Source organism: Colossoma macropomum, unplaced genomic scaffold (assembly GCF_904425465.1).
Source record: "Colossoma macropomum unplaced genomic scaffold, Colossoma_macropomum, whole genome shotgun sequence".
NCBI lineage: Eukaryota > Metazoa > Chordata > Actinopteri > Characiformes > Serrasalmidae > Colossoma > Colossoma macropomum.
In genome coordinates, this window is record NW_023494786.1 from 9,207,001 (window position 1) to 9,308,604 (window position 101,604).

The following is a 101,604-nucleotide window of genomic DNA, read 5'->3' on the forward strand; positions in this document are numbered from 1 at the left end:
CCCTTACCTCTACTGGACAGACTTTATTTTTCAGGTTATCTGGCTAACTGCCCTGAGAAATAAAAAGCAAGAATACTTGTTGGCGAGAATACTCTGAAAAAGTAGTGATGGCTGTATACTGTATACTGTATACACAGATTAATAACTGATCATCACACTGATTTATCAGTCTACTCAGGCTGTAGCAAAGCTCAGTAACACTGAGATTAATAACTGAGCATCACATTGATTTATCAGTCTGCTCAGGCTGTAGCAGAGCTCAGTAACACTGAGATTGATAACTGATCATCACATAAATTTATCAGTCTACTCAGGCTTTAACAGGAATGTCAGTGTTTGTAAAGAAGCTGTTAATTGAGGTATTCTATAGAGTTAGTCTAAACACATTTGGTACATGCAGTGCACTGATTTTAAATAATAAATGAGCATTATGGTGTTTCTTTTGAAGATTGTATTTTTTATTAGTGGGTAAGTATTCTAAAAATATTCACCTAAAAATGTAAAAAGTAACTGTATTCTGAATACTGCCTTTACAAAATGTAACTTGGACCAAATACAGATGCTTAATTTCTGTATTCTGAATGCATATTCCCAATACTTGTATTCTATTACATCCCTATCTGGAGATAACCACACCCCACAACCACCCCCTCCCTCTCAGTGTACCAGCTGAAGATCTAATAGTCATGAAATTAATAACTAAAGTAGCACCACAATTGGCTACTTTTTCAGGTTAAAGTTAGGGAAACTAAAAACACTAATAAATTCATATTTGAGTAAAATTAAAGATACTACTGAATCCAAATTCAAGCGAAACTTAAACAAGTAAAACTAAAGTCTCTACAAAGACAATGCTCAAGTCAAACTGCTATTTTTCTTAACTTTTTATTGATATTTTAATATTCCATCGTCCACTTACATCTGAATGAAGCTTGTTATGTGCTGTTTATCTTTGTTAAACATCTAAAATAGTATATTAGAGGCTACACACTGATTGCATTATTTATTTAATCTTACTCTTTATTTAAAAAGGAGAAATTTCCTGAAATTTCACTTAGGGGAGTCAATTTTATTCACTGTATTTTTTTAGCTCTCCTCCAGACTGATTAAAGCTCTGATGAGCTACAGCAACTGCTCAGATGGAGACAGTATTTGAAACAGAGGGCACAGAGACTGCCCCTATGAGAAAGAATGCTAATACTTTACTGTAGAGTACTATTCATAAGGTTACATGAAACCTACATAAGCTTCTGACAACTGACATAACCCAACATAAATATTCATAAATGTCTATTCCAATAGGCGTCATCTGTCATAAAGGCTACTTGAGCTAACTTTGATCAAATTTGGGAACTGTAACCTTTATAGTGAATGATGCTGATTGGAATAAGCATGTATAAACATTTATGTAGGGTTATGTGAGTTGTCATAACAAGCTTATGTAGGTGTTCTGTAGCCGTATGAACCCTACAGTACAGTGTTACTGAAAAGAACTGTAAGAAACTATAAGAAAACTTCTATAACATAACACTTCTACAACCCCGTTTCCAAAAAAGTTGGGACGCTGTGCAAAACGTAAATAAAAAGAAAATGCAATGATGTGCAAATAATTTAAACTATTTTTAATCACAAATAGTATAAAGACAACATATTGGATGTTAAAATTTTGAAATTGTATTTAAATATATATATATATATATGCCCATTTTGAATTTGATGCCAGCAACATGTTTCAAAAAAGTTGGGGCGGGGCATGTTTACCACTGTGTTTCATCACCTCTGTAAGCGTTTAGGAACTGAGGAGACCAAGTGTGAAATGAAAGTGAAATTTTTCCCATTCTTGTTTGATATAGGATTTCAGCTGCTCAAAAGTTCGGGGTCTCGGAGTTGTATATTTCATAATGCGCCAAAATGTTTTCAATGGGTGACAGGTCTGGACTGCAGGCAGGCCAGTTCAGCACCCAGACTCTTTTACTACAGAGTTATGCTGTTGTAATACATTGTCTTGCTGAAATAAGCAAGGCCTTCCCTGAAAAAAGATGTTATCTGGATCGCAAAACCTGTTTATATTCTTCAGCATTATTGGTGCCTTCACAGATGTTCAAGTCACCCATGCTATGTGCACTAATGCACTCCCATACCATCACAGATGCTGGCTTTTGAGCTGTGCACTGATAACAAACCGGATGGTCCTTCTCCCCTTTAGGCCAGAGGATTGGGTGTCCATGGTTTCAAAAAACAATTTCAAATTTTGATTTGTTGGACCACAGGACACTTTCCACTTCACATCAGTTAATTTTAAATTAGCTTTGGCCCAGAGAAGGTGGCAGCATTTCTGGATCCTGTTTATATATGGTTTTTCTTTGCATGGTATAGTTTTAACTTGCATTTGTAGATGCAGCGACAATGGTTTTTGGAAGTGTTCGTGAGCCCATGCAGTGATTTCCAAAGCAGAATCATGTCTGTTGTCAATTCAGTGCCACCTCAGGGCCCGAAGATCACAGCCAGCCAAAATTGTTTTTTGACCTTGTCCCTTTCATAAAGAGATTTCTTTGTATTCTCTAAATCTTTAATGATATTATTTACCATAGATGATGAAATCCCAAGTTCTTTGTCATTTTTTGTTGTGGAATGTTATTGAATTGTTGAACTGTTTGTCCAGGCAGTCTTTCACAGAGTAGTGAACCCACTACTACTTCTCAAAGACTCAGCATCTCTGAGATGCTCTTTTAATAAGCAATCATGTTACTGAACTGTTACCTCTTAGTTGTGAGATGTTCCACCAGGTGTTTTTTTAGCATTACACAACTTTATCAGTCTTTTGTTGCCTCTGTCCCAACTTTTTTGAAACACGCTGCTGGCATCAAACATGCTGCTGGTATCATACATTAAAAAAAAAAAAAATTCTCTGTTTTAACATTTGATGTTGTCTTTGAACTAATTTCAATTAAATATATGGTTTAAATGATATAGATACTTCTAAAGGTTGGTGGCACTTTTTGTGTCTGTTCAGTCAAAGACAACAAACTTTTAACACAACCAATGGATTTTTCAATTATTTTGAATACAAAGATATGTTCTGATTACATGGTGGTCACATGCAACCACCAATTAAATTTCATGTATTTTAAATTTTCAGTGAAAATAAATGAAGACATCCTCTACAGAGAACACACTTAAATATGACATTTTCTGCAATTTTTAAGGCACAATTTCTATTTATTTTCTGAATTCTACATTTTTGGAAAAAATAACACAAACTACAAAATGTGCCATAACATTTGCACAGACCACATTTCAAGCAAGGCAAGTTTATTTCTATAGCACAGTTCATGCACAAAGGCAATTCAGTTTGTTTTAAATAAATAAATGCAATAGGAACATCAACAGAAAACATCTAAGCTCTTCTGGCAGTTTATTCCAGATGTATGCAGCGTAACGGCTAAATGCTGCTTCACAGTGTTTAGTTTGGACTCTGGGCTTTACTAGCTGACCTTTATTCATGTATCCATTTATATTCTTTAAACATATCAGACATGTATTCTGGGCCTAAACCATTCAGTGATGTATAGACTATTAGCATCACTTTAAAATCTATTCTATAACTAACAGGAAGTCTATGTTAAGATCTTAGAATCAGAGTAGTGTTTTTAAATTTTTTGCCATTGTGTTAAACTCAGTAAATAAACAGTAATCGTGCATTAAAATGTGCATTGGTGTGTTATCTATAGAGGATATGTTATTTTCACTTTGAAAATCAACAAAATGTGTATTTTGACCAAAAGCACCCATGATTCTTGTGATTCCTATGATCACTACTGTAATGAAGTCTGAGTCAGTAATTTTCTCTACAATAACCCATTTCATATCAATACACTTTCGAAAAAATGGTGGAATTCCCCTTTGACATGCGTGTTCCCCTACCTCTGTCTAGTCTGTTCATTGTCCTGTACAGAAATCTTCACGAAAAGCGATTTTCACATCTTGTCAATAGAATGACTGAAGGCTAGAGGAAAAAAAAAACTCACATTAGCCCTTGCAGTGCTTTTTTACTGTAAATAGTTCAGCTATTCACCTCGCTTATTTAGTACTCAGAGCAGTTTGAATCCTTAATAAAGCACTGACCAAGATCTCCTGCTCTAATGCTCATGCTCATTGAGTCCTGTAAGGCTGCTAAAACAAATCTAATTCACTGTACTTTACAGCACCATGGACAGCGACACAGAGCTATGGAGTAACAGAGAGTATAATGTAATATTTCTCTTTATACTTATAAAGCTTTTCAGTATAGAACAAATGCAGCTGATTTTTTGCTTATAAATGCTTGTTTGCAGCAATTTAGCCCCAAAGCCTCTTCTTCTGAGCACAGTTTGACTGATTCTGCCTAGCATGGACAAGTCCTAAACATCTAATGCATTTTCCCTGTTAGTAGCTGACCTTTCAGCCCATCACTGAAGCAAGTTTTCATGAATTCTCTTTAATTTTTCATGATACAGCACTTCTCACTACACCGGGTTTAAAATCAACTAAACCTTCTTTTCAGTCTTTGTAGTGTCCACTACAGAGCAACCCAGGGTTTATCAAAAAACAGCTTTGAGTCTTCTCTATCCTTACAAGACAACGTTATGGGTCTGAAACAATGTGTAGCTGTCAAGAAGCCATTACTGAGAAAAGTGCTCTCAGAGCAATAAACTGGCCACCCCAGAGTCCAGACCTCAATGTTACTGAATGTGCTTGGCATTATTTGGATCATCAGATCAGAAAATGCAACCAACTTCTAAGACTGAACTTAGGAGGTGTGGAAAAATATCCCTACAGATTTCTTTGAAAAACTGAAAGTCTTTCGAAAAAGAATAGAAGCTGTAATAAAGGGTGGACACACTAAATGCAGATAAATATATATTATTTTTAGTTGTTGAGGCTTCTGCGTAATTATATGTTGAATATCTATTTTCTGCTTTTTTTTTCTTCCCTGATGCAAATTAAATAAATCACAACACTGTAGAAATATATAAACTATATGGCAAAAAGTATGTGGACAACCCTCCTAATTATTGAGATCATGTGTGTCAGCCACACCCACTGCTAACCGATGTATAAAATTAAGCACATAGCCAGGTAACCTCCATACACAAACACTGCAGTAGAGTGGGTCATACTGAACAGTTCAGTGACTTTAAACTCGGCACTGTCACAGGACCCTGTCTTTCGCTGCAGTGAACGCCACAGTGAATGTAAAGTGAACATCTGTGTGTTTTTCTAAAATGTATACTTTATTTGAACAAAGGTACAAAAAAAAAAAACAACAACGGTCAGTATTTACAATACTTGCATGACTGCAGTCGCTCTCTTTGGTCTCACTGGTGGCTTAAATGTAAATAGAAAAGAAACAAGAAATGGATCCTGGCATACAAAGCATCAACATACAGACACAAGAGAAGAATATCACATTTTTAATGCCTGCAAGAGCAAACCTTCAGTAGCAGGTATATTTTTTGGAGAAACCAACCGTGCCTAACCTTTAACAATATAAATAGAACACAAAAATAACAAAACTTTAGCAATATTTACAGCTTTAAAGCATTCACACTAGATTAGTTTCAATTCCGCTGCACAAGAACGGTAAATAATTGGACACAAAGGATTAGGTGATATTTCGTACCGCTACTGTGGCGTGGTTCTAAACAGATCTACAGTTTTGCAGTTTTAACTTATAAGTATTCACATTAGGTACTTAAACAAAGTCTCAAGTAAACAGGAAGGTTACATAGTTCACACATCAAATTATTTTGGCCTTCAAGTCCGCAAGTTCAGACTAGCAGTGAATTACAAATTTGACACATAGTGGCATCACGGGTGGCTTTAACATTTGCTGAGCAAGAGAAACCAGCAGTTGCCATTATTGTGATTTCAGATTCGGAACTAACATCAAGCCTGTTTACTGCGGTCTGAGTCCATATACCCATCTAAAAGTGGAGTGGGAAGCTGAACCAGTAAAACTTGAGTTTTCCAAAAAAACAAACAAAAAAAAACCCAACATATAAGGACATAGTATGTATATGGTTCCATATTCAGCTCTTCAAGTCTTGTTCTATCTCGTAAAGTAGGGATGCACAATGATATCAGAATCATATCTAGATATGATGGCATATATAGAGGCAGATATTTGCCTCAAAAAATACTGGCATCAAACAGATGTTTCAATTTGACTGGTATTTAAAACACATACTTGAGAGGCTACTGTGATACAGTATCTTTTACTCATTTTATATTTTTGCATTTGTAACCTCTGTGTCATTTTTTTCTGTAATGGTAATCTAGGTGGATTTCTGTTTATTTATCTGTATTGCCAGATATGTACATGGGGGCATCTGCAATTCCCATATCTGTGCATCCCTAAATAATGAATCCAGATTCAAGACTGCCCAAACATCCAACACAGAGCATTAAACATTTACATTAATCCTGATTACTGTCTTGTTATCTACATGTAATTTCCTTTATTCAGAATTCAGAATTTAGTTTTATCAGGTAGCCTATAGTTTTAAAGTCCCATGAAAATGCAGATACATGCCCTCTACATGCACTTATTTTAACTTCCAAGAAGTTTTATTTTGTAATCAACATAATCAATACCTATCAAGACAGAACTGAAACTTAACCAAGTGCTCAACAGACTGCAAAAAAACCAAAAAAAAACAGAACTGTTAACAGTAGACGTTATTTAGATAGTACGTGTGATCTGACAAAAATGAGTAAAGCATAGAAAAGAACAGGAAAAACTCAGCAATCTAACTTATTCCAAAATTCAAACAGAGTCACAGTTTAAAGGCTATTTTTCTTACACATGAGGTAAATTGGGCTAAACAAATGGAATCTGCTTTTAATAAACAATCAAAAATAGGAACAGCAACATAATTAACATGTAACATACACAGGTTTTCAAACAGGTACATTATACAGGAAATCCTCAGTGCAGAAGATTCACAACTATACAACAAACATCATTTATAAGGTCTTCCTCTTGGCAGGAGGACAGAGACATACATTATAGACATCGGTTCAGACAATGGTCCATCAGCCAAATGCGATGGCCTACTATCAGCTTTCCGCACATTTGTGCTGATTGTAATACAGTTTGCTACAATACTGCCTCCTCTCCTGAAAAACAAAGACATTACTTCAAAAAAGATTCCACAAGAGCAACAAATGGATTACATGAAACTAACATGTATTCAGAAAAGCCTTTCTCACCCTGAAAGGATCCTTTGGTTTTACACCTCTGCTTTTTGACTCTGATTTTCCTCCAGCTTTTTGCTTTCCTCCAGTGTGCCGTCCTCTTTTTCTCCAGTTTTCCATGTGCCTTGCCTAATCAGAAGGCATAGGTTAGGTTACCCGATAAACCCCTCATGCTAAATACAGACAATACCACCACATTGAAATTATTCTATTTCTGTTCTAAATGAAAGGCTTAAATGTTAGCTATAATGGTACCTGGTTCTCTTCATGTATATCCAGTAAATCAGACCAATAGCCACAGCCGCCAGGATCACGCCTATGATGACCCCCACTGCCACTCGAGTCTGGTCAGTAGAGTCCTCTGCACATGAAACGTGGACGAACATGGTAAATTATTAGCTAGAGCAATATAAGTTTATAGGGCCATGAAAAACTCCAGAATGAAGGCTGATAGAGGTGTTATCCATCAACAAGCAAACAACCATGCAGATATTGTGGACAAATATTAAAACAATGAATATAAAACATTGATGGTTAAAACCGGTTCTGTCAGGATGCTGGGCAGATCAGCGTCCGCTCTTAAAGTACTCCGCATTTCTCAAGACTCAGAATACTGCTTGAACTCAAATAATATTCAAAGCACAAAATGGTATTGTACATTTCTAATATACTATTCTATCAAACAACTACACTATGTGCCCAAAAGCGTACAGACAGTGATTCTAATTAGTAAATGTAAGGTGCACCCACTGCTGACAAGTGTTCAACTGTGCACTCACAGCTTGTATAATCTCCACAGAAAAGCATTGTCAACAGAATAGAATGCTGTGGAGCAGCTGCACGTAAACCTAAGGGCCCAATGCCAAGCGTCAGCTAGAGGAGTATAAAGCCCCCAGAATTATGCGGCGGAGCAGTGGAACTGTACTCTCTGGAGTGATGGAGCACCAGTACCTTTGAGATGAGTTGGAGTGGCAGAACTAATCATCCAACATCAGTACCTGACTTCACTAATGCCCTGGGGGCTGAATGTAATCAAATCCTCACAGCAATATTCCTACATCTAGTGTCCCAGAAGAGTACAGATTGTTACTGCAGCAAACTTAGAAGACATGTTGGACGAGCGGAGTCTACAAACGTTTCGGTATATAGCGTATCTAAGCCCTCTAAACTTATTATAGTTAGAACTGGAAGACGACAACTTGTAGAGTACACATTTGTTGCTGTTTCACAGGAAAATAATCACAAAACCTCTTGAACTCACCTCGCTTGTCCATTGTCACCTCCTCATATACTGCAATCAGATACAAGATCATACGATTTGGGTGTGTTTTTAAAATATTTGAGTTCAAATGCAAATTGTTCATCAATTAGTGAAAGTGAAAATGTTTGTGGAATACTACTGTTCTACTGAAACCCACTATCAATCAATTCCCCTTGATTAAAAATACCCCGGAGATAGTGAATACAGTACTAAAGCGTGCAAGACTGCTCAACTAGCATATACTCTAAAAGCTAAAGCCCCAATCAGGAATTGCTGAAACAGTGCCACCCCAAAAGCAGAGAGTACAATAAACTAGACCTTTTGTTTGAAAGCTTCTGTTATCGGAGTACCAAAGGCTCGTGTGGCAGTTGCAGCGCTTGCTGAACAGGGCACTACAGCTTTTCAAAGCATGCAAAGTGGACAGCATGTGTTCAGAGAAAGAGTCCAGCATCCCGACAAACCAAGAAAAGAAAAGAAAAAGAAAGTGAGAAACTCAAATGGCCATGGATGGATCCAAAAAGATGTCAAACAGAGGCTGTTGTGAAGACCAGTACCAGAATGCACTTTCTGCTGGCGGCTGACTGGAAGAAAGACCTATTTTATTGCTGTCATCTTCTCTCTCAACTTGTAACTTTTCAGGAGAAGGTGAACACCCTAAAACACTTTAATGTCAAAAGTTTGGACACACTTAACTGAATTTTCCTTTTTTTGTAATGTTAAAGATACTTTATTCTAGAGATTGTTGCTTATAAGCAAATGTATAAACAGTGAAGTTGATGCCTGTGCACAAAATTGTTTCCAAAACAAAAATGTTACATTTAAATTTAAAAAATGAAAATACAGTATTGTGGAAAAGTCTTAGGCACCTTAAAACTACTTTTTCATTCACAATGTATCTTAGCAGCAAGTGTTTTTTACTTGTATAAACACTACGTAACAGAATAAATGTGAACAAACGTTAATGCAGTAAGAATTTCTTGCTGTCAAAAGAGTAGTTGGCAGGGTGATTAGAAGTAGTTGTGAGCTGGTTCCAGATTTATCCTCAATGCCCCATCTCATGGATTTGTTCTGATTCAAATTAATAAAGCATTGATTATCCATAATATTTAAATGAGCATTTTTCAAATGGACCCAACAAAGTTTTGTTAAGTAAAAACAAGGTCTCAGCAGGAAAAGTGCTTCTCATGAAGCTTCTTGACAGAACACAAAGAGCATGTAAAGCTGTGTCAAGGCATGCTTTCTGGAAGAATCTAAAACAGAATTAATACTGTTTGCCACTGCTTTAATACTGTTTGGCCACTGAATAACTCCATATGTGTAATTTCACAATTATTCTAAAACGAGGAAAAGTGAGGAATGGCCCTCTATGAGTAGCCTTATGTCCAAACTTTTGACTGGTGTTGTATGTTAATGTAATAAGATTTTATTCTGGATGATTTCTGTTGGTCCTTTGATCATGAAACATTCACATTATGTAAAGGGCAGCTAACATTTTCAAATTGTAAAAAAAAAACAACAGAAAAAAATTGACTTACAAGGTTTTGAGATATGACAGCAATAATTTCAGTTTGTTAAGATTCCTCTTATAGCATTTATCCATCCACGACTATTTGAGAGTCGTATTAAGAACGAACCCGGGAAAAGAGTGCAAGTGCTTTGAGATGTGAAAGGTCCATGAAGCTGTGGAGGAGGACTATACTTACGAGTCGACACGTCAAGGCTCTTTGAGGCTTGGCCTAGATCATTATAAACTGTGCAGTTGACTGTGAGATTGACTGTTGGAATGATGGTGATTCTGTGTGTGATCCTCCCTTCCACATACGGAGTCTCAGTAGCCTGCAATTACAATGTATAGCATGCATTAACTCGTTCAGTACTAAGAGTTAACCCTGTGGTTAGGCTAGTCTTATAATATAGCACATCATTCTTGCACAGTAATACCAATAACAAACAAATGTTAACTGTCACTAGTTAATGCACCATACAGAGTCACACAAATACTGTCACCAAAAACTTAATCTGGCCCTTGTTTTGCAAAACACAGCTGTGATTTCACTGAGCACCACACGAGGGCAGCATAGTACCAATGTGCTACTCTACTGACACTAAATTCACCACTAACACATTCCATTGTCCACCTACCCCTCCCAACACCGATAGAGAAACTAAAGCCCTTTGTATTTGAAATAGATAAGTATGGTTATGTGCTATTATCTGTGCAACAAGACTACTTTGCTCAGACTGCAGCCATTAGTCTAATGCCACAGTATTACAGGGCCTATTAAAAAAGGATGTCTTAAGCCCAGCCGTTCTGCTAAGCGTCACACTGGGCTCATTGTCTTCCTCTGCTCTTTGCATAGGTACTAGACGAGCCAAGATTGTCTGGGTAATGTTCGCTATGACCACATCAATAACAAAGTAATGTCTTGATAAGAATTGATTATGTTGTGATGTCTGAAATAAGACTTTTTGGGACTATGCTCATGACATTTGCTCTGAAATATGCTTATTTTGTCTCAAACAAAATGTGCTCCTTATCTTTGAATATTTCAGTGTCAGAGAGAGATGCTATAAACCTGAGCAGGGACATTCTGTAGCACTAAAAGCGAACACTTTCTGAATGCTCCCTGCAACATATCAATCTTATTTAGAATCCTCTGACTTCAGTGCAGCCTCTAATAAAAAGAAGGCTCACAGAATCTTTTATAAGGTCAAAGCCACATATTGACAAAAGTGGCAGCAGACAGCAGGGTGTGTGGAGTGTTATCGAGTTCACCCTCACATTAGTGCCATTAATGCTCCACTGCACGGTGGGTTTGGGCGAGCCTTCAGCCTCGCAGCTCAGAACCTTGAAATTGCCGTCATTACTGCGCTGCTTGGTCAGCTTGTTGATCACTGGGGCACCTGCAACAAGACCCAACATCCACAAGAATGTGAGACCAGGAGCTTTGCACAGCACATGAGAGGAACTCATTATTACAGATGAAGAGGCACAATCTAAAAAAAACTTTACTTAATGTCCCAGGAAACCCAGTAAAATATTTGTACAATACTAAAATTGAGTGTCTTATCAAACATTCAGCAAAGATGCAATGAGAAGAATAAACAAGATAGAAATATGATAAAACAATGCTTATCACTCCCAGCTTGCTATCCCACTGAAGCAGAACTAACCACACAATAGCACTTGTGGGAACCATTGAGTGAAATGGGCACTACATATGCAGGTGGTGTTGTAGACCCACAGCTCGCTAAAAACATTCTATAGCTTTTATGCAGTGGCGTCTTAAAGAAGGTTCAGACACAGTTTACTGCTTGATGTACATCCAGAGAATGCACACAAAGAATGGTGGCATGGCTGACTGGACAGATAACAGAAAAACAAAGGCAAACAAATGTACAGAATGCTGGCATGACCGGTTGGGCAAATTAACAGACAGACTACAGGCAGACAAACTGATAGATGAGCCACCTGATTAGCTCAGTTATGCTTGCTAGGTTAGCTTATGGTCGTTTGTTTGCGTTTGGGCGCTTGAACAGAGAAAAAGACTGACGAAACAGTTTTGTAGATAAGACAAACCACCTCAGCCTTGTGATTGATCAAAGTAATGCTTACACAAGCTATGCCCAAGATTAGCAACAGTTACCCAAGATTAGGACCCAGGTTTAATTGAAAAAGGAGACTGGGTAAAATACATTGGTCATTTATTGAACACTAAAAGTTATTCAGAGGGCATACTCTGCACTTGTATATTGTGTGCCCGCAAGAGCAACATTAACCACTTACAAAGAAAACACCGTTTTAGGTTCCTTAGGGGTTTAAATAACATTTTTATTTCAATGTGACACAGACTAGCATAATAGGGTTAAAATGTTAATATTAGAATAATAGCAAGGCTCACTTACCTTGAACTATCAGTTCAAATGAGGCTTTTCTGATGATTCCTGCCATAGAAACCACACACTCGTACACTCCAGAATCTGAGTACTTCAGTTTGTCAAACTTTGGTGGAGCATTCAGTTTGGCATTGTTCTAAAGCAGAGTTTCAGTCGTTAGGAAATGCAAAACCTCAAAGTTGAGCACAATTTTGAATACAGTAGATTCTGGAAATCTATGGTTCATTTTACCTTTGACCAGGAGACTTGTGGAACTCCAACCGCATTGACCATTAATGTTGCCTCAAAGCTCTCATCTAAATGTTTAACAATCCTTCCTCTTGTTAGGTTGACGTCCAGATCTACAGCAAAAGATAAAAAAAACTTTGCTGTCATTAAATACTACTTGCTACATCCACATTCAACATCTTGTCCATTCATAACAATTCTCTGATTCCTTCAGTTAAGAAAATTATGACAAAATGATGACTTACACATAACTGTGATATTCGCAGAGTTTGCAATTGTATCATTGTCCACCAGGGAGCACTTGTATTCTCCCGTACTGGCCCGCGTGACACTGGTCAGCGTGTAGGTGTCTGAATTCTCTACTTTCACCTTTTTCCCCTGGAAAGACATAGGAATGTTTAGCAGGTCTCATCAGGGTCAGCAGAGAGCTCACCTTGCCTCTGGCAGTAGAAAAGCACTATATGATACTGAAGGAGTGAGCTGAAACCTCAGTACGAAGAGCCAGAGGTGTTTTCAGGCTGGTTTACCTTGATGTGGAAGCTATAGCTGGAGGGAGGTGGATTCCCATCAGCTTTACATTTCAAGGTCACATTGTCTCCCTCCTTGATCGGGTCTGCAGAAACGACCTGAAGGCTGACCTTCTCAGTGGGGTCTGTGGAGAGGAGAGGTGTGAAACTGGAGGGGGTAACTCAAAATGGAAGGCCATAGAAGGCACGAGGCTGAACAGATAAGGGCACTTCAGGGATCCTCATAATGTGAGAGGCTCTTAATCTCAAGAGAGAAGGTTTTTGGTGCGCTCCAGGGGTGAGGAGAGCTTTTGAGAGTAGCGATAGTGCCAATTCCCTCATAATCACGCCCTGAGGCTCCCAACAAAGCCCCATTCAACTTTCAATAGCCCTGCTCCACATCTGTTTGAATGCATTTCAGCCAGCCAGTAAATTCTGATAAGAGTTATCTGCATAGAAACCTCAAGTGGAAAAGGACCCACTCTGAATTACCCAAAACATTGTACTTAATTGGCACAATCAGTTTATTCACACTGATGCTACATATGTATATTCCTAGGTAAGTGTATATTATTACCATTATCAAAAAGACATGTTAAACAGGTTCAGTCCAGGAGAAAGACTTACAGTTAATGACAAAGATCACAGGAGCAGACACTAGGTCTGAAGCCAGGCTCTTATGCTGGACAGCACAGGCAAACTTAGCATTCAGGTCTTCCTTCACAGCAGCATACTCAAGTTTGGAAGATGTAGACGAGAGGCCGGTCGTTTTCTCTGTCTGCACAGTTGTGGTGATCTTGATCACTGAAATCACAGTATATTTATATATTGGCATGATAATAGAACTAACTCTATTTTGTATTTGTTAATTAATTTTTTTATTTACATCCTGTGAGGACCTCAAGATGAATGAACCATTAGAAAAGGCTCAAATGTCCTTGGAGTAAAATCTTGTTACATTGATTCACAATGTAAATAACACGGGTTTGTTAAATCAGCGATTGTATATTTCTCAGGATCCAGCTGTCAGTTCAACTTCAAGCTGCAAGGCTTCATACCTTTCTCATCAGCTACAAGTGGAATGTTGTTCTTGAACCATGTGATGTTAGCTGCAGGGTTGGCATCTTTAGTTGAACACTCTCCCAGCTGTAAAAATACAAGCAGAAGTGCTTAAAACATGTAATCAGAGTGCTTCAAACACATAATCTATAATAGTTTGTCAGAAAACTGTAACAGCAATACTACTTCAGAGAGCACATTTTTAAACAAAAGAACATTGCTTTAACTTTTTAAATTCTTACTTTTAATAACATAGAAGGACACAAAGTTTTTCAAAAATTGTGATTCCTTTGTATACGATCCCTAACCTAGAATAACCACATCCCACAAGACTATGTCTTTAAACACCACAGTGGTCATCAGGTCAATAACCCACAGAAGTGCTTTAATCAGCACTTGTGACCTCTCAAGTACAGGTTAATACAAAACATGGACCTAACATAATCATGGCCATTCTAAAGAAAGACTGCCCTTCTAAACCATGAAGCTGTCAATAAAATAGTACCCATGTATCTCACAATAGAAGGGTGGATTCATAATTATTGAGCCTGTGTGTTTGTAGCCATGTTGAATGATAGTGCTTCAGGCACTACCCCTCATACAGGGGTAAAGAAAAGAGCATTCAGTCAAAAGGATGATTCAAAGCCAACAATCAAAGGGGAATTGCAGGTTCACCATTTTAGACGAATTTTAAGTGGAGGGATTCTTTCAACACTGCTGTCCTGTTAGACTCTGCCACCTTTATTTCAACCTGAAATGTTTTTGTTCTACTGTTTTTTGGAAAGAAGCCACAATCAAACGAGAAAAAAGTCTTCTAAGTCTTCTTTGTAGATAGAAACCTTTGAGATTTATTAAAGTATATCTGTACAAACACCCAATAAGCAATGCAGATGAACAGAGAAAAACTCATTGTGTGTTTCTCACCACATTAGTGCAGTTCCTTGAAATATTATCAACAAAAATAACACATACTGTTGTTAGCTTTCCCATTTCCATTTTTGTGGCTTGATTGGTGATCATGGGAGCAGAGGGTGCCTCTATAGAAAAAGAACACAATGTTGGGATGCAGTTATATAAATGAACATAAATATACATTTACTTCAGCATATGGCTTACTGTTTGGTGTTAAAACAGCATACTTACTTTCAATTTTCACTTGAACAGGGTACTCAAATATGTCTGAGCCTATGACCACCATACAAGTGAAAATCTTCTGATCAGATAGTTTTGCTTGGGCAATGCGCAGACTGAGGTCCTTTGTAAGGCTTACTCTGCCAAAGTAATCCACATCTGAGGAGGCTGTGGCATTATGAGCCCCTGATTTCACCAGCAAGTCACCAGTGCTGCTGTCTGCTTTGGTCTGTGGAAAAGAATTCAACTTTTATTTTGCACGTGCTTGTGATCTAGAATATATTTATAAGAACTTCATATTTGCACTGTATAGTTGGAGAAAGTCACAACTAAGTACACAATAACTGGCTCCTACTTTTTTCTTTTGGCTTCATTAAGGAGGCAGACTATTAATTGGCATTAAACTTACATATTTCCATTTGGTTATGAAGATGTCCTCTGCCTTGGCATCCCCTTTGTTGCAAGGCACCTCAACAGTCTCCCCATACTGGCCAAATATGGTTTGAAGTCCACTCACTGGAGTAAATAAATAACAAAGACTAGTTAGGAACACTGAAAAATGAGAATCTCAGAGATTTCCAGATGAGGGACACTGAATGGAGCTCATGTGGCACAGAAGCAACTACATTACTCTAACGATATATAAGTTATTTATTAAAGTGTGATAATTAAAAGATGAAGAGATTATTCGCAAGTAGATAGCACAAGGGTTGAATGTGTCCCATAAAATTTGAATGCAATTTGGATCATGGTAAATGACCACACCTGGTTGTCAGGCAAAGCAGCAAAAAGTTTGCATATTCAAAGAAAGCTGAATGCAATAATGGTTTTAAAATGGGTATCAGACTAAGCTTTTTCCACATAAACAGCAAGAAAGTGCTGTGGCTAAATGCAACAAATCTTATGGTGTTGCAAAGATAGTTACATCATTTAGATGATCAAATGTCTGAAGTTTGACAAAGAGCCAGGCTGAATAATAAGCAGAAATAGGACAGGTATGGAAAAACAACCTGTCCTCCCCACAGAGAGAGATCTACACAATCACAGGGGAAATCAGACCTACTTCTTTTTCTTCCTTCCTCAATACCACTTTCTTCTGGAGATGAACATATAAGCCCTATGTTATTAAGCACTGAAAGTGGCTGTTGTAGAGTGAAATGTCCACAAAGATAAAACAGCAAATAACGTCCAGAGACCATGAAGCGTATGAGGACAACAGAAGCCATAGTACAATATTCGAGGACGGTCAAGCCACCTCAGTGGCGGAAATGAAAAGACAAAAACTTCAGAGGTTTAGGAAGTAAAGGTCAGTGAATGTCTTAAAATTCCAAGTTATGACAGCAGATGCACTATAAAACTTATGCTGAGTCATGGGTTTATTTTAAATTGTTTAAATGGTTAAATCATTTGAGTTGTCCCAAAATTGGAGTATTTTGGTTTTTTTAGTGCACATTACATCACATGATCTTTCATGTAAAATTTAGCTAACTACATTTTAAATATTAGTAGGTTTACAAGTTATGCATCTCTTAATCATACGCTTAATCATATGAAACATGAATATTTAAAATGTGCTTATGTGTATTTTTATACATTGATTACATTTCCTGAAACATTCAGGTATGCGTTGGAGATTCAGCACAACCAGTTCAACAGGTATGTCACACAACATACATCGCTATCTGTCGGAAACTGTTGATGGATGACTATTGCACATATACATGACCATATACTTGTATGTCTCACACACAGGACACACAAATGAATGGCACATACTTTGGACAGTATAAACCAACACACAGTCTAATAAACTAAAATTTGTTCTAAGTTTCCAAATACAATCGTTTCACAGTTGCCGAAATTACATGTTTACATGTCATTGCTTGAGGAAGCATACAGATGTAACCAAACCCTATAGAGATTGTAGGTCTGGTTCATCCTGTCAGTGATTGGGGATTTTTAAATTCAGAGATCTATCCGAAAATATGCAAACATGCTCCCCTCTCCATCCTTCAACAGTCTAAGAGACCTCTGTGCAGTGACTGTCTTTCTGTTGTGTGGAAATTCCTGACTGTGGTTTTAATTTCAATTTTTTTTTTCTTTTTTACATTTTTATCTCACATAGTAAAAAATACAAACATTCTAGGGCAAAACACTTTTTTCACTAACCAGTGTCTTATAAGTTATTCTTGGTGAACTGCCCCTTAACTCTTGTCCACCTCTATTTGTGCAAGGTGAAACTGGATCATGGACCATGAAACCAGCTTATACAGTTTGTAGCCTTTGCAAAGTGCATTTTTATCCAAAAGCACAAAACATGCCTGAACATCTGTTGCCAAATTCAAGAAGGATTCATTGCCCTGTTAACACATGGAATCACCTGTAATTCCCGCCTGCTGAACACACCTGACCTGTGCAGACTTGTTTCAAGACAGGTCTTAGTTCATGTATATGCTATACAACAAAAGCAGCTTACGACAGTCTTTGACTTTCTCTTGTATGCTTTACCAGCTAAGCCTAAGTTTCTTTCATTAGCAAATGATTATTTCTAATATCATTTCAACAATTTAATAAAGGATCAATAAATCAGTAGTACAATAAAGGTAGTTACATTTAGCACACACTGCATAAAATGTCAACGTAAAAGATATCCACATTTCATCACCTCTGAAGATTAAAAATGAGGTCAACGTATTACGAATCACATAAAAGTACACCTGAAGCGATTATCTTCTCTGAGCTAATTAAAGTCATAGATGCGATAAACTGAATAACTGAAAAGCTGATCCAACTTTTCCTTTTTTCGCTGTGTTCAAAGTGGCCATGGTTTGTTTGGATTGGTGTAGAGTGACGATAAAATGGGCAGAAGAGAACCTGTCGGAGCAGAATTGCTAGGCAACGGCTGTCTATTACCTACATGCGTTTATAATAGTCTTTCTGTTCCCTGGATGCCACAGGCAGCGATGCCCTAAAAGACCTGCTCTCCATCTAATCCCACTCAACAAACAAAGCACTCCATAACACCTACATTAGAGAAGAGAATGAACTCCAGATGAACACACAGACAGGGCAAGAAAAAGACAAGAAAGGGAACGCTTCGTCAAGGCTGACAACTGTGCACCAAATGAAGTAAACAAATGACTGTGATGCCCTCCTCCCTTTGTGCTTCATTTGGAAATTTCACACAAACAATAACAGTGCTTTACACAGGATTCTCAACTACTCATATGCAAAATAAAATATCAAAGCCCTTAACTAGTGCCACGATGTGAATGACACATTAAATCACCTCAGTGCTCCACAACACGTAGCAATATTTCATTAGGTAGGGACATTACATCGCCATTTAAATATCTCATGCTGGATTTTGCTGCTTCAGTGATTTATTGCAACAATGGATGATCTCATAAAGCTGAAGTTTCCAATTTTGACTAATTAAATATTTAAGGAAACAATTAGTTATTTGGATATTGATTAATAAATACATTAAATAATAATTTTTCAATAATGGAAACTGCTAGGCTGTAATAGACGGCCTTCCACAGGAAGGAACTGCTTTTAGGAAAAGACCGGATGTTCACTAACCATTAACCAGAGGGAGCATGAGACAGAACGATATCGCTGCGTGTATGTGTCTGTCTCAAATAAAGAGAGGTCAGATTCATTACAAGGTGCCACCATTTTCAACAGCCGACAGACAGCCCAGGAATTGATTTTGAGCCCACATTACTTCCCCAAATGTCCTCCTCTATTCAATCCAGCAAGCAAGTGCCATTAAAGCTCCTTAAAAATGCCATAAATTAAGCCAGCGAACATCCATGATGGGCTAGTGCTTCAAAAACAAAAGTCAGTGGGCAGGTTGAGGGGTAAGTGCACTCCAGAATCACATCCATTAAGTTCTAAATTATGGATTTGATGGGAGGGGCCCCGGGGGGCCTTAAAGGGTGTCTGAAAATGACAGGCCCATCATGGCGAACCCCAAGCCCAACCCCAAAGATCCAGCAACATCTCCTATAAACGAGCAGCCATTAAAGCAAATACAGAGAACCATTAACAAAATATAGCCAAGAAGCTTCCGTCAGTGTCCATTATCCTGTAATGCAATTTACAAGCTTCAGGTTATAACAGTGTCTACATTCTACTGTCTAGAGAAAATGTTCTGATTACCTCATTCTGCCAGTTATACACTGCAATAGGCAGCTTTATAGCTTTACTCACATTTTGATCTCAGATTAAACACAGTGAGCTATAATTACATCAGCATTTAATTTAGCCTGTAGCTATTTCTTATCCATTGTGTAATAATTTTCAACAGTATAATCATTTGTAATAGGGATAAACTGATATGGGACTTTTAGGCAGATGCTGATATGTGATGCTAATACATAAACTAAAACATAAAATTGAAACTAAATCTACCTTGATTAGCACTACAGAGAAACACAAAATGTATTTCTAGAGTATTAAATATGGAATAAAATGAATACAATGCAGACATTTTAGCATAGTAGCCTAGAGTCGCCTAAACGTTCTGCATTACAATAAATATGTCATCAAATATCAGTTTGAAATATTGTTCAAATTCAAACAGCTGTCCACTGCCAATAATTTTTTAAGGCAATTATCTGTCGGAACCAATGTGATTCTGAAATTATCAAATAAATGACCCCTTTTTTAATTAGGATTTTAAGGATTAGGATTTGTATACCTCCTCAGAAAACCTTGGCTTGAAATGTCAACCATTTAAGTTACAGCTATTGACAATTTAGCGACTTACCGAATATTCCAAGCATCAAAGTTCTCCTGTTGCCAACAGGGGCCTATCCTCAACAACCACTGCATCAGACAGCAAGGTGTTTTTCGCAAAGATTATGGCTGCTTCTTTATCTACCATGGATGCCTGCAGGCTGAGCAAATTTGAATTCCAGACCCTTTGTGTTCATAATATCAGCACAGGAAACAAGGAGGGGGCAGCTGCCGATCAGCAGCACTGGTGCCAAAACATGAAGGTCAGCTAACTTGTTTTGAGGGTTCAATAAGCCTTTTCTCTGGGATCAGCTTTGCAAACCTTTCATGAGAAAGCTGCAAAGGGCAGCAGTGTGAAAAAATAAACTGCCATTAGCTGCACAAACAAAAGCTGTGCAAATATCGATCTCCAAGAGATCTCCGGTGGGTGGGACAAACAACACATATGAAAGTCTTATGCAAAATGACGACGAAACAGTGGCATTCATAACACTGTCTTTTGTATGCTATCACTAACATTAACCTCTTCATATCTCATTCAGTTCTTAACGATTCCTTCACTATGAAGTAAGTTAGATACACAACCAAGCATGTTTCTGTTTGTAGGCTGTGCTACTGAAACCATGAGAGAGGATCCTGTTCACATTTCTGTGTGGTTTAAGGCCTGTCCAGAGCCAGACCTGCTAGAGGGGTCAAGCAGGTCTTAAGCTGCACCATGATCTGGCCTGCCTGAGGGATTCTGCCTGCAGAGCAGCATGTAAAAACAGCTAGAATGTTAATGCACTGCAGCTTACATGGTTCTTAGGCTGTCAATTCTCAAGTGTTCACTTAAAAAAAACATCTCAAAGAGCAATTTTAAGAGGCTCTGTTTGAAAGTTAGGCAATTCTTTAATGGGTTTACTTCTTTCACTTCCAGACATGTAGCAGCAGACACAAATCTACTAGTGTCAACACAAACACCACAATGGCCTAGTTTACAATATTGTAAATGAATAACTTTTTACAGCTGACCCTTTGCACCATTTATGCAACTAGGGAATACCCTTTTCAGTCTCTTGTACTCTTTGGTCCATAGAAGTTAACAGACAAGAGACATGACGGGAAAAGGCGGGGAGCGACTTTCAAACACTCTGTCAGGTACGAGGGGCCATACACCTGGAACAGGTGTGCTTGCTGCAAACCACAGAGACAACTTGTGCTGGCTTGCATGCTCAAAGCAATGACACATCAAAGTTGCTCCAAATGAAAGCTTGACCCACCTGCACCCTATTCCCCCCCTTCCTGGCCAACCTCAAAGAATCAATGTTCTAGATTTAGGGGTTCCGAAGTGCTAGCCCATACAGTAGATCAGTGTTGATCCTCCATTGAAACCACGACACTGGAATCACAGATAGCAGATCCAGACAGCAGGAACACACACAGTGGTTAAACTAACAGAGCACAGGACTACAGAGAGCCAGGTGGCAGGGTGTCCGCTGTGGATGATTAACCCTTGCAAGCCAAGAGTTCTTACTTTGGTTTTTTTTTGCTCAAATGTAATTACAAAATTGCTACTTTAATAAATAGCAAAATATACAATTAATTACACTTACATTTGATTAACAGTTTCAAGTCTGCACTGACTTTTTTCCATTTGTTTTCCACCTGTTTTAACAAATAAAAAAGCTTGGCAAAAATGTAAAGTATGGCTTTTCTTTCTGCAAAACAAATTCAAATGATATCTCCTCTTCAAAATATCTTCTTTTAACAAATGTTATTGATTGAAAGCTCAGAATTCACACAATTTCTATGCTTCTTTCAGTGAACTGTGAGGAGAAATAATCAATACTGAATTGCACTATGTTTTTGTTACAGCTGACAATAACTTTCACATCTATGGGTTAACAGAGCACGGGATTGTGGCCAGCAGTGCTGTGGCAAACTACACTCCTAGAGAACAGACAATTACGACACCTGTCCTTTGCGATTACTGCCAGTGCTGTGAACTGAGCTTTAGTGGCGAAAGGGTGACAAATGAACATTTGCCTGTTAAACTGAAACAAGCTTTTTTGGGAATTAGCTGGGCTAGTTAAAAAACAGTGACACCTAAATAAGTTTAGGGAGAATTCAAGTCCCTTAATTGACTTGAGTCTCTAATTTGTTCGCCTTATTTCTTTCAGTCTGAGAACACTAGATGAAAAAGTTTTTCCTGAATTTATTCAGGTACTCACACTCACAAAAGAGCAACACCAGGCTGGTATGATTGCACTGGGCAAATGGAAAACTTCCAATAGGACCAGAGTGCACGTATATGTAAGAAAAGCAGGGGTTGGGAAAAGATGCTATGTTGGTCAGAGCACAAAAGCTCCATTTGCACATCAGTGTCAGAAAAAGATAAACTGAAAAAGGTGAACTGCACAACATCGCAGCTCTGGTCTATGACACATGCTCACAAAAGAAGTCCCCCCCTTACTTCACATAGATACACTGACAGATCACAGATAATGAACTAAGCTGTATTAGATGCACATGCTCAAATGTAGGGTACCACGAGCTAGAATCAGCCTGCTCTGAAGACTGCTATTTTCAGCCTTGCAATAGGCTCTTAAAACGAAAGCACAGTGCCAAGGGTCACTCTAATGCATTTAAATTACACAGATAAAAAGAACTTCTGTATGTTTGTATAAATCCTGTTTCTAAACCACAGCAGGTTATTCGGGGAATTGCTGCTATGAAATAAAGGCTCTGTAGCTGAGGTGAAGTACATATAGCCCTATGCAGCACTATTGTATTCAGTGAAAAACTGCAGTGCATGACCCAAGGCAAACTTGTCATGAATAGACCTCCAGCTATGGCTAAAAACTACTTGCCTACCCAGTTAAGAACCGGCTCACAAAGTCAATTCAGAACAATGATGCTAGAAATAAATTTAATAATACAGATGACTTGTATATCAAGTTTGCAAAAAACACTAACTATATACAAAATAAATTCAGTCACAAGTGACATTTACATTTCATACAACTAACACTGACACTAATGTTGGATAGCTAATGTTAGATTGGTATTTGTAACATGATAGCTTATTGTTAGACAAGTACTGTTCTTTCCAAAAAAATGAATTAGTAAAAAAAATTAAAATTTTCTGGCAGCCTTAAGACTACTTTAGGGGGCAGTCAATCTCAGCATTTACCAGAGCAGTCGGTTTCATATCCTGAATCCTGACACACCCTTTCAATGACACAGTGCAGTTTCTTTGTCTGACCTCAGCTGGCAGATGTTAAGCTATTGTAGGAACACAACAAAATAAAGTCATTTGCTGCCAGCATGGAAGACAAAAGGCTTCTGTAAAGCTCTCTACCGTGCTCCTTCACAATGAACCAAAGGTGGTCCCACTGAGCAGGTGCTTAGAGGATGAGGCCAAATTACTGTAAACTGAAATGGTCAAATCTACATAATTATTCCAGCCACCTCCACTTCACACAGACAGAAGAGAATTGTACCTCAGAATATCTCTTTCAGAATGAATGCAGTGTGCAGCTGTAAGAGCCGAAGCCATTCATATGAGACCCAAGGTCTTTTCTTCAGAGACACGAGCTGGGGTGTGAAATAAAAAATGCAGAGCAGATAACGCCTTCCCAGCGGGGGTGTATACAGTTGCGTTTAATTACAACAAGAGAAGACTCCCTTGGAGATGTCACAATCATACATGCATCGGTAAAGAAAAACCCGCCCAACAATGCAGACTGCAGGGGCCTGCGGAAGTTCTTGGGGTTACTGCATAACAAAAAGGGGAGCAAAAACCTGCCCCATTGTCTGGCTTTGGGGTGGGACATGAGGAGCAGTGAAAGTTTGAGAAACCCGAAGGCACCTTCATGCATTTCAATGGCAGGCATTCCTGCATGACAAGAGCGCTGCTGCTAAGAACACATCCCTGTCCCTCTCACCCTGTCGTAAAGCAACGTGCCCCCTCCCTTTCTAACGCAAGACAATTGTTCTCTTGTTTTGCCTGATAACAGATAAAGTGCTTCTTATGAATAGCGGTGCTGCTGGAAAGAACACAGAGATATTGCAGGTGGGCGGGGGGGTTGGGGCGGCGTACTCTGAAGACTTGAGGAGAGGGAAGTGTACAATCATATCAGTGTTTGGAGCCACTAAGGGAAACACAATGTTATGTATTTATATTTTTTATTTTTCTGAATCTTACCCTTTTATCCCTTGTGGGGCAAATATTCAAAATTGATGAAGTGCTACAGTTTTGAGTTCAAAAAATGCACCACAGTTGCGGTTCAGAAAGTATTGCTTACTGCCATGGGGCAAAACAAAACCACTCATTTAAAAATCACTTTGAAAGTCTCACAGGCATTTTCCAGTTCTGCACAAGAGCAAAACTGCTACACACGGTACGAAAAAGGGCTCTCACCAAGAAATTTGCTTAAATATAAATATGATTAAAATGCAGGTTTTTATTTTTTGTTTTTATTTTGCATACATAGGCCAAAATCACTTGAGGAAGATGGACTGAAATGCACAAAAGAAGTGATGAACCTTGGCATGCTAGCGTTTTATCACAGTTACAGAATAAAGGAAATCTGCAGCTGCGAGCTAGAAAGTTGGATCCTGCACATTCACAGTGAAAAATGACAGACTGCTGAATGCAGCTCTACAAAGAGACTATGGAACAGAATGCTGAACTGCTTTGCAAGGATGACGTGAGAGTTAAAAAACTCAGTAAAGCTGACAGTGTAATCTGGGGACAATCTTGTGGAAACTTTAAAGTGATATGTTGACAAACGAATTTGGGTCTGTGTCGCTGGCAGTGAAATTCAGCTGCGCATTTCTGAAAAGGCCTGATGTCTACATGGTGACAATAAACACGCCAAAGGACGTGCAAACAGGCCATCTTTCTCAGCAGGCTTCAAATTAAGCACGTCAGGAGAATCCCACCGGCTAAACGAGTACTACCAGGTGTGACTCTGCCAGTGGTGTGTGTCCTGAGGGGTTGGGGGGAGGGGACATGAGGTGACGCTGCACTAAGAACAAAAAACAGATGTCTCACTCAGGACTATTTGCTGTGGCCCCATTTTTTGGCCTCTGAATCCTATCTGGTCTGGCAGGAGTCACAAGTTTTAGTAGATATGCTACTAAGAGAGCAACAAATATTCAGAAAATATCTCCGCTACCCATTTAACACTCCGAACCTAATCATGTAATTTTGGTAGAATTTAAAGCCCTTTTAGCTCTAATACTAAATCATGCTTATCAGATAAGTTAAAATCCTCTGAACCTGTAGACTCCAGCTGTAGGAGCTGCAGACTACAGAGCTGAGACAAGCCAGACAAAGGGCAAAAAAGTCACATGGAATGCCACATAGTTGCAGAACAGCTTGTCAATCATTCAGCACAAGACACCCTCCTGAAATAGACCAGGACTGCATGATGTGGACACTACAGGATATTACAACTGCTATTATACTGCTACATATAACGACTGCAAAACGACTTACAATAATATTAGATAAATATCTAGATAGTATAATAGTAGTATAATATATACAAAAAACCTATCTACAAGCATATATACAACTAGAAATATACAAAAATATGCAATAAGATCTATTAGAAATGACTGCACTACTTTTACCAAAATAATTTACCTTTTTTAAATTACATGAATACCTTGTTTCATCCAAACACCCACAGAAAGACTCGTCTGGAACTGTGATTAGTCAGGATGCTCACAGTACACATTAAAAAACGCAGTGATTGATCAGGGGGCTTATTTGCATATCGTACCTTCTGCGGTATCAGTATTACAAAGAGCAATGTCACGATAACGGTTAACAAACGATATACACTGGGCAGTCCCGAAACAGACACGTTCTTGAAAAAATAACTGACTGAAATAGCGATGAGCTGCAATGCATCTATCCAGGCCTGGCCAAATGGGCCTTCATGACTCTCCTTGAAGCCATATGGCTGTCCTGTGTGCAACGGTGCTCTTGATACTCTTTCTGATACGTACTAGATAATGTGTAATTAATATGTAATACTGATGATGATATTGATGATGAAGAATTGAATCTTTAGGCTATGAAGGCTACATTCACATTCAAAAGTGAGGGAGGGAAACCAACGCCTCAATTGTCCACACTGACTCCCCCCCTCCACACACACACACACACACACACACTCTTTCTCTCTCACTCGTACACACACACACACTCCTACAAAGAGTTATCTTAAAAAGACTGATACAGAAATGCAGCCACGTCCTCTTTAGCAAATACAAATGCAAACTTTCCATCAGCGTTTAGAAAACCTACATGTCCACATTCCGGATCAACAAACGGTTGAGGCAGACGGTTTCTGTTAATCTTATCTGTCCGCCGTTCACTGGAACCTCTTTAGATAACATTAGAACTCATCAAGACTTCCTGGTGAGACTCTTTTGACTTTTTCATTCATACGAAACCCAGTTCAAACTGATTTGTGATATTTTCACTCACCTGTACGGCCTACTTTAGTCAGTCTATTAACACTGAGGCAGTTTCAGACTGTTACACTGAGAAAGTCCACATTAAACTGGCAGTGAGTGAGAGACCCTCACCGCAGCGGACCGTCAGTCCCCCGTTATTGTTCACCCTGCTGTGTGTGGACCGACTGTGAAAACGCTAACAGTTAACCTACAGACGCTGCTAACAGGAGAGCAGATAAAGCGTTAGCCTGTTCAGAAATGTAAAGCACAGTGAGCTCACCTCGCTCCAGGAGGGACACGATGAGCAGGGCGCTCGCAGAAAACACCGTCAAGCGCATCCTCGGAGAGTTTAAGATAAAAGCTTCTCTCTGAAACAAAACCTGAGAAATCCAAGTTTCCTGAAGTTTCGGTTACAGGACTAACGGCCGCCGAGCTCGGAGCACCGCGTGCGTCAGCGAATTCAAACTTCAGGAACCGTTGAGCACGTGCGCGTGATAGCTGCAGAAGTGATGAGTGTGGTTGTTGCCCGAGCGCACCTCTGCACGCGCGCGCGCGCGCCTATAGGCTTCGAAGCTCCGCCCCCGCCCCGCCCTCACTCACTCGCCCGTTTCCAGAACAAGCTGCTCGTTTCGCTCGATGTTCTCAGCGTTTAAAACGAGATATCAATTTATCTCAATTTGACGAAGAATGATGAAACTGGAATTCTGCAGAACGTGTTTTGTCCAGTTTCATACAGGTATTTCGTCCGAAATCGAGCGCTATGTAGCCTACTGTGGACTTATTCGCAAGTTTTACTGTATTTTTTTTATTACAGTACTGTTCTCCTGCTTACTTAAAGGGTAACTCCATTGAATTTTCAAAATTGTTGCATAATTACATGATTGAGATGTAAAGAGCAATTATGAGTGGTTTGATGTGAAATGCTCAATTCTAGAGAATCTTACCAAGTCAGGATAGAGTAGTGGTGGTGACAGGAACCAGACCTCTGAAGAGTTTAATACTCTTAAAAGTTACTTTACCGAAAGCTACTATATGAAATGGTTATGTATGGCCTGCTCTGTCTGATGTCTGAGATATTGTGTTATGATTTTTCTAAGACAAGCTTTTAACCTCAAGCTTATTTTTATTCATTCGTTCATGGTGGAAGGGTACATGAAGGGCATTGTGAGGCAAACTAGTGAATAAAATGGCTATATTTGTGCCGTAGACATTGTGACCCTGGCTCCTAGACATTGTGACCCTGGCTCCTATCACCACCACTAAAGAAATCTGAGACTGTAGGTTTCTCTAGAAACCACTGAATTATGCAGACATTTTGAAAAATCTGTGGAATTTCGCTTTAACTCAAGTACTTCCTGCATTGTATCACTGGTTGTCAGCAGTAGTACTATATGGCATTCCGTGAAAGGGGAGCTTTTCCGACTACAGAGACACAGCTAGTCAACTTACAGCCTTGAATTTTTAATGATGAAAATCCTGTGAGAATCTTGTATTTGTATTTTGTCACATCATTCAAAAACACACACTTTAATACTTTTTGATACGTTTACAGCATAAACAGAGGACACTGATTGCATATATCCTGTCACTGAGGACATACTAAAAGTTGAATGACCTCTCAGAAACAACAAATGTTAGGATGAACAGAGTTCAGTGTTTATTTTGTTTGGATTTTAACTGGTTGTTTTATGGCATCTGTGTACTGTTCATCTACATGGTTGAAACAACGCTTTGGTGTGTATCAAAAATGGGAATTACTGGCAGTTGAGCTGTCAGTAAAGTGCTGCAAATTTACATTCAAAGCATTAAAATATTGTAAACAGGCAATATGCTCCTGCATATCTGCAGTAATGCTGGACATGTTTTGCAGTGAAAGAGTACAGAAAGTACTTTGCTGTGCTCAACTACTGTACAGTACAGTAATGTTTACTGGTAATGTTTCAGTGTTCACTTACATCAGAGCCCAGTTCCTAGAGAGCCTCACAGCACTGATCCAACTAGTGGGGGTAGAGATAACTACACTCTACAGATAACTGTTGCACCACCCAAAACAACAACATGTTCTACAGATACCTTTATCACTACCCAAAATAAAAACAACTGTGCTTTTCAGATAACTATCTACCACAAACATCTACTAAGACTCCACCTTAAAGACCATCAAAGCTAAACAAAAATTTACTGCATGGTTATTGTCTCAATTTTCTGTTATGTTGAATGCATTTGTACGTGAAATCTTGATTTGATTACATTTTTGCATATGTATATTGTATGCTTTTCACAACAATTCCTAGTTCATTTTTATGGGTAACCTGCCGCAAATGATACAGTAAACTCTTATAAATGGTCAACAGCTCCTAGAATTCATAGTAGAATATAATATCATACCATAATAACATACCATAATTTAAGACAATAAGATGTCTTTGTAAGTATTTATTGTAAAACTACAGCAATTTCTACAGAATACTATTTGTTCAATACCACGGAGCCCTGCTGGTGACATCCTCTATAAATAAAAATAATGTGTGGCCAAACCGTATTAACTCATGGGAACAGAGATCCTAATGTGTGGCCACGAGTTAGTAAGGCGTGGGAACAAGACAAAGGCGTAGGAACAAGATCATGCCTTATTAAGCTGTGGTCAGGACTCAAATATTATCTTGTTCCCAGGTCTGACTAAGTCACAGCCACGCATTATTTTAATTTATACGGGATGTCCAGCAGGGCTCCGTACAGTACTGTGGTTTTAGATATGCCCTTCTTTCTGGAGTATTACTTCAGCATAGGCCTGCTATATAGAACGTAAATATGCGATTTCACAGTCCAATATGCGAGTCCAATTTTGTTTGAAACTGAATTCTTTGTTTCAGATGTGACTCAACCCCTCTTTCCATGCGATTCCCACGAGTCTGAGATCATTTGTGGTGTGCATGGTCTGAAGAGAAAGGAACAGCTGAATAACCTTGAACAACTTGCTAATGCTATGTGGAGAATGTTTCACTGCACTGCGAATAACTCTGCAAAAAGAAAGACCTCAGCATCAACGATGTGTCAGAAAAGTTATGTTCTTTTAATATATCGTATGCCCAGTTCTGCTATGTCTGTAATTATACATTTCCTGTTGGGACATATTTCTGCAGTGTAATATATCTGAAGTGTTCTGGCCATGGCCATACAGTCTATAAAGCAATACAGCTTTAGGCGTTGCTCTCTCTTTGAATAATCTGTTTGGATAATTGCAGTGAAGTAAGATCAAAGAATGCAGTGTTGTGTTTTTCTTCACTCTCTCCTAATTCATATTTTAGCTGTTATTACTGCACTGTTAGGATAGAAGTAGAAGGACAGGGTGGAGTATACGATCTCACCTCATTCAAGTTCGCCTTCCCCTCTCCCACACCTCCTACTGGCTGGCCATGAGTGCCAATGCACTGCTTTGAACATTGGGAGCTGCAGTGTTGGAACATATGAGTGGCTCTGCTTGTTTGTAGGCTAAGAGAAGTCCAACATGGAATCCTACATATTTCTTTCGGTATGTGTGCGGATTGAGATGAAATATTTGTAGAGCTGTCATCTGAATAGCCCCTTGAAAACCTGACCCTGAAAAGTCTTGATATAAGGGATGAGTTTGTAGGAAAGTCACAAAGGAAGAGTGACTAGAATGACTAGTCTATGATTACTGTTTGTACAGATTGCTAAAGAACAGGAAATAGGGGAAAAGCCCTTGAACGCTCATCTTTAATAAAGATTCTTCACTGGGACCTCACTGGGACTAATGCATTCTAACTCTCTACTGATAACAGTATTCAGAATTACTGTTCTGTTTTGGTTTCGCAACAACAGAGCGTTTGAACCGTGTTATTAACTATTTACCATCCAGGGCCGTCTTGAGGGGTAGGCCAGGCCTTGGGCGAGTCAACCTTTGTGGGTCCTCATTAGCAACTCTCTGAGGAACTGTTCAATTCTGCATTTAATTAATCACTTTTCTTTTTCTTTTTTCCTCTGCTCTCTTAACTGCTGTTTGAGCTCGCTACTTCGTCGGGCAACTTGAGCCCACGCACAAAACTTCAAAAAGCTAGCTACAGGCAGAACGTACACCCATGACTGTTCAGCATGGGGACATAACATAGTTTTATCTCCCACATAATGTCAACTTTTCAAAACACTATGTTAGCTAAGAGTATTTCCACGTGTCTGGATGTGCTTCACAATCATAAGCACTTTGCCTATGTAAGAGATGCCGGTAGGAATTTGGGCCCTTTGAAAATGTATAAAAGCGCCCCTTGCTTCACCCCATTTGCCTCAGCAGGCCCTGTCACATTAAAACATGCCAAAATTTTGAGAAATTCAGTCTTTATTCTGTTGCAGCGCCATAATTCCAACTCTTACTTTCACCATGCTGTCATCTCTAGCATGCAGCAAGTTGTGAATATAAATATAATGTCTTTGTTGGATTAAAATCTTGTATCTCTGAAAACAGTAACTTTATAGGAGAAGGAAAAATATTCTTACCTTTCAATTTAAGTTAATGTAAAGATATTTCTGCTGATATTTTCAAATAATGTTAAAAAATTAAAGAACAACATGTGCAACATGACTGCATATCAATATACTGTATGCAGCATTCTGTTTAAACTAATTAATCTCAATTAAAAAACAATGAGAGAAGATGAGAGACCAAATTTATTTAGCTAGTATTGCTTCAACGTTTACAACCACAGATTATTGCACCAATAATGAGCATGTACTCATCCCAGAGGTATTACATATTGCTCTGTCACTCCAGAGAACAACTGTGTCAATAGATACACCTTAGGTCCATATCCTACATTTTTCTTGGATTTTTTTTTTTTACTTGAGGTCTGCTTATAACATTTGTGTGGGTTTATGTATCAAAAATAGTCATAATTCACATTTATCAATAAACCTCTCTTTATCCTTTAGAATGAACCAGTCTGTTTTTATTACTTTGTCTTTAAGGCTGATATATGTAAATGAGTGCTGTTCTGATTGGCTGCCCTGTGTTGTGCCTTGTTTAAGAAGCACTCAGAGCTGAAACACTCCTTATAACGTCCGTGAGAATGGGTGGGGCTAAACTGCTGTAGGCTGAATAGGTAAATATATGTAAATGAGCTGGTTCTCGTGACATCACAGAAACAATGGACTCAAAAATGGGCTGTTTTCTGCAGCTTACATTGACTGGAGAGTGAATGGTAATCTTTGAAACTTTAACAATGTTTACATACCACATCAAACTTGTTTATTGCAAAAAAAAAAAAAAAACAGGGGAAAATTGCTTTCCATGATATACGCCCTCAAAGTAACCGAATTCACTTTTAGATACTTTTGGAAATATAATGTGTGTTCTTGTTCTTGCAAGTCAAGAGCATTGTTGCCAGGTGGTTATCAGACACAGAGCAAGTCCTACCCAGCCATACCAATATGACCCCATGGCAGGGCAAATGCTTCATATTGCACCAAGATTTGTCATTGATTCAGTTTCCATGCAACAAATCCAGACTTTTCAAGCATCTCTCCACAAAAAGTGCAATTACATCCAAATGTAGGAGGGTACCGAAGCTGAAACTCAAAACAAGATCCTGAAAAAATGTCTCCTACAGTCTGCTCGAGAGGACATTAAATGACCCACTCCATAGAGATTTAACACAAGGCTCTGGTGAGGCTTAACTATAGAGAAGCAGTGGAGGCCTCATTATGCTCCATGTAGAGGAGAGAGGGGGCTGAGAGCGGAGGAGGACTCTATGACCCTGTCATATTCTTCAGGCTGGCAGGAGGTGTGGGTCTCCTTAATGGCTAGCTCAGTGTCAGTCAATAGCCAAACTCTACTGCATGAATGCTTCATTAGTTCATTTGATTGAGTGCACATGGCTGGTGAAGGCTGGCAAAGATTGACTTGGTTTTTTACTGTGGGTTTACTTTTAATTGATTTCAATGTCCTGTGCAGAGCTCAGCTTTTCCATCTCGCATTAAGACTCTGGAATGGAAGTGTGCATCACCACATACAGTTTTTCATTTACGTTCAATAATTTCCTATTCTGCAAGTTTTTTTTCTACACTTGAAGAAATGAAGGCACCAAAAAGAGTTTAATAGATGTTGCTTTAAGGAATCATCTTTGTAAATGAGATGTGTGAATATCCTTTTGAACCATGACATCATGTAAAGACTCATTTTTTTGTCCTAGAACATCCAATCCTAGCCAAACCAAGCAAGAACCATTTAAAAACATTTATTTCTAAGACTTTACCTAAGTATGTCAAAGTTATAGCAGCAAATAAATATGGTACCCCCTTAGCAAAGACAGTTTTGTATAATACCAAAAAGGTTCTGTGTCTTATAACATTAGCAGAACTCTTTTTGGTGCCATACAGAACCATTCTTATTTAAAGAATTGAATACAACAGGATTTGCATCATAAAAATGAACAACGTAACCATACAAAGAACTATTTACGCATTCAAATGGTTCTTTGAATGTTTACGGTTCTATACATAACCGATGCCTTTACTGGTGAACCCAGGAAGAACGTTTTCTAAGGATGTAGCTTCATCATTCACTCATTTCTTCCATCAAACATAGATAGGTTCCCTAAAGAACCTTTCAATGCATGGTTGTATATACACATTTTTGTAAATGAGATGTGTGGGACTGAAGAACCTTTAAAAAGGTCAAAGAATCTCTGGATAATGCAAAATTTTCAGGAAGAACCCTTAAACAGGTAAGCAACCTTTGCATTATGTAAAAGTTCTTCACACCCTTCAAATCTCTTTTTCAAACATGGTTCTTTAAGGAACCAAAGGTGGAGGTTGTTCAAAATGTTGCTCAATGAACCATTATTGCCCCCCCATTTTTTAGAGGTCATATTAGTCACATTTTTAAAGCCATTGCGAATCTCTGTCTGCATCAAACCACATCAGCAAACTTACATGCAACTTAGCTGCAGAATATGAGCACATACATATTTTGCTTATCATGTGAAATGCACATCATATAGTGTTCAAAGATGTACTGGTCATTTTTCCCATATATCGCGTAGCTTGAATGTAAGTCATAAAAAGCAAAGGCCATCTGAGACTTTTGTAACTGTGGCTTATTCCAAATATCATGTCCTAAATTAGCCAGGCCACAGATAGAGTGACCGTGTTTCATTTTCCAATAAAGCTTAGCTGATCTGACCTCAACTGAGCTACGAGACAGAATGTGCTCACCTTAAGACACTGAATTAAAATTCTAGTAGTGTTATTATCCTGTCTAAGGGTGATATCAGCAAGACAAGGACAGAGATGTATTTCAGCTAAAGGTTATCGGAGGAATATCAAAGACATGCCAACAGAAATCGACTTTAAAGAAAACGCTCCTCTTCGAGATAGACAGCGCCCCACAAAAGTAGTTTGAAGCTCAATTTCAAAGCGCTGTCATGATGAGAGCTCACAGGGACTCTATTACAGCAGTTCTAGGGTTTGGAACCCAAACTGTCGTGCTCTCTGTCTAATTTGCAAGGTTTTTTTTCCAGCTGTCAGGTCCAATTTTCCAAACTAGTGTTTGGCTCACACAAAAAACAAGCCTGAGACTTTCGTCTCCTGAAAGCCCACATAACACCTGCCTAACATGATTGCTACTTTACGCTCAAATTGGAAATACAGCCTAGGTCAAACTGGTTTCAGAACTTCATTTATGTTTTATCTTTGTAAATTGTAATCTAAATAATATTCAGTTATTAAGGTTAAAACTTCAGTAACAGCTATAAAATATTTTGGTAACTACTATGAAATTAATATGGAGGTTATATAGATATGAACGTTTAAGACAGGGCTGCCCAAAGTGCAGCCCAAGAGGATGTTTGATTTGGCCCACCAGAAAGTTACCCCACTGCCGCCTCCTGCCACTTGCCACTTACACACACACCCAGCAAGAGAAAACCAATTTGTATTACTACATATAACTGATTATACTTCAAATTTCCTTTTAAATGTGTGTTTTAGAAACAAAATATGATGTTCTAAATTACATTTGGAACCTGCCTATTTTCTTTATTTATATATGGTTTTGTCTACACTACACAAAAAGTTTAGATGCCCCCTGGTTGAGGGGTTGAAGGACACTACCATTAAGTATTATCTTGTGATCTGTTCATTCAGTTACTATATGAAGGGTAATATTTGGTAAAATACGTTTAGGGAAGAACTTACAAAGAATTACCTTCAAGGTTTTAATTATTAAAGATTTTAAAGGTCTTGGGGTTTTCCTTTACGAGCCTGCCCGCTGAACCAAAGACAACATTTACCTTTGCACCTTTACTTCCAATCCTATCTTCTTTACTACCTCCTACTCCCCCTCTCATTCTAATAATGGAAGTGATAAAGGTGTTGAAGTTAATGGAAGGCATGAGCAGATGTCAGACACTGCTGATGTGGTATTGTAACACCAGTCTGGTACAAGATACCCCTATTACATCAGTGAACAGAAACTGTGATTCCAATTCCAGCCTCTGCTCTGCCTATTCTCTTATAAAAAATAAAAATTTATGGAGGTGTCAATCTCTTGGCTATAGCTCGCTTTCTTACAGACAGACATGTCTTGGTTCAGATGAATCTTGGAGCATCCAAAGAGTCCTTGCTTTCTCATTTCCTACCCTATTGATTATTATTTAATGACAAACCGATTCTAACTTTTCAAATAACTGGGAACTAAAATGACACGTTACGTAAAGCGCTGACGCATAGCAGGTTTTCATCTCTGCAACTTTGTGACAAGATGCCAGAGAAAACGCTGGAGTCTTGCTTTACTTTATTCAATATACTTGGCCTGAGTAGAAATCTAACACAAGATAATTCAAATGACATTTGAATCTTGGAGAGTCCTCTGGGCATTTTTTTAGTAGAAGCACTATCTTCTTTTTCAACAGCAATGTGTGAAATAGGGCCTGGCTAGGCTAATTATCTATGTATCTAAGGATCTGAAGAAGGCGAGTCATATTCAAAACCAGTTCAGTTTAGCTCTTTTTCATGCCCTTTCTGTCCCTGCATATAGCCATTCTGGGCTTATTCAGTGCTCTGTTTAGCCTACCAACAAACTCGCATTAGCATTTTAATGAGGAATATGTTTTGCAAGACAGACGGGACAGTACAAATAACTGTCTGCACTGATGATGAGTTCACTTATCAGAAATTAGTTTACAGCCCAATCTTTCTGCAGTTATAACAGAGCTAATTCAGATGGCCAAATATGGAGTAAGTGTAGGATAATAATGGCTAACACTAATGTATTTGCATGACCTTGCTGTTTACTATTACATTGGCCTTTAAATGTTTCAGACCCACCGGAAGCCACTGTTTATCTACTTACCAAATTGTTGTTGGAGATACTGTCATATCTGGATCTTGTAGGTCTTCGCTGTGGCCCTGCAAATGCGGCTCTTTCATTGACATGGTCTGTCAGCTGTCATGCTAGCCTTGCTTACTTCCCCCATATATCTGTTTATAGCCCTATTACAGTCTTGTTTTCCACTGAGCCTCTCAACCCATTTTTTCCCTTTGTGCCATGTAGATAGCAGATGCAGAAGGAATTCCTGTCATTCTATCTTTTCTGTTTCTGTATTATAAAAAGCCCCAACAAAAGAATTGCAAGAGGATTTTAGAGATTTTTAATGGTACCACGTTGAAAACAGTAGCCTCCAATAAATAAATTCCCAGGGCGTTCCTGGGAAGTAGATACACAGCGGGTCTTAGTCTCGCTCATATCTCTACAGATATTCATTGCACAGCCTCTGATATGGTGAGATACGCAGGTTCAGTATGAATGTCTGCTTAAATATGCCGATAAACCGATTTATCATGGTAGACACCACTCAGCCTCAAGGTGATCTGACTGTCTATCTTCCATTAGCAAGATTTGTTTTCGTATCTATGCATGTATCTCACAGCTCGAGCGTAGACGTTTTCTATCATTTTGACAGTTGGGCCTTGTTGCAACTTGCTCTTGCTCAGAGGGAAACGTACCGCGCCAAATCAGGGTCAGATTACAAAGTGAAAAGTTGACTGAGTGGAAACAAACAAACTGCTCTATTTTCAGCAGGGCAAAAAAGGCTCCAAATCAGCAGCGGAAAATCCCTTCTTAACCACTTAAAGTCCCAGGCTTATTACATACTAAGGCTTATTATTCAGTAACTACTGAGACTTCAATGCAAACTGGCTGAGCTATCCTTTGTTATAGGAGTCTGTAATAAAACTTCGGGCTCATGCGTGGGCCCTGGCCATTTAGCCCCTAAAATCCCAGGCTTATTACACATTAAGACTTATTTATCAATAACTACACGGACTTCAGTGCAAACGGGTTACGCTAATCTTAGGTTATAGAAGTGTGTAATAAGACTTTGGGCCCGGCGGTGGCCCCATGGTCACGTAAGAGGTTAAGCGGTTAAGAAATAGTGATCTTACCGTAGCGATAATTTACTTGCGTACAAATTAAAATATTATTAAAGGAAGTTACTTAAGCAAATAAAGTTGTTTTGAGTAAATAAGTTGTTTATTAAAAAAAAATACTTGAGTAATCGAGCTACTTCTGTGAATAACCGTAATAACAGCATGAAAATATTTCTAAGCTGGCTTTGCTACATTGTTGGAAATAGACTTAGAAACACAGCTTAAGCCAAACATATTACATGAGAGATACATTTTGAGTCCTGAGACTGATCACAGTCTCCTCTGCTAGAGCACATTTACACGTCTCTATGAACCATGTAAGCAGCAAAGTTTGCATGAAACTTCAACATAGTTAGTTGATTGGATAACGCTTGCTAGCTTATCTGTTTCCAACAAAGTAGTTTAGAATCCCTGAAAGGCTCTGCACAGTTTGCTTCAGTTGATTCTATTTTGTGGTTTGGCTTTTAAAACAAGCACATTACTTGATTAAGATTTAAAATATTGGGTAGTTGGCAGAATTAAAAACACCAGAGAACCATTAGCTATTTGAACTTTAGCTTACATTAACTGATGCTCTCGGAATTGTCCATCTGGTTTCAGCTTTTTCAATATAGCCGAAGGATCAGAGCGAAAAGATGAAGCTGATGATGAAAAGTAAGGATGACCCATAGATGTATGGAATGTTCCCTTCAAATGTTCCACACTTGCTTTATCACAGCAGTGGCTAAAATGCTGAGAAAGAGCATCTGGAGTTCTCCAGTCAATAACAGTCCAATCAGCATCTATACATAGAGTTCTTTTAAAATTGTTCACCCTAAAAGGGGAATTCCACAAATTTTTTCAAATTTGATTCAATTGTTGAGATGTAAACAAAGCCATTCAGAGTACTTTGATGTGAAACTATTTATTTTAGATAAAAAAATGTTGATAGGAACCAGGGGTCCCTATGTCCACAATGCAAAATATGACCCTTTTATTTGCCATCCAAAATGGCCAGTGAACCTACACGTGTCTTTTGAGTTTTTATATGTAATGATGTCAGTAAAAGGATTACATTAACTGATATAGCTAATGTTAGCTAACAAGTAATTGCAATAAAGCATATGCTACAACTTTTATGTTTAATAAATAGTAGCCATACTTGTGCACCAGTTTAGCTAGGATTGGTTAGCCAGTCAGCTAACTGCTTGTATGTGCCTTCAGGGTGCAGGCTGAGTTGTGTAAAGCACAGATTTTGGCAGGTTTCACAGGGCGTGTTTGGCTGCTGACATTAATGCTATTATTAGCTCATTTAAAACTAATGATGATGACAAAATAAGGCCTCCCTACATAGAAACCATTAAGTGTTTCTGTTGGTTCCAGTTGGTTTTGTAATGTGTTTTGGCATTTCTTGATGGGTTGATATTACAATGTAAAGGATTCTAATGGTTTAGCAGGTGTTCCGGGACTGATTCCAGATGCATTTCCTAAGGGGACCTAATTGTATTCTCCAGGAAACCAGTGGTCTCTAATGGTAACCCTTAAGCTAATTCCTATGAGGAAGCACAACCTTTAGGTTTTAATGCAAATGACTGTAACGTTTAGCAGGGATGTTTCTCGTGTGTGCTGGTAATGTTCTCCTCTTTCTTTCTCCACTAAACTTGACTTGTATGAACACTTCAGGGCTGTAGTGTTTCGTTATGATTGGCTTTCAGAACTGAATCTTTTAAATGTAACATTCTTCTAATTGGTTTATGAGCTGAAATGCACGTTTATTTTTACTCTGTAATTGTTATTACAAATGTAAGTAGCAAAGTAAAAGTACTTTATTATAAATGAACACAAGTAAAAGTAATTCTACTCAAAAAAGTGCCATTACAGGGAAAAATGTTCTCAAATACTGTAACATGAGTAAATGCAAATCGCTACTTTCCACCTCTGCTCCTCAGTCCAGTATAACGCGTGAACATGAAAAAATCATGGGGAAATAGCCTTGAGGAATGTTCAGTGCTAAGCACAGCCCTCTCCTACTCAAATGCCCTCTGGGTAAACTGCTGACCATATTTACAAAGCAGGAGACACTCATGTTCCTGTAAAGAAAACTTCAAAGCAAGAGGGTTTTGTGTGTATTTACTTTCTTACAGGGTTTACTTATGAGGGTCGTGCTCTCGGAATTGTCCATCTGGTTTCAGCTTTTTCAATATAGCCGAAGGATCAGAGCGAAAAGATGAAGCTGATGATGAAAAGTAAGGATGACCCATAGATGTATGGACCCTTCAAATGTTCCACACTTGCTTTATCACAGCAGTGGCTAAAATGCTGAGAAAGAGCATCTGGAGTTCTCCAGTCAATAACAGTCCAATCAGCATCTATACATAGAGTTCTTCTAAAATTGTTCACCCTAAAAGGGGAATTCCACAGATTTTTTCAAATTTGATTCAATTGTTGAGATGTAAACAAAGCCATTCAGAGTACTTTGATGTGAAACTGTTTATTTTAGATAATAAAATGTTGATAGGAACCAGGGGTCCCTATGTCCACAATGCAAAATATGACCCTTTTATTTGCCATCCAAAATGGCCAGTGAACCTACACGTGTCTTTTGAGTTTTTATATGTAATGATGACAGTAAAAGGATGGAATATCTGAAAAAAGTTTTCTTCGGAGAGAAAAGCAAACAGCCAAAACCTTCACAAAACTATCATAAAACAATGTCTCGGATATCAGGCTCATATTCCTAATCATATCATGTAATAACGCTCCGTGAGAAAGCTTTTAGAGGTGTTAAAGGGGGGTTCCACCAAATTTTCAAAATCTCTGCATAATTAAATAGTTAAGATGTGAACAAAGTCAGAATTGTTCACAGTGGTGGTGATGGAAACCAGGTGTCTGAGTAGTTTAATGCCTCTAAAAGCTACATCAAAGAAAGTTATAATATTAAATAGATATGAATATTCTGATTGAGACATTGTTTCACAATAGTTTTGAGATAACCTTTTGGCCTAAAACATGTTTTTAAAAATCTGTGAGGTACATGGAAAGGATTGTGAGACAGATTTTAGATTTACTGCAATTTTACCAATATCAGCATGATGATGATATAAAAACTCATAAGACAAAAGATTGCTACATTTGTTTGTAGACATGGTGACCCCTGGTTCCTATCACCACCACTATAAAGAAATCACAGTTTGTAAATTCCTTTACAATTAACCATTTTACCTCATACCATTCTGACTGACTTTGTTTACAACTCGACATTTTCTTTTAAAAATCTGTGGATTTCCCCTTTAAATGCTTCAGACGTCTGGTTTCTATCACCATTGTTGTGAACAACTCTGACTTGGCAAGTTTCTCTAGATCGGAGCATTTTGCATCAAAACACTCACATGACTTTGTTTACATCTCAACTGTAGTGTCGCCAGTCAAAACAACAGTGGAGACTAGCCACTGCGACTCCGCTTAAGATGACATAATAATAATAGTTCATTAGCAATAGAATGGGAATAGCTACATTGAGCTCTGTGTAAAGATGACGCTCTAATGTTGTTGTTACTGCAACTTAAAGGAGCTGTTAGTCTTAGTCATTAAGACTGTAGAACAAGTGTGGCAAAAACCGGCCTGCCCAATAAACTGAAACATGAAAAAAATGAGCCTGTCTAAGGTTATTAGGGTGGGAAGGCAGTTGGGATGTTTCCAGAAGGCAGAAAATGACAAATGAGAGGAAATACACAGCCTTCATTTTAATATAGCGAGTAGATAAGGCAAGCGGAGCATTAGAGCATAAATGAATTTGATTAAATGCATCCGATAAGAAAACATATGAGATTCATCACTTGTTTAAATGAAAACAGGCTGACAATTCGCTTATCAAAAAAGAATTTTTCAACAGATATTATGAGACTCTATGCAACATATCATATTATAAGGATAAGAAAAGCAAACTATGATTGTAGTGTGCGTACCGTCATTCTACTGCTCCTATACCTCAACTGTATTGTCCACATCAAGTATGTTTATGAGATCTGTGTACACTTTTTTTGTATAAAAATATTTAACATTTTAATTTTTTAATTTAAAAATGTTTTCTTTGACCTTTTAATATAACTTGATATTTTTCATATGTGATATTTTTTTAAATAAAATGTTTAGACTCTGGACGCTGGTGAAGTCTTTGATGGAGCAGCCATGAATGTGAAGCTTTTAAAAGCTCTGTTCTGACTCCATGGAGGTCTGTTTGAGATCCTGTCCTGCCATTTTTTGAATTTCATAAGCCCCCTGGCAGTTTCTGGGAGACAAAACTGCGCTTTGCCCTTTTCAACGATAGTCACATTCCAAACAGAGGTCAGTATCCACCCTCCCCAAATGGCCAAAGCCCAAACAAGTTTTCATCCAAAAGAGCCTCCCCCCAACACCACCACCCCCCACTACTGCCACCACTACTGCTTTGTCAAAACATGTTCTCTCTCTCTCTCTCTCTCTGTCTCCCTCTCTCTCTCTTCTCATCCACTATCTGTTTCTTTCTTTCTGTTTCTTCTCTCTCCCTCTCTTCTCTCTTCCTCACACTCTTTTCTCTTTCTTCCACTCTCTCTGTTTCTCTTTCTTCTCTCTCTCATTCTGTTTTTCTCTCTCTTTCTCATAGAGTCTCTGTTCTCTTTTTTCTCTCCCTCTATCTTTCTCTTTTCTCTCTCTCTTCCACAATCTGTTTCCCTCTCTCATCTTTCTTTTACTCTATTTTCTCTCTGTACTTTCATCTACCATTCTTGATTTCGCTCTTTCTCTCTCTCTTTCTTCTCATCTACTATCTATATTTCTCTTTTTCTTTTTCTTCTTCTCCCTCTCTTCTCTCTCTTCCTCTCACACACTCTCTTTTCTCTCCCTTTCTCTTTCTTCCATTCTCTCTGTTTCTTTCTTTCTCGTGGTCCCTCTACTCTCTTTTCTCTCTCCCTTCATTTTCTCTTTTTTTCTCTTTCTTCCTCTCTTCGGCTCTGTATCTGTTTCCCTTTCTCATCTTTCTTTCTCTCTATTTTCTCTTTTATCAACCATTCTGGATCTCTCTCTCTCTCTCTCTCTCTCTGTCTCTGTCTCTCTCTCTCTCTCTCTCTCTCGTCCACATCTCAGGCCTGTTTTGCTTATGTTAGTATCGTCTATGGATTTCCTGCACTGCATTAGTGGTGGGCTCTTCTTATGCACCATTAAAACCACAGATCACTGTCAGGAGTAATCTTATGAATATTTCATATTCTCCGAGTCAATAATCCATCTTGCCATCTAATACTTCTGCACGCCTGTTCCTGGTCTGACGTCTTTGATCGTAGAAGATATGAATAATTATGTAACATGGGGGAATTTTCTATTTCTTTACTTTTAAAATACAGTTGCTGGTTTGGTGCAATGCTATAAAACAGAGTTGGCCAGATGTTTGTCAGAACGCAAATATAGAAGAGAGGTGGGCTGCAAAACTGTTGTTAAAATGTTATCGAATAACATTACACGATATGTTTTATTACTAAAAGTACCTAAATTAAAAATTTTTTAAATCTAAATAAGAAGGTTAAATAAGATGTTCCTCTCATTGGAGGATTAAGAAGATGAGTTGGAGCAACTTTCTGGGGGGTCTTTTTAAAAAAAAAAAAATAGTTCATTTCTTTTCTAATTAAAAGAGTTTGATGTAGTGTTTAACAATGTTTAAACCCCTAAAATCTCATATTACATACTAAGCCTTATAATTCAGTAACTAGATGGACTACAATGCACACTAGCTGAGCTGTTCTCAGGGTATGGAAGTACGTACTAAAACTTTGGGCCCACTGGTGGGTCCTGGCCATTTAAGAGGTTAAAAAGGTACCTTTCACTCCTCAGTGCATACAGTCCATATATAAAAACTAAATCTCAAAAACTCCCTGTTTTGAATTCATTTTTGTCCCATAATCAACACATTTGCATATCTGCTTATTCAGCCTACAGCAATTAAGCTGCCAAATCATGTTGAAGTTATAAGGAGTGTTTCAGCCTAGACTGCATTCATAATACACTGCAGCCAATCAGAACAGAGGTCGTTTACACATATCAGTCTTAAAGGCACATTTAAAAAGCAGGCTGTTTAATTCTAAAGGGAAAAAGAGAAGTTAGAAATTGATCACATAAAACAAATAAAGCTCATTCTGTAACTACGGTGAGTTATTAGGTTACTACAATGAAACTAATATGCAAGTTGTTTACAAATTGGAGTGAAATACTCAAGTGTGGGCCCGTACAGGTTACAATTAGTTGAAATAGAGGAGTTTCAAACTTTAAAACGGTTCTGAACACTTGCATACCTGCCCATGGACCCCCCTTTGGGCAGCACTGCTATAGAAAGAATCATTCACTAGATAGCTTAAGTGTTATTAGGATATGGAAGTATTAAGAACCATTTTAAAGTTTAAAGAACCTCATGATATAAAGCTTCTCAATCAATTTAAGGTTTTTCCTTGAACCATACATCCAAGCCAAGAATCCTTTCAGAAACATTTAAAGCTTTTTTAGTAACTGCTGAGACAAAATAAACCTGTCAAACACAATGTTTTTCAATAATGTTGCTTGTTTTCTAAACCACAACAGGACTGCAGGATAAAGGTAAACAAGACTGGGAGAAGAATGCAGTGGAGGACATAACTTTGCTGATGCTTGTATTCTAAAAAGAGCGGAATGTCTCCTGATAGCAAGCGATATTGACCAAATCAAACAGTAGTCTGCTGAAGACAGCCCTACTCCTCCAAATAGCCAGAACAGCAGTGTTAAAAGCTTGGTGAGACTTCATGAAAACAGATGATAACGGATTTGCCAACAAGCACTACAAGGTCTTGATGACTTTGTCCTAAATTCCATTGGCTTTCCCCAAAACGTCTTTACCACACAGCATTTTTAGGCAATGAAAAGATAAACGTACCTAAAAAAAATGCAGCATCTTTTTGCTTGGAGATCAATGCATTGAAAGTCTTTATCTTTTATCACTTTCTGTAATGTCATTTACATTTTTCCAACTTTTTTTGCCCTGATCTTCAAATGCTGCCTTGATCAATGCTCTTGCCTTTCTACAGCTTCACTTCTTCTACTCTTTCACTGAATAATGCTGCATAGCTGCTCTCAAGTATGCTTTGAATCAAAGATTCGCTCTCACTTTTTTGTGGACTCGTAAGAAGGGAACAGTTCTCCTGCAAGGTAGACAGCAGGATACGTGAGGAGAAATTTCAGGACGACTCCGATCGCAGTAGGACCGGCACAGCTTCCCCTCTCTTTTTCTATCTATCGGCCATCATTTGCCCAATCTCTCAGAGGGCAGACCTTTGCACCGTCTCACATGCAGAACACAATGTGTCCCATACATAATGCATCACGTTGGTTTTTACCTCTTAGGACGGCCTGAAGGCAGTCTGCGTTGTGCTTTGGGACGTCTGGTCCCTGTTATGAATTATGAAAGGCATCCTGCTCCCCAGGCGCCTGAGGGCCGAGGCTGTGGCGGCTCTGACCTAGCAGGGGGTCTGCTGAGTGGAGAGCACTCCAGACCCCCTCAGCACCGACATACAGCAGCACGGATGGCACGAGCTCCACAGCCTTCTTCTCGCCACTGGCAGAGTGAAGAGGCCAAGCATTCCGGACCAGTGTTCAACATAGTGTTGTTCCAAAAGGCACAACTTGAAACTTGTTCCTTTAAGTGGGCAAAGGGCTTTACATCATCAACTGTTATTGTCTTTAGTAGTGTATAATCCATTCATTTGTTTTCCAGGCAAAAAAAGATATCTATTCTAAATAATTAACCTTTTGTAGCTCTGTGGTTCAGTTGTGGTCCATTTCTCTTGGCAAACCATCTTCAGTTCCCCAAGGTAACAAAGATCCTTCTAATGGAGGGTTTCAAAGTCCTCCACAAATGCTTAGTGGAATCCAAGTCAAGAGATTTGCAAGTACTTTTGTCCTATTTTCCAGAATCTTGAGTTATTTTGCGTGTGTGTTTGGGGTCATTATCTTGCTGAAACATCCATCTTTTCCCCTTTTTTGGCCAAAAAGAAATGGAGTACCCATCTGAGGACAATAAGTTGCGGTACCATGAACTTTCCAATTGCATATTATTGAACCAACTGTATCATTTAAGGTCTTGCTCTGTAGCCTCAAAGTCTTGTTTTTTACAATGATACCAGGTGCAATTAACACAAGAACACTTTTTTTTTATGGAGCATTAATATGTAGAATTCAACTTAATATTTATCTAATTTTCACATATATGTATATTGTAATCTAGTGTCTGAATACTTTTTCCTCTATCAATTGTAAATGTATTTTTGTTTATGTTTATGAACACATACATTACTGTTCATATTTATGTAAAAAAGGACACGATAGAGATAAATGTGAAATCAATACACTAAATAGTACACTAAAAACAAAAACAAAAGTGTCTGAATACTCTGTTTCTGTTTCCCCTTACTGTATTTTGTCTATGGTGAAGTATATATCAGGCCAGTATGGGTGGTCCTGATGAGTTGTGGTTTTGGAGGGAACATGTAGTCCAGTGAATGGCTAATGTTAGTTACGCTCTTAAAAAAGGGTTCTCTAGTAAAGGCACTGGTTCAGTTTAGAACCATGAGTTCTATATAGAACCATTTCATGCTTAAATGGTTCTTTACATGGTGAAATCGTTTGTTGAGTGCTATTTCATTTTCAGAAATATCACACATTCTCCAACAATCTAAAAAGCAAAATTAATAATGCTAAATGGCTAAAATTTTCTAGCTAATACTAAAGCAGCAGCCTGAAAGCTTTGAAGGACACTGACTGTAAAGGGGTGAATTACCTTGTCATGGCAAACCCAGTTAGATTTTGGGTTCTGTAATTTGGCCTTGTTCAAAACATCAACTGAATAGTTATTAATATTTGAAGGGTTTCATTCCAAATTGCATTACACACAACTTTGAAGAAATAAACATGTTTTTTCCAATGTACGTCAGCTATTACTCTTTCCAAAAACTCCAAAATGGTTTCACTCAAAATTGTTAAAATGGATATCCGGCATTTGGAATTAAAGGTTTTTTGAAAGGAAAGAGTTTGATGAAGTATGTAAGCATTTTTGAAGTTTCAAAACATATTATTCACTCTCCAGTCCATTTATGGAAATTAAATAGCAAAATTAGCCTGTTTTGAATTCAGTGTTTTTGTGATGTTACAAAACCAGCAGATTTACATATATATATGTAGCCCCACCCATTCACACTGAAGTTCGCAGAAGTGTTTCAGCCAGGACTGCATTGCAAATGAGGCACAATACAGGACAGCCAATCAGAACAGAGCTCATTTACATATATCAGTTTTAAAGGCACAACACAGCCTATTTAGTTCTAAAAGATAAAGAGAGGTTGGAAAATGCTTGTATTAAAATGCCAAGTTCCACAGGCATGACATTGTCACAGCCTGGACTGCTTTCATCAAATGTCCACCTTAAGGCAAATACTATCCAATATCAATTCAATGGCTTAAAAAGAGGACTCAATGATTCATTACTATAAGAATTTCAACTACAAACATGAATCTGGACACTAATAGTAAGATGCAACCAGTTCAAAGAAAGGCTCCCCACTGATCACTCTGGTATTTTTTCCAAAATATTTGAGAGCAGAGGTTGCATTGCTGCAGAAACCAAAGAAGAACACGCGCCCTCATTTAAAATGCAAGAAATTATTGATGGCAAATGAGGGGAGTCTTTGTGCCCGAGCAGGTCTTAATGAGTCGTGTGTGTGTTCTCACTGCTTCCAGCCTAAACAAGCCATTGTTTCCACCCATCATACGAACAGGCCATTAATCATTTAGTAGCAAGACACGGTCTATGATGGCACTAACAAACAAAGACCCAGTGCCCTCCAGAATTGTTGGCATCTTTGGTAAAGACAAGTTAACCCGCCACAAAAACGTCTTTGTTGTTTATCAGCTTGATCTTACAATGAAAATATGAATATGAGAAAATTTCTCTTTCTGAGAGGCTGGCTGATACTGGGATGAGTTCAGCAAAAGTGGCACATCAGGTAAAGCGAATAAGCTTCATGATGCACTTCTCTTTAAGTGACAGAAGCCAATTTGTCTACATCATTTAAGTAACTGCCCTTTACATTGTGGACCAAAAGTGTATATATGTATATATATGTATATACAGCAATCAGGCCTAACATTATGACCACCTCCTTGTTTCTACGCTTATTGTCCATTTTATCAGCTCCATTTACTAAATAGGTGCACTTTGTAGTTCTACAATTACAGACTGTAGTCCATCTGTTTCTCTGCATGCTTTGTTAGCCCCCTTTTACCCTGTTCTTCAGTGGTCAGGATCCCCATGGACTCAGCTCACAGAACTATTTGGATGGTGGATCATTCTCAGCACTTCGGTAGTGGTGGCGTGTTACCGTGTGTTGTGCTGGTCAGAGTGGATCAGACACAGCAGTGCTGCTGGAGTTTTTGAACACTGTGTCCACTCACTGTCCACTCTATTAGACACTCCTACCTTGTCAGTCCACCTTGTAGATGTAAAGTCAGAGACGATAGCTCATCTGCTGCTGCACAGTTTGTGTTGGTCATCCTCTAGTCCTTCATCAGTGGTCACAGGATGCTGCCCACAGGACGCTGTCGGCTGGATATTTTTAGTTGGTGGACTATTCTCAGTCCAGCAGTGACACTGAGGTGTTTAAAATCTCCAGCAGCAGTGCTGTGTCTGATCCACTCAGACCAGCGCAACACACACTAACACACCACCACCACATCAGTGTTACCGCAGTGCTGAGAACAATCCACCACCCAAATAGTACCTGCTCTGTGAGGGTCCATGGGGGTCAACAAAGTAACAAAGTATGCAGAGAAACAGATGAACTACAGTCTGTAATTGTAGAACTACAAAGTGCACCTATATAGTAAGTGGAGCTGATAAAATGGACAATGAGCATAGAAACAAGGAGGTGGTCTTAATGTTATGCCTGATCGGTATATATATATATACATATACATATATATATATATATATATATATATATATATATATATATATATATATATATATATATATATACACACACACATATATATATATATATATATATATAGATATATAGATATATAGATATATAGATATATATACACATACATACAATCACAAAAACAAGTATAAGTAGATAAGTAGTGACAATTATTGACTTTGTGCACCATCTCTTTGCAAAGACCAACACTGGTTGTGAGAACACATAGAAAGGTCAGAGACTTTGATCCTCACTGGATTCCTTTCTTCACATCAGCCCCCCAGGTTTTTAATAAGGTTTTAGTCAAAGGACTGGAATGACCACTGCAAAAGCTTGATTCTGTGGCCACTTATGCATTTTTGTTTGGATTTAGAGGTTTGATTTGGATGCTTGGCAATATAAATCAATTAAATTATTTTCATAAGAACTTCGGTGCCAATAATTGTGAAACATTTTTTTGTTAAGTGGTTACAGAAACGTCTCTTATATACCAGTGTTGATAACAACCAAAAAAACAAACAAACAAAAAAAACAACATATTAGTCATAGCTATTTTAGCTCATCTTTACCAAGAGATCCTGTAATGCTGTAAGAGTTTTCCTGTGTTGAACTAGACTTGAAAGGATGATTTTTTTTCTTTAAAAAGCAAAAGCACATCACTCAGTTATTCTAGATTAAACAGAATATGTAATGTATGGAAAGGCAGAAATCAGCAGTGCAAGTATGGGAGTGGGTGAGTCAATATGTAACTGGCAAGAAGAAAGCTGGGTTCTACAGGCATTTACAGGGATCTAAGCATCATGATTTAATGGGTAGAGCTTGCTGGAACTGAAAGCCAACTCAGAAGGTGAAGATTTAACTGTATGACACCTGTAGAAGGTCTGGTGGACAAATTAGTTGGTGTCCAGTTTTTTCTTTTCCATTGTTTCTTAGTTACAATTTACAAAAGCAATTATGTTATCCCTATGTCATGCTATTAGCCATGACTTAATTATCTCATTCCCACACCTTTCTAAGTCATGGCCACAACTTCATTATGTCATTCTCACACCTTACTATGTTGTGCCCACACTTCAATTATATCATTCCTATGTCGTACCAAATCATGCCCATAAATACATTATCTGGTTCCCATGCCTTATTAAGCCATTGCCATGACCTAAATATCTCATTCCTGCACCTTTCTAAGTTGCAGCCACAACTTCTTTACCTCATTCTCACACCTTACTATGTTGTGCCCATACTCCAATTATCTCATTCCTATGTCTTACTAAATCATGCCCATAAATTCATTATCTGGTTCCCATGCTTTATTAAGCCATTACCATGATCTAAATATCTCATTCCCACACCTTACTAAGTTGTGCCCACAACTTATATATCTCGTTCCCATACCTTATTAAGTCAAGGCTATGACTCGTTTCCACACCTTACTAACTTCTTGTCACAACTTAATTATTTAGCTCCCATGCCTAACAATGACATGGTCACAACTTAACTATAACCTTTCCACCCTTACTAAGTTGTCGCTTTGACTTAATTATTTCAATCCCACATCTAACTAAGTCATGGCCATGCATTACTGTAATTAAGAAGGAATGTTAACAGCAGGGTGCCATACAGTAGGATTAGATTAGATTGTTTCTTTTGCAATTCACAGAACTGTTTTATGTGGCCACTGTGTGTAGGTAATACAGAAACTCAACTTTTATATTAGGTTTTATTAATTACAATATGTATCAATCCCAAATGTCCCGAATCTTCTGCACCGTTCATTGAAGTACAGCAGAATGAGTTCACCCTCAGTTTATATATATCAATTAGTTTCCAGTATGAGTTCACTCCAGCACCTCTCTATTGCAGTCTACTGTGGCAGTTCATGTGAAATTAGTTCACATTTAGGCCCGTTTATGCGAAACCATCTGCTCATTCAGCCTGAATTGATTTGTAGCCACCCACTCCTTCTGTTGTGGAACTGTTGACGGTCATGGCTTCAGGGCAGTTCTTCTCTCCATGTCTTTCTTTTTATTGACATTTAGATGGAGGAAGTGGTCTCTGCAACATGGAACAAAGCTGTCGATTGTGGACAGAAGCTTTGACCCCTGACACAGGAATGTCTACATCCAGTGTATCACTGAAATATTTTAAGAAAAAGCATCTGGCCTGCAGCTCCTACCGTATAATACACACAGCATGATGGAACCATGGGAGATGGACGAAACAGTTTTTTTGAAATTCAACATTGAACACTGAATGAAAAATTTCATAAAGGAGTTGTGGGTTGAGTTTTATGTTAATATGGGCTGTACTGACGTATTGGGAAAAGCCCAGGACAACCAGCCTGACTTTCCTATGCAGATACAGATATTGGTTTGGGCATGGCTGTCTCTTTTCTAGAAGTAGCCAAACTGAGCAGTTCCAAACCACAACCTGCTAATAATTCAGCACCAGGTGCATCATAAGCCCTAAGGTAATCTCCAGCACAGCTGACGGAGGAACACAACACATTTTCATCTGTCAGTGTGTTGCAGAACACAATGTGTTGTTGCATAGTAGGACTTTTCAGGAGGAGAATAAGAAAATATTTTACTCTAAACCTACAGTATTGCACCCTCTGATCCACTGGCCAACCGCAAAACTGTTTTATCTTACATAAAAGTAGTCTGTGAACCAGCATGATGAGCCTGCGCTGTGTAAAATTTAATATACAAGATGTCTCATACAGTGCTGATGTTTTCATCTGGCTCTCCTGGGGCCAAATTTGGCAGATAGAGCCTTCTGCTGGACAGGGCATCAAAATTTCATGCTATTCCCTTCTCGTCTAGTAATTTCAATACATCTTGCAGTCTAGAAAATGACATTAGGACTTATATCCACTTCATTAATCAGCTTAACCCTGTCACAGTATTTAACCTCTCATAAAATTCCATCATCAGGAAATACATTAACTGATGATAAATGCCCTTCCTCACATTAAGCTGGCGTAATAAAACGTGCTGTAATAATAGCAATTTTGTTCCTCTAATTAACAAAGGTACTGGAACTACACAATGCATTCTTCTACTACAACTCCATTTTCATCTTAACATTTTCTTTTAACCATTTCCAAACATCTCAAAGGTATAATTTCAAGTTATCATCCAGTGCCTGACATGGCTCAGTCAATCCTTCAAACTAAATTAGATCAAGTGTGCTGGTGAGGGAATTTAACAAATATATGCAATTATTGGGAAAGTTGAGGAGAATCTGAAACCAAACAAGAAACTAAAGAAATTCTTGTTACTTTTTACTGCATTAACGTTTGCATTCTGACATTATGTGGTGTTTTACAGGCAATAGCACTGAAACACTTATTGTCCAGATATATATTTTTAAACAATTTGCTTAGGTGCAAAATAGACTTTTGTACAGTACCGTATGTCTTTGGAATCCATAAATGAATTTATAAATGACCAACAATCCAATAATGACAATATACTGTTTAATAAAAAAAGATTAATTACCTAATTCATCAGGACTTAATGAGATACTTGGCTGGCCATGCCTTCCATGCATTTATCTTGTCTTCATTAACCCCATTTAAATTTTTTATTAGCTGTCTCATAGATGACTAAAGAACACCAGTACAATGTGAAATGCATAAGGGCAACCATTGCTCATTAAATAATATATTATACTTTTTTTAAGGCCTGTCTATTCAAAATGCCACAAACAACATAATAGCCTACATCTGTGGTCAGCAACCCCCCTACTTTCCGGCATATTATAGTTCAGTATTATAGTTCCCCCCTTCCTTACCTAACGCTGTTGGAGTAGGGGTGGCCAATTATGGTTGGAACTACACTCTGTATGAAGGTAGATCTCCAGGACCAGCATTGGTACACACTGGCCTACATTTGTTTGTGGTCCTAATTGCTGGTGGTCATCAAAGACAATGGAGATTTGGCCAAGCTGCATCCCAGAGAATGCTGATCCTCCTCCTAGTGGGTGGATACATGATGTAATTAACGTAAACTGCTTTACTTGAAGTGATTCGTCGCCCAACCCTGTTCATTGTGCTTTTGTAGTAATGATGACACAAATCTAATAGACATTTTAATTGAGCCTTTACATCTAACAGAAAGAGTAAAGTTATCCAGTCCATCTTCAAGACCTCGCAAGCTTTAATAGTTCAATGATAATGCATGCATATACAAAGAAATGATACAAATTAACAACATCATTCTTGGAAACAAAAAAGGTTTGCAAAATCAGTTGTCTCAACTTCCATCTACATCAACAGTTTATAAATGAGCACAATGGAAGTCTCATGCAATCTGGAGCAGACTATTTAAAAAGCCTTCATACCCAGCTGATTACTGTTTCAAGAGAGCCAGAACAAAATTCTTAAAGCCTCCTCATGATCAAAAGGCTTTTAGATGACCTCAGAAAAGCTTTGAAACATTTTTAATGAATAGTAATGCTTTCAGCAAGATGTTCTATCCATTCTAATCCATCTCCAATATTTGTCTTTACTGACTGCACTTAAACTACACTAGCAGGTAACATACAAGCTCTAATAGCTCTCTCCTCCTTATAATGAACACAGTTTATTGAATTACAATATCCGAGGCATGCAGACGTTTTGATGTGGATAACTGGTTAAAAGCTGGATCTGCAGAAAGTTAATAAACTGCCAAAAACATGAAAACATTTGGGTTTAAAATTTTATAGAGGAGGACCGGTAGACGCCTCCTGTATAAGAAGGCAAAACAATTATAAACCATTTCTGACCTCATATTCTGAGTTGAGCACTCAGCAAGCCAAGGAATAGCATCTGTTTTAAAGCTCTCTGCTTTCACATAATTTATATTCCTCACTTACTCAAGCGTTTCCATTCTCTTGCACTGTAAGCAATTAACAGTCATTTTTGCATAATCTACCAACCATCAACAAAATACTGACAGAGCGTGAAAAGCCATAATCTTAGGTGTTTTTTAAGAAGTTGTCTATGACATGGCACAGCACATGTTGATATTATGAACCCTCCCATACTTCTTATGAGTATTTGTCCCATGACAGACCACATAACCTTCTACAGGAGAAATAAATGCAAAGCCATACATGGACAACAGGGTGAAGCCCCCGGATTCCCCCTCCACCTGTGCTGAAGCAAGTCTCTCCTTTTCCCGTGGATTGTGGTCAGTGGAGCCTACTGAGTTTGCGGTAGAAGGACACGGCCATCAGGGCAGCAGCAGCGATCACCAGGACCAGCACAGCCACAGCAATGCCAAGCCCAACGGAGGCACCGTTTCCACCTTTAGCCTGTGCTGTCACTGCAGCACACACAGTGCAGAGACTCAAACTGATCAAAACCATTCCTACTCCAGTCAGTAAATAAATCATGCTAATAAAGCTAACTTACCTGCATTGATCATGAGAGCTGAAAAAAAAACAAAGACAAATAATTTATGAGTTACAGATCACTCTTTGCAGACACACATTTATAAATAAAGATTTCTAACTTCTGTGTGGGGTTTAAAGTGGTAGCTTGGCCAAATACAATCTGCAAATAAACTCTCAACTATACTTCAGGTCTTCTATGTCTTATGAATCCTTTTTGTCTATAGCTATTTCTCCTAATGAATATTAGGAGAATCACCATAAGGGAGCTTTGCAATATGATTTTAATGTTTATAAGATTAATAGTATGCTGTACAGTATCAGAAAACACAAACTAAAGAAGCAAACTTCAGGCACCACATTTGGTGTCTGGCTGTGGGATAAAGTTAAAATTCTTTACATTTGTTTGGCTTAAACATTGTTTTAACCTAGGGAACAGTTTAACAGAGGTGAATAGGAGGGGCTTACGCTTGTCTGCTTGCGTCACAATGGGCACAGAGGTGATGAGCGTAGAGATGCCATCCTTTATCACTGTTGTCTCAGCCTCTCTTCTTCTTCTGTTGCATTGCTGTTTATATGCAAAAGAATAGAGAGTAGAACCACTAATAAATAAATATCATTTTATTCTTCTACATCATTTCAGCACAGGAGCTTCCCTTTACATTGTATAAATGCTTCATGATGAATGGACCAATAGAAATGCTCCAAACTAGTTGCTGTCTAAAAAAAAATACCTTGTTTCTCAAAAATGATAACTTTATAGAAGAGGGAAAATCGTTCTTAATTATGAATAATGGGACAAAAGATTTGAACCATTTCTAATGGTCTGTTAGTCATGAAATTTTAATACATTGAAAAACGCAGCTGGCATTTTCAAATGAAAATGAAAAAAATACAAAACCAGAGATATAAAGTTTTGCTCTGACAGCGTCACTATACAAATTATATACAGTATACTGTACAAAAGTCTTAAACACCTACGCAAATTGTTTAAAACAATTTATCTAAGCAGGAAGAATGTTTTTGCCAGTAGTAACAGAATATAACTTTATAACAAACATAAATGCAGTAAGACGCAACAAAACTTTCTTATTTTCAAAAATTTATTTGTATTTATTCTAATATTATTGGTGTTTTCTAAACAAATAAACATTTACTGGCACAATAATAACTAAATCCAATAATAGTCCAAAGATGCTGCTGCTTTAAGATCAGAAACGATTCAAAAAGCCAAGACCAAGAAAACCTGGCAAAAGAGAAGAAATGCATAAGGCCATCTTGCTGAGTTCTTAAATGCAAATTATTGAAGATTTTCTACCCTCCCTTTATTTGGGATCCAGGTGTGATGAAACAGCTGCCAAACAATCACACATCCAGAAAACAGCAGGACTAGTCTTGGATCTGAAGGGCACAATCTCTTCTCCAGTATGAGAAGGTGTGGTGTATAGCTGTACCTTAAACTGGCTACAGGTGGCGCGCTCACAAAGCCTGGTGATGCAGTGAAGGTAGTAGGTGGAGACGGTCTGGTTCTGCTGTTCGGTGAAGCGAAATGCCGGGAAACTGAAGCGGGCTCGCTGTGTGTCTCCATTTTCAATCACGGTGGTGAACTGGTCCTTATAACATCTTAGAAGAAATGGTATAACGTCACAAGTGCAGGACCAAATGCAACAAGACTATCAGTTCTTTTAAGCCAAAGAGCATACAGAAGCGCATGCTGTGATATGATGTATACTGACAGTACTAGTCAGAAATAGCTTGGCTGCTATACTGTAAGCTGTATGAAAAAACAGCACCACTCATACTACTCATACACAAGACATTTCCTCTTTTACTTCAGGATTATTTAAAGGCTTTTTCTGTGTTTTTTCTGGACTTACGGGACAAAAAGATTAAAAAAGGTAGAGTTGGTGGGCTGAGGGGAGACTGAAGCGTAACATCTGTCCAGCAGCACGTTATATCTGTAGAGAAAGGAGCACAGATTCAAACTATATCCTTGGCAACCAGAGAAAGGAAATGTCTTAGGAACCAGCAGAGGAAAAAACAAACATACTGTGCCGTCAGGTTCGCCGCAATGACTTGAACAAATATAGTAGTCCTCAACTCAATACCCAGAGGTGGGATTATCAGTGGCACAGTGTAGTTCCCATCCTGCAAAAAGGTCATAACATTTGGTGCAGTAGAGTAAAGAATTATGGTGAGACAAAACACATATAGTGAGTTTTGATTAGAAATTTGACCTTTTTTCCAGAACCTCTGAGGGTACTTACCTTGAAGAGCTGCATGCTCAGAGTGCTGATGAACGTACCATTGTTGTCCTTCACTGCAATGGAGGAGGACGACCTGCAGAAAATAGCAAAAGGTTTGTTTCACAGCGGCATCTTTTTAATATTGTAGTATGTTCCTATACTCAACCAGCCAGGCCAATAACCATGCTGTTTTACTGCATACTGCAGCGCGCCAGTTTTTCTTGGCCTGCTGCAGCTCTTGCTCTCTATTAGTTATTAATTACAGATTATACAGGCTCATTCCACAATAGTTGGTCAATGAATTAAACCCTATGAATGTTGGAAAAACTGATACATCACTGTGATTAGAAATTCATCAGCACAGTGGGCAATCCTGAGCTTTTGGTGGTTCTTTTATCTAATGTAGTTACTATGTTAATGTGAGTTTAGTGTAGCTTAAAATGCTCTATAAATGTTCTTTGCGTAACACAGATTTCAGATGGTTTCAAATTAGCATTTGAGAAGATGATTTTATTCCAGACCAGAATAAAAAGAAAATATAGGGCAGTAAATATCTAAAAAGAACTGTCTAATGTTAATCTTGGTAGAAAAACCAGCATAGACCAGCTGCTCTCCACCAAAACCAGCCTATGTTGTGTTCTGAAAGCTTGTATGCTGGTCAAGCAGCACGGCCATGATAGGTGGCCAGCTAAACCAGCCCAAGACCAGCATAAACCAGCTCAGACCAGATGAATTGCACTGTGGTCTGTGCTGTTTTTAGGAGGGAACTCCACTACTCAGCCGGAATATATAACCTACAGTAATTTGAATGAACACAAACAAGTCTTTACAACTTCATATTTATGGCTGTAATGTCTGGCTAAAACAACAAAAAACTTACACATCAACGACAGTGTTGTTGATGAGGTATTCTAGCGGATAAGCACACGAGTAGAAATACTTCAGCTCAGCGTTGTAAGTCACGGTTCCCACTGTGGGGTCGAAGGAGCGAACCACACCGCTGATGTTCACCGTCTGAACGTCGGAGAAGTCTGAGAAGATTCCGGTGCCCGGAGCACTAGTGGTCTAAAACACACACACACAGACTTGTTTAGTTTTTTCATATTTTCTTCCATATATTTTGGACTGACTTATAATTTCTTAAACGCATCAGTTTCACGTAGAAACCAAGAGCGACCGTTTTCAGTCTCTGTATTTTGTGCTGTCATGTCAACCGTTTTTTTGTTTATTCAAAAATAAACGGCCCGAACGTCTCGCGCCATCAGTAAAACACAGGGCTGTGTCTCAAATCTACCCCTAGTGATTTACTATCTAGGGGACGAAAGTTTTGATGAGGTCATAAAGGCAACTATACTGTACTGAGAAACCTGTTTAAAAACATATGCGAGACACACACACAGAGACAACATGTGTGTGTGTGTGTGTACATATATATATATATATATATATATATATATATATATATATATATATATATATATATATGTATGGCAAATGACAGGATGGCTGACCAAAGCCTAACACAATACACATTTCAGTGTTTTTAAAACTCCACATTCACTATTAAAATATGTAATATCTCTGCATATGAATGTCTTTATAACACACATACACGTATTACACCGTGTACATTCATTTTACTCCATTTTTCCCCGGCTTTTGAGAACACCATCCACTCTTTGGATTGTGTGAACATTTGCTGACGAATTAAATAGAAACTGAAATGATCGAGACTGCAATAAAAAATACACACATATCACAGTTAAGAACTTTTTTTTGTTTTTGTTTAATAGAGTTTCATAGATACAAAGCTTTGTTATGACAGCGACAGCGATAACTTCGTCTCTCGAGACTTATGACATGCGGGTCCCATGTATTTCCACAAAACGCATAGGTAACACGGGACTGATTTGAGACACAGCCGCAGTCCAGGGCGACAGAAGAACAGTAGCGCCCTCTGCTGGTGGACTCTGTGAGGGGCACTATGACTGCTGAGCTCTTCACTCACCACGAACACGCTGCCACAAGCGTCCGCTTGTCTGAGTGGGAAAATGAAGCGGACGACCGGAGGAGTGACCGAGGTGTTCAGCTGCCCTCGACAGCCCGGAATATCCGTGATTTGGTTCAAGATCAGCAAGCTCTCGTTGTATCCAGTGTAAATGACAGGGCAAGCCAGGATGGCCAGCTCAATAGACTGAGTCCCACACGACACGGCTATGTCTGTGTACGCTGAGTACAAAGCAAAACACAAGCCCGTTAGAGAGATGCAGTCAGAGTCATTCTATGGAAACGTGCATTTTTGCGTCCCTAGCGTTTACAGATATATTACACTTAAAAAACATGTTAGGGTTACAATTTATTGATATTTTAAAATAAAACAATAAGTTATTTTAACAATCACACCTTCTTGAGCCATCAATTTAGCAATACTGGTTTTTGAATCAATTATATAGAACTCCAGGCATCACGGAAGGACCTCGTACTCACAGTCATGTGTAAAAGATGAGGCCATATTTAGAAGTAAAAAAAAACATGTTTCTCTGCATTTTTAACTGCAAAAATCTATACATGACTATGAAATATATGAATTAAATGAAATAAAGGAAACAAACACCAAATAAACATTATAAAATATCTAATGAAAGCTGTTATCCCCAGGAGTCGTGTCAAAAATCTCTTATTTTGAAATAAAAATCACACTGATGACATCGCTTCACTTCCTTTAAACTATTTTCTGAAGATCTATGAAGAAAAGCACATGGTAAGTCCACTGTGTCTTTTCAGTTATCAGAAATTTTCTCATTTAGCTCATGATTTCATATGAAGCTTTTAGTGAGTCACTGGTGTGACCTACTTTATTCTTAGGTAATTGTGAAAAAATAGAACACAAATGGATTAAATTATGTTTTTCCATGATATTCCATGATTGACAACATGTGGTTTGATGCTCCGTAGCAGCCATTTTGTCAAATGCATTTTTAGTTAAAAATGTCACTGGTGTTACTGTCTCTGGTGTTACCTTTCTTATGTGTAACACCAATGACAATCAGTAACACCAGTGCCTCCTATTGATAGATAAAAGAGTGGACGTTTCTGTAGAATGACCCATCACAATGACTCCAGTATGTTCTTTCCATAGGAACTAAAGAAAAGGACAAATGAAACTGGAGGCACATTACCTGGACGTCTGGCGTAGGCCCCACATTCAGTGAGAGTGAGGGCCTGGAAGCCTGGAACAAGCACCCCCAGCATGAAAAGGATGAATAAACCCATTTCCGCTATTTGTCCTTCATCAACACAGACACCAGATAAAACCTCAACACGTCTGGCAATTCCCACTGTACTTTAGGCCTTGGAGATATCCTCACTGATTTGGGGAGACTGTTGCATTAAGCCCAGATAGCCTCACCTTGTTTTATATACATGTGGAGGTCTACAGCACCTCCCTGGCATTGGTCAGAAACAAGGTCATTGTCATTTTACAAGGTTGGTTGGGTTGCTTTTGAACAATTCCCTTTGGATAAGGTGCCGTGGACTTACCCAGAGGCAAACCAACGTAATGTGTAAGGTTACATCTTCGCACATCTCCTTCAAAGACAGGTCAGAAACAATGACCGCTGGCTTTGTTGATGTGTGTACCCATCGTACATCCCTTTTGCATGCTAATGTGTAATTTAATAAACTAGGAACATGTTCTTTTAGGAATGCACACAATAACACACCTGCTCACAGGTGCAGGGATAATGCACTGTACTGGATTCAAATGCCACAGCTGTCTTTAAGGACAAGGTGGTAAATTTTGAGGTTCACATTAAAAATTTCAGAAATCACAAACAAGTTGTCCCGGCCCAGAGCAGTCCACCTGGTTCTGGTGCTGACAAGTGGCAGTATGCTGTTTCAGACAGCCTTGTATTTTCCTTCTTCTTGCTGCTAATGTTTTCTTGTTGCTCATATTATTCATATTATTGCTGTTGGTGGTGTGGTGACTAGTGTAATTACCAGATATGGAAATTATGGAACATTTTGGAGAATTTTAAATTATTTTATACGGAGATTAATGAAGAAGAAATGCAAATGGCATATTTTAGGGGTTTTTGTCAAGACAAACAGTTGCAAAATGAATCTCTAGCAAAGTTTGGGTTGCTATATCTAAAATTAGCAGTCTTATTAAGTAAGAGAAACATGAAGTAGTGTTACTTTATCTTATTTTGAAAGTGAAGAGGCCCACTTGGATGGTAATACAAGCCTGTCAGCCGAGCTACCTGGGAAGGGAGAAAGTCTTTCTGGTCGGGGTCAAGACAGAGTGTTGGGTGTTTCCTTCACCTATTGTAAGGAACACAAAAACGGTGGAAGCATTCCGGACATACAAATAAAGTTAAAGGCTATGACGTGTGCAGTAAAAAGAGAAAAACATATGTACATACAGTTACTTGGTCTAATGTCAACATGCAATCGTTGTCTTAAGAAGCACGAAGGAAATGAACCACCATGAACGTCACCAGGTAAAAATGCTGTAATACTGCAATAAATCTTTTCTGAAAGCTTAGTGACTCCTGGCTTGTAGCCAACAGAAAGCCTGGCTCACAATGCCTGCTGAAGTCTGCAATTATGTGGAGAAAGACCGCAGATCGAAAAGATCTTGAGTGCTGGAGTGGGAAACAAGCATTCGACTGTATCATGCTCAGACATCTTTGTCTCCATCAGCATCTCCAGGGTTCACAGGGTTCTGGAAAGATCCGCTGTCGGGGCCGTCACTATAGTGGGGCGAAAAGTGGTGACAGTTCTAGGGGCCCACAGGTGGAGAGCGCCCACAAAAATTCCAGTACAATGTACGTTATAGATAATAAAGTTAAAATATCAAATTCCATCATGCAGCGTGCATAAAAGTAGTCTTCTTTTGCAAATCCATGACCCCTTCTCCTCTCCAGAAATATTAGGTTCATGTTTTGGTCCTCTGTTGCACATTCTTTGAACTGCAGGTTTAACAGAACTTGAGATAGAGAGTGAAACAGGAAAAAATGTTACAAAAAAAGAATAAAAAACATGAGAGAGAGGGAGGCTAGAAGCAGTACAGAGGTGGAGGTTGTAACTTCATAGTTATAACGTTACTCTGAGAAATGTGAGGTTATCAAGCCATTTTAGCAGACAAGTCTTGTTTTGAAATCTGTTTTCATTTGCAATCCTGATGTAAATTTGATGAAATGCTTGTGCATAGCCATTCTTTTATCACGCTAAGTTTAACTCCATAGGAATGCGGACGGCAAGATTTTTAGATAGCTAGCTAGCAATGCAGGAGTTGTTAATGCCACCTCCTTCAGTGTGCAACAATAGCACCATTGTTACATAATAAAAAGAAACATCTCTTTTTCAGTTGTTATTGCAAACACTTGTTCCATTATTTATTATATACAAAACTATCATAAAGGTAGAGAAACAGATGAAAATCAGAAATTTAGATGAAACTGAAGAACTGAGAATAATATTTAGTGCCCATTCGTCAAATGAGCACACTGATGTTATACGAGAAGACCTGGCTTTCGACGTTCCAATTCATCCCAAAGGTGTTCACTGGGGTTGAGGCCAGGGTTCTGTGGAGGCCACTGGATTTTCTCCACAGCAAACTCATCAAACCATGTCTTTTTGGCGCTTGCTTTGGGCACCGTCATACTGGAACAGGAAAGGGTCTTCCCCAAACTGTTGCCATAAAGTTGGAGGCATATAATTGTCTAGAATGTCTTGTATGCTGTAGACATAATGTTACTCTTCACTGGAACTCAGGGGCCGAGCTCAAACTCTGAAAAACAGCCCCAGAACATTATCCCTCCCCCTCCAAACTTTACTGTTGGCATTATGCGTTCTTGCACATAGTGCTCTCCCGGGGCAGATCTAGCAGTGCAGATATTTCAGAAAAACTGTGAAAAAATGTGGCAAAAGTGGCATCCTATGACAGCGCCACAGTTAAAGTCATTTTTTTGTAATTTTTTTCAGTACTACACTGAATTCTTAAACACCCTCAGGAGATATACTTAGAGGTATGGGTACATACAACCGCAACACGAAATAACATTTTTACACAGTAAGTAAAGGCAACCAGGGTACAATGGCACAACACATTTAAACAATAGCAGTAGGCTACACCAGTGTTTTTCAAACTCCAGTCTTGGTGACCCACAGTGCTGCACAGTTCTCAGTATTCTCTACCCCCAACATACCTGATCAAGCTGATGAAGGGTCTGATGATCAGTCGATGAGCTGGATCAGGTGTGGGGGGGGGCAGGGAATAGCTACCACTAGTTTACGCCTAAGAACACATTTGCGTCAGATTTACAGTTTCTTACAGAGACATACAGTGAGTTTTCACATCATACATGTAGTCACACACAGAGACATACATGCACACAAACAGAAACATGCGCACAGTTAAGCAGACAAGAAATTCCTCACGCAACATGTCCACTTTATCATACAGTTCTTACTCTGTATTTCAAGATGTAATGGATCATGGACCCTGAAAAGACATCACAAGCTGAGGTATTAAACAAAACACTTTGGGTTTATCAAAGCAGAACTTGAAGTATGGAACAAGGTACTGGAAAGAGAATAAAAAAACGGAGATGAATGGCAGTCGACGGCCTGGTTTCTGGCTAGAGGAGCGCTGCAGGAGAAAAGTCCTTATAATGCCAAATTTTTATCTTTTAAAGACATTTTATGCAGCACCTGAAGTATAAAAGCAGGAGAGACAGTGGTGAGAGTGGAGTGAAGAGTGCAGGTCATTTAAAGCTGGGGTTGCGCACCATGGTCAGGGTCGAGGGACTGGACCTCCGGAGCAGCCTGAGGGAGAGGATGAAGAAGCCTAGGCTCATGACCCCCAGCACCACCACCCCTGACACCAGAGCAGTGGTCACAGTGTCCAGCTGTAGGGAACGATCACTTGTTGAAGCTAGGTGAGAGAGAGAGAAACATAAGTCCACTTATATGGTTTGTTTGGTTTATGTACCAAAAACTGTCATAATTCAGTTTAACGTAGCCAATTCCAATCTCTTTATCACTTAGAACAGAATATCCCTTTTTGTTCCTGTACTTTTAAGACTGGTACATGTAAACAAGCTCTGTTCTGATTGGTCATCCTGCATTGTGCCTCATTCAAAAAGCAACACTAAAGCTAAACTGCTGTAGGCTGAAGGGGCATCACAAAAACAATTAATTAAAAGTGTTTTTGCAGCTTAAATTTTATATGTGTAGGAGAAAATAAGGGGAAGTGCTCCCCTTAACAACAATGCACATTTACTGTAAAGCTAAACCATATCTGTGCAACAGTTTTACACAATGCAGAAATTATATGTAAATCATTTCTAGCCTTTACATTTTTAAAACTTGCAATATTAATTAATGTACAACACAAAAAATATTACATTTTTTAAATTGTTGTTGTTGTGCAACAATATTAACAATAACAATTTAACCAAAGTAACAGCATTCAACATTTAATGGGAAAGTACAAATGATTGTTGGTCATGACAGAATGTTGCCTAATTCCAGATGACAGTTGCTTCAGTTAGTATGTAATGCTAATGCTACAGAGCAGAAGTCTTTATGATGAAAATCGAACTAAATAAGACTTCAGGGGGATATGCCATAGGGGGACTTCTTGCTCGAAGCTTCTAGCTTTATCTTTTCACATTAAAAGAAAAAAAAATCCTACTCGAAACTAAATTTACTGCTCTCTCCACATCCCCCATAATTATATACTTTAACAACTGGTCTTGTACAATTTAGTATAAATGCATAGATCAGTGCACAAAAAAATTATAAACTGACTCCCAAACATCTCCAGGGGAATAACTGCCAGGTATGCAGCAATTCAGATTAAATATCATCTGAATAATTAATTAAACCACAGCCAATCAGTAAATGTGTTGAGATTAGATTTGGCCCCATCATTTGATCTGGGTAGAAAATAAGGTCAGCAGATACTTTACCCTGGTGGTCTCCTTCACCAAGTTATCCTACTGTATGGACTGTCTAGTGAACACTTAAACATTTTGAAATGTTAACAGTGTTTACATACTAGATAAAACAATTCCTCGAGCAAATATGTGGGCTTAAAAGACGGCCTACATTATTGTGCTATATCCCAGCTCTCAACACAGTGGAACAAAGTAATGATACCTGATGGTATCATACAGTACCTGATACAGATTTGCAGGGTTCTAGGCCAGAAAGGATTAGGCTAAAAGACACAGCTAAATTGTTGCCCCTGTTCATGTTTCTTGTTAGCTGCATGCCAGTTGCAAGTTTGTTTGCAATTGAAAATGACACTTCAGAAATTTCTTATTAAGTCTGTTGTGTTTTTAAACAGTGCTAAATGGTGACAAAATGGTAATTCTATTCACCGCTGAACTGAATTCCGTTCAGTTTTATTAGTACAGTAGGTTTTACTACAGATACTGTCTCAAAGCAGCTGTACAGAAAATCACTTTCCTTTCCCCAATGAGCAAATTGAGACCAGCAGAGGCAGAAAAAACTCACTACAAGCCTACGGAAGAAACACTGAGGAGCTGAAGACCACCACACCCTGGATGTATCGGTGACGTGTAGCACAGTACAAAGCACTGCTGTACTACATTGTGCTGCAGTGAGAGTGCAGAGAAATACTAACTTCATTATTACACTCTACTCTTATAAATTTAATGAAATGTAATTAATCAGGTTTGGCATCAGTTTACTACCTCTTCACAAACTCACTGCACTCAATGTTTTTGAGCTAAAAGGAGGTAAAAAAAAAGACCAGGTTAGCGACGATAACTGAAGTAACTTAGCATCAGCATCTGTGTTTATGTAAAAGACTGACTGTCTTTCTCTGTGTTAATTTAAGCCACACATCATCTATTGCAGCTTTAACATTCGTGACTAAATGCTCACTTTCAGCACTGTTCAGTTTCTCAGTGTGACACAGCACATCACTTTAGAATTAGGAATTCAGAATAGGGTGACTGTACATTATGATAATTTTCAATACTGTTAATGTTTTTAATGAAAATAGAGCTTAATGTACATTTTCAGATGTGTTATTGAAAAAAGATTTCAGCATGAATGTTACTTGTGTTATTACACTGAAAGTTGTTATTTACCAAAAATGAAATGTCCGTTATTAAAATTTTTCATATTAACATATTGAATCAGAAGATGTATAGCAGTTGATCAATTTTCATTTTTTCGTAATAAAGCCTAAAAATAATGGCCAAAAATATGGCGTTTAGGTGCTTTCATGGCATATCTGTCATCAAAATCATGAAATCATTTTACAGAGAATATGAAAAAACTGATCACTATAGGTTTAAAGAAGTTAAAAAAGTAATAATACAGATCTAAGGACATTTACTGACTTACCTAAAAGTAAAGGAAAAAAGTGACATTGTGTAACACAAGTGACAGCATAACTGCTTTTTTGGCATATAAAACCTTTTAACCAAAACAGAAATACTGTTAAACGATCAAATATCCATCTAAAATGTTCACTATGACCTGATGTACAGATTTGACTGTCGGTTTTTAATGTGCACACTGGTTAATGGAGTTAAACATGTGTAAACATCTGTCCCTGTGTGACACCATGTCACTGGTGTTACAGACACAGAGCGTGACACCAGTGACACACTGATTAATTTTTATTATTTAGAAATAAATGATGAGTAATTATTTAATTACTTTTATTAGTGAAATTATTTTAAAGAACTGTCACATACTGGGGTTTTAGAAAGTGTAACAGTGACACACAGAAGCTACTGCAGTCTGAAATGCAAAATAACATACAAATGGGGAGAATGTATCAAAGCTTTGAAATGGCACTTCTCCAAGTCCTCAGTCTTCTGACCTTACAACTTACAAAATGACTAAATTGGATATGAACACACTTAAAAACATACAGAAATTTTCTGATAACACAAGTGACAAGAATATTCAGGACAAAAATGCTTTTATTAACACATTTTTTGCAATGACTATGGAAACCTGTCTATGATAACTATTCTTGATAAATCTGTTGGTTTTGATTCTGTTATTTTTAACAGATCAATGCTTAAGTTAAAATTTGGTTGCGGGACAGCCTATTCTGCACACACAGACTAGACATAATATGCCATTTAAGTGCTGTCAAAGGGTATCTGTCATCAAAATTTTTAATTATATAATATGCATTCAGTATCACAATGATAACAGCTAATGTATGATAGTAGCATCCAAAAGTTTGGATACCCTATATAATACAATGATTTTTCAATTTTAAAAAGCTTATAATACATCTGAGTAATGCATTTATGTATTACTAAACATTCTCTGAAAGTAGCCAAAAGACACTGCAAACATTTTGTATTTAAAATGTTTCTGTAACACCTGAGATGCACTCGGCCATCTTATTCAGAGAAAGACGTTAGCCTTGTAGCTGCACTGCTAAACTAAAGAAGTAAAACTTTCCATACCAAACATGTCTCAGCTGATCGCCTGTTTAAGTGGAAAACTGTGTAAATTTGATTTTTTGCTGAGCTGTTCCGGAGGCTCATTGGAGTGTTAATAAAGCTTGCTGAAATGAACTGATACTGAAATGAGAAAAAGAGGAAGAAAACATACTGGGAAAGATATGAACATGCCTTTCTCTCTGATGCTACTGCGTTTACTGAGTAACACTTGTAACTGACAGACAGTGCTCAGTGAAAGATGACGAGGGACAGAAAGGCCTGATGTTACTTCAAGTTACAACAGAATCATGTGTTTATTTACCAGCATCAGCATTGCACTAGTACAGTATCTACTGCAGTTAATTCTACACAGGGAAGAAGAAGAAAGCCCTTACCAAGCTGTGAGTTGTTGGTTGGAGTTTCATCTGCAAACAAGAAGAAAAATGAAGGCATTGTCTTAAAATAAGGTGTAAGATTTTAGTCTACTGACTACACACGACATAGAACAGTGGACAAAGCAAACATTTGGGATCTTACCACCCCTGGTGATTATGGGGCCTGCGGTTATGACAGCATCTCCAGGGGAAGGAGCTGGAGCTGGACTCTCCTCCCGTTTCCTTCTTTTAGCACAGATCTGCAGAAAAATCACATTTAACCCAGTTATCCAATCACTTCACCCTGGTTAGGATGCTTACAGTTAACTGCATACAGTATCACACTGATAACAGTAAACTTATGATAGTAGCATTCAAACATTTCGAATGAATGTTTTTTTATAATCTTAAAGACATTTTAATAAAATCTTAAATGCTTGAAATGTATTTCTAAGACTAATATAAATACTGAAGTTGAATACATTGTTTTTGAACTTTTATAGCAAAAATGTTACATTTTTGGAAACGATTTTTTAAACACCCTAGCAGGTTTTGGTGTGTGCAAAAGTTTGCAAAGTCTCAGAACTTAATTAACACGTTAAGCCTTAATTGACTCATTGTGACTAGTAAGTCATTAGAAATTGCCAGCTGACAATTTCAGAGTGTAATAAACTCTTCAAACCTTATGCTACTATTCAACAACCACCGGCTCCTCTAAGCAGCTGGCTGAGGATCTGTAAATGAAGCTAATCGAAGCCTATAAAGCAGAGTGAAGGCTATGAAAAGACACTGAAGTGCTTCCAGCTAGCAATTTCCACCGTCTGAAATGTCATTAAGAAATGGCAATTTAAGGGGATCTGTAGAAATCAAGGCAAGATCTGGAACACCAAGAAAATTCTCAGATAGAACTGATCATATGGCCAGAAAGGCAAAGCAAGACCCCCCTGTGACAGCAAAGGAACTTGAAGGGACCTGCAGGAAGGTTTAGCTGACACAGGAGTGGTGGTGCACAGTTCTATAGGGCAGCACTGCCCTGCACAAACATGATCTGTATGGAAGACTCATCAGGAGGAAACCTTTACTGCAAGATCACAAAAGTCAATGTCTGAACAACATCTAGACAAGCCAAATGCAGTTTGGAAACAGGTGCTGGAGTAAACATGTAATTCTATTGCCACAATCACTGTGTTTAGAGAAAAAGGAGCAGCATTTGGTGAAAGAAACACCTTCTGAACTGTTAAGCACAGGGGAGGATATATTATACTTTGGGGTTCAGTGACACAGGAAACATTGCGTGGGTAGATGAAAGGATTCTACTAAATATCAGTAAATTCTGGAGGCATTATTGAAAATCTGTGGGTAGATCTTAAACATGCTGTGAAATCAAGACAGCTGAAAAAATCATATAAAGGACAAGGCCTTTCCTGGATGCTCCTTTGATACCCAAACAGGTAACTGCATCACCTGTTTAATATGTTTGAACATTTAACAACATTCCTAGTCTTGAATTGCCTTGTTCTAACTTTTTTGGAACTTGTTATATCAATGTCAGAATGATTGTATGTTTACAAAAAAAACTGATAAGGTAAAATACTACATATCTTTTCTTTGTTCTGTTTTCATTCAAGTACAGGTCAAAGTAGATTAATAAATTACTGTTCTGTTTTAATTTGCATTTTACCTAGTGTCTCAACTTTTTTGGAATAGGATTTGTACAATATACAACATTCTGGAAAATATTTATATTTAAATAATTATATTTTAAAAATAACAGGGTACTGATTATAAAAATAAAAGTTAATGTCAATATGTCCAGAGATTTATCTTCAAGTCTTACTGTGTTGTGGTAATAAGAATTTGGTGACTTACACGGTACCAAAAATTTTAAATTATTCAACCAGGCATCACTGTTTCCATATGCAAGAAAAAGTTTTTTTATCAAGTTGGTTTACAGTATTTGTAAAATTTGTAAGAAAAACCCGTTGGGCATTCCACCTGCAGGAGGGTAAACATCTGTTTATATTACTGATGGCAGTCAAAGTTTTGAACTTTGATTTAGTTGATTAGGACAACATTTAGCTGTCAGAAATGAAGGTCCTGGAATAGACTGAATAGACTAAGATTTGGATATAAAAATACTAAATTTGCTGGATTCAAACATGTACATCATTTCCACATAATAGAACATATTACAACAAAACAATTATTGCCAAAAATAGGTTAATTGAAAGATGTAATTGTGTTGATGTCTTACATTTTATTCATGAAGAAATGATGTATAAAATGATTTTTCAGTATACTCGTAGTCCAAACTTTTGGCTGTATGCTGATGAATAATATATTTACCGGCATCAACATGGCACAGTCATCGACCCGGCACAGCTTTGTGACACAGTGCAGGAAGACAGTGGACATTTTCTGGTTTTTATGCTTCACAAAGCGGAAAACCTCAAACGCAAAGCGCCCCATCTGACTCTTCCCATTCTCAAAAACGGTCGTCTGCGGGTCTTTGTGACATCTGTTTGGAGAACAGCAAGATTAGACTATAAATTAGAATGTGGTCAATGCAAGACTGATCTCTGAGCTCACATTACCAACACACACACACACACAATCTCACACACGCACACACACACACACAAACTTTCTGCAAAAGGCCATTGTGGAAGATTTGTATGGTGAGTGGTCAGTTGAGCGGATAATGAGCTCTCTGCTGGTTAATGTGCACCATTTAACGCTCCGTTTTAGAGCATGTGAAATTACCCGAAGAAAAGGTCATAGCGTATCTCGTCTTTGGGATTCCCAGAGGGAGTGGTGTAACAGTAATCCATCAGGATATTCCACCTGCAGAGGGGGAAACGGCCATTTATTTTACTGATGGCAATCAAAGCTCTGAGCTAAAACAGTTTTAAGGTTGATTTAGACGCCACTTAGCCGCCAGAAATGAAGGAACCAGACTAGACTAAAAGGTTCTGCTAACAAAGAGGCCAGAATTCTCCTCATGTTTTATTTTCAAATCCACCTTTCTCTGGCACTGAATTAATTACAAAAAATGCATTTCTTCAAAATAGAATATAAAAAGTCTAAGCTGCCATTAGAGAACTACTAAATCACATGAAAATGTCTGTAAATGCAGTTAAGTATATTTACAGTTATTTACATTCTTTTACACACAGCAATTTCTCATATACATGTTGGGGAAAAGCTAATTTTTTAGCTTCATAACTTCCATAGACAATTTCTCAGATATCTTACAAAATAGAAAAAGTGTTAATTAATTGTTTCCCATATTTAAAAATGTGTGAAATTTACTGCAATTTGACTGTAAAAATATGTTTTTCACATTAAGTAGCTAAACACTGAAAGGGGAATTTCACAGATTTTTCAAACAATTTTCAACAAATCATTAAGATGTAAACAAAGTCATTCAGAGTGGTCTGATGTGAAATTCTCTATTTTGCTAGAGAAACTTACTGAGTCACAATTGTTTGCAACATTTTGGTAGAACTCAGATGTCTGAACAGTTTAATGCCTTTAAAAGTTCCCTTACAGAAAGTGAGTACATGTGTATGCATGGTTGTTGCGGTCACGAAGGGGTGCCTTATGCCTCAAATATTGTTTTTTCAACAGTTATACAATAAGGCTTGGTTAGGGTTAAGATAGTACCCAAAGACAACTTTCAGATTTATCACTATTTTGATAAACTCACATATGAGAATATTTGATATTCTCACATATGAGAAATCAGAGTAGGTAGGTTTCTGTACAATGCACAATTTTACATCAAACCACTCTGAATGACTTTGTTTACATCTCAAAACTGATTTTAAAAATCAGTGGAAATCCACTTAAAATAAGGTATAAGAACTTTATTTAGATGTTGAGGTAAAATGACAGCCTATTATTGTTTGTTCACCACTAACCATGGAGCACCCAAAATATATGAAACAATGAAGGCACACTGGTTTACACTGCAGGCTTAGATAGTGTTTATCATAAAGGGTGAACAGTACAATACCTCCTGTCTAGGTTAGTGGCCCTGACTGCCGCAAACACTCTGGTCTTCAGTGGCAAACCAGCCATGGGGACGGACAGCTGCTGAGTGAAGGACGAGTCCTGCGAAATCATTCAAATATAGATTGCTAACCGGTAAATTACCCTTTGAGGTCAGAAATGATTCGTCTTTTATCATATCAATATGTGTGTAATAATTCATTTCCACCTGTTGAGAGATATCTTAGGTTAGAACTTTTTCTGCTACATTAACTGCGGTAACATTGAGACTTTAGATGTTTCAGTGGGCTATCTGCTATAGATAGCTTGCATAGATATGCATATTCATAACGTGAACCCTCAAGTTAGTTGATCAGTCAAGACACATTTGGTGTCCGACGTTTGTTTCATGTTTTGCACGAGAACTATGACGCTTATGTAGCTAACAAGTAATGGAAGCTAATGTACACCAATTAACATCATGCTAACTGCATGTCTAAACAGTCTAAATAGCCTCAAACTCTGTTGAGCTCTTAAGTTATCACAAACTACATGGTTTATGTGGTTTCTGACAGTGTATGACACAGGTCTACTGTTGCTGAAATAAATCTGAAATGCACTTACATTGTACAGAATCAAGCTCAAGGTGCTCACAAACGTGCCATTGTTGTCTTTTACTGATATAGCAGCAGAAGATCTTGGAAAAAAAACAGAGATAACATATGGTTGTTACCTGCTAGAAAAACCAGCATACATCAGCATAGTTGGTCACCAGCAAAACTGGCATATGTTGTGTTTTGGATACTGGTATGCTTGTCAACCATCATGACCATACTGGGTGACCAGCTAAACCAACAACAGACCAGCACTAGACCAGAATGAACCATTTTAGACCAGCATGGAATTCACTGGGTCAGCATATAAAAGTGAACTGTGAGCTTATAGGTAATCAGAGATAATTTCATAATAATAAAGATCAAAACTGAACAATAATTCCTCCCTAAACCTATTAAACTCATTCGCTAGTGGATTAATTGTTACTGAATAATAAGCCTTATAATTGGTGACTGTGTAATAAGCCTGGAGAGTGAGGGGTTAAATATGCTGAACACTACAATCTAAAAAAGCTTGAAATATTTTACTGAGGAGTAGACTTACGAAGCCAGCTGAGAGTTGTTGACCAGATACTCCAGAGGATAACTGCAGCTGAATTTATATAGCAGGCCAGGCAGGTAGCTAATGATGGTTGGAGGGTCGGGGGTGTCGATGTAGCCTGATACATTTCCTATCTGTACTAGGGACATATTTCCATAAGCATTGTAGCCCTGAGCTGTAGAAACCTGCGGAAAGATATATGTTTACAACATGAATGCCACTCAACATTGGCTCATATAGTGATTTCATTTTTTTCTCTCTCGTTGCACAATTTTCAGACTTAGCGTAAATGTATCAGACAAGACATGTTTGGTCTCTCAAGTTTGCTTCTTTGGTTTTGCACTAGAGCTAAGAAGCCAATGTAGCTAACAAGTAATGTAATACCTCATTAGCATTGTGCTAACTGCGTGCCTTTTGTGTTTTTTTCCCCACAAACCATTCCTATAAAGGCAGTTATTTCCTCATCCTTGTCACTTCATATGAGAAGCTGCAGCCTAACGAATGTTTAAAACAACAGAGGCATGTATCAGCTGTAATGATAATCTGTGAGAAGCATCTGAACACGGATGTGTCCTGTGCCCAGAGTGTCCAGTATGCCTCACCACCAGCGTGTTGCCGCAGGCCTCCAGCGTGCTGAGGCTGATGCTGAACAGCACCGCTGTGGGGAAGGTGTTGTTATTGATGAAGCCTCGGCAGTGGGCGTCTGCGTGCCGACCGTTCAGGGCCAAGTCAGCGTCCGTGTAGCCAGAATAGAGCACGGGACAGAAGTTAATCTTCAGGGTGATGGTCTGCACTCCACAGTACACACTGATGTCCCGCTCACCTTCAATAAAGGGTAAAAGATGAAATGGGGGGGATGAGGAGAGGTAAAGTCAAAGGTCCTGTCACTCACACAAGATCATACAAAGAAACAGGTCGCTGAATGAATGTCAGCCCAAGTATTGCTTTGAATTTACTCGACTTAAATGTGTACATTGGTTTCACGTAAATTAAATATATTACATCAACACAATTACAGTCAATCATTTTATGTATGTTTTGGCAAGAATTGTGTTCATGTAATGTATTTTATTCATGTGGAACTGATGTACACATTTAAATTAAGTATATTCAGTAAATACTTAAAAGGTATCATATTCTGTTAAATTATTTTTAGAACTTAACAATAATAGTGATAATAATAATAATAATAAATATTTTACTCATTGTTTTGTGGCACTACAGTTTTGCTGTTGAGTTTCTCAGAAAAAAAAACATCTCTGTGACACAAAGACATTGTATCTCCATTTTTGTTGATTTTTACTTTTTTATACAGTTTGAATACTCCAGTAATCCTTTGCACTGTGTTAAAGTTTCACAATGAACAGTCCAATAGAATTGATCCAAAATGACTTGAGAAAATCTTGTTACATTAACTTCCATTACAAAGTAAGAAAGTTTTTTCCTTTTCTTGTCAAGTTACCATTTTGGAGATACAAGGTTTTGTTCAGACAAAAAAATGTCTTAAAATATCATTATGTTATATTTTTGCCATATTCGCCCATCCAAAGACATCATCGCCAACAGAAGATGGAACACTGATGGAACACTTGGGTTTGGTTTCAATTCCCAGACATGGAGTAAGCCTAGTTTTGGACTAAACTGCAGTGCCAATGCCAACTCACCGTTGTAAAGTCCAGGCTTAGGTTTAATCTGGGAAACCAGTCCAGAAACACTAATTATGATTAGTTGTGGTTATACATCAGGTTTGGATCTTGCAGTCTGCTTACCTGGAAATCTGCTGTGAAAGGTGGGATCACAGTTATATCCATTAAATTGAGTAAAAGCCAAAGGAATCCCATTGGTTAAAAGAAGAAGAATAGATGCTAGCTCCATTTCAGCACCTGTGAAAGACAAGGATAAAGAGATATTTAAGGGTTTTTAACCCCTCAAACTCTAAGGGCCTGTATGTGGATCCACATTTCAATTTCCCCCCTCAAAACTGCTTAAATTAGATATTACTTTAATGTTAGCTACTGAATAATTAATAGAAGCTACGGGATAATACGTCTTAAGATTAAGGGGTTAACTACTGTCCAATAAGACGAGAACCTCATTTGACGATCTGAAGACCACAAAGGCTTGATTTAGAAAGATAAACTAGTGTACTGAGAGCTGAAAAGTAAAGTCTCTTACCTGGGTCCCCTAAAGCGCGCGAATCAGCAGAGCCCCATGTGCTCTGACACGCTGCACACAAACCAGTGGTTATCCTGGCATCTCCAATCCTGCCGCCTGTACGTGGCTCCAACCAAGACCAGAGCAGGGAGTCATTATCAGAACGTTCCAACAATACAGGCTGTCTTGCGCAACATGGGAAAATACATCAAATCGGAGTGGCCTGAACAAATCTTTTCACGGGCCTGGAAACATGAGCAGCTTTGACGATTTCCCACTCGTATCCTCATGGCTTGATCTGCTTCTGTCATCGGGCACTAATGTCTGCGCTCAGTGGGGGGCTGAATCAGGGAATTATGTTTTCATCGGCCACTGAAGGGACTAAAGAAAGCTATTCTCTGGGCTTGCTCCATCAGGAGCTGGTGGAACAGTGTGCAGCTGGCTTTGACGCATTGGGCCTGTGGACAGTTCAGCTGTTCAGTTCTGGTCACTGATCTGCTTTTACGGTTAGATTGGATGCACCATGCTAATTCTTATTAGGTGCTATAAGTAGATTAAACATCTATTCTCAGAGAAAATGATGATTATGGAGACTCAAACGATCACTAGAAATGTAGCACGTATCACCAACATCAGTGGCAGTCTATGGAGCCCAAATTTACCAACTGCTTTATTAGGAGGGTCATTCTGCCATTGCTGGTGTTGGTATGTAATTCAAGTGGAAATCATAGTCTGTTATATTGAACACTTCTGTGTAACACCACTGACAAAATTTGTAAAATCTGTGCTTATATAAGATATAAGACAATCTTTTAACAATCCATTAAGCTGTCAGTATTCCAGCCAAATTGATCAGAAATATAAAAAGAGAATTCACTAACGGTGGACTTCTTAGAGGTAGTCTTCGTTCCTTGAGATATTCTACAAAAAGTAAACCTTCTTGCTAATTAGTTGTTAATTATAATTGTTAAAATGACTTTTTATGTTTCTGTAACACCACTGACAAAACAATCTTGGGACAAGTTTGTCAAAATAAACTAGCACAGTGTGTCAGCCCCCCTCTTTTCTGAACCGAGTGCCACACGCTATTTGGGTGGACTATTCTCAGCACAGCCATGACAGTAGCATGTTAGTGTGTTTAGCACTTGTGGTTCTACAGTGTCTAACTGTATCCAGCCAGAGAGAGCCAAGAGAAGCCTAAAGAGCAAGCTGACCAGTGATGAATGGGGCAGAAGATGGCTGACACAGATTGACACATGACAACAGATGGGCTACAGTCTGACCACTGATGAAGGGATAGAGAATGGCTACACAAATTGTGCATGAACAGATGAACTATACACCAGCAAGGTGGAGCAGCAACATAGAGTTTCTAATTAAGTGGCTAGTAAGTGCACAGTATTTTGGTTCCATAAGTTGCCGCAATATGTAAAATATGCAAATTTTCTTTATGTGGTTCCCTTTTAGTGGCCGATTTAATGGTTGAGTCTGAAAAATCATTGATTCTTCATCCACATACGTTATTATAGCTCAAAAAACACTGTTGCATTTAGTGGATGAGACATGATGTAACATTATAATTAGCTAGAAATGCACTGATGTTGAGACATCTTTCTTCAAGGCATGATGATATGAGAAAACAGGCCTTATTATTATTATGAATATGATATTCCGAGCTCTTTTTACTCATGTGCTCACAGAGCCTCACAAAAAGGCAACAACAAGTAGCTTTATGAAAAATGTTCCTCAGCTGAAATAATATATGTAGGCTATGGTCCTTAAAAGCACAATTGCTATTCACTCCACGTAGGATCAGATACTCCTATCAACCTAAAATGACCTGTGTATAGTATAAACTGAAACCATTAGCATCAACCATATTTTGCCATTTATTTTACCTGTGCAATGACCTACTTTGAGTCAGGTGGCCAAGCATCTTAATTACTCTCTAGGGGTTACATGACACTTATGGTAGTGGTGATCACAGTGTTGACACTATTGATGACGGTACTGAGCACCCTTTATGTTCATAACCACAATGTCCTCCAAAATAAATGGCACCCTTAGTAATGATTAGAAAAAAGGCCCTGAAAAAAGGCATTGTGGTTTACCAACTTTTGTTAATCAATTTTCACCTGACAGTATAAAAAAAGTAAAGCAATTTAAAATCTATGTAAAAAAGAGAAATGTACATGTCTGAAAAATGTGCCACATTTGTTGGCACCTCTGTGCTTAGTACTTTGTGTACCCTACCTTTTGCCAAGAAAATAGATTAAATATTATCCTGTAATGCTAGATCAGGTGGGGGAAGGCAAGGCAAGGCAAGTTTATTTGTATAGTACCTTTCATGCAGCTTATTATATCCTGAGATCTATCACCTCTGAAAGGCTTTTGCAAAGACAGTAAATAGAAAGTACAAAGTACCTAATAAAAACAAACAAGCGATTAAAATAAAGGACTTCAGTGTTATTAAAATTAACTTATAAAGGGTAAAGTGCAGTAAAACAAAGTGCAAGATGTTCACTAATGTTCAATCATAGGCATATGAAAGGAGCGGATTTAAGAATTGCCACATTTTGGCACGTCTAAGCTCTTCTGGCAGTTTGTTCCAGCCACATAACACTGCTTTACCATGTTTAGTCTGGACTCTGGGCTCTGCTAGCTGACGTGTGTTACGACCCGGTCTAGGGTCAGGCCATAACAGACAATGAGAGCGGGCTCTCTCCCCAGACCTGCTGCCAGACCAGACACCAAACACCATTTAAAGCAGAAAATGACAGGTTTATTTTCAAACAAGCTGGGTTGATGGCTTCAGGGACAAACATTAGCCAAAAAAACAAACAAAACAACTTATGATTTCAAACTTAAATAACCTAAAAACAAAAGAAACAAAAGACATATAGGCTACCCTAACTCCAACATGGCACCTGTCTCCTACTTTCCCCAAGCTCTCAAAGCATAATCAGTCAAGATTTTAACAATAGCAGTAAAGCAAAGCAGACAGAAGTGAAGAGTGCTGGGCTGGTCTGGACAGGTGTTCTTCCAGATCAAGTCAGAGGGGAGAAAGCCCTGAACGTCTCCCAAGATGGTGGCTTGGCGACCTCTTATACCTCTGTGCGCCCCGTCTGGCCAATCATGTACCTGCACATAAGGGGACACACAACAGGGAAAACACAGAATGCCAGCACAAGGCACACAAAGGGTATATTACGACCAGGGTTCGTAACACCTGAATACATGTATCTAAGGGACTTTGTCTGTATTCTTTAAACATATCAGAGATGTATTATGGGCCTAAACCATTCATTGATTTATAGACTAGTAGCAGCAATTTAGAACTGCACTAATGGGCTCTATTCTCCTGCTTCTGGTTAAAACTCTAGCAGGAGCATTCTGAATGATCTGTAGCTGTTTAATGGTCTTTTTGGGAAGTCTAGGTAAAAGCTAGTCCACACTGCTGGAGGTAAAAGCACCACACATTTGGTTCTGGCTATGTTTTTAAATGACAGAAGGTTGTTTTGGTGATTGCTTGATATGGCTAGAGTGAAGACTATCTGAGTCTATCAGAATGCAAAGATTTCAGACTTGGTCTTTGGTCTTTAGAGCCTGAGAATCAGGATGTTTACTAATACTAATTCTCTTCTCTTTGTTGTCAAACACTATGATGTCAGTTTTGTCCTTATGTAATTGAAGAAAGTTTGGGCTCATTAATTATTGACATGCTCCAAACATTGCCACAGTGAGTCTATTGGGCTGTAATCATCTGGTGTGAGAGCCAGATATAGCTGTGTATCATCTGCATAACTATGGTAATGTTGTTCTTAAAAATTTGGCCCAAAGGCAACATATATAAACTGAACATACATATGCCATACACGAATATATATGTACTATACATGTGAAGAAGTCTATGACCGTTCATTTAAACAAAATCACTCCTACCTGTGTTCTCTGACAAAGCCACTGCAAGAGCTAGTGGCAGGTGAGTCCATTTTGCAAAAAAAAAAAAGATGCTTTAAACCATTGTTCTGCTGGAAGATCTAACCATGACATAGTATTAGACTACCTGGCAGACGCTGTCAGACTTTAATGTAAATGTTCCTGGTATTTAAAGATGCCCATGATGCCATACATCCTAACACGATTCTCAAACAGCCCCATAACAGATGACAGATCCACCACCATACTTCACCATAGTGATAGGATACATTTAAGCATGAACTTGACTCTGTGCATGCCAAATCCACTTTTATTGCCAAAAAGGTCTATTTTTGTCTCATCTGACCATATCTGATTCAAATAAAAGTCCCGGTGTTGTTTATCAAACTCCAGGTGCTTACATTTGTGGTTTGACGACAAGAGAAGCCTTCTTCTGAGGTGCTTCCAAAAAGTTTGACGTTACTGAGTTGCTGTCTAAGTGTAGATGTAGCCCATTCCTGCAGTTGTCCAACTGTGATATCTGAAAATTTTTCATCTCTTAAACCATCCACCTCACTGTAAATTGGACAAAATACACTTGCAGCCTCTTCAAGGCAGGTTTATCACAGCTCCAGTAGTTTGATGCTACTTAATGTACTTTAAATGAACATTAATCTAGCACACACACACACATTTATATATATATATATATATATAAATTACATGTTTGAACATTTATCTCACTTCCTGATCAGTCTCTGGAGCATACAGACAGACACAGAAAACAAAGACCTCTGAAACTCAATCCCACTGATTAGAAGTAAAGTAACACTTTTATCAGTAACTTCATCACAGCAGAGTACTTTATTCACTTTTGCACTGGACTGCCCGCCTGATACTTCAGTATCAGTCCCTACAGTGGAACAGTTTTTGGTGATATGTTGAACCCATTTGTGGAGGTCAAAGTGCAGCTTTTTTGGTGGACAGAGGACCAAAAAGACAAAACAGGTAGGTAGGTTTCATTTTAGGTTTTAGTAAATGTTTTTGTCATTTGTAACTAAATTTCTTCAAAAATACAGTTTTCAAAGGAAAAAAATGTAATAAATCATATATAGCATAAACATATGAAGGTTTCATTCCACAATTCTGTACCTTTATTTGTGATGATTTTGGACAGAGTTTTTGAAAAGAAGAACAGCTGACATATAATGGCAGACAAAAAATAGCATTAATATTTCATGAATGTGTAAAGCTCGGTCCCAGCAATATCATGACAAAAAAAGAAAATTCTGAAAGTGGTCTACAATGAATTTTGGAATGAAACCCTTTATTAGGCTGTTTTCTTATTGGGTGAGTGGCGTGAATTTAGGGTTACTTTCTGGTGGGCCAGTCTGACATCCTCATATGCCACACTTCGGGCAGTCCTGGGCTACAGGTTGGCTGACACTATCTGTGCATCAACAGAGTGGCTACAGTCTCTAGCTGTACACCAGCAAAACAGGTGTTTTTGATAAAGTGCATAGAGGAAAGCCGGGGAGATTATATGTTCATGGGTATCTATTGTACTCCTTTGACCATAAAGTCAAAGAGCTTGGTGGTAATGGCCTGTAACAATGGTACTGCAGAGGAAAGAATTGCTTAAATATCACTGTTCATTTCTAGCGCTCTATGGGGTCTATTCTGTTGGAAAGATACTTTTCTTCCAGTTTAATCCATGCAACTTTCAAGAACCCTTTGAGAATCCTTCTTCAATGAAAGCAACCCAAAACAGCACACGTCCAGGGACTTTTGGAGGTAAAGTAGTCCATGTGTATGTGAATCGTAAAACCGTCTTTTGAAATGTGGCCACAATTGCAAAAGAGGACAAAAGATCTAATATTTCAGCGGCACGGAGTAAATGTCATTCAAAGAGTTATCCTCCAATTAAAGTTACTCTGTCCTGAGCAACAGCAACACAGCTTTAGTATCCAAAATGTTTAGACATGTTCACATAATTTATGTGACCTCAAACCAATTGTTTCTTTTTGCATGACATATTGAGGAGTGAAACCTCTTGTACTTACTTGTAACATGTGCTCTGATGACATGTGGCCTTTTGTTGAGCCAGACCAAAAGCATGATTAGATTCCTCAGCAGGAGGGGAACACCAGGATAACTTATTGTGTGGGAATGTAACATAAGCCCTTAACTAAAGGAATATGTTACTCTGGACAAAAAAAAATGGCACAAGGTGTAGAATACATGTCGTTATTTAAAGGTTTAAAACTATAGCATTAGTCATTTCAGAAATGTTCTGTTCTGAGAAATTGTGCTAACGCAATGAAACATGCACGCATGTATACAATGTATGCAATGTACACTATAAAGTAACAATACTTTCGTCATCCATTTACAGTGTATTTTTGACATCAACAGAAAAATACAGAGAAACCACATAATAAACCATTATAGTTTTATATTTGAGCAGTCTTTGCACTTTTACTCATTTCATAATTTAGTACATTATGCAAACTATGCTGACTCTCAAATAAATACATCACAATCTATCAAAACAAATCGCAGTTTTTGCTAAACTACAGAAGACACTTGTACATGTTTATTTACTACATTTAAAATATTGTAAAAAAGAAAAAACACAAAATGTGTTATGTCACATTTCATGTATATTGTATTTTATAAACTCAGCAAATAAATAGAAATTGTGCAGTAATTGTGCCACATTTAGGTGTTTCCTCCCGTGGGTGTGCAGTATTGTCACATAGAAAATTAACAAAGTATGTTATTTGACTGGGAGTGTTTCTGCATATAACAGTATGTTTTCTATCTATTATCTATTCACTTGATTATGTACTGTATTATAAAATATTTTTGTGGTCAGTCCTAAAATGCAGCAAATACTTTTTTAATTGCAATTGGCTCTGAATCTCAAAATTTCTGTATATATACTGAGGTTAACACTGGGATATTATGTTGTGCTTGAAAACATAGTAAAGTCAACCTGAGTCATATTAAAACAGTGCATCATATCATATAATTTAAAAGATAAAACCTAGTAGCGTCTGCCATCAAAAAGACATCTAAAATGTCTTCTGTTTTTTCATTCCATCACTGTGCACCAGTGGGCAGGAAAAAATAATATTGACCAATAGCACCATGTTTCACCCCCCAGTAAACCATCCATGCCTAGCTGGTTCAGAAATCCTCCCTGATACCATGTTTCGCTCAAAGCGTCCCAGTACAGAAGGAAAATGTGCTGATTTCTGATTTACATGGACAGTTTGTCAAGGGGAGGCTGTAACTGAACGTTTGTCCATGTGCAGCAATAATGTGGTCAATAGTATTCCTAGCTGTAGATAGCTGCTTTATTTACTTTGGACAAGATATAGCAAAACCAATATGGAATATCGCTGCAATCAGTAGGCTACACATTAGTAGACATAACAGGAACAGAGTCTGGCACAGTTTGATTTCCCTGCTCAAACACACCTTCTAAACCTGCTTACTAACAGATGGGTTGAATATTTTAGACCAATTCACACTTATTTACACACTGTAAACCCTTATAGGTTAAGTTTACTCAAAATATTAGAGGCAATTTATTGCTTTAAATGAATTAGGCTTTGAAACTCAGTTTTTGTCTGAAATATACATGGAGTTAAATAAACTCAAACTTTTAAGTTTAACAAACAAAGCATAAGTATATATCATATAAACTATGGGCCTCGTTCATCAGTATCTTCCTGGATTTTTTCTTAAATTTGTTCTTGAGATAGATCCTAAGAAAAAGTCTATATCAAATTCAAGACGTGTTCTTAAACCGCAGAATTGCTTACACCTTTGTGCTCTTGAGTGCATGTAGGCTTTGTTCTTGGCCAAGAACACATTTCAAATAAGAAAACACTGGAGAATGTCAGCATCTTTGTGAAAACTGTGTAAGTTGAAACATGCTAAGTTGAAATACGGAACGTAACTAACTGTAACATTTATGGTGGAAAAACCAAATTCAAACAAGAAGCTGGCAAATAAGAAGCTGACTTATTGAGAATTTTCAAGCAGTGGCCTTTTGTTTTCAGGATAACAGGCTTAGCTTTGGCTACTGTGCAGAGCCAGCCATACATTGATAGAGTTATAAAAAAATCCACATGAACTGGTTTATAATTCGCAAAAAATATAACATTGCAAACGTTTTCATTAGCTGACCAACTAACAGTGTGTGACTCATTGTCACTTGCTTTTGTCTTAATTTAACATTTTACTCATTCGTGTAGGTTCAGTGTCCTCAACCTGGCAACCCGCGTGAGCTTGGACTCTGGGGAGCAGGGTGCGGGGGCAGGTAGCTCTCACTAATATTTTGATTTTGGACTGCAGTACCCATTTTGAACACTTGCTGTCAGTATTACATATTGCACCTTTACGCAACTACAACTTTTTTTTTATTTTCACAATATTGACATAATTGTAATGATCACAAACTGAAGTCTAAAAAAAACTTTTTTCAGAGTTACATACTCTAACAACCCTTCTGAGAAAACCTACTACTTTGCAACAAAACAACCAAACTGCCAGACTACTCAGCAGAGATACTAAACACATTTATGGTTAGGACACCTAAACATGTAAAGTGCATCCAAATTTGCCTTTAACCTGCATATAATAAGTGAATGTCTTGTTTGTTTGAAAACAACATCTGAAGGAAAAGAAGATCTAATAAACAGAAATGAACTAACTCGCTAGGAATTCTGGGTTACACTGCCCTGTACTCTCTTACTGCTTGCCGTTTTGAGTTTGCTTCTAATCACTAAAATAGGTACAATCGAATTTTCAACCAGACAGTACAAACAGCGTGCCTGAATTAAGTGGTGGCATCTAATTGCAAGAAAATAAGTAATCCTAGTTTAATCATTTAAGTAAGAATAACGTCAGGGCTTTTTTTAGTGCAGTGGTGGTGTACAGGGCTCACCTGCCTACATGGCATTCAAGTCAATGTGAGAACTTTCCAGGTTACAATAACAGAATCAGTCAGTCACCTGTACAAGATCTTTGAACTTTCTTGTGTTTTTTCATACCATAGAAAGAATATGCATTTTGCATTTATTTTGACTGCATACAATACAGCCTCTGGGCACTTTTTGTTCAGTGTTTGATGTTCAGTGTGTTTTGGACATACTAATCTTTCTAAAGTACAGTTGAAGTATATGATTTTGCACACAGCTCAGGACACAAGTTTACCCAGACTACAAGGTAAGGGTGGGCGATTTTTAAAAATGAACCCCTTTGTTTTAACAGGCAGGCCACTAAGAACAAATTCTTATTTACATTGGGCCTGGCAAGCACCCCAAAAAACATAAGACAAATAACAGACTAACACTGGCAAAAAGAGGTTTTGCGAATATGTTGGATTGGACAAAATGCACCAGCAAAACAGTAGTGCCATGGTGAATAATATTAGATGAAAAAATATTAGTATTAGTAATATTATTATTAGAAAACTAGTAGCACAAACAAACTAAAAAATACGACAGGCTGTTCGAAAAATCAGCGTAGACCAGCATGCCTTGTCACCAGGAAAACCAGCTTATGTTATGTTTTGGACGCTGGTACGCTGATCAACCAGCACAACCATGCTGGGTGACCAGCTAAACCAGCACTAGGCCAGCTTGAGACCAGCACAAACTAGTTTCTGTTCTTTTCAGAAGAGATGATTTAGGCCTACTGTCATTTCACAGCCCCTGTTATAAGGATAAGCTTAGTTTATAGTTAGCGTAGTGAAAATAGCAAAACTAGACAGTGCAAGTTCATTAACAGGCAAAGAGGAGTCTCTTGAGTGTCGCCAACTGGGACTTGTGTTACTATGAAATGATGCGCTCCGGAGAAGACCAGATCAGATGCTCAGGAGCTGACATGACGGTAAAGTGTCGCCCCCTTGTGGAGCCCTGCAGGTGTATCAGGAGGTTTAGAGCTGCTGGAGATGTACAGTGAGAAATCACACAAGTCCAGCGTTTTCACTGTCCGTGTGTCTACTCTATATGCAGAGGGTGTGCGACTAAGATCTTATACTATCCAACTATCAACCCTCGTTAATCCTCTAATCCGTGCTGTTTAATTGTTATGGGCCTCCAACCGGCTGCTGTTGCTGCATTCATGTGCTGTTGCCTGTCAGTATTTACCTCCACCACAGATGCAGAGCCAGAGTGTAACAAAACGGTTTAATATGATGACAAAAAGGTATCATTGATGACTGATGAGCACTGGGAAACGTCGAAATTAATATGAATAACGCGTTGTTTTCATAGTTAAAAACCGTAAAATTATTCTGGAAAGTGTGCATAGTTTTATAGACCTTTACTCTGTTAAGAGCGCATCCAAATTTCTGATCCAGGATCAGCATCTAAAGAAGTGGCCTATATATTCAGCTGCCTTTTTTCCACCCATATTTCCGACGAATTCTGCCTTCTCCTGCGCCATGATTGGTTAGTAGTTCATACTCTCGGCGACCCGCTGAAATATTGGCCAATCCTAGCGCGGGATGTCGAAACTACCAGCCAATCCGAAAGCAGGAGGCGGGACTTGTTGGAATACGGGTGGGAAAAGAAATCCAACTGTGAAGCAGCAGCAGCTCAGGCCCGCCATTTCACCGAATGCCTTCGGTCCCTCAAACCGGGCAGGGCTGGCCGAATTAAGAGCCGGCGGGGATTCGGGGAGAGACGAGCGGACGAGAGATGAGTCACCTGTGAATTATCTTTCGCTGGATTTCCAACAATGTAACGGCTCAGTCGTTTAACCGTCTCGGTCTGTGGATAGTAAACGTTAACCGTTAACGTCTCTCTCTCTGCCTGCCTGGGTTTAACTCAGCCACCGTCCTCCTCCTCCAGCTGACAGACAGACCGCTCACAGTCCGCCTTTCACGCCAAAGAAGTGGAAAACGCGTAGGACGTTATATACGTATTGTCATTTTTTCAGATAAGTTGAACATTTGACCCTTAACCGCTTCAAAGATGTCGGGGCAGAGCATTACTGACAGGATAACCGCCGCTCAGCACAGCGTTACCGGATCGGCGGTGTCCAAAACAGTGTGTAAGGCAACGACGCACGAAATCATGGGCCCGAAAAAGAAACATCTGGACTGTAAGTGCATTTCGTGCTGACAGCTCGGTTTTCTGCCACACTAAAGATGTAAAAATGTTCATGGTTGCCTCTCACAGTGTAGCTGTATTGTTATTGTTCTGGCGACGTTACCGGAGCTCACAATGGACAGGCAGGCCCTGGTGATGATGCTAAGCTAATAATGAGACAGAGCTGATTGTGTGGTAGCTAACAGTGACTGTGGCTGTAGTGCAGCATCTTCAGCCTGCATGCTTTTTACAGACAGAGTACGAGAGCTTAGCTCTTGAATCATCTATTAATAGGCTATAGGTAAGATTTTGATAGATATGTGTAGGTAAAGATTATTTAGAAAGACGATTAAAATAACCTTTGGATGATTTAATTTTACAGCTGCAGTGATTTTAATCAGTTCAGTCACGTTAGATCAGTTCAGCACTTCGTCTGTAGCCTAGTTTATGTGGGACTATTAGTTTTCTAATTATTTGACACATTTTGAGCCCTCACTGTTGCCTGCAGGGCAACTGTAGGATTTAACTGGTACAGCTTTTCTTAGGTTTGCTGTGTCCAGGTTGCCTGCTGGAAGTCACTCCAGAACTGATGCTGTTAAAGTGCAGACTCAGTGAATCAGTATCCACCAGAACTCACGATAAGCATGTCCTTGATGTCTATGAATGGCTAGCACCTTCTTAAAGGAGTCTTGGTAGAGTGCCAGTCTAGTAAGTTACTTCATTGTGTTTGGAAATAGAAGTCTATTTGTGGCCTCATCAATGTCTGATTACTTTCCCAAGGCCATTAGAATGCTTGTATTTACTGTATATATGTGTGTGTCTGTAGCCGTATGAGGAGATGCCCTGTGATGGGCAGCACGTATTGTTCATGTACCACAACTAAAGGAAAAAAGGTACAATATATATTCTCACTGCTCATGATTGTACACTGCAGACTGTGGTTTTCAGCATGGATTTATTGGATTCAGGTCAGCTTGAGTCAGTAGACGGTACACATTTACAGGAATTAATGTTTTCACTGGAAACCCTGCTCAGTGAACCACTCCCCTTCTCATCCGCCCATCCCAAAAAAAAAACAGATTTGCCTATGGGTAAACTTCTCAACTAATGCATTGTCCTGCCCTCTGATGTCTGTACTTATCATGCATTGTAATCACTGTATTACAGTGCCGAGCACATTGGCGTACAGCGCCTTGTGTGTTTCATCTATTTTTAGTAGTTACAAACCTCATGTGGTGAAAGGTTGCATTAAAGTTGGCAGTGTTTTGATGGTGGCTGGATAATGCCAGTCCTGGCAGCCATGTGATTAGAATTCACCCATTCACAAAGCTAAAGAAGCACTTTGACAAAGAACAGCACATCCAGGACTGTTAGCCAAGACCATTTAAAAGAATCGTTCACTGAAAAATCAAACCGTCCCGAATGTAGTCGATAAGGCATGTTTGCTGTCTGTTGCAACTAAGAATTAATGGAGGTTATCCAAAATCTTCTTGGGTGTTCTGTTATATTTGCTCCACTGCACTAGTAAAGAAGCAAACACCAAACATGTGGTAAGGGGAAAACTGTGTAGTATGTTTATAAGAAGTCTATTGCTTAACAGTTTTTGAATTGAGCAACTTTAATGTGTTTAAAAGAGACTCCAGAAACTGTCTGAAATACTTTCAATATTGTAATACAACAGGCATAGTGTTAATTGGAACACATGAATTGCTGCCACTCATGCTTACCTAATTGCAAAGACCAAAATAATAGTTTCAGTTAATGTACAATTAATTGTGTAACTCTAATTAATGTGCTCCAGTTTACTCTATTTTTGTTCGAGTGATTATTTCAGCATGTCTCCACAAAAAGCACAATATGAATTTCGAGAGAGCCTGAATCTGAAGGTTTGTTGTCAGCATTTGCCATTTTTTGTGGTATTGAGGTTTGTCTTGCTTGTCAGACGTCAGCATTAGGCCTAGATTATCTTGCATGAATGTGTAACTTTTTCATGACTGCAGCGTTTGAATTTGGTATCTCGCACTTCACTATTGAAGACTTACTTCCTCCTACATACCACATTATTCGAGGTGTTGTGCAATACCTGTGTTTTATTATGTAATCCCTCATAAATCACTTTTTTTGTTCCTGAAAAGGGTATTTTGAACACTATGTGGGTTAATATACAGTTCCTTTGGGTTGTGTCATAAATGGACACAAGTTTCTTGAGTCATCATGTTTGCAGGTTTGCAACCAGCTTACCAGCTCACGCCCATTGGGATGTTGATGACTGAGTTTTTGTTATAAAAACATTCCAGCATAACATTGTTGTGCTGTGTTATGAACATTGACCTTCTAATGATTGTTGTGTTGTTTTTTCTGTTGTAGATCTCATCCACTGTACCAATGAAATGAACGTGAACATTCCTCAGCTGGCTGACTCGCTTTTTGAGAGAACCACCAACACCAGCTGGGTGGTCGTCTTCAAATCCCTCATCACAACACACCACCTCATGGTCTATGGCAATGAGGTGTGTGTTAATGGCAGCCACTCCCAATATTTTGGGTCGTCTACTTAAATGTTTATGAAGAGTGTTAGAACACACTGAAATGCATAATGCTAATCTGTTATGTGTTGTGTTGCAGCGTTTTGTTCAGTACTTGGCATCCAGGAATACGTTATTCAACCTCAGCAACTTTTTGGATAAAAGTGGGTTACAAGGTACAGTGAGTCAACTTGGTTCAGCAAATAATCATACGTCAGGATTTAATTCTCACGTGTACAAATGCTCCACCTGCACAATCAGGACTTTTGGGGAAGAAAATATGTACACATTTGTAGAGAAATAAGAGTGTTTGTTATAAAAACATTCCAGTGTAACATTGTAAGCTGAAGCAGATGACTCGCTACTATAGTGATGGTTATAACATGCTACTATAATGATGTTTATTACATGCTACTATAGTGATGGTTACAACGTGCTACAATAGTGATGGTCAGACCACAGTTAGTTCACATTGTGATTGGCTGAGAGGCACTCCGTAAGTGCCAGTAACTACCTATAATGGCATTCTGAACAAATCTTGTTCGCCTTTAACTTAGCAAAGACAACCATCCGTTAAAAAAGTAATGGCCACAACTTTATTACAAAGAACAATCCCACAGAAAAGAACTATAACATCAGCAAACGAGCAACAACAACAAACCAAAACGCTCCCACTATAATCAACAAAGCTGCTTACATGAGATGTAAGAAGCAGAGCTTTTACGGACTCCACGTTTCTGTTTCTGACACGTTGCATCGCATCACACCGATATTCCACCTTACATGCTGCGGTTAAACATGCCGTCGTGAAAACACTTTAAACTAGCCACTTGGAAAGTTGGCTGTATGACCCTTCCTCTAATGAGGACATTGATAGCTGGAAGTTTCAATTAGGGATGGGTGATACGGCAAAAAATGTCACTTTACATTATCATGATATACAACACATCACAATATTTTGACGCAGACACAATACACTAGTAGTGCCACTTTTAAGAACTGCCATGAAATATTTACGGCACAATTATTTGTATTCAGCGTTTCTCTTTCTGTACTGCACTAAATCCAGTTAAACAGGACTAATTAAGCTGTCTTTGTAATGAAACATGCGGTTGGTCAGTGTTCTTTAAATACTGACGATATCCACAATATACTCAGAAAATTTTGTGTATCATGATAGTAAAGTGTGTATGATAATAATAATATTTATCATGATATTGATAAAATATTGTCATATTGCCCACCTGTAGTTTCAGTTATTAGTACCATGTTTTTATTCTGCTGTGAGCTATTAATATTGCCTTTAAACGTGTGACAAGTATCCTATGGTATAGCACTTCAACTTTTGTGTTATTACATAATTAGATTGCAGAGTTGATTTATTATGTATTCTTTTATCGTTATTCTGCTTTCTCTTCTCCTGTAGGCTATGACATGTCCACTTTTATCCGAAGGTACAGCCGGTATCTGAATGAAAAAGCAGTGTCATATCGGCAGGTTGCTTTTGATTTTACGAAAGTAAAGCGTGGGTAAGTTATTCAAGGAAATCTCCTGCATTTTATTAGTCTTCTCACTTCAGATAACATGTCAATGTTTGCATAGCATGTGACATCTCAAAATTATCTAGACATTTGATTTAGAACTGCAAGAAAATGCTTGGATATACAATGTAGCGATGGCTTAACCAGAAATGTTGCTTAACTATTAGAAAAACTTCAGGAATGGTGTGTCACGTTTTTTTGGAAAACAAAACTGAAAAAGAACAAATGCTGAGATGAAGCGGTGAACGATGTTATCTGCTCAAGAGACATAGTAATAGGCCGAGTATTAAACCTCCTACCTGCTGATCCCCAGTCATATCCTGTTTCACCTATTTTTAAAACAAATAATGTGTTCCTTCAGGGTTGATGGAGTGATGAGAACAATGAACACAGAGAAGCTTCTTAAAACCATCCCCATCATCCAGAACCAGATGGATGCCCTTCTAGACTTCAACGTGAGTTTCCATCATTTAGCCCACAGCTAAATGTCAATTGTTAGATCACATTCATTTTTCCTGAAAGGGCCCACTTAACATCAGTTATGTTTAAGAAAAGATGACCCAGTCATCGTTTTTAAATTGTCTATTTCTCTGCTTGGCAGCAAAGCTTTTTGCGAGGAAAATCAAATGATTTTTTTCTGTCTAGGTCAATGCCAACGAGCTCACCAATGGGGTTATCAACGCAGCCTTCATGCTTCTCTTCAAAGATTCAATCAGGCTTTTTGCAGCTTACAACGAGGGGATAATCAACCTGCTGGGTAAGGCTAGCCACACACACAGGGATGAATGAGTACATTTTCTCATTGTGCGTTCAGTTTTCATTCCAAAAAGTGAATTACAGTGTTCAGTGTTAGTATCATGTACTAGAAAGGAATAGCAATAATAATAGTAATAATATTATTGATACTCATTTATTGTAGACATTTCATGTGATGTACTGATCAACTGCCAAACTGCAAAATTAGGCTAAACCGCAAAAAACTATATTACTTATATACAGTCGTGTGCAGTTAGGCCCCAGTTGTGTTCATTTTCTAAGTGAAAATAAGTCAATTCATCCTCACACTTTTTTGCGAAATTTAGTGCTCAATTTATATTTATTTGCTGAGTAAAACATGTTGGAAAACATAAAATATAAAATGTGCTCGATTTGGACACCTTTTATGTTTAACTTTTTATTCCAATATGTTACATTCAGCAAGTAAACAGTGTTTTACATGCATTAAAATGTGCAGAAGTGAACCGTATTCATCATAAAGTTTGAGTCAAATTACATGTTTTGTTGATTTTCTAAATGAAAGTAAGTACGTATCATCTACAAAGAACACACCTCCACGTTTTTAAACAAGTACAAATGCTTCCAGGCAGGTGTACTACATCAGTTAAGCACTTAACATCCTATTGTGCTCTATGGCAGTGGTTTTCAACCTGTGGGCTGCAGTGGTAGTGCTAGAGAACAGAAATGAAGGAGCTACAGCTCTGTGCTGTATGGTCCAGTGTCTGTTTTTTTAAATAAAGCTTTGAAGCCAACCAAATTATGCCATCAATTGGAGGCTAAACAAATATACATCTAAACCTCTTGAACTGAGCCAGACCTCCTTACACACCTTATATTTCTTCAGCTACATTACTAACTCATTAGGTGAACCAGAAAATGTTCGATCATTTATTATTGTTTATTTTGTATTATATCATAAAATGATATACATTGATTATTGTATTACGTTTGTTTGTACTTTAAATGATCTGGTAAAATCTTGTGGTCTGTCGTGTGAGCCGCAAGTTAGAAAAGATTGGGAACCCCTGCTCTATGACATGGCCTGATTAGCATGTTCATACTAGTTGTCATTATTGGAGGACTGACAGCAGAAGCTTCAGTCACAAAGGTCCTATTAACATCCTATTAGCATCCGTCTCAAGTGATCTGATCACAAGTGGACAGTAAGAGATGTGGGCATTTCTATGTGTCTTGACATTACAGTGGCCACTTGTGATCAGATTTTGTGACTTGTGGAATGTCAGTATGTCACTGGTTTTGTTGTCTTGATAAAAATGTCCATGTTCGTTTAAGTGTAAGGGCTGTTACAGACCTTGAGATTGAATGGGCAGCTCACAATTTATAAACAAACAGGAGTGGAGATGAAGAAAGAAGGTACACAGCTGCTTTCATCTCTGCAATGATGACATTGTCATTCAAGGCAGTCTGGAAGGCATCGGAATGCTTTAGCGTTAAAACTACGTTAGTTGCCTGTGAGCGCTTCTGACAACTTTGAAAGGTGGTTTAGGAGATCGGATCATAAAGTGTCTCTAAGGCACATTGTAGTCCCTTCACAACTGTACTTGACGCTATATGTTTTTTTGAATGCATCACCCAAGACATTTTAGGGCCAGGTGTGAACAGGCCAAAGACTGCTCAGCTGGCTAGTGTTTCAGCAGGAACAGTGACTAAAGTGACATCAGTAAATAGAGTGAAAATGCACTCGACACTGCACTTTGAATGACCATACTGCTGGTGTTGCAAGATTGTGTCAGTCAGAACAGTTTGTCCACAACTACATAGAGTGGGAAATAATGGTAGGGTTGCAGTGAATAAACCCTTCATTACAAAGATGAATGTGCATTTGAGAATCCAGTAGTGTAGAAACCATAGACACTGCTCTACAGAGATGTGGAAAGAATAATATAATCAGATGAGTCATTCTTCAACATATTATTCACTAGTGGGCGAGTGCATGTGTGGCATACACCAAGAGATCAGCAGAGTCCTGAATGCTTGACCCTGACAGTCAGGGGGTCCGTTGGCTCTGTTAGGCTGTGAAGGGCATTTTGCTGGCAATTTTTTAGGGTCCACTTGTTCTCTTAGGCTACGTTTACACAGCAGGTAAAAGTGGCCCAAATCTGATCTTTTTCCTCAAATGTGACACAGATGTGTCATCTGTGTGGCTGTGTGAACAGCAAAAAACACACTGAATCTGACATTTTCAATTCCAATTTGAGACGCTTTCATATGTGGTACTGAAATCCGAGACATATCCGATCTGTGGAAATGCGACTCTGTCTGAACAGCCAGATCAGAATTCATGCGACTTTTACATCAGTACAACTCGACATTCGTCATAATTTCGCGCTGCTGAGACTCAAACATTTAGGCTGATGTTTCTGTACTAAAAAATTAGAAGAGACTTATCGCAACCGCTCTGTGTTCAAAGAGGTTTTGAACGAAACGGCTGAACGCGGCCGGAGGAGACCGAGGCTGCAGTGTTAGAGAACAGTTTAAAGAATCCGAGGACCAAAGAAGTGGCCGTGGCTGAATAACGTGCCCTTTTACGGCGAACTCAAACACATTGTGGGTGATGAGTCCAGCTGTCAACCACTGGAACTTTATACTCGCTCCTGTGATGCTGACGAAGACAAAACTGAAAGCTGCGGGAGCGACTGGAATTCTCTAGCCGTCATGACTTTTTACCTCTGGATGAGCCGCCACGTGAAGCACTGTTCTTTTGCGCATGCGGGTTGGTTTAGGAGCGTGACCTGTTCAGACTGATGTCGCATACAGGTCACATTTAAAAGATAATGTGAACAGCCAAACAAAAAAATTTGGTGTGACGTATTTGGTGGGAAAATCAGATTTGGGCCACTTCTACCTGCTGTGTAAACGTAGCCTTAGAGCAGTGGTGTCCAGTCTTATCTGCAAAGGGCCAGTGTGGCTGCAGGTTTTCATTCCCACAAAGCAGAAGCTCACATGATCAGTTCTTTGAAGACTGACCAGTTGATTAAGCAAGTAGAATCAAGTGTGCTCTGCATGTTTAAAATGAAATCTGCCAAGGGCTGGTGAAGATTGGACACCCCTGCCTTAGAGGAAAGGGTCACTACAAATGAGTACAAAGTTAGACTGAAAATATTCTTTGTTTCCATGGGATGTTTTGTTTTCCTGCATGTAGCCTAATGTCACATTAACTGACATTAGCCACCACGGCTAGTTAGTTACAAGCACTTTCCCAGAATCAGCAGGAGCAGAGAATGTGTTGGAACCAGGGTGCTTTTGCATCATTGCATCATTGCATTGTTCTGCGTTGAAATGCCACCTCTGCTTTTGCTTATTTTGCTTTGCACCATGCTGTGATTTCTGTGGGTCTTGCTTTCTTGAGGTCATCTCCTTATGCTGCCACTGATCAACTAATTTCTTTCATTTGATGCTACGTAACTACAGAAGCCATAATGGCCCGTGTTTAGTGAAATATTTAGGAATTAATGCACATATGAACTTTATTGGACTTAAGTCGTACAATAACTTAAGTGAGAAAATGTCATAGCTCTTATTTTGCAAATTTCTTTTGTAAGTGGAAGCTGTATCCTAGTGTTAGTTCAAAGTAAACATGAGGATTTGAGGATTATCAGCAATGTGCATTAATTTTAGAGGCTGAAATTTGGTTATGTGTGTAGTAGGGCGAGGATATTATGTCCCACGGTGTTCAAGGTCAGATTCAGTATGGCTCCACTGCTAATGTGACAACCCCCCACCCCCCAGTGAAAGGAGATGAGTGTCCTCTTTGTCTGTCTTGTAATAATGAGAGTACATTGTTTTGCTTACAGGCCTATCATGAAATATAATTTGGAAATCCTAGATTGACACAATTAACTTTTAGTATTACCTCCATTTAGATATTGCTTTCGTTATCTATCGGCTTTCTCTGCCAAGTCCATATTTATTGGTTGGTGAAGGGTAACAAAGTGTTTGCCTTCCTTCTACAGAGAAGTATTTTGACATGAAGAAGGTTCAGTGCAAAGAAGGCCTGGATATTTACAAGAAGTTCCTCACAAGAATGACCCGCATCTCAGAGTTTCTCAAAGTTGCAGAGGTGACTTTCTCTTGTCTTGCTGTAGAATGATAAAGGATTGTTAAAGGGGATTACTGTTGTAACACTGTCATGTTTTTTTCTTTGACAGCAGGTGGGGATAGACCGAGGGGACATCCCAGACCTTTCCCAGGTAAGACCACATCACCCTGACATACACTGACACTACAGAGATCGTCTAGACCTTTAGATTTTTGCTTTTCTTCCCTGAGACAGCTTTTATAGTCTCACTAATTCTTCTGAGTATTCTGCAAGCCTTTGCTACTATCTTTCTCTTTCACTGTGAAACGTCTGACAGATTGCTAAATGCATGTGGGTCTTGAAGTTGCATGTGACTGAAGATTTTCTCACTTCCCTTTCTTACGTTTTTCACCGTCTACAGCAAATAAAGGTGTTTTGGGTGCAGCTGTGATTAGGTGATTGGAAAATACCTGTTTGTGAAAGAGTTTAATTCTAAGGTCTTTAAATTACAAAGAGAAATAAACATTTGTAATGTAGTGATGACTCTCACATCAGCCACTATGAAGAGAATCCAATTAAAGTTGTAAATCCTTAAAATGCAAAATGTTAACACATAAAAAAATTAGTGTTACTACTGTATAGGTCCAATATAATTGAGGCTGAAGATAAATACATGGCAAACAGGAAGATACTATGTAAATGCTTTTTGAAGTACATAACCTGAAGTACATAACCTGGATCTCTGACCAGCACCACCTTTATATTCTGTATCTATCCTTATCTTTCCACTTCCTGTCCACCTTCAGTTTACAGTGTGTGTAAGTACTTCTTTACTCACTTTTTTCTGCACTTTACTAGAATTCTTGCCTATGTGATGTTTGTCGAAATCGTTCCTGTCGTTTTATTGTCTGGTTTATTGTGTGGCTCCTGAGTACGTGGCTTAATTGCTTGCTTTGCCTTAGGCTCCCAGCAGCCTGCTGGATGCTTTAGAACAGCACTTGGCCTCTTTAGAAGGCAAGAAGGTGAAAGACTCCACTGCAGCCAGCAGGTAGGCTCTGCATTTATGATTTGCAAATTCAGCCCAATAACACAAAGTAGAAAGAGAGAGGGCTCATATGACAATTAAACCTGCAACAAGCTTAATCTAGACTACTGTTCAAAAGTTTGGAATCAGTGTTTTTAATATAAAACCACTATGGTGGCAGATAAACGTATAAAAAGATTTAAATATATCAGTCCTGTGCAGCTTCACAACTTTATATAACTGCATATAATTAGTAGGAAGCTGTAAAAAATAAATAAAAACAAAGAAAGAAAGACAAGTTAGGTGTGTCCAGAATGATGAACAGAGCTGTAGATGATTCTAAAATGACTGCAGGAAGTTATCATGGAATTGATATACATAATACCTTGTATTTCAAAACTGTCAGTCACATCACGAGGCAGATAACTCAACAATAACATTTCTTTAAAAATACATAATTTTAACATTAAGCATTTTGTTTATGCTTGAATAAGTTCATGTTGTTGCCAAAATACTTGACATGTTAAATATTACATCTAAAAGTACTTTTTTAGAGTATTTTTAGAGTATTTAATGTACGACGATACATCATCATTGGTTTTGACTGATATTTCAAACCAATATTTAATGCCATATTTATTTTACTCAGCAAGAGCAGAATGTTTATTTGATGCTGGGGTACCTGCCAAAATATGCGCATTTTATTAGTTTTACTGCATTTTTAGCCCTCTATTAATACTTATTTTATTTCTCTGCAATGCTAAATCAAGTGAATTTACTCACAATTTTTGCAATTTTGTAAATATTTATGTATCAGCATAATGTGTATCGCCATCAGCAGATATGTACATGAAAAATATTCTGTTATGCATTCTGTTTTTAAGTGAGCGATTATTCATATTCGTTTCGGCATACAGAATGACTCCTTGTAACGTCTTTTGGTTTCTACAGGGCTAGCACGCTCTCCAATGCTGTGTCATCCCTGGCCAACACCGGTATGTCTTTTACCAAAGTGGACGAGAGAGAGAAACAGGCGGCCTTGGAGGAGGAGCAGGCTCGACTGAAGGCGCTGAAGGTAACGAATTAGACCTAAGCTGTGCGTGCTAAAAGTTTACGAAGCAGTAGGTTTATGTAACGTGTTTTGTCAGTATGTTTGAACGTCCTTCTCTGTATGCAGGAGCAGAGGCTGAAGGAGCTCTCTAAAAGGCCCTCATTTGCCACCACAGACACATCTCCAGTGTCCACCACAGCAGCCAGTATTAGTACAGCCCCTGCCATAGACCTGTTCTCTACCCCCAGCTGCTCGAATGGGTGAGCCTTTTACTGCATCAGGGATATAATCTGATTACGCATGCTCAGATATAAAAGTATATTCATGCTAATCGTTCAGTGTCTGTACTGTATTCATGCTGCCTTATAACGATCTCATTTTGTTCCTCTCATGCCAAACTGCCTTTTAATTTTCCTGTTCCTTTATTCTCAGTGCCCTGAAGATGGAGAGTGACCTCTTTGACCTGCAAACCACGTTTCAACCCTCCATGCAACCCGGGCCCTCTGTAGCCACACCGTGGGGAGGTAGGCCAACACATTCCTGCTTCTCTGTGCATTTTAATGTCTGAGATTCTGCATGCTGTGGTCTTCTCCATGTTAATGTTAGTCTCATTCTAATGTCCTTCCTGTTCGACTGTGTTCTTCTTTTTTTCTCTCTTTCTTCCCTTTGCCTGCTCAGATCCTTTCTCTTCTTCTGAAGCTGTCGATGACTCCATCCCAAACTTAAACCCTTTCCTAACCAAACTTGTTGTCGATCCTGCTCATCTACCTGTTGTGTCGTCCGATGGTGTTAGTTTTTCCTCTAGGACATCAGGTCATGAGATATTCGGTGGTAAACACATTTTGCTCTGCTCCTCCCATTCATTTCTAGTTCTTAGGTTCTTTATGGTCATTAGCAGTGCATTGGTATCACGTTATGTCAAACCGTTTCTGCTGTGGTGTATCAAAAATCACTCATTGCATTTCATCATTAGGGTGAAAGTGTGACAAAAAAGGTCTTTTGCCATACCATTCACTGTACAGACTTCACACAGCATTTGATATTCCTTGTTCCAACATGCACTATGCATAGTTAACCTTGTAGAAATGCCAAAAAGTGCAGTGAGAGAAGTATTTGTTTTAAAAAGACATTGACACATCTATGCCATTTCAGAGTGTCACTGCGAGAAATAACCACTAGGTCATTTACTGCTAAGATGTGGATATAAGGTATAAAGTGATAAGTGAATGATTTTGTTTCCTTTTCCACTGTAGATCAATACAATCCCTTTATTGATTCAAGCTCATCCGTATCAGCCAATTACAAACGAACAGTGCGGATAGAACACTTAATCTCAGGTACTATGATGGCAAACCATCCCCAACTATGTTCCTCAAGAAACATAGGGCACTGAATCAGTGCAAAGGGATGACATATATGACAAGCCTATAGTCATCTCCACTGGATGCCGTTTGTCTCTTGTACTCACTTGGATATGACTGGTGTGCTGTTAAGTGCAAATGTTGCCCTCAGCTAATATTCATTCTGCAGAGTAATATGAAACATCTCTGGTCTCGTTCTTTGAGTGTCTCTAACATTCTCAATGTCTGCTGTGCTGTCTCTCCCTTCTCCCTGCCTGCGTGTCAGACTCTTTTGGTCAAGCGTCCATGGTCCAGCATCTCCCAAACCCCTCTCCCTTCCAGTCTGAGCCCTCCACTGTAGCAGGCCTATTCCGAGGTAGGGAGCCTGTGGCTGGAGGTTGCCTTGTTAAGGCTCGATCTGTGGTCTCTGTTCTCACTGGCTGCCTCCCCTCCACCCTTCTACTAATGTTACCTTCCTTTTGTCTGACCTAACTTGAGGCATGGCAGCAATATGGTACTGCTTTAGATATAAAAATGGTGCAATGAGCATCAGTCTCATTGTATGAATTATGTTTTAATCTCTTTGAGATTACTGGTGAATTTTGCCCGAATAGGGTGTCAGTTTTAATCATGTGGCATGAGAGCATTTTTTAAAACAGAGCACTGGAGGAAATTCTGTAATTTTAAGTGAAGTTTCTGTTAGTATAGCTGCAGTAGTATCTGTATTGAAACTGTGTGTTTGAGTAGAACCTTTTTTGTCTTTTGAAGGGTATGGTGCACCACAGGTTCCTCCACCACAGAGCACAGGGGAGCTACATGTTGACTTTGAGTCTGTTTTTGGAAACAAAGCTGCCTCTTCCAGTAGCCTGGACACAGATGGTATGGCATGTTTGACCCAATATACCCACAGTATGGGTGGTAAAAAAATTTTTAGCTCCTGATGTGTTTGTTTGTTAACTCTTTAAACCCTAAGGCCCTGTATGTAAACTCAGTTCCTTACTCGTGTAATGACTTAACTTGCATACTAGTTTCATACAGTAATTAATAAACAATTAATAATAGTCACTGAGTTATAAGTAATAAGATTAAAGGTCTAATAATAAGCCTATGGTTTCAGGGGGTTCTTAGTAATTTATTGTTCCTGAAATTGCAGCCATATATTCTGTTTGTTTTCTCCTGTTTTTGAAAACCTTGTAGGTGGGATTTTGAAGCCCACTTTGGCAGGGTCTAATCAGCCTTCCACTCAACATCCGGAGAAACTTGTGTCCGATGACCTTGACTCCTCCCTAGCAAATCTGGTTGGAAGTAAGTGTTCATGCAATATTAATTAACAGATGATTGTAATGTAGCATTAGATACAACGCAATGATGTCTGAGAGGTCGTATTTTAACATTGTTCCTACTTCTGCCTTAATAACCATAATAACCTGTTTTTGCTTACTTTCAGACTTGGGAATTGGAAATGGCACCACCAAAAAGTAAGTGAATTCCATTCTCTAACAATTAAAGCAAATGTTTTGGCTCTGTTGAAACACTAACTCACTCTTTTTGTGCAGTGATATCCACTGGACCCAGCCAGGCGAGAAGAAACTGACTGGTGGAATGAACTGGCAGCCCAAAGCTGCCCCATCCACCACATGGAACCCTGTCTCCATGGTAATTTTGGAGCTTTGTGATTTTGGAAGCTGGGTAAAATAAATTGTTTCTGGTCTAATTGGTCCCCTTGTTTCGACAGCCTCCATCAGTCATGGCCTTCCCTGCCACAACCCCTACAGGCATGATGGGATATGGGATGGTGAGTCCTTAGAAGCTGAAATCAGGCCTATTGTGCCTAAAACTAAAATATTAATCAGGTTAGTTAGGGGCCTAGATGTGTCTCTCATAGCTCTGATTTCCGCAGCCCCCACAGTTGCCCTCAATGACTATGATGACGCAGCCCACAATGATGTACACGCAACCTGTGATGAGGCCATCCAACCCCTTTGGATCAGTTTCCAGTGCGCAGGTATGCATTAACACCCGTGGTAATTGTGAGTGCAGGCATACGCTGTGTGTTTCTTTAATAAGTGAAGCTCTCTGGGAACACGCTGTGATGTCTGTGGTCCACTGTGCTCACATGGGCCATGAGATTAATCCTCTCTCCCAGACTGCAGGCCACCTCTGTCCTCCTTTGTGTGTGCTCTCCTTTTCCTATCCCAGCTCTTCCCTTCTGTCTCTCTTTATCTTTGTCGTTTTCTCTGCACTAGCCCTCTGCTGCCTCTAGCCCCTCCAGTCAGAGTCCTCTCAGAGCCCCAGGACAAGACCCCTTTGCACAGCTCTCTCTCAAGGATTTCTTGTAGAACCTCGTCTTTCGTCTAGGTACTGCACGCCCCCTGTGCTTGCCCATAGTCGTGCATGCTGTTGCATGGCTTTTGCATTCTTGTGCATTCTGTATTATTGCTGTTGCTTGTTAAACCTAGATCACCCTGGGTTTGCAGTTAGTGATTAATATTTGAAAGTTGTATGCAAGTTTAGTACCTTTTCTGAATCACAAATATGACAAATATTGCAAAGTTTTTTATTTTATTTTATTTATTAATTTTGTACCCACTGTGTTCACTGGATGGAAAAGTACATCAAGTGCTTGGGGATTCCATAAATTGCATCAAAGTGGCACTGTTTTAATGTGTTGCATAATTTATTTTTATATTAATTTAAACTGTATAATTCATTTGTCAAGTAACTATTCTTTTTTTACCTATTACAGTAAAATGCAATTAGCATGCAATAACATTTCCACCTTTTTGGATTTTGCTTTCAGATGCAGTTTATGTAACCCAAGATGAAGTCGCTCCCTGAAGTCAAAGCACCACGCAGCAAAGTTCAGTCTTTTGTGCTGCCATGCTCTTCAGAGGAACTAAACATGTCTAAAACGTCAGCGATGCAGGAACAGAAGGTGTAATAAGACCAAGAGCTTATTGCAGTCATTTTTGTAATATGTCTGAGATATCAAGTGATGCTGCTGTTTTACCCTGATAGGGATTCCTCATGCATTTTATAATCTGTAAAGATACGTAATGGGGGCTGAGGGACTTTAATATTATGTATGTGAAGAAGTTATACTCTAATGTTCCTTCCTGCTGGATTTCTTTTTCTTTTTGTTTTTTTTCTTTCTTTTTTAATCAGGGGAGCCTTTGAGAGAGAGTGAGGCAGGATTCTCCCTAATTCCGATTCAGTCAGCGACTCCTATAGTAAATATTAAGAAGCAGTGATGATGTTTTACCTCTCCATTTAGTTTTGTCTTTTTAATTGTGTTCACAGGTAGACCTCTCTTGCGTGTCGTTTGTATTTATTTATGGTTTTTGACTCCAACACTGAGGAAGTTTATGAATTACAATGGAAGAAGTTTTAAAATAATTCCACATTACACATGTGGATGTTGGATTGTATAAGGGGAGTAATTAGAGTTTTAAAATAGCTATGTAAAAAAGAAAATACACCTGTAAGCTGAATGATATAGAACACTAAATATTCTCTAAGTTTCGTGTCTAGAAATACTCTTCGTAGATCAAGCATTCGCAACCCAACAGTACTGGGCGGATAAGATGTAGAACCTGGTTTGTTGATCTGTATAGTTGATAAGTGTGCCTAGGGTTTTTGCAATGAAATATCTGTTTGAACTAGTAAGGCACTTCAGTGGTTGCGAGGTGTTGCACTTGGGAAGGGAAGTGTTTCTGCATTATGCATGGCATGCCATCGTGTCACACAGACTGTTTGAAATGGCTGCCTCTGAGCTGAATCTGTGAATGTGAAGAGTTGCCCTCATGTTTCAGACTTTAATAAAGCAAGCAGACCCCCCCCAGCGAGGAGAGCCGCTTGCCTCACTGGATATTGGTCATGAGCAAAGGTCATAGTTCTCACTGTATATTTATCATGTAAAATACAAAAAAGGAAAAAAAAAGATTAAAAAAAAAGTCTTGATCAAGAAAAGTTGAGCACTGTTGACCGGTGCTTTGTGTATATACTGAATAGACTGTTCGTCTGGGTGGATAGTTAAGAGGTGGATAGTTAAGAGGTTTGAAATATGAAAGCAATTCAGTCAGACCTGAATTTACTGACATTCTACTGAATATTTTCTGTGTTGTCCTCACAGATCATTTTCTTTTGTTTACGTATTTAAAAGATGTAAGAAGAAAATTGGTGAACGTTTTCTTTTTTCAAATAAAGTGCAGCTTCCACAAAACAGGTGCTCTCTCCTTTCTTTAAAGTTTAGGATTCTGGGGACTCCTCAGATTTAACTGGCCAAAAAATAGTACCCTGTGGGGAGGAATAACTCACTGATGTGAAACAACAATTTCTATTCAGAACCACCAGGATCTCAGGGGCGTTTTGTGATTATTGTGGACTAAATGCCTTATGTTGCAGTGGCTTTTCTAAAACGAAAGGATTTGAAAAAGTTAGGTTGAATGTGAGTTCGATTTGAAGGCAGCCAAGTTCTTGTGAGAACAAGAGGGAAACAAATGAGAAAGTGCAGATCACAAAAACATTGATAGACTCAAGTTCAATAC

General features: G+C 38.5%; 4 protein-coding genes across 12 annotated transcripts; 1 reads left to right on the forward strand and 3 right to left on the reverse strand.

Moving 5' to 3' along the window:
• Positions 1–5,438: 5,438 nt before the first annotated feature.
• alcamb (activated leukocyte cell adhesion molecule b) lies at positions 5,439–27,045 on the reverse strand. 4 transcript variants are annotated; one of them, XM_036560324.1, is made up of 16 exons: positions 26,804–27,045; positions 15,731–15,837; positions 15,334–15,550; positions 15,163–15,227; positions 14,190–14,277; positions 13,759–13,935; positions 13,153–13,277; positions 12,871–13,003; positions 12,629–12,738; positions 12,407–12,533; positions 11,283–11,404; positions 10,204–10,336; positions 8,501–8,530; positions 7,495–7,600; positions 7,255–7,368; positions 5,439–7,161 (listed from the first exon to the last, which is right to left on the reverse strand). In XM_036560324.1, exons 1-15 carry the CDS (start codon positions 26,859–26,861, stop codon positions 7,275–7,277), a joined length of 1,692 nt encoding a protein of 563 aa, XP_036416217.1. In that variant the 5' UTR covers positions 26,862–27,045; the 3' UTR covers positions 5,439–7,161; positions 7,255–7,274. The 4 variants fall into 4 exon arrangements, with proteins under 4 accessions (XP_036416217.1, XP_036416242.1, XP_036416233.1 ...); XM_036560349.1 differs by lacking the exon at positions 26,804–27,045 and adding an exon at positions 21,327–21,488; XM_036560340.1 differs by lacking the exon at positions 26,804–27,045 and adding an exon at positions 20,099–20,243.
• Positions 27,046–52,130: 25,085 nt separating this feature from the next.
• si:ch211-229d2.5 (zona pellucida-like domain-containing protein 1) lies at positions 52,131–58,975 on the reverse strand. The gene is made up of 10 exons (XM_036598537.1): positions 58,780–58,975; positions 57,609–57,829; positions 56,481–56,665; positions 55,622–55,694; positions 55,405–55,502; positions 55,232–55,312; positions 54,809–54,977; positions 53,823–53,922; positions 53,377–53,394; positions 52,131–53,287 (listed from the first exon to the last, which is right to left on the reverse strand). The coding sequence occupies exons 1-10, from the start codon at positions 58,871–58,873 to the stop codon at positions 53,154–53,156; spliced, it is 1,173 nt and encodes a 390-aa protein (XP_036454430.1). The 5' UTR covers positions 58,874–58,975; the 3' UTR covers positions 52,131–53,153.
• Positions 58,976–62,370: 3,395 nt separating this feature from the next.
• LOC118827252 (zona pellucida-like domain-containing protein 1) lies at positions 62,371–73,451 on the reverse strand. Its single transcript, XM_036598543.1, has 10 exons — positions 73,346–73,451; positions 72,179–72,399; positions 71,580–71,761; positions 71,046–71,118; positions 70,447–70,544; positions 69,192–69,272; positions 68,775–68,946; positions 66,592–66,688; positions 66,450–66,479; positions 62,371–62,540 (listed from the first exon to the last, which is right to left on the reverse strand). Exons 1-10 carry the CDS (start codon positions 73,449–73,451, stop codon positions 62,371–62,373), a joined length of 1,230 nt encoding a protein of 409 aa, XP_036454436.1.
• A 10,799-nt stretch (positions 73,452–84,250) lies between these two features.
• Positions 84,251–101,293, forward strand: picalmb (phosphatidylinositol binding clathrin assembly protein b). Of its 6 annotated transcripts, XM_036560357.1 has the most exons (24): positions 84,251–84,773; positions 87,128–87,270; positions 87,386–87,461; positions 88,712–88,814; positions 89,188–89,281; positions 89,472–89,583; positions 93,578–93,684; positions 93,773–93,814; positions 94,449–94,460; positions 94,605–94,690; positions 95,618–95,741; positions 95,844–95,977; positions 96,150–96,241; positions 96,396–96,548; positions 96,971–97,054; positions 97,344–97,433; positions 97,826–97,936; positions 98,255–98,362; positions 98,505–98,535; positions 98,614–98,713; positions 98,793–98,852; positions 98,958–99,062; positions 99,304–99,415; positions 99,858–101,293. In XM_036560357.1, exons 1-23 carry the CDS (start codon positions 84,644–84,646, stop codon positions 99,394–99,396), a joined length of 2,190 nt encoding a protein of 729 aa, XP_036416250.1. In that variant the 5' UTR covers positions 84,251–84,643; the 3' UTR covers positions 99,397–99,415; positions 99,858–101,293. The 6 variants fall into 6 exon arrangements, with proteins under 6 accessions (XP_036416250.1, XP_036416256.1, XP_036416264.1 ...); XM_036560363.1 differs by lacking the exon at positions 94,449–94,460; XM_036560371.1 differs by lacking the exon at positions 94,449–94,460 and having other exon boundaries at positions 93,776–93,814.
• The last annotated feature ends 311 nt before the right edge of the window (positions 101,294–101,604 follow it).

Bases quoted from the DNA above. Each gene is read 5' to 3' on its own strand.
- si:ch211-229d2.5 (XM_036598537.1), bottom strand. From the start codon at position 58,873: ATGGGTTTATTCATCCTTTTCATGCTGGGGGTGCTTGTTCCAGGCTTC. The intron at 55,313-55,404 runs GTATGTTTGTTT...CTTTCTCTACAG, and splicing joins GCGGCGAACCTGACGGCACA to ATATAACGTGCTGCTGGACA. The intron at 54,978-55,231 runs GTAAGTCCAGAA...ATTTCTTCTAAG, and splicing joins TTTTTTAATCTTTTTGTCCC to ATGTTATAAGGACCAGTTCA.
- picalmb (XM_036560357.1), top strand. From the start codon at position 84,644: ATGTCGGGGCAGAGCATTACTGACAGGATAACCGCCGCTCAGCACAGC. The intron at 89,282-89,471 runs GTGAGTTTCCAT...TTTTCTGTCTAG, and splicing joins ATGCCCTTCTAGACTTCAAC to GTCAATGCCAACGAGCTCAC. The intron at 98,853-98,957 runs GTGAGTCCTTAG...TGATTTCCGCAG, and splicing joins GCATGATGGGATATGGGATG to CCCCCACAGTTGCCCTCAAT.
- LOC118827252 (XM_036598543.1), bottom strand. From the start codon at position 73,451: ATGGAGCTAGCATCTATTCTTCTTCTTTTAACCAATGGGATTCCTTTG. The intron at 71,119-71,579 runs GTAAGTCTACTC...TTTTTTTCCAAG, and splicing joins AACAACTCTCAGCTGGCTTC to ATCTTCTGCTGCTATATCAG. The intron at 69,273-70,446 runs GTATTGTACTGT...CCCCCTCTGCAG, and splicing joins GCCACTAACCTAGACAGGAG to GTGGAATATCCTGATGGATT.
- alcamb (XM_036560324.1), bottom strand. From the start codon at position 26,861: ATGCGCTTGACGGTGTTTTCTGCGAGCGCCCTGCTCATCGTGTCCCTC. The intron at 10,337-11,282 runs GTGAGGGTGAAC...TTGTAATTGCAG, and splicing joins GGAGCATTAATGGCACTAAT to GCTACTGAGACTCCGTATGT. The intron at 8,531-10,203 runs GTAAGTATAGTC...ATCTGATTGCAG, and splicing joins GAGCCTTGACGTGTCGACTC to TATATGAGGAGGTGACAATG.